We start from the raw sequence: 141,134 nt of genomic DNA, 5'->3' as shown, positions 1-141,134 counted from the left end.
ACACAATCAAGCGAAAGAACTAAAAGCTTTTATCGTTGGGCTTGAATCGGAAATAATTTGGTTACGGAGTTAGGGGTGATATCTTTGGGTGGTTTCCTAATGGCATGGCCAAAACTATACTATAAATGGAGTGGTAAAGTTTCGGGTCAATCGGAGGTCGTTTCGCACATAAAATGACGAGTCAAAGACGGTTTCAGGGATTAAACGGGGGTCCAGGGGCTTGTCCGTATACTTTCTAAAAACAGAAGGGCCTATTTGTAAATCTTAAAAACATGCGAGGCACAAAAAGTGTGAGGGATCTATTTGAAATTAAACTTATATCATGGGGGGGTCTAGTTTTGGAAATAGCAAAAGGAATAGGTTCTTTTTGCAAAGGGGTCAAAGGGTGGAGGGCTTTTAACTAAATAGAGGGGAAGGGGGGGGCCTAAGGGCAAAATTGCCCCTTCTTCCTCCTCTCCCGCACAGAGCAGAGAGGGGAAAGGAAAAGGGCACGCCGGCGGCGGCCAATTCCGGCCGGCCGGGCCCCGGGGCGGTTCGGGGCTAGGGGAAAAAGGAAGGGGAAGAGGGGGGGGGGGGGTTCGACCCCCGGCCTCACCTCGTCCCGGGTGGCGCGTGGGAGCGGGGCGACGGGCGCAGGCGGCGGCGGTTGCAGAGCGCGGTGGGGCGGCGCTGGAGCTTCGGGGGAGGCGCGGCTAGACGGCGTGGCAGGTGGTGGGGGTGCCGGGGATGCCGGGGGGCCTATTTATAGGCTCACAAGGGCGGCGGGTGGTAGAGGCCGGTGGAGGGGGGGGGCGGCGAGCGGCGCGGGCGCTTTAATGGCGGGCGGCCGCTTATGGCCGTCGCGAAGCGGCGTGCGGGCGGCGGCGGCTCGGGCACGTGGGCGGGCGCTGTGGGCACAGGGCGGCGCAGCAGGGGGCAGGACACGGCACGGCGGGCGGCGCGTCGTCGCAGCTCGGCGTGCGCGTGCAGGCGGCGTGCGGCACGGCGGGCGGCGCGCCACGCGGGGGAAACAGGGCGCGCGCAGGCGACGCGCCGCACGGCGGGCGGCGCGGCACGCGGCACACGCGCGCGCGGGCGCGGGTGGCATGCGCAGGCCAGGGCCGTGGCGCGGTGCGGCTCTGCGTCGCGGCGCGGCCAGGCAGGGGCTGGCGCGGTGGTGCGGCAGGGGTGCGCGGCGCGCACGGGCACGCGCGCGTGCGTGCACGAGGGAGGAGGGGCCGAGGCTCAGTGCCAAGCAGGAGGGGCCGAGGCTCAGTGCCAAGCAGGAGGGGCGGCGCTCGGGAGCAGGGAAGAGGAGAAGGAGAAGAAGAAGGGAGGGAAAAGAAGAAAGGGAGAAGGAAAAGAAAGAGAGGGAAAAGGGAAAGAAAAAAAAAGGAATAGAGGGAGAGAAAAGGAGAAAGAGAAAGGAGAGAGAGGGAGAAAGGGAGGGGCGCGTCGGCGCCGATCGCGGAGGCGACCGCGGTCGGTCGGCCGCGCGCGTGCGTTGTTTGCGTGTGGCGGGATTCGCGGCGCGCGCACGCTGCGCGAGGAGATCGGCGAGGGGGGAAAAAAAGGAAACGCGTCGGCGCCAATCGCGGCGGCGGCCGCGGCTGGTCGGCCACGCGTGTGCGGCATTCGCGCGCTGAATCGCGCCGGCGCTAATCGAGGAAAGCGGTCGCGCGCGTTGACAAGCTATCGAGCGGTGCAGGACGGGACAGTGGCCTGGTTAGGGTTAGGGTTTTGACGTCGGGTGATTTCTAAACGAAGTACCCTAGCGCGTGTTTTAATTTGGTGGATTTTCAGGGCGTTACAAACCTACCCCACTTAAATGAATCTCGTCCTCGAGATTCGGCTGGCTTCTGAACAAATGGGGAAATTCCTTCTTTACAGCCTCCTCGCGTTCCCAGGTTGCTTCCTCTTCTCCATGTCTGCTCCATTGAACCCTGCATATCCGTACTTCGGAGTTTCTTGTCCTTTTAGTGACAGTGTCTAGAATCTTGACCGGTACTTCTTGGTATCGCAAATCCGGCTGCAGGTCTATTGTTTCCACCGGCACATGTTCTCCCTCGGGTATCCTCAGACACCTTCTCAATTGCGAAACATGAAATACTGGGTGTATATCTGACATTTCTTCTGGTAACTCTAGTTGGTATGCCACTGCTCCGATTTTCTTCAGAACTCGATACGGTCCAATGTATCGAGGGGCCAATTTCCCTTGTACCTGAAATCTTCGTGTTCCTCGAATGGGTGAAACTTTGAGATAGACAAATTCTCCCGGATTGAAACTTATTTCTCGCCTTCTCTTATCTGCGTAGCTCTTTTGTCGGGATTGAGCCGCCTTCAACTTCTCGCGGATTTCCGCTACTTTTTCTTCTGCTTCCTTTATTAGTGCGGGCCCTACTAGCACACGTTCTCCAACTTCCGACCACATCAAGGGAGTTTTACACTTTCTCCCATAGAGGGCTTCGAATGGCGACATGCCCAAGCTGGCTTGGTAACTATTATTGTACGAAAATTCTGCATAAGGCAGACTTTGCTCCCAATCATTTCCATAGGTCAGGACACATGCTCTCAGCATATCTTCCATAATCTGGTTCACCCTTTCGGTTTGACCATCCGTCTGTGGGTGGTATGCGGAGCTAAAGTCTAGCTTAGTACCCATAGCTTTATGCAAGCTTTTCCAAAACCTAGACGTAAATTGGGTCCCTCTATCTGAGACAATTCTGCTAGGCACTCCATGTAACTTTACTATATTCTCCACATAAAGCTTTGCCAGCTTTTCTCCACCGTAAGTGGTTCGTACAGGTATGAAATGAGCCGACTTAGTGAGTCTGTCCACTATTACCCATATGGAATCGTGTCCCTTCTGTGTTCTAGGCAGACCCACTACAAAGTCCATTCCTATCTCATCCCATTTCCAAACCGGGATAGGCAAGGGTTGCAATAATCCTGCCGGCTTTTGATGTTCGGCCTTGATCCTTTGGCAGGTATCACAATGCGCCACAAATCGCGCGATATCCGCTTTCACTCCCCTCCACCAATATTTTTGCCTTATGTCCATATACATTTTGGTGGATCCTGGGTGGATGGAGTAGGCTGAGTTATGGGCTTCGTCCATAATTATCTGCCGGAAGTCTCCATTCTGGGGCACACAAATCCTATCCTCGTACCATAATGTTCCCTTATCGTCCACTCTAAAACCTGGCACTTTGTTTTCTCCAGTTTGCTTGCAGATCTTTACTAACTCCTGATCCGAGCTTTGAGCCTCTCTAATTCTATCCTCTAGGGTTGAGTGGACGCTTAACACATGGCTGGAAACTCGAGGAACAATGTGCACATTTAATCGTGCCATTTCCTCGCGCAGGTTGTCATCCTTGGGCCCATAGGATTTCCGGCTTAAGGCGTCGGCTACCACATTCGATTTCCCGGGGTGATAATGGATTTCCAAATTATAGTCCTTGACTAACTCTAACCATCTCCTTTGTCTTAAGTTCAAATCTGGCTGGGTGAAGATGTATTTCAAACTCTTATGGTCAGTGTAAATCTCATACTTATTCCCAATCAAGTAATGCCTCCAAATCTTGAGAGCATGTACTACGGCTGCTAATTCCAAGTCATGGGTCGGGTAATTCTGCTCATGAGTCCTGAGTTGGCGGGAAGCATATGCAACGACTTTCCCATCTTGCATCAGAACACACCCTAATCCTTGTCGGGATGCATCACAATAAATGACAAAATCCCGATGAATGTCCGGTAGGGTTAACACTGGGGCGGTTGTCAACCTTTGCTTTAGTTCCTGAAAGCTTCTCTCACAAGATTCCGTCCAAGCGAACTTCTTCTCCTTTTTAAGGAGTTCTGTCATGGGTCGAGCTATCTTAGAGAATCCCTCGATAAATCTCCGATAGTACCCGGCTAACCCAAGGAAGCTCCTGATTTCACTGACGTTAGTTGGTCGCTGCCAATTGGAAACGGCTTCGACCTTCTCTGGGTCCACGACTACGCCTTCCGCGGTCAGGATGTGACCAAGGAAAGCCACTCTTTCCAGCCAGAATTCGCACTTGCTAAACTTAGCATAGAGCCTATGTGTTCTCAGCTTCTCCAATACTACCCGCAGGTGTTGCTCATGTTCCTGAATACTCTTGGAGTAGATAAGTATGTCGTCGATAAAAACTACGACAAATTTATCCAGCTCGTCCATAAATACCTTGTTCATGAGGTTCATAAAATAGGCCGGGGCATTGGTTAGTCCGAAGGACATTACGGTGAACTCAAACTGCCCGTAGCGAGTGACAAAAGCTGTCTTAGGGATGTCTCTTTCCCTAATCTTGAGCTGAAAATATCCTGACCTTAAATCGATCTTGGAAAAGTACTTGGCTCCTTTTAGCTGATCGAACAGGTCATCAATCCTGGGGAGGGGGTACTTATTCTTAATGGTAACCTCGTTCAATGCCCGGTAATCTACACACAACCTCATACTTCCGTCTTTCTTCTTGACAAATAGGACTGGGGCTCCCCAGGGCGACGAACTTGGTCTGATGAAACCAATTCGTTGCAGTTCTTCTAGTTGTTTCTTTAATTCTGTCAACTCGGATGCCGCCATCCTATAGGGTCTTTTGGCTATAGGGGAAGTTCCAGGGATAAGGTCAATGACGAACTCTATATCCCTATCCGGTGGCATACCGGAAAGTTCTTCGGGGAAGACATCTGGGTATTCGTTTACGACCGGGACTCCTTCTAAGGGCTTGGCTTCCATGCTAAATACCATTGGGTCAAACTTACTATCCCGGGTACGGCAGATCACTTGTACTCCTTCGTGGTTTGTTAGGTGTACCACTTTGTCGGTACAGCCTATGAGACCATTGTGTCGGCCTAACCAGTCCATCCCAAGGATCACGTCTATTCCCCCAGGCTTAAGTACTACCAAATCTGCTAGAAAATCTACCCCACTTAAATTGATCCTTACCCGGGGACAACCCAATTGACAATTGATGTCGCCTCCAGGCGTCCGGGTTAATAGGGGCGTTTTTAGTAGTACTGTAGGTATTTTGTGTTTCTCCACATAGCTCGAGGATATAAACGAGTGTGATGCTCCAGAATCAAATAATACTGTCGCCAGAGCTGAGTTGACTAAGTACTCACCGAGCACTACGCCCTGAGCTTCTTGAGCCTCCTGCGCATCGATGTGATTGACGCGGGCTCGTCCGAACGACTGCTGGGGCTGCTTCGTCTGCTGACTGTTGTCATTGTTGCGGACGGGCACACGGTTGGCACCAGTCAGGGCTGGTCTGGGTCCATTCACTGTGTTGGAGAAGGCTGACGTGGCCGGCTTATTCTTGGCATAAGGGCAGTTGGCAATGTAATGCCCTATCTCACGGCAGTTGAAACAGGCCCTAACATTGTTGTTGTCGGGGGCGACCTGGCTTGTATTGCTCTGCGAGGCCCTCGTGGTATTCTGGCTCCTGGGCGGGGCCTGTGGTCCTGTCACTTGCGACTGAGTTCTATACTGCATCGGGGCCTGAGATCCTGGTGCAGTGTAGTTGGAGTTCCTCGGCTTCTGGTAGCGGTCTTGTTGGCGGGCCTTGCTCTCCAGGAATATCCGCTTGCTGTCTTTCCGCTCTTCGGCTTTGGCCCTTTCCGTAAGGATAGCCTTGTTCATCAGGGTATTGAAGTCCGGATAAATCTGGGGAGTAAGCAAGGTCCGGAGCTCTGGGCTTAACCCCTTCTTGAACATGTCTTGCTTCTTATCGTCGTCGTTCACTTCTTCCGGCGCATAACGGGCCAGCCCAATGAACCGATGGGTGTACTCTTCCACCGTCATGTTTCCCTGCTGCAGTGCGCGGAATTCATCCGCCTTGCGCTTCATGGTAGCCGAAGGGATGTGGTAGCGGCGGAACTCCCTTACAAATTCTCCCCAGGTGATGGTAGAGGCATCTTCGGCTGCGGCACAATAGTTTTCCCACCAAGATAATGCTGTTCCGGTGAGCTGGTGGGCTGCCAGAAGGACTTTATCCCGGTCCTGGCATTCGAATGGTTCGAGCTTCCTCTGAATCACTCGCAACCAGTCGTCAGCATCCAACGGGTTGCAGGATCCGGCGAAGGTAGGTGGCTTGGTCCTTAGGAAGGCCGTCAGCTTGTCGTTCATATTCTGCCCTCGCGGCTGCCGGTTAATGAGGGCATTCGCCAGAGTCTCCAGTATGAGGGTCTGGTTATGGATGATCTGCGCCAGGTCTCCGAGGGGTGGGGGTGGTGGTAGTTGTTCTCCTTCTTGACTTCCCCCTCGGTTCTGGCTTACTTCTTGTTCTCCTTGGGGAAGATCTTGTTCAACGGGGTGTGCTCCGACACTAGCAGCTACGGGGTTCCGGCCACGGGAGGCCCTCGCGACATTCCGGGGGGTCACCTGTTGATCGGGTAGATTGGGGTTACGTTTATGTGATGTTTAAGTTGTTTAATTCGTATACATATAAGGCAGAATCTACCTCCTGCCGGTACTCATATAAATAATCAGCACACAACAAACCAGCACACAACATCACAAACAAGCACAAACCATTTTATTACTGCAAGGGGGGTACAACTTAGGGTAAGGCTAGGTCTCGTACTACTCGTCTGGGATCAGGCACAACAACAAAAGTGGCTGGGGACACATCACTAGGGTGGCGCCGGTCATTTTACTCGCGGGGCAGGCCTTCTTCTGGGGCGGAGAGCGCGAGTGATCCTTGCTCACCGTCCTCTGGGTTTCCACCGGTCAGGGGTTGCGCTTGAGCATTCCTTTCGACGGCGGCAGCCGAGCTTTCAGGGTTTCCGGGTGGGGCTGGTGTGTTTCCAAAAAGGGGTCCCCATCCTATGATGGGCGTCCTGAGTAAAACATGATCCTCCCCAATTGCCGGAACTGGTGTCCCACTCCGGGTCCAATCTTGCATGCGCCGGTCTCGGGCCTGCCTGAGGCTTTCTTGGGCGACTGCTTCGCTACTGACCGCGGCTGCGGCTCTCGCCTCGGCGTGGGCGGCTCGGATCTGCTGTATCCTTACTGCGAGCTCTGCCTGCTCGGCTCGATGGGTCTGCTCCCTTAGAAGGTTGGCTTGCTCATCAAAGAGTTGGTCCAGGGCGGCTAGGTAAGTGGCCACTTGATACAGGGGGCCTTCTTCGTGGCGACGTCGTTCCAGGTTTCTCATGCGTGCTTCCCAGACTGGGGTTCTGATGGCCGGCGGGAAGAACTTCGCTGGCGTGGAGGCGAGGTGTTCTTCAAAAATCCGGCACAAATAACGGAGTGCTTTTCTGATGGCCAAGGGGTAGGTGTCTTGGTGTCTAAACCCTGTGGCGGTCGCTCGCCAAGGCTGGATGTCGGGGTAGCGGTTGCTCCTGGCGATGACCAGGATCACCCTGCAGCGGAGGGTACCATGGTGCTCGTACTCTCGGCTGTAGTACCTTGGGCGTTCTGCAACGCCAAGGTCCTCCAGGGTGTTGATCAAGAGGCTGGGGAATCCAGGTGCAGCCTGGCAATCGCCCTGGGTCCATCCTTCCTCAGCCATCTGAAACAGAAACAGGGTAAACAATCTGGTACAGGTGCAACGGGAGTAGATGATATTTATTATTACAACAAGGGTGGTACAGTTTTCGTGGATACGTGGTCATTAGGGTAGGGTTTTTGCTAGGGGTGCTAATCCTATCATGGGGATTCTTCCTCGGTCCTGATAGAGCGCTTCTTTATTGGAAGGAATCGATCCATCTCGTTTTCGGTCTGCGTACCCTTATCCCAATGGGTCTCCATGGGCTTTTCTTCTTCTTCTTCCTCTATCCATCCACCTATTCCGTTGCGGCTCTCGTACTCTTGCATCTGGGCTTGGAGGGCGGCTAAGGAGTACTCGGCGTTTGCGGCTCTTGTCCGTTGTTCCTCCAGTTCATGGGTTAACTTTTCAATCCCATGTATTAGCTGCTTCAGTTGCGCCGACTGTTCGCGGCAGAGTGCATCCAAGCCAGTAAGGTAGATGGATAGGTGGGAGACCGTATCTTCTAGGTCTTCTTCTTCTCGTCTAAGTCCCCTCATCCGGGCAATCCAAGTACGTCCTCTTCCCTCAGCGGGTGGGAAAAATCCCATTGGAGTCTGCTGAAGGTGTCGCCTGTAGAGCACACGCAGCCGTCGCAGGGCTTTGCGGGCGGCTTTTCGATAGGTGTCAGGGAAACGGAAGCCAGCAGTGGAGATGAACCAAGGGTCCACATCAGGGTAGCGGGTGCTTCTCTCCACAAAAACCATCATGTCGCACCGGAGGGTGCCTCCGGCGATGTACTCACGGTAGGCATACTCCGGTGGTTCCATGATCCCAACGCATTCCAGGCTGAGCAATAGCAACTTGGGGAGGCCAGGCTCTGCGTGGCAGATTCCGCTAACCCATCCATTGCTAGCCATCTGGAACAAGGCAAAGACCAGTGGTGAGTGTTTGTGCAGAAAATTTCTAAATCGGGACAAGTTCTAGGGTCTGAAAAGGGGTCTCGTTCCTAGGGTCACGTCCTACGGCCAGCCTACGGCTCTGATACCACCTGAAGCGTCCCCCCATCAGGGAAGACTTAAAAGTGTTGCTTTATCAGTCTCAGGAGGCTGATAACACTTTTATTACATCAGATGGTATATTACCGTACAACTCTACGCGGTAATGGGCAGTGAAGCGCCACTATCGCGAGGATTACAACCAAAACCCACACAACTACGCTAGCTACGAACAAAGGATCATCAGAGTCTTGCGCCATGCGGAATCCAACGGTGGCCTCAACCACAGGCAAGACTGGGTGCAGGACGAAACCCTACTCGTTGTCTTCGGGGACGTAGTCTGGGTCTTCCACTGTAAAAGTAAGAAAGGGGTGAGTACAAACGTACTCAGCAAGTCCAATCACACCCACGGAAGGGGGTATAATAGAATTTAATGCACAGGATAATCCAAGGACAAGGTTACGGTTCATTTGCGAATAACACAGTTATATGCAGGGGTTCGTTTTAAAAGCACTTTTCAAGACAGGTTTTCTTATACCAAGGAGCACACAGTGTTAATCCACACAGGATCCAGGTTTTAAACTGCTACCGGACTCCCCGTCCGCCGTAGCACACGGCACAACTGCCGGACACTTTCCAAACAACTCACCCCAGCTCAACCATTCCCAAGAGAAACACTAGTTATGTGACCACACCATAACTTGCCCAATACCGTGGGCATGGCTATTCGAATAGATTTTAACTCTGCAGAGGTGTGCAACTTTACCCACAGGTGGGGTACCACAACACGATCACCTTAGTGCCGGTGCAGATCCCAACAAAGCCATTACCCACCTTAGCTAGACCTGACTAGCCACCACGGGATCCATCAAGGGGTCATTCGACCTACCTCCGAGGTTCAACCGGGGCATAAGTCACACAGAGCTTATCCCTTCTCCTTGATCACCCGTTGCTCTCAGCTCTCCTGATGGCTATCAGGCTAACTAGTGGGGTTTATGCTAAGCCGTTGCCCATACAACGGTCAAGTGGTTCGCACTACAAGAAGCTAGGTGAGATGTCACATCAACTCGGTCCTTAGGGGTGATAAGATGGATATCTCCCCTCCACGCTCAACCACACAGGTACGAGCACACCAACGGCAATTCACATAGAAATGCCATCCATCCCGTCCGACTCGTTTCTCAAATCCACATTTTCCCTTCCCATACACACGCATTTTCTTTATAAAATCATGTGGTCAAGGTATGGTTGTCACAACAAGGGTGGCTATCCTACTATGGTTACGGCACGCAAAACCATGCAATTTTATAAAACAAGCCATCGGGTTGTGTTTATAAAAACTAGGACAAAAACATGCATCAAAGGGCGGAATTGAACTTGCCATCGTCAAACCCTTGCGGGAAGTCCTGATCGAAGCACTGTCCTTCGGGTTCGGGGTCGCAGAACTGGTCCTCGGTTGCTTGGTCGCGGTCGGGAACCTCGTCGTTCACTCCGTGTCCTACGACGCAAACAAACAGACACACAATCAAGCGAAAGAACTAAAAGCTTTTATCGTTGGGCTTGAATCGGAAATAATTTGGTTACGGAGTTAGGGGTGATATCTTTGGGTGGTTTCCTAATGGCATGGCCAAAACTATACTAGGAATGGAGTGGTAAAGTTTTGGGTCAATCGGAGGTCGTTTCGCACATAAAATGACGAGTCAAAGACGGTTTCAGGGATTAAACGGGGGTCCAGGGGCTTGTCCGTATACTTTCTAAAAACAGAAGGGCCTATTTGTAAATCTTAAAAACATGCGAGGCACAAAAAGTGTGAGGGATCTATTTGAAATTAAACTTATATCATGGGGGGGTCTAGTTTTGGAAATAGCAAAAGGAATAGGTTCTTTTTTGCAAAGGGGTCAAAGGGTGGAGGGCTTTTAACTAAATAGAGGGGAAGGGGGGGCCTAAGGGCAAAATTGCCCCTTCTTCCTCCTCTCCCGCACAGAGCAGAGAGGGGAAAGGAAAAGGGCACGCCGGCGGCGGCCAATTCCGGCCGGCCGGGCCCCGGGGCGGTTCGGGGCTAGGGGAAAAAGGAAGGGGAAGAGGGGGGGGGTTCGACCCCCGGCCTCACCTCGGGCCGGGGTGGCGCGTGGGAGCGGGGCGACGGGCGCAGGCGGCGGCGGTTGCAGAGCGCGGTGGGGCGGCGCTGGAGCTTCGGGGGAGGCGCGGCTAGACGGCGTGGCAGGTGGTGGGGGTGCCGGGGATGCCGGGGGGCCTATTTATAGGCTCACAAGGGCGGCGGGTGGTAGAGGCCGGTGGAGGGGGGGCCGGCGAGCGGCGCGGGCGCTTTAATGGCGGGCGGCCGCTTATGGCCGTCGCGAAGCGGCGTGCGGGCGGCGGCGGCTCGGGCACGTGGGCGGGCGCTGTGGGCACAGGGCGGCGCAGCAGGGAGCAGGACACGGCACGGCGGGCGGCGCGTCATCGCAGCTCGGCGTGCGCGTGCAGGCGGCGTGCGGCACGGCGGGCGGCGCGCCACGCGGGGGAAACAGGGCGCGCGCAGGCGACGCGCCGCACGGCGGGCGGCGCGGCACGCGGCACACGCGCGCGCGGGCGCGGGTGGCGTGCGCAGGCCAGGGCCGTGGCGCGGTGCGGCTGTGCGTCGCGGCGCGGCCAGGCAGGGGCTGGCGCGGTGGTGCGGCAGGGGTGCGCGGCGCGCACGGGCACGCGCGCGTGCGTGCACGAGGGAGGAGGGGCCGAGGCTCAGTGCCAAGCAGGAGGGGCGGCGCTCGGGAGCAGGGAAGAGGAGAAGGAGAAGAAGAAGGGAGGGAAAAGAAGAAAGGGAGAAGGAAAAGAAAGAGAGGGAAAAGGGAAAGAAAAAAAAAGGAATAGAGGGAGAGAAAAGGAGAAAGAGAAAGGAGAGAGAGGGAGAAAGGGAGGGGCGCGTCGGCGCCGATCGCGGAGGCGACCGCGGTCGGTCGGCCGCGCGCGTGCGTCATTTGCGTGTGGCGGGATTCGCGGCGCGCGCACGCTGCGCGAGGAGATCGGCGAGGGGGAAAAAAAAGGAAACGCGTCGGCGCCAATCGCGGCGGCGGCCGCGGCTGGTCGGCCACGCGTGTGCGGCATTCGCGCGCTGAATCGCGCCGGCGCTAATCGAGGAAAGCGGTTGCGCACGTTGAAAAGCTATCGAGCGGTGCAGGACGGGACAGTGGCCTGGTTAGGGTTAGGGTTTTGACGTCGGGTGATTTCTAAACGAAGTACCCTAGCGCGTGTTTTAATTTGGTGGATTTTCAGGGCGTTACAATAGCCACCCTTGTTTGTGATACCCATACCTTGACCACCTGGTTTTGTGAAGAAAGAGTGTGTGTGTGTGGGAAGGGATAAAATGTGTTTTGAAAGACGAGTTAGACGGGATGGATGGCATTTCTGTGTGATTTGCCGTTGGTGTGCTCGTACCTGTGTGGTTGAGCGAGGAAGGGAGATATCCATCTTGTCACCCCTAAGGACCGAGTTGATGTGTCGTCTCACCTAGCTTCCTGTCGTGCAAACCACTTGACCGTTGTATGGGCAACGGCTTAGCCTAACCCCACTAGTTAGTCTGATAGCCATCAGGAGAGCTGGGAGCAACGGGTGATCAACGAGACGGGATAAGCTCTGTGTGACTTATGCCCCGGTTAAACCTCGGTGATAGGTCGAATGACCCCTTGATAGGTCCCGTGGTGGCTAGCCAGGTCTAGCTAAGGTGGGTAAGGGCTTTGATGGGATCTGCACCGGCACTAAGGTGTTCGTGCTGTGGTACCCCACCTGTGGGTAAAGTTGCACACCTCTGCAGAGTTAAAAATCTATTCGAATAGCCGTGCCCACGGTATTGGGCAAGTTACGGTGTGGTCACATAACTAGTGTTTCTCTGGGATTGGTGTGTGTGTTATTTGGAAAATGTCCGGCAGTTGTGCCGTGGGCTACGATGGACGGGGAGTCCGGCAGCAGCTTAAAGTTCGGATCCTGTGTGGATCAACAGCACGTGCTCCTTGATGTTTAACAACTTGTTTTGAGACTGTTTTAAACGAACCTTTGCATAAAACCGAGTTTTTTTTCGCAAATAAAACCATAACCTTATCCTTGGATTAACCTGTGCATTTATTTCTGTTATATCCCCTCCGCGGGTGTGATTGGACTTGCTGAGTACGTTCGTACTCACCCCATTTCTTACTTTTACAGTGGAAGATCCAGACTACATCCCCGAAGACGTCGAGTAGGGTTCCGTCCTGCACCCAGTCTTGCCTGTGGGTGAGGTCACCGTTGGAACTCCGCATGGCGCAAGACTCTAATGATTCCCTTTTCGTAGCTAGTGTAGTGGTGTGGGGTTTAGTTGTAATTCTTGCGATAGTGGCGCTTCACTGCCCATTGCCGCGAAGAGTTGTACGGTGATGTACCATCTGATGTAATAAAAGTGTTATCAGCCTCCTGGGACTGATAAAGCAACACTTTTAAGTCTTCCCTATGGGGGGACGCTTCAGGTGGTATCAGAGCCGTAGGCTGGCCGTAGGACGTAACCCTAGAAGCGAGACCCGGTTCCAGACCCTAGGACTTGTTCTGACTTAGATATTTTTCTGCACAAACACTCATCGCTGATCTTTGCCCTGTTCCAGATGGCTGTCAATGGATGGGCTAACGGAATCTGCCACGCAGAGCCCGGCCTTCCTAAGTTATTATTACTCAGCCTGGAACGCGTTGGGGTTATGGAACCACCAGAGTATGCCTACCGAGAATACATCTCCGGAGGCACCCTTCGGTGCGATATGATGGTCTTTGTGGAGAGGAGCACCCGCTACCCTGACGTGGACCCTTGGTTCATCTCCACCTCTGGTTTCCGCTTCCCTGACACCTGCCGAAAGGCCGCCCGTAAAGCCCTGCGACGGCTGCGTGTGCTCTACAGGCACCACCTTCAGCGGACTCCTATGGGATTTTTCCCACCCGCTGAGGGAAGAGGACGCACTTGGATTGCCCGAATGAGGGGACTTGGACGAGAAGAAGAAGACCTAGAAGGTACGGTCTCCCACCTATCCATCTACCTTACTGGCTTGGATGCACTCTACTGCGAACAGGCGGCACAACTGAAGCAGCTAATCCATGGGATTGAAAAGATAACCCAGGAGCTGGAGGAACAACGGACAAGAGCCGCAAGCGCCGAGTATTCCTTAGCCGCCCTCCAAGCCCAGATGCAGGAATACGAAAACCGCAGCGGAATAGGTGGATGGATAGAGGAAGAAGAAGAAGAACCCGAGGAAACCCATTGGGATAAGGGTACTCAGACCGAAGATGAGATGGATCGGTTCCTTCCAATAAAGAAGTGCCCTATCAGGACCGAGGAGGAATCCCCATGATAGGATTAGCACTCTGAGCTAGAACCCTACCCTAATAACCACGTAGCCATGGAAACTGTACCCCCATGTTGCAATAATAAATTTTATCTACTCCCTTTTGTACCTGTGCTAGATTGTTTACCCTGTCCTTGTTTCAGATGGCTGAGGAAGGATGGACCCAGGGCGATTGCCAAGCTGCACCTGGCTTTCCCAGCCTTTTGATCAACACCCTGGAAGGCCTTGGCGTTACAGAACGCCCGAGGTACTACAGCCGAGAGTACGAGCACCATGGTACCCTCCGCTGCAGGGTGATCCTGGTCATCGCCAGGAGCAACCGCTACCCCGACATCCAGCCATGGCGAGTGACCGCCACAGGGTTTAGACACCAGGACACCTACCCTTTGGCCATCCGAAAAGCACTCCGTTATTTTTGCCGGATTTTTGAAGAACACCTCGCCCCTACACCAGCGAAGTTCTTTCCGCCAGCCATCAGAACCCCAGTCTGGGAAGCACGCATGAGAAACCTGGGACGACGTCGCCACGAAGATGGCCCCTGTACCAAGTGGCTACATACCTAGCCGCCCTGGACCAACTCTTTGATGAGCAAGCCAACCTTCTAAGGGAGCAGACCCATCGAGCCGAGCAAGCGGAGCTCGCAGTGAGATTACAGCAGATCCGAAAGAAAGAACCGCACTCTAACGGATTTGGTTAACGCCATGTTAGATACAGCGGGACTTTCCAAGGAATGGTGGGGTGAGGCTATATTGAGTGCATGTCATGTCCTAAACCATGTTCCTACAAAGAATAAAGAGATAACACCATTCGAGGAATGGGAGAAAAAGGGCCAACACTTTCATACTTACGTACATGGGGTTGTTTGGCAAAAATGAGTGTGCCAATAACCAAGAAACGTAAGTTTGGATCTAAAACTGTGGATTCTATCTTTCTAGGTTATGCTATTCACAGTGTTGGGTATAAATTTTTAATAGTGAAATCTGGGGTATCTGACATGCATGTTGGTACTATAATAGAGTCAAGAGATGCTATATTTTTTGAAAATATTTTTCCTATGAGAGATGAAACAAGTTCATCTAGGCAAGATTTCATCGAGGATGATAGCTCTGCTGAGCCGATAGAACACAATGAACATACACTTGTGGAAAATCCTGAGGAGGATAACAATGATGCTCCGAGAAAGAGCAAGAGACAAAGGACTGTCAAGTGTTTTGGTGATGATTTCATTGTGTATACCTCATAGATGATACACCTAAAACTATTGAAGAGGCATATTCATCTCCTGATGCTGACTATTGGAAGGAAGCAGTGAGGAGTGAGATGGATTCTATTATGTCTAATAGAACCTGGGAGGTCGTTGAACGTTCTTATGGTTGTAAACCGGTTGGATGCAAGTGGGTTTTGAAGAAAAAGCTTAGGCCAGATGGTACTATTGAAAAGTAAAAGGTTAGGCTTGTGGCCAAGGGTTATACCTAAAAAGAAGGAGAAGATTTCTTTGACACTTATTCACCAATTGCTCGATTGACCACAATTCGAGTGTTACTTTCCCTAGCAGCCTCTTATGGTCTTCTCGTTCATCAGATGGACGTTAAGACGGCTTTCCTCAATGGAGAGTTAGAAGAGGAGATCTATATGGATCAGTCGGATGGGTTTCTATCAAAGGTTCAAGAAGGAATGGTTTGTAAGTTGTTGAAATCTTTATATGGTCTCAAGCAAGCGCCTAAGCAGTGGCATGAAAAGTTCGACAGAACTTTGAAGTCTGCTGGCTTTGTTGTGAACAGCTGATAAATGTGTGTACTATCGCTATGGTGGGGCTGAAGGAGTGATTTTGTGCTTGTATATGGATGACATATTGATATTTGGCACTAGCCTTAATGTGATTAAGGAAGTCAAAGAGTTTTTATCTCAAAGTTTTGAGATGAAGGATCTGGGAGAAACTGATGTTATTCTTAATATAAAGCTGGTAAAAGAGAGCAATGGTGAGGTGATTCTTACATAGTCTCACTATATGGAGAAGGTGTTAAGTCGCTTTGGTTATAGCAATTATAAACCTGTCTCAACACCATATGATGCCAGTTTAATTCTTAGGAAAAACAAAAGGATAGTGCGAGATCAGCTGAGATATTCTCAGATCATTGGTTCATTGATGTATTTAGCTAGTGCTACACGACCTGACATCTCGTTTGCTGGAAGCAAACTGAGCCAGTTTGTTTCAAACCCGAGAGATGATCATTGGAAGGCTTTTGAAAGAGTAATGCGCTGTCTAAAGGGGACAATGAACTATGGAATTCACTACACCGAGTACCCAAGGGTACTAGAAGGGTATAGTGATTCAAACTGAATTTCTGATGCTGATGAGATAAAGACCACAAGTGGATATGTGTTTACACTTGGTGGTGGAGCTATTTCCTGGAAGTCTTGCAAGCAGACCATCTTAACGAGGTCAAATATGGAAGCAGAACTCACAGTATTAGATAGCGCCACTGTTGAGGCTGAGTGGCTTCATGAGCGCCTTATGGAGTTGCCGATAGTTGAAAAACCGATACAGGCAATTGTAATGAACTGTGACAATCAAACGGTGATTGTCAAGGTGAACAGTTCAAAAGATAACATGAAGTCAGCTAGACATGTAAAAAGGCGGTTGAAATCTGTCAGAAAATTGAGAAACTCTGGAGTTATAGCCCTGGACTATGTTCAGACGGCTAAAAATCTGGCAGATTAGTTTACAAAGGGTATTTCACGAAATGTGATAGACAATGCATCTATGGAATTGGGCTTGAGACCCACATGAGTCATTCTATAGCGGAAACCTATCCTATGTGATCGGAGATCCCGTGAATTAGGATGGTGAAACAAACTAAAGTCTGACTGAGAGAAGAGAAACTTTGTAAAAAGGGTTCATTCGGTGTATAAGGTGCATTTCTTTTCTAATCTGTATGGCAGGTTGGTCGATATCTTAATGTGTTCTAGGTGGTTTCTTTAAGACAAATGAGTTGTTTTCTTGAAACAAAGATGTTGTCCTGCAGAACATCTGAAAGAAACACACCTATATGAGTCTGACTGCTGGTCATGGTCTATGAGAACTGGGTATACTCTAGAAACTCATGAAGGGACTGGGGTATGATTTATAAGCTCTAAACCGCGGGGATGCTTTTGCAACCTAGTACCGGTGTAGGGCTCTGGTCAAACTTGTTTGCACAAGACTGGCAATTCAAGGCATAGTCCATTGTACAGTTGTGAATAAGTGTAGCTTTTATTCTAGATGGAAGTTCAACTTAACAGTCTCTATCAAATACTGGTATATCAATGAGTGAATGAGGACATTTCTAGTGTGGCTTGAATTTTGTTGGTGGGGATTGTTGGAATTATGGGCTTGGCCCATTTATTCTAATCAAAACAATAAAAGAATTTAAAGCCCACTTTTAAATACTAGGAATCAATTGCTTAATTCCGTACCGGGATTTAAGGAGGATCTCAACCGATTTAAAGGGTGGACTTCGTATACACCACTTGTGAAGCCGGTAAGAGGAGGTCGGTGAACCACACGCGCGCGCGCTCGCTCGCCTCGCCGAGGCCGAGGCCATGGGCGCGGCGCGGCCGGCCGGGCGGGCGGTGCGCGTGCGCTGCTGGACGTGACGTGCAGGTGCGGTGCGGTGAGAAGAACGTTTTGCTGTTAAGAGCATTAAAACAGAGAATAAACGTTGACAGTAATGACTGGAGAATCACACCAGTAACTACCGCTCATCAAAGCTCTTTACGACGTCCAGGTTCGTTGAACCTGAGGCACCTCCACGCCTATATAAACCACCCTTTCCTCCTCTCATCAAAGCACACACTTTAGCACTTGATCCAGGTACTCCTGCTTAGGAGACCTCTCTTTTCTCCCTCTGCTGCTTTCTGCCGTTCCCATCGCTAGTGCTGCGCGCACAGCTCTAGCGAGAGTAGGTCTCCGGAACCTCTGCTCGCTGAAGGTCCGGCACGAGACGCGGGCAATCGGGTTTTTAGGGAGCGTCTTGACGCGCCTGCTCGCTCCCTGAACTACTACTTCGTCTGCTTCCTGGTGACCGTTCGTGGGACTGCACTGTGAACCTCTTCCTGCATCGACATCGTTCGGCTACTTCAGGCAAGGCCAGTCGAATAGCATGTCTATTCCAGCTAGTGACGGCGCAATCGGTGCTTCCGGCACAGGTCCCGTCTTGGGGTACACTCTAAACTTATTCTGGTTTAACTTTTTCTTCATGCTTATTATTAAGAATAACATGAACACATGCACATATCTTATTCACATATTATCACTCATTTATGCTATAAAATTGCTAGTAATATTTAAAATTAAAATATACCGAAAATTAACTAGTTATCTAACATAATCCACGGTCAGGGCAGCACCCGCCGCAGCAGGGCCATCCGCAGCGGACGTTGCCACCAATATCTGCAGGGGAGGGGACAGCAGCCAAGCCATGGTCGGCACCCATCTGCACGACATGGAGGGCGTAGGGGCGCCTCTTTGTTTCCTCTGCTGTCGGGCCCCTACGACATGCATGGAGGACGGCTTCTTGCGTGTAAAGAGCATCGCCAGAGCCCAGAAGGCCACAGCCACAGTCACCCAGGTGGGCGAATGAGACCGTGAGGACGCAGAGGACCACTAGAGTGATTCAGCATTCGACATGGCATTGTTGCTCCGACTTTGGAGTGGGGAAGCCAACGTTGACGGTCCGGAAAAAACAGCTCGGATATGATGCTGGAGCTTCTGAGGTTCAACGTTTCATTTCCTTCGGGTTCAGCATCCGTCAAAACTTAGCCGACACGGATAAAACACGCAGTGGCAAACACGAAGCATGTGTTCTGAATGGCCGCAAGCTTCTCGTTTCCTAGCTCGCCGAGTCGCCGTTGCTTCAGAGCTCAGACACAAGGGGCGTGCGGGCCGGCGGTTGACACATTCCATCCTGTCTGCAGGCCTAACCAAGCAGACCGCGCAGAATTCGTCTTGCCTTCCGCCGGCCCAAATCCCACTGCCAGCCCAGGGCCTAACGGAACGCTGACACATCTCACTTCGGCCCATATGAGACCGAAGCGCCGGATCACTCCTCTCCTCGTTGGTAGATATCTGACAATAAGTTAGCTCCGAGCTAGACGGTTGGAGGTGGCCTTCCACTGGAAAACGTGATCACCTTGGCGATACTCTGACAGTCACAGTGTTTTAGCAACATCTGCAGCAAATAAAAGTTAGCATGTGTCAAGTTAGGATAGTTCCTTCGCCAGGCGGCAAGAGATCAGTCGAACAGTTTCTGATTCTGAGTGCCTGCTTGCATTAAGTTCTTGGCATGCAGGCTAGTCAGATGAGGCCTCCCATGCTTGCCTCTCCCTGCCCTAATAAGTACTTGCTCACTTGTCCATCTCCAGCAACCTTGTCTTAGCTATACGTATCTGTGACGGCGTGACGTAGCTTCATTCGAGCTTAGCTAGGTTGATCGGTAGGTCCAATGGAGGCCGCCGCGAGGATCGCCACTTCTCTGCTTCTCGCGCTTGCCGTTGCGTCAACCTTCCTCTGCGACGGTGCCCACGGCGGCAGGGGTGGCCGCCGCCACGCCACGAGGCGAACCAGGCACGACTCCTCGTGGCCAACGACGACGAGCGCACAGAACAAGCGTGGAGCACTCCCCCGGGCCCGCCGCCGTCGGGGCCGGGTGCGGTCATCGTGTACGACCTCGTCAAGGGCTTCGGCGCCGCCGGGGACGGCGTGGCGGACGACACCGGCGCGATCGAGGCCGCGTGGGGCGCCGCGTGCCGGGGCGGCGCGGCGGGCCGGGCGCCGCGCCGCGGGGCGCACGTTCCTGGTGCGCGCCACCGTGTTCAGAGGACCGTGCCAGGGCAACGTCACGCTCCAGGTAATGCATCTCCGGTTAGAAGAAAAGATGCAATGTTTTTTTGCTCGGACAGCTCGATGGATGTTACGATCATCCCAGCGGATTGAATCTTGAATGAAGCGCAGGTCGACGGGACGATCGTGGCGCCGGGCGACCCCAACACGTGGCCGGCGAACCGCAGGCGCGACTGGATCGTGTTCTACCAGGCCCACGGCGTGTCGCTGCGTGGCGCCGGCCTCGTCGACGGCAAAGGGGCAGAAATGGCGGGATCTCCCTTGCAAGCCTCGCGTGTGGTACGTAGACATTGTACAGGCGCATTTTTTGGGCACCGAATCTGATTGGCATATGAAAGTTTTTTTCCCGTTTATTTTTTGTGACAGCCCGGTGGTAAGTGTTCCAGCGACTCTCCCTTTTTAACCGTATTAACCGCCACCGCAGTAAGCTTCTTGTCTGTAATAATAAGACTGCTCCAACTTTGTTCTATGAACTTCTGTTCGTGGCCAGGCTGTAAGGTTTTTCCTGAGCAACGACGTGACGGTGCAAGGGCTGAAGGTGCAGACCAGCCCGCAGTTCCACGTCCGGTTCCACGGCTGCCGCGGCATGGTGGTCCGCGGCCTGGCCATCAGTGCCCCGGCGCAGAGCCCCAACACCAACGGCATCCACGTCGAGAATTACACGGACGTCCTCATCGCCAGCTCCGCGACCTCCGGCGGCGACGACTGCATCTTCATCGGTTACGGCACCTCCGGCGCGCGCGTCGAGGACGTCACCCGCGGGCCTGGCGGGCATGGCATCAGCATCGGGTCCCTGGGAAGCCCGGGGCACGGGCGTGCGTGTCCAACGGGACGGTGCGCCGCGCGGCGATCCTCCGGTCGGACAACGGCGTGCGGATCAAGACGCGGCAGGGCGCCGCCAGGTCCGTGTCGGCAGTGTCGTTCAAGGACGTGCGCGTGGAGGGCGTGCGCCACCACGGCGGTGTCCGTCACCGGGGTGTCGTAAGTCTAATCACAATGGAGGTTTCATGTCCATGTTTTCAAGAATGCCGCGTTAACTTTGTAGAAGTATGAAACACTCTCTCTCAATAGAGAGTTTCATCTCACTTTTTCATATGCTAACATACTACTTAAATGCTGTAAATAAATAACGAATAGAATTTACTCAATTGTGTGAAGATGAAACAAAACACTCTCAATGGAGGTTTCACACGGTTTCCAAGTCCTTGGAAATGGGTTAACATAGTTTCATCCTCATGAAACTCCATGAAACTCTTACTTCTTAAATGATGTGCCATGTCATCCAAATTGCTGATGTGGTAAGCTAATTAATGCCATGAAACACCCTATAAAACTCCTATTGTGAATAGCCTAAGCGGACGTCCGCAGCACCTACGAGGGCGGCGGCGCGCACGTGCGCCTCGCCTGCAGCGACGCCGCGCCGTGCACCGGCATCACACTCTCCGACATCGAGTGTCACGACCCAAACTTGTAAATATGCTTAACATTTAAACAACATCATCTTAAACATCATTAACGCATAATGAAGTATCATGTGCATAAGTTTGCATGAGTTATTTAGTTTTTGTGCCTTGTTTGATTGGATGCTTGTGAAGGAAGTTCAAAATTTGTTATGTAACTGTACCTCCAAATAATTTATTCAAATACTAGACACAAAATGATGAATTTACAATATTTTTTCTCAATTTTGTGACAATCAAACCAAAGCATAAAATTCTTAGAAGATTTAAAAGCAGAGGTTTTGTTCATTTTCTGTGAGCAATCTAGAATATCTTTTTGAGTGCTTATTGTTGGAGTGTGATCTCGGTGTTTTTATATTTCTCCAATAAGAGTTTGGTGATTTTTGGAGCCCGGGAAGACTTAGTTTTTTTTTAATTTTGAATCTCAACCGGCGTTTTCCCTTGTCCCTCTCTCGAGCCCACTCGTCGGTGACACCCTCCTTCCCTTCTGCTCGTCACGCTCTGGTTGGTCGCCATGGGCGGCGTCTCCACGCCGGCGGCTGCCCGTTGGCCACGGTGGCGAGGGGGCACGCAAAAACCCGCTCCTACCCCTCGCCCTTGCCTTGTTTTAAGCCCCGGTCGGCCACCCAAAACCCTAGCCGCCTCTCCTCTCCACTACTACCGCAGCCCCATTTTCTTCCCCAACTCCGGTGCCGCCAAATTCGTCACCAACGGTGAACCCTGCCTCAATTCCTCGCAGCCTCCTCATCCTTCCTGCGACCCATTCCAACCCTTACCTCTCTTTTCCCCCCTCCCCCGTAGGCTCCCCGGCGACAAGCTTCGTCAGCTGCCGCCACTGCTCATCGCGCCGCCTCTCTGCCGCGCCGTCCCGCCCATCCTAGCTGCTGGTGAGGCTCGTCGCCCACCAGGACACGCCGCGCATGCGCTCCTGCCCCTCCCCAGCCGCTTCACCCGCCGGCCGTCATGCCATGACGCGGCAGAGCCACGCCGTGCGCGTCGCGAGCGCTCGGTCACACGTGCTGGCCGCGCCCTCGATTTGGCCTTGACCCAACCGGGTTTGGTTGACCCCTGGGCCCACCTGCCGGCGCCTGGGGGTGGTTGTAATTAGGTAGATCTAGTGTTTTGTAATGTTGTAACTTTATAAAATTCGTAGAGAATTGTGTAGATCTCCAAAAATTATGAAACTTATTTTGTTGAAACCCTTTGGTGTAGATCGACTTTGTAAAGATATTGTTTTGCAGGTTCCTGTTACATAAAATGAGTTATGATTTTTTTAAAAAGTAATTTAAATGTTTAGTAATTTCTCTGATGATCTGATAATATAAAACTTAACTTTGTTTGATTCCTGATGAAAAGATCTATCCAGTGGTGTATTTTGTTTTGCTGTAACCTAGCTGTTTATTAGGGTTTTAGACTGTTTTCATACTTGCTATCTGTAAGCTTGTTTATTGCATTCTTCTTACTGAAAAAATGATAAAATGGTAAATCCACTTGTATTAGCTTCTGTTATCTGTCTGGTTTCTATGATAGTTTTTTGAAATATTTTGCATATTTAATTTGTTTAAATTAGCTAAATTTTTTTATGCTCATAAATAATTCTATAAAATTGCTTTTGCTGCAAATCCAACTCTCATGAATTTGTGTTGATGTTCTGTGTATGCTCAAATTAATTCATGATTATGCTTGCTGTATAAATTTCTTGTTGATAATTCTTGCTTTAGGTTTTCTTACTTAAGTGCTAGTGATACTTGGGTATTTTGGTTAGTAGCTTGTGTTTGTGTATCTGTTGTTCCATTCACTCTTCATTGCATATCATTTCATGCACAAACAAGGCATTATGCTAACATATGCATCCATTCATGTACATTAGTGACCAAAACGCCGGAGAGCGAGCCCGTTGAGCCAACTGACACCGTTGAGCCCGAGTTTGGTGTTGAGTTTGTTGTTGAGCCAGAAGAAAATCAAAACAAGCAGCTAAGCATGATTTCTTTTTCTCCGTTTAAATTGATTTAGTTTTAGTTATCTCAATTGGTTAATTATGGGTTATGGGTTATGTATTATGTTTATTTATCACATTGTTGTATCTACTTTTATGCATTTTCCTTCCTTGATTTGTTTATCCATATCCTTGTCATACAATAGTTTGGCTAACTAAATAATTGACTAGTTGCTTAGCCATGCTTAGAGTAGTTTTATAACTTGAAAGAAAAGAATGGATTAGAGTCACAATACACTCACTCGGCAATCCTTGATTGCACTTGTACGGCTTTGCTTTATGTTGGAATGGTGGTTTCGTGGTTTGAGAGAAATTGTAGGGTTCAGAGAAAGGAGTCTTGGAGGCATAGTCCGTTTGGACCTGTTAAGGACCGTCCGTGGATGACCTCGGTTTTGAGTAACTTAAAGTGCTACCACATATCCAATTATGGTATAGATGAGCCTAATACCTTCTTTGTTTTAATCATTGAGGCATGGTTCTAGATGCGTGGCTAAGGGGCTATTTATAGAGGCTTAGGAGTGTCCCCGATGACCTAGATGACTCTCCGTATAAGCTAGGCGTGATTTTCGAAGATTGAGACTTGCTGGAAAAGGTTGATGCAAGTACCCCTTACCCAACATGATCGGTTGGATGAACCGCATGGTCCTTACGTCATGTAGTTAAAGAAGTACACCCTTGCAAGGTACATGATCAATTCAAATTGCCGTGCTCTCAGTTATGAGCAAGCTCAATATACAATGAATTCTTCGTAGAAGTTTCGATTATGTTGGAAATGGTTCATGTCACTTTTATGATCAATTATTTGTTCTTCTCCTAAGCAACTAAAATTTGTGTTGTGGGTTGCGCAAGATTTGTTAATTTTGATTAGAGAGCTAGAAGTTAGTGTCGGTGTTTAACCGGTTGCCCACCGAGGGGTATACCCAAGGTGGTAGATTTTGGGTGAGGGGACGCCGAGATCAGGAACTTGAAGGTACAAGGAACACAAGACTTAGACAGGTTCGGGCCGCACGGAGCGTAACACCCTACGTCCTGTATGGTTTGTATTGCCTTCGGTATAGAATGACCTAATGATCTCTTTTTTGAGAGGGGTCCCTGACCTCCCTTATATATCCGAGAAGCCAGAATTACAAAGATGCTAACCAACCTCCGCTGAGGAATCAAACCAGAACATATCTCGAGTAGATCCCCTCCGTGTTGGTTAGCTGTATCTCCTATTTAAACGGGATAAACAAGAGATAAACAAAATGAATAAGAGATAAGACGATCTTAATCTCTTAGACCTCTTTAAACTACGTTATGTGCCCAGCCCGGTGGCCCCGGGTCTGACAAGCCCCCGAGCTCTTCGTAGCTGAGTACTGCAGGCTTATCGAGTACCTTCGAAGCAGTCTTCGACTTCTTCTGAAGCTTTGTCTCGAAACTCTTCTTCAAGTACTTGCTTGGCTGCATCGAAGCTATGAGGTGCTCATGCCCCGAATTTTTGTTGTGGTGTGCGATTTTAAAAAATCGCACTCCATATGGAGTAGCCGCCGAGCCTTAGGTTGAATCGGAGAATCAGGCTGAGGGTCCCATTAGTATGTAATTCTCCTTATCTTTCAAAGAAATTTGAAAAACAAGTAGTCGATGCCACGTATCCCGCAGTCCCCGAGCCTTGAATCTAAATCCCACAAAATTTGGAGATAAGGATCCAACAACCGTGGCATGCAGGCTAAAAATGACAACTTGCGAAATTACCAAAATGATGATACAGATGATGGGTATTAGATTATTAATTCGAAAAACCCCTTTTTTCGGGCTAACTAACCCTGAAAAAATGGTTAATTGAATATTTAATCCCAACAATCCATCCAATGACCCCTCAGATTCGGAATATTTTTGGAAGTGACTCCTGAACTTCGGAACAGTAACTTGTCCCCACCCCGCTGGTTATTTAACCCCGCGGTAACAGTAGGAAAAAACCGCGCTTCCAATCCGCATTCCGCCAAAAGCCACCAAGAATCCCCAATCTGAGCCAAGCACCGCCGCCATCCCCCCAAGGAGATTCTCCCGCTCCGACTTCCCCGCCCCTCTCCCCGCAGCCCCCGAGCATCTCGTGGCCAGCGCATCGGAGATGACATCCAAGAAGTCAGAGATCGAGAAAAAGAAGAAAGAGGCGGAGCCATCGACCGCGGAGTGGACACACAGTAAGTGCTCCCTCAATAATCTGAACAAACTAGTTTCCGAGGTCAATTGGCGTCCCTCTTACCGCGAACCTTTTCCCATGGAAAATATTGACGAAATCGTCACATTTCTCCACTTTGCCGAACGGGGATTGGCCCTCCCCACTTGTTCCTTCTTTCGTGGCTTTCTGTATTATTACGGGCTTGAGCCCCATCACCTCAACCCTAATTCCGTTTGCCATATTTCAATTTTCATCTACTTCTGCGAAGCCTTTCTCGGAATTGAACCCCACTGGGATCTATTCCGCTTCCTCTTCCGCGTCAAACCCCAGCCTACCACGAAGAAACTTTCTGTAGTAGGGGGCGCCGGCATCCAACTGCGACAGCAGGCCGGCGAAAAATACCTGTCATACAAATTCCCCTCAAACCTTCCTGGATGGAAAAACCATTGGTTCTACATCGAAAACCATGCTCCCCCTCTTCCAACGAAGTCGAACAGACCACCTGTAGTGAGGGGAGAATGGAACCTTGAACCCTCCGGCGGGGAGATGGATCAGGTCAAAGAGCTGCTGGACGTCATTGAGGCACAGAAGAAGAAGGGAGTGACCGGCGCCTCCGTCATGTTCGCATTTTACAAACGCCGCGTTCAACCCATCCAGTAGCGCCATCGCCTGGGATTCGAGTACACAGGCCCCGCTGATCCTTCTCGCATGTGCACAGAGGATTTGCCGGATGAAGTCGCGCTCCAGCGAGTTCAGCGGGTGCTGCTAGACGTGGACGCCGTGCCGTACGTGCCCACATTATTTTCCGCACGAAATCCGCCCAGCCCAGTAAGTATTCGACTTCTTTTTGCTGAAGATAACCGCTTTTGCACCGTTGCTTAACTGAAGAACTTCTGCAGGGACACACGGAGCTGTACCGCAGCTACCCGCCACGACCTGACGTCCCCCGACCAGATCACCTCCTCCCCTCTGCTGCCGCTGCAGCCAAGAGGGCTCGCCTTGCTGCAGCTCAATGCAGCAACGAGTCCACCGAAGGCATGGGCTCGCAGGCGGGAGAAGAAGCCGAAGCAGAACCGCGCCGGGACAACTCCTCCGACTAGAGCGTGGAGTTGATCGGCGCTTTACCACCGGTGCCAAAGGGCCATCGGCTAGTGCGCAAATGCAAGGCGCAAGAAGTCGAGTCATTCAGGTACTGAGTTGCTGTTTTGACGAGTTGCAAAGTGTCAATAGCATTGAATACTGACAGAATCCACTTGTAGTCCTCCTGCTCCGCCACCCGGGACCGAACCCGAGGAGGTGGAAACAGGCCCATCCGCCGTCGCTGCAGTGACCATTGCCGTGGCGGGGACCACTCAATCGGCCGATCAAGCCTCGCCTCCGATGACAGGGATTCCGCGATGGGCCTTGCGGGTGAAAAAGGCTGCCAAAAAGAAATCTACACTGTAAGTTTACCTCCGGTCGCTTGAAAATATTGCTCTTGCCAGCTTGTATAACAACGACTTCGACGTCATCAGGGCTGCGAGCGTGGTGCAGCTTCAGCTGGACCCGGGCACGGCTACTGCAGCCCTAGAGCCATTAACCCAGGCTGATCCTTCCGGTGCAGAACTGGCCCCAGCTGCTGCAGCATCCGAGCCATCAGCGCCTGGAGAGCCGACACCCACGGAGCTGGCCCCCGAAGCGGATGCGACGCTCCTCGACTTGCCGCCTCCCGAGCTCCGACATGATGAAGCCGAAACCGGTGGCGGAGAACAAGTTGAAGCCCCTGATGCCGCTCCTACTGATGGCACAGGCAAGCGTTTACCCGCCCGTGGCCTGCTGCCGGGGCCTGGGCGTAGTGTATTGACAACTTTTGTACTTGCAGGTGTCCGGCGACCACCGCTCGAAGACATCGCAGGGTCTTCGAGGAACCCCCGTGAGGTATTGAGGGCTGGGCCGGGGTACAAGAACGTCATCACCACCGACCTGGTAGACGACACCTTGGTGTCGGCTGAAAATTTGAGGACCTTCAAGAGCACCTTCAAGGAACTATACGATTTCTCCATGGTAAGACTTGAGTGATATTCCGGTTGTGCACATTGATGGGCTGCTTTGACCCGATTTCCGCCCGTTGCGCAGCATGTAATCATCAAATCCCAGAAGAAATCGGAGAGGCTCGGCGCAGTTGTGAATGATGCGAAGGAGTTAGCTGCTCTGGACAAGCGCATCTCTAAGGAGAAGACGAAAAATTGCTATCTGCAGCGAGAGCTTGATATACTGAAGCAGGAAAGAACTCGAGAAGTTCGGCTGCTCAAGAATGACCTGAAAAACCTCGAAGGGGCCAACTCCGAGCTCCAGAAACAGCTCAAGGAGCAACAAGCGGAGTACCAGGAGCAGCTCAAGTTGGAGAAGAAGGCGCACCAAGGTAGGCCCCCGCTTCCCTCGAGTACTTTTTCTTTAGTAATTTCCCTTGGTTGCTGAAATATCCTCGCCGCAGAGCTTAGGAAAATAATAAAATACAAAGAGGAGCTGCTTACTGATGTGAAGAATATGCTGTATCGCCGTACAGATGATGTTGAAAGGCTGCAGAAGGTAATCGACGACACTGAACGGCAGTTCGTCGACTGCCTTCAGCAGATCAAAACGCTGGGCGAGAAGGACGAACGGCAGCAGAAGGAGCTAGGGGACCTCAGGGGGGCCGCCCAGGAGCTGGTGGATATAGTGAATCCCCTAGAAGAAGGCGAAGAGAGCCCGCGGCCCCTGCTGGAGCGACTTCACGAAGCCCCGAAGAAAGTGCTCAAATTCTTGTCTGAGGCTCCGGTCGCATGCGTTAGCAATGCCCTTGCGTATGTAAAATCCTTCTTGCCGAACGCGCAGCTGGACATTTTTGCGCAGGGAATGGCAGCAGACTGCACGGACGAACAATTCGACGAGTACCTGCGAGAGGCTCAACCTGTAGCAGAGCGAATTGTACATAATGTACTGCAGGATTAGGGTGTGAGAAACAAGTAATCATTCCCTTATGTAAATACTTCACTCGATATCTCTACTTGTTTGCGTGCTTAGCTGAATTGGGGTCCAGGCTTACAAGGCTCCAGTTGTAGATGCTTCCCTGGGTACAACGACCCGAAGGGTAGCTAATACTCGTCTAATACATTAGCCACAACTCGATCGAGCAGGTCTAAACTTGTTAGGAAAAGAACGCGAGCATCGTCGCGGGGTTGCCGTGCGTAGGGCAGAAAAACGGGACTACCCCGAGCGCGGCGACTCTGAGTGTAGTTGAAAGTCGCTCCTGCTGTGAGCGTGCTCCGTACGCTAAGTAGGACCCGGACGGATGGATCGAGCTTGCTAGGATCAGGTGCGGGCGCTGCCGTGGGTTTGCCATTCTTTTGGCAGAAGCAAGACTGTTCTGAGTGCAGCCACTCAGGATGTAGTCGAGATAGCTCTTTATGCGAGCCTTTCCAGCGTACTGGGTGTAAGCCAGTCGAGCGGATCGACTGTGTCGAAAAAATGCGACTGCTGTCGCGTGTGACCATCCAAGGTCGCGGCGGAACTTGATATGTAGAGGGGTTGGCCGGAGCCGAGGGTTCCGTCAGGAACGGGAGTTGAAAGGTGATGATCGTGGCCGTAGCCCTCGCATCATTCACGACAAGAAGTCGATTTATAGTTGTGTCTGCACGCGACCATGGCCGTCGTGTAAGTAAAAGGAAATGTACAACCCGGGTCATGTGGCTCATAGCCTCCACATTGATTCGGGGAAAGGAGACCTTCTGAGCCCTCGGGGATTCAGCAATCGCCGGGCCTCGACTTAAGGGTAGAATTTGCGCAGGTTCTGAACGTTCCAGGACTTCGGGACATCGTGACCCTCAGGAAATTGTAGTCGATAAGACCCTAGCCTTGTAACCTGCTTGACGACGAACGGGCCCTCCCACTTTGAGTTGAGCTTGTGTAGGCCAGATTCGTCCTGAATACGACGCAAGACCAACTCGCCAACATTGAATGACCGCTCCCTGACGTTGCAATCATGATATCGCCGGATCCCCTGCAGGTACCGAGCTGACTGGAAAAGGGCGGTGCAACGAGCTTCTTCCATAGAATCAAGCTCTAACAGCCGCGCCTCGTCCGCCTCGCCTTCATTGTACATTTCGACCCTTAGAGACTTCCACATAATATTGGCTGGTAGGATAGCTTCAGATCCATATACAAGGAAGAAAGGTGTTTGACCTGTGGCTTTGGACGGCTGAGTCCGAAGCCCCCAGACGACGTGTGGTAGCTCATGCACCCATTTGCCTCCCTTCTTGCTGTTTTCATCATAAAGTCTCTTCTTGAGGTCGTCAATGATCAAGCCGTTCGCCCTTTCGACTTGTCCATTGGCCCTTGGGTGTGCAACCGAGACATATTTAACTTTGATGCAAGCATTCTCGCAGAACTCCCAGAACTGGTTGGCCATGAAGTTTGATCCCAAGTCCGTGATGATGGTGTTGGGGAAGCCGAAGCGATGCAAAATATCTGAGATGAAGTCGACGACCCGATCTGGCGTGAGCTTGGCTATCGACTTGTACTCGATCCACTTAGTGAACTTGTCGATGGCCACCAGAACATGGGTAAAACCGCCTGTCACCGTCGTGAAGGGCCCAATCATGTCAAGACTCCAACAAGCGAAAGGCCAAGATGGCGGTATAGTGATGAGGCTATGAGCTGGGACGTGAGTCCTTTTGCCGAAGAATTGACAATTTTGGCACCTGCGGACGAGATCTTCTGCCTCGGTCACTGCAGTGGGCCACCAGAAACTGGCCCTGTATGCTTTCCCCACCAGCGTTCTTGAAGCTGCATGGTTTCCGCAGACGCCCTCGTGGATCTCCCGCAGTATGTCGTAACCATCTTCCGTTGTGACACACTTCATGAGAACTCCTGACCGAGCGCCGCGCCGATAAAGCTTGCCGTCGACCAGGACGAAGCCCTTGCTTTTGCGCAAGACGCGTGCCGTGTCCGCACTTTTGGCATCGATTCCTACTGGTAGCCGTTGATCTCGAATGAAGTCGATAAAAGCGTCTCGCCAGTCCTCCCCTAGCACCATAACCTCTCGATCGGGTTGTTGGGGACCCGCATCGATGGTTAGCTGTGGAGAGGATTTGATGGAAGGCTGCTTGATCTCCTGGACAAAGACTCCCGGCGGGACCTGAGCACTCGTGGACCCCAGTTTGGACAGGATATCCGCACCAACGTTGTGCTCCCACAATACATGGTGAACGTCCAAGCCGGAGAAATTGCTTTCCAACTTGCGCACTTCCTATACATAAGCATCCATCGTCTCCTTGTTGCAGTCCCATTCCTTGTTGACCTGCTGGACAACAAGAAGGCAATCGCTATATACAAGTAGACGCTTGATCCCTAGTGATATCACCAAACGAAGCCCGTGAAGCAAGGCTTCATACTCGGCTTCATTGTTGGATACCGCCCACAGGATCTGAAGGACGTATTTCAATTGTTCACCTCGTGGAGAAATAAGCAGAACACCAGCGCTGCCGCCGTCGAGCTTGAGGGACCCGTCAAAATACATGGTCCAGTGCTCTGGCTTGTCCACTGGGGTTGGAACTTGATTCTCCCTCCATTCAGCCATGAAGTCGACTAGAGCCTGTGACTTGATTGCAGTGCGTGGCTTGAAGTCGATTGACAAAGCCTCCAGTTCCACTGCCCACTTGGATACGCGTCCCGTGGCATCTTGATTATGAAGAATATCCCCAATGGGAAATCCGTAATCACAATAATCTTGTACTCGTCGAAGTAATGGCGTAGATTTCTTGATGTGATTAAGATTGCGTATAAAAGTTTTTGAACAGCTGGATACCGTACCTTGGATTCGGAGAGGACTTCGCTGACGAAGTAAACAGGCCTCTGCACTCCGAACGCATGGCCTTCCTCACCTCGCTCGACTACAATAGCACTGCTGACAACATGAGTTGTTGCCGTGATGTAAAGTAGCAGATCCTCCCCTGGCAACAATGCTGTAAGGATCGGAGGTGACTGAAGATGATGTTTCAGGTCCTGCAAGGCCCGCTCAGCCTCCTCCGTCCATTGAAACTTATCTTGGCATTTCAGGAGATTAAAGAAAGGTAGTCCTCTCTCCCCGAGTCGGGAGATGAACCTGTTTAGGGCCGCCATACAACCTGTTAATTTCTGCACATCCTTGATTGTGGCCGGAGCCTCCATATCAGAGATGACCGTAATCTTTACAGGGTTGGCTTCAATGCCTCAGTTGCTGACGATGAACCCGAGCAATTTCCCTGAAGGTGTCACACCCGATTTATAAGAACATAAATCGAGCAATAATATATGCGCCAGGATCAAGTCACGCATATATACAACAGATTATCAAGATATCACAACACATATCACGAATAAAAGCGTATAAATTATAAAATGAATATCTTTATTACAACTGAATCAAGAATCAGTTCAAGGAATGCGGAAGCGTAAAATGAATACATGAAGAGTGGGGCGCCACAGGGACGTCGACTGGGAGACAAACGCCTAGAAGTCGTCGAAGCCGCTGACATAGTACTCCACGTTGCCGGGCACTGAGCAGCAGTCGAAGATATCCAAGAGAACAGAAGAGAAGAGAGGCAAGGGTGAGTACAAACTCGTACTCAACAAGTACAACACAAACTATGAGGCTCTAGGCTAGCTGACTCAACTGCATTAGCTTTTAGTCTTGGCAAATTTTATTAAAGCTAGTTACTACCAGTGGATGAGTTACCATAAACCCAATTGCATAATAAATTAATTAATATTAATTAATAACTACTGAGAACCATCCAAACCAAAACCACCCGGGGAATCTCCCTAATCAAAGGTTGATAACCCCACTAATCAAAAGGAGGATCTGGGCCGCTCATGACTGTGAGCACAGCTGAAATATCAGTTTTACACTCTCGAGAGGTTGCACAACTTTACCCACAAGTCGTGAGCTACGCTAGTTGTTCATCACACTTCCTTAGGTGAGATGGCTAGCAAGCACATTACGAGACTGTTACAAAGAATCACGTTGGTAAGGTGTAACCGCTAAGGATTCTGGATCAGCAACGATGGGGCCCACCTCCGGGGGTACAAGACACACAGCACAGACCAAGCCGAAAGAGCAGGGACCATTGAAGCTTACCACCTCTCTTGCCCACGCAGGTAAGTTACTCCCGAACCAACACGACCTAATTAGTAAGTCAAGACCGTCCCATTCTAGTCTTGTGGTTGCGCGGTTGTCCCAGGTTGTCGCTCTATGAACCGGTCCTTATGGAGAGTAGCCAACCAAGCACTAAGCACCGTGCTGGCCCCCTAAACCATGTTTCTACAAAAACATATTTTTAAGAACGCACTAACCACTCAAGCACACAGCACAGAGGGTCGGCTCCAGAATTAAGTTGCATAAGATCATTAACAAATTAATTAAAAAGGACCAGGTGTGTTATAGCGCAGCAACCTAGCACAACTAACCAAAATGCAACCCAAAGGATATATAAAGGATATAGAGTGGCTAGGAAAGTCCTTATAGGCATACAGTATTAAAATGCAGTATGAAATTGTATTGACAAGTGATAGGAGGTCCATGTTATACTTGCCTTCCTCGAAATTCTCCTGCTGCTGCTCAAACTGCTCAGAAGATGGCGGCTCCTGGTACTGGTCCAAAGGCTCCGCGTCTACGCACGATCATCAAGCATAGTCCACACATACACACATGCACAAATAATAGCAAACTATAAGAAAACAGTACACCAATACAATAGAACAGCACACCAAACTGGTCTAGAACTATTCTACACGTTACAACGATCGCGTGGATATAAAGAACACCTAAAACGGAGCTAAGACGCGAAATCTACGCTTGAAACAAGATCCAGGGACCTATTTGCAAGAGAACTGGAGGTTCCAAGGGGTTCTGCGCAAAAACCGAGGGTCTAGACGCAAATAATGGGTAGACACAGGGGCTAGCACTCGAAAACCCAAGGCATGGACTGCGGGCACTAATTCCAAGAAGCTCAGGGGCCTAAAAGCATAAAATAGGACCTAACCGTAATTATTTTAAACTACGGGTGGACTGCGGGTTGATTCCTAAAAAGCGCAGGGGCTCTTTAACAAAACCATCACAGCTGAGGGGTATCTTCTAATCTAGGCTGTCGTGTCTAGATCGGACGGTTCGGACCCAATCTAGTTCGGACGGTCTGATCTGCACGGCGGAAAGTCCGAACGGTCCGATCTGGAACAGACCGGTCCGATCTGGCTGGCTCGCGGGGACGGCGGAACGGTCGTCGGAATTTGACTCCCGCGGCGGCGCACGGCTCGGGCTCGCCGGAGCTCGGCGTTCCCGCCGCTCCGGGGGCCAAATCGACCCGGCCTTGGGTCGGGCGTGATCCGCGTGACAAGCGCGAGCTACCTAAGGCTAAAGCGAGGCACGGGAGGGGTTCTAGCGACGAGCACGACGGCGGGGGCGGCTCGGCGCGGCGGCGCAACGACGGCGCGCGCGTTCGGAGGGCTAGGAAGGATCCTGGGCTTGGACATCTAGCGCATAAGCTTCGGGGGTTTGATGCGATGCTCACCAGGGGCTTGTGGAGACCGGAGCTGCGGCTGAAGGAGGACGACGACGACGACCGGCGGCGGAGGGGTCGGGCTCTCGTGGAGGAAGGTGATGCCGAGGTGGCCGGGGTCCTTAGCTTGCGTAAATCGGCTCCGGGGACTCCTATGGAGGTAATCAGCGGGTTAAGGAAGCCCGCGGTTCACCGGCGTCAAGGAATTGCGGCGGCGGCCGTGCTCACCGGTGGCGGCCTTCGGGAGGAAATTCGGACCGAGGAGCAGGCCGAGATTGCGGGTGAAGGGCGCTGGAGCTTCTGGGTGGTGGGGCGATGCTGATGCGCAAGCTCTTGCGGCCCGGGGCGCGGTGGAGTGGCGTGCCCACGGCAAGGCCGAGGATGCAGCGCGGCGGAGGAGAAGGGCAGCAGCGCTAGGGTTTTGGGGCGGCTACGGGGTAGGGGATGAGATGCAGGGAGTTGGGGATCCTATTTGTGGGGCGATGGGGCAACCTCGGCGTGCGGGCCCGGCACGAGGGCTCGCCGGAGATTTCGGGCGGTCGTTGTGCGGCCGGTAGAGGGAGGAGGAAGAAGGGCCGACAGATGGGGCCGGCTGAGGGAATGACCGAGAATTGAAGGAATGACTGAGAATAGAAAGAATAACTGAGAATAGCAGAAATGACTGAGAATAGAAGAAATGACTGAGAATAGAGGAATGACTGAGAATAGAAGGAATGACTGAGAATAGAAGGAATGACTGAGAATAGAGGAATGACTGAGAATAGAAGGAATGGCTGAGAATAGAAGAAATGACTGACCTACCTTCCTGTTTCCTTCCTTTTCTTTTTTTTATACTCTAACCATTCAAACAAATCTAGTTGGATTCAAATAAATTTGAATTCAAACCCTACAACTCAACACAAATAAAACAATGCTCCAGCATGAATGCACAAGCAAGTTGATCCTATAATGAATTTTAATTACTTGCGTTATAAAATTACTTTAAATGCGAGATAAATTAGAGAAAAACCCTGGAAATTTTATTTAAGCCCAAATAAATTCCTCAAAATTTAGGAAAATTACATTAGGGTGTTACAGAAGGTACTCCGAAGACGCACTTGGTGGGATTGAGTTTCCACCGGAATCTGCGCAGGCTGCTAAATGTTTCCTCCAAATCCGCAATTAAGTCGCTAGACGCCCTGGTCTTGATGACGACGTCGTCCACATAAGCTTCAACATTCTGGTGTAGCTGATCCGCGAAACACATTTGGATCGCACGCTAGTATGTTGCTCCTGCGTTTTTCAACCCGAAGGACATTGTTTTGTAGGCGTAAGTCCCATACGGGGTGATAAACGCAGTCTTGATTTGGTCCTCCTCCTTGAGCACGATCTGATGATATCCTGAGTAACAATCAAGAAAGCAGAGAAGGACACAACCAGCCGTCGAATCGACAACTTGGTCAATGCGCGGCAGCCCAAAATGATCCTTTGGGCAGTGCTTGTTAAGATCGGTGTAGTCGACACACATTCTCCATTCATTATTCTTTTTCTTTACAAGAACAGGATTCGCTACCCACTCTGGATGAATTACTTCTTTAATGAATCCAGCCGCGAGAAGTTTAGCAATCTCCCGTTTAATGGCCTCACGCTTGTCGTGGGCAAACCTCCGTAGGCGTTGCTTTTTAGGCGTAGCCTTCGGGTGGACATTCAAAGCATGCTTGATCAACTCCCTAGGCACCCCTGGCATATCCGCTGGTTTCCAGGCGAATATATCTCGGTTAGCCCGAAGGAAACTGACGAGCGCGAATTCCTATTTGTCACCTAAGCCGGCACCAATGATAGCGGTCTTAGATGAATCTCCCTCCTGAAGCTGGATCGACTTGAGGGCCACGTCATCAGTCGACTGGATGCTCGACTTGCTGGCCTTCTTGGAAGGGATCTCCAGCCCGGATTGGGAAAGCTGCTGCGCGGCCGCGAGTACTTCTCCCGAAGCATCTGGCACGCGAGTAGTCGAAGCATATTGGATCGCCTCCTGATTACAGTCGTATGAATTCTTCAGGTCGCCACGGAGGGTGAGTACCCCACTGAGTCCTGGCATCTTAAGAAGCAAATAGACGTAATGCGGCACTGCCATAAATCTGGCAAGTGCCGGTCGACCCAATATAGCATGGTAAGAAGATTCGAAGTTAGCCACCTCGAACTTGATGAACTCGGTACGATAGTTCTCCCGAGTGCCAAAGGTGACTGGGAGGACCACCGTACCCAGCGGGTGTGCCGCGTTACCTGGGACAATACCGTAAAAGGGAGACTTGCTGGGAACCAGCATGTCCTTGAAGTCCAGGTCCATCTTCTTCAGAGTGCTGACGAAGATGAGATTGAGCCCACTCCCGCCGTCAATGAGGACCTTGGTGAGATTGACCTCTGCTACCACAGGATCTAGGACCAAGGGGAACTTACCGAGCTCCGAAAAGCTCGTCCACTGGTTGTCGCGGGAGAACGAGATGGGGACCTCCGACCAACGGAGTGGTCGTGGTACCACCGGCTCGATGGACAAAATCTCCCGGAGGAGCAGCTTCTGATCCCGCCTGTAGCAAAAATCCTCGTCTCCCCTAAAGTTGACGTTGATAACTTTTGACGCGTCTTGAAACTTCGGGTTGCGCCCGTGGTCCTCTTGATCATCATCCTCGGGTTCTTTGTCAGCAGGCTTCTTGTTCTTCTTTCCGCCACCGGAGTTGCTGAACGTCCTCCGAAGGTGATAGCAGTCGATGGCGGCGTGGCTGGCACCCGGATGCCATGGGCACTTCTTCTGCAGGAGCTTCCTGAACTCCTCCTGTGTCGTCGACCTCTTGCCCCGCGAAGGACGATCCATAGCCGCGATGACATCATCTGGCTTTCGCTTTCGGGGTGGCCCCAAAAAGTCCCGCTGGCCTTTGTCGTTGCGGTTATCGTTTGGACGCCTCAGGTTGCTGTCTTGACGCCGCGGGAACCGCTCCCGCATCTTCTCCTCCTGTTCGGACCAATCGTGCATCATATCACGAAGGCCCGCAACAGTCTTTGGCTTGTTCCGCCCGAAATCCCTATAGATGCCCGGGTCGGTGATGCCGTTGTTCGCGATAGTAGCGCGAACGTCAAAGAAGCAACGCGTGTAAGACTGCAGGAGCTCGTTACGTTCTTGCTTGCACTGGGCAAGATCGTGTCGAGTACCTGCACGGGCAATCGCTCCCTGAAAATTGTCGATGAAGACCTTCTTAAGTCATTCCCAGGAGTCGATGGAGTTGCTGCTGAGGCTTTCCAGCCAAGTGAGCGGTGAAGGGTCCAAAGCCATCGGGAAGTAGATGACTTTGGTGATGTTTGAACCCCCTGCGACCTCAATGGCTGTGGAGTAGCAACGTAGCCACTGCTGAGGGGCTTGCTTGCCGTCGTACTTGGTGATGCCGATCGGCTTGAAGCTCTCTGGGTACTTGTAGCTGCTGAAACGAGCAGAAAAAGCAGGGAATCGATCGCTACAGTCAGTACCTTCAGTCTTGACTTCTTCGCGGACCTTGCGCCTGGAGGAGATCACGGTCCGCGCGTCGCGACCTTCATTGATGTGCTGGCGCAGGTCCTCCGAAGGAGGTCGATGATTAGCCTGTCGCGGGTGACCCCCTTGCGGTGGCTGTTGCCTCCCGCCAGGGGCCTAGCTCCCACGCGCATTATCGTTGCTGATCTGGTGTCGAGGACGGCCGCCAGCCGTTCGGCTATGAGCCTGACTTCGACTCTCGTCAACGCGCTCCTCCCAGATGGTGGGCGCTGGGTTGTGTTGATCCAGCTGGATCCAAGCCCTCTGCGCGTAGAGGAGTGCTTGACGTACCTCCGGATCATGGCTGCGCTCGAGGATGGCCGTCACCCTAGCGATGTTGGCCACCGGAGTCCTGAATCCCCGCTCGCTTACGGCGGTGAACTCAGGGTCAAGCTCGCGATGCATAGATTGCCTACGCTCGTTCGCCCTCCTTCGCCGGATTGTGCGGGCCCTGTTCCTGGCCCTCCGCGCCTCTCGATCGGCGTCATTCTCGTCGCCAGCGTTGGCCGTGATCTCATCTTCGGAGATCGCTTCAAAGTTGACGATGGGAAGATCCCCATCGTCCTCGGCTTCTTCGTCCATCAGCACCTGGCGGGAGGAAAGGTCGTGAGAGCTTTCGTCGACTAGTTCAGTCGACCCCTCCACCGCGGTGGCCAATGGGCTGCCCTCTTGGAAGGGCAATGGCTCGAGGTGAGCCACAAGCCGTCCCTCTGCCTCGAGTAGATCGGAGAGCATCATGCCCCTCCAATGCACAATGCGCCCCTTCGGCAGAGAGGTGATCTCCAAATCACCAGGACCGGAACAACCCGAAGCCCCCCAACACGCGGTGGCTTCAGGCTTTTCGTCCTGGAGCAGCAAGCCCAGATCCTTCTCTAACATGGAGAGGGACCTAGCGACGTTGGCCTCCTGAAGATCAGTGGCCGGTTTGCATGAGCCGAGTTGAGATCGACCATGCGGATCCCTAGATTGGAACAAGCCCAAACCAGGGGAAGTTGTCGCAACACCAGAAGAAGTCGAGCCTGGAGCAGACTCCATCTCGATCTGTGCTGCGGAAGTATGGAGCGGCAAGTTGTCGAGCTCGTCGACAAACTTGTCGAGGCCGCTGTGAGGATCCGCAGTGAAGGTTTTTGGCTTCATGTCGACGAGGAATCGCCGAAAGTTGCCCGCACCATCTGCGACACAAACCCACGAGCCAAAAACGAATGTCGTACCCTGAGAGGGAACTGACCTGATAAAACTGAAAGATGCCATCGAGCTCGCTGGTGGATCTTCAACGCGCTCCCCTACCTGGCGCGCCAGCTGTCGGTGTTTAACCGGCTCCCCACCGAGGGGTATACCCAAGGTGGTAGATTTTGGGTGAGGAGACGCCGAGATCAGGAACTCGAGGGTACAAGGAACACAAGACTTAGACAGGTTCGGGCCGCACGGAGCGTAACACCCTACGTCCTGTATGGTTTGTATTGCCTTCGGTATAGAATGACCTAATGATCTCTTTTTTGAGAGGGGTCCCTGACCTCCCTTATATATCCGAGAAGCCAGAATTACAAAGATGCTAACCAACCTCCGCTGAGGAATCATACCAGAACATATCTCGAGTAGATCCCTTCCGTGTTGGTTAGCTCTATCTCCTATTTAAACGGGATAAACAAGAGATAAACAAAATGAATAAGAGATAAGACGAACTTAATCTCTTAGACCTCTTTAAACTACGTTATGTGCCCAGCCCGATGGCCCCGGGTCTGACAGTTAGTTTAGAGAGCTCATGCTTATGCAATAATTACTTAACCATAAAGCAAGCCTCATCCTTGTTGAAACCCATTTGCAGAATTCTTGTTTATATAATTGCGTAAGACTTGTGAGTACCTTTGTACTCATGTTGCTTTTTAATACAAGTTGTAGGTGAGCCGGAAGTTATTTTTGGCCACTTCTACCCCGCGAATTCCGGCGCGTAGGTTGTTGTGGCCATAATGGTGCCCTTGAGCAAGACGCTGTTGCTTTGTTGCACTTTTATCGATTTATGCACTGCGCAGTTTATCTTTTGTGTGAGCATGTTGAAATATTAAACTTTAATTTCATATCTCTTTTGTCATCATTCGTGAGTTGGAACCTTTTAATTTCATATTTGAACCACCTATGTTTGAACCTCCTATGTCTTGAATTTGTAATATTTGATGTTGAACTCTTGTAATGACTAAAAGTGTTGTGCTATTTATGGTTTATTGGCGATGTGTGTATTTACAAAACAGTACGTGTATGCATGATCTTGGGCATGCTATGGAGCACGTACCAAGATTACCGGATTTGATATTATTTTAGGTGAATGACGCGTCGGTTGTCGAAGTCTGTAGATGTGGGTTAGCATGTGGTACGCTCTTAAATGAAAATATGCTAGCTCTTATCTTAAGGATGATGAGACGGTTGATTTAAAATAATATTAAATTAGACGGTTCTTACCACGAGTTCTTGCCAGCCTCCGGCGCGGGCGCGGCGGCCGCCGCCTTCTGCTGGAACGCGTACGGGAGTGCCACCGCGGCCACCGTGCCGGCAGTGCCGTGCCTACTGGAGGCGCCCCGCGGCGCGTCGAGGATAGCAACGGCAGCTTCAGGTGTCACGCGCGATAGCAGCCGCTTGAATTATCGCTCTGGAAAAGCAGAGGATGACGCATCGGGATAAGAAGAAGGCGGGGTTAATGGGCCCACCAGCACGGAAAGGATCCCTCGCGTCGGCCCAACCATGGTCACGGTCGGCTGCGTCGTCACGCGCCGGCCTCATTCATGAGGGGCAAGGCCGCCATGATGCACATCTTTGTTATTGGGCCCCATTCGGTGGTAGCTTGTGTGGGCCAAAAAGGATATATAAAGAATGCATGTGATGGGCAATCTGGCTGATTCCAGTTTCAGTTACTGTGAAAGTACTCACGTCAGCGTCGTTTACATAGGTAGTGATTGGTATTTATCGGTACATATGGACAGGGATATCTCCTGCTAGTATGTCCAACCCGAGGGGCGCAAGGTTATCCGTAACCTTGCGCTAAGCCTTTAGGTGACAAGGCGTACGGCCCGGGCCTGACAGCTGGGGTCACAGTCTCCAGATCTTACCCCGTGCTCTCACTGGTCTGGCGCTTCACTGTGCCTACAAGGACAAGGTGCTCAGGAACGGCCACCGCGGGCTCGAACCACCACGGGGTGGTCCGGTGCCGCCACGTGTGAAAGCCGGACCCCTAGGGGGCCTGTGCACCTAGACAGTTCTCGGGGGCCTGGACCACCAATCCCTCCGAGGAGGAGGAATGGTGCCGCAACGTGCCTATGAGGAAGCGGCTGCTAAGCCAGCTATGCCACGTGTCCGGTGGCAGCCAGCCTTCGGCGGGACGCCAGCCCAACTACCGCATTAAATGCGGGTAGGTGGGGTACGCGTGCCCAAAACAGAGCATGGACTGCCCATTGACACGTTGGGCAGGTATGTTGACACCACGGTAAGCTCGCCTGTTACCGAGGCGGCACGTCACATCACCGCGCTGCGTGCGCGGGCGGGCCGCGCGCATGAGCAAAGGGTAATTATGATCTGTTGCAGGAGGGCTGCGGCGTGCGCTGCTACAGTGTGCGCGGAGGCTACAGCACGGCAGGTCAACATTGCCCCTTCGCCTGTCAGCGGGAATTGACCCAACAGTAACAGCACGTCTTCCACTGTGCATGTTACCGGCAGCAGCAGACCCTGTGCAGGCGAGATGGCACATGTCCATTCTCTGGTAGAGGATACGCACGGGAGCCGAAGAGGAAGATTTCCGAATCTGTAGCATTTAAGGCTCCAATGTGTATATTATTTAATATATCACCGGGTCCACCTGTAGGGACCCCGCTCAGTGTACGCGCTCCCTTTGAGACTATAAAAGGGAGAGCGCACACATTAGAACCCAAGATTTCTCAAGTTCCACGAACACACAGAGGTTCCAGAAGCTTCCTAGCAATACAACACATAGTGGACGTAGGATTTTACACTCTGGCGGCCTGAACCACTCTAAACCCTTGTGTGCTTCTCGCGTTCGTACGCCTCTTGATCTAGCATTCCTTGGCTTCCCCCAAACTCATCCTAAACTAGGATTAGGTGGGTGCATTCCGCCACCCGGCTGGATAAATCCTCCGACAGTTTTGCTTCACTGCTTCCTAGCTAGAGCCTGGGTAGGAATAAGCCACGCACAGCTCAGACCAGGTTTGTGCAATGCAAGAAGCTACTGTTTGGTAGGTTGCACAAAGTTTAGATTAGCTTACTTTGTATCTGTTTTGTGAGCAAAACTTCCAACACCGCCTCCTCGCAGACCAGTAGACCAGCAGACGAGCCAGTCCATCATCGTCAGCTCCTGGTTCATATTGGGCACGGTAGTTTGTCCCCGCATACTGCCTGTCTGATATCCGACGGCAACGACGACAACATCGATCGAATCATTCCTTGACGGCAGCTCTTAGAGAGGAGCTGAAATTGCTTGTGTGCGGGTAGGGCTAGATAACGAGCCGGCTCGGTTCGGCTCGGTCCGGCTTGCTAAGATAAGAGTTGGCTTGGCTCGGCTTGTTATCCACAAAAGCCTGCTCGGCTTGGCTCGGTCCGGCTCGCGAGCTGGCTCAGTCAGCTCGCGAGCCAAAAACTGATATACTCTCCCAAATAATATATATCTATAGAGATCAAATAAAAAAATATTAGGATAATATATGATTCTATTTTTATACTTTCGGGACCATATATAATTTTATTGGTGATACTTTCATCATTCATCAATCATATATGTTCCATCAATAACATATGCCCATAAGCTAGCCTATCATAAGCAAAGAGGTTACAAAATACTAAGTCTTGGTCTCTCAGATATATAAATTTATCGGTCCATTCAATGGACATTGGACAAGCACAAAAGCACAAAGAAAATGCTAAGTCTTGGCTTCTAGACGGCCTATAACGTAGGTGGAAATCATGTTGTACGCGTAGCTCATTCGGCTCGCGACCAGCTCGCGAGCTGGCTCAAACTCGCTTATTATACTAATGAGCATAAAGTTGTGCTTAGCTCGTTATGAATTAGACCGAGACGAGCCAAATCGGCTACAAGTCGAGCGAGCTAACGAGCCACGAGCAATTTTTCTAGCCTAATGTGCAGGTTAATAGAAATCGAGGGGTGTGGTTATATGTCACTTTAGGTGACATATTTTTCAATCGTCACCTGAAGAGGTGCGCCCTCCCGCATGGGCTAAAGTTAATATTTGGACCTAACGAGCAAAATTAATATTACAACACCCTCAAAGCATCACCTGGTGGGACCATCAGCCCACCAATATAGCTTGTATGCACGTATAATGTATACTGCATCATGTGCATGCCGGTGGCCGGGGTGGGCTGTGCAGCGCTCGCAGACCACCTTCGTGCGGTGGCCTGGCCGTCCAAGTTTCGGCCCCACCTGCCAGAAAAGTACGAGGGTCAACCAACCCGTCAGAATTCCTGCAGGTCTACATCACCACCATCACGGCGGTTTGGGGTAACAACGCTGTAATGGCAAGTTACTTCCATGTAGCCTTGATCGGGCCAGCTCGGACGTGGCTCATGAACTTCACTCCGGAATCCATCCAATCCTCGGGTGAGCTTTGCGAGCACTCACGGCGAACTTCGCCAGCGCGTACCAGCAGCATGGCGTGGAGGTCCTCCACGCCGTGAGGCAACAACCCGGGGAAACCCTCCAGGCCTTCATCTCCCGCTTCACCAAGGTACGTGGAACCATTCCGCGTATCTCCGATGCATCTATTATCACGGGTTTCCGTCAGCGGGTCCGTGATGAGAAGATGCTGAGAAGCTGGCGACACACGAGGTGGAAACTGTCACCACCTTATTCGCCTTGGCGGACAAATGCGCCAAGGCTGTAGAGGGCCGTGCATGAACAAGCCGCGGTCTGGGGTTTCGGTCGCTGCGGCGGCAGCGGCTGGGGGGCCAGAACTTGCGCGGCAAGCGCCAGCACCAACAGCGTACTGACCCTGGGTCGTGTCCTGTTCATCCTGGGGCCCGCCACAGCGTTGTAGAATGCCGCGAGATCCAGAAACTCGCGGAGCGCCTCAGCAAGAGGTGCAACCAGGCCTCCAAGGATGGCTCCTCCCCGCCGCGGCGATCCGGCAAAGAGAAGGTTTCCGACGCCGATGCTGCCGCGGCGGAGAGGGAGTTGGGGTATCAAACCCCAAAGAAGGACCTTACGGGTCTCTTCCACCAGTCCGACCCCGAGTGCGGCGGGGGGGGGGGGGGGAACGAGCGCTGCAAGAAGCTGTACGTCATGTACAGTGGCAGTTCAGAGCTCATCTCCCGGAGGGACGTCAAAACCCTTCGCCGAGAAATGTGTCTTTAGCATTTCGGTGGGAAAACTTCTCGGTTTCCTAGTGTCACACCGGGGGATCGAGGTGAACCCGGATAAGATCAGGGCAATCGAAGCAATGAGACCCCCAGCACGTCTTAAGGACGTGCAGAGGTTGACGGGTCCCTTGCAGCCCTCAGCGGCTTCATCTCAAGGCTGGTGGAGAGGGCCCTCCCCTTCTTCAAGTTGATGAGGGGGTCCAGTCTGTTCACATGGACTGAGGAGGCAGAACAAGCCTTCCTGGAGATGAAGCAGTATCTCACCTCCCTGCCGGTCCTGGTGGCTCCGGACCCGGGTGAGACGCTGTTTCTATACCTTGCAGTGACGACTGAAGTGATCAGCATGGTGCTGGTCGCTGAGAGGTCCGTGCAACTCCTGCAGGGGCCCCCCGCGGTCCCCCTGTAGGAAGTGGAGGTCCGGCCTCCACCAATGTGACAACCAACCCTGCTTCGGGGGGGTCGGCCGGGTCCCGACCCGGGAAAGAACCAGAAGACCTGGGGTCCGGTGAGTACCCAGCACAGGGAGAAGGAACCAGTCCCGATGGCAAGATCAAGACCATCCAGAAGCCGGTCTACTACGTCAGCGAGGTCCTGCATGAGGCAAAGGCCAGGTATCCCGAGATGCATAAGCTCCATTATGCTATACTCATTGCGTTCCGGAAGCTCCACCATTATTTCCAGGCCCACAAGATTGTGGTGGTGACCTCTTACCCCTTGAGGGCCATCCTCCACAACTCCAACGCTATGGGAAACATCGCCAAGTAGGCTGCGGAGCTTGCTGGATTTCAACTCAACTTCCAGCCCCGCCACGCCATCAAAAGCCAAGTCCTTGCCGACTTCGTTGCCGAATGGACTCCTACGCCAAGCGTCCTAGGGGGTCCGGACCATGGTGCGGACCCCCCACCTCCAGAAGTCAGGGCTCCGGAGTTCGCCGAACCCCACTGGACGCTCTTCTTCAACGAGTCCACATGCAACAAGAAGGCTGGAGCTGGCGTGGTTCTCATCGACCCAAGTTGCGAACAAGTAAAGTATACGGTGCTCCTCGACTTTAAGGCCACCTACAACATGGCGGAGTACGAGGCCCTGATCTTTGGATTGATGGTGGCCCTATCCCTGGAGGTCCGGGAGCTCCTAGTCAAGGGAGACTCCCAACTTGTCATTAGGCAGGTCCGGGGGGAGTGTTGTTGCAACAATCCCCAGCTCACAGCATACCTCATCCACGTGAGGATGCTGGAGAAGAACTTCAACGCACTGGAACTGCAACATGTTCCACGTGAGGGCAACTCAGTGGCAGATGCGCTCTCCGTGAGGTCATCAACTCAGGCATCCATGCCAGAGGGCATCGTCCAAAGACGGCTGCTGAAGTCCTCCGCTCAGCCTGCCGAACTGGGTGAAGGGGGTCAGACCAAGACCTCGAAGCTAGCGGTCCCGGCGGCGCTCCATCCGTGGGGTCCGCCAAGGGTTGTGTGCACCCTCGAGGGTCCCGAAGACCTCGTGGAGCCGCACCCAGTTTCTCAGAGGAGTCCTGATGCATGGATCTCCGAGATCCGGGACTACCTGAAAGACAACTTCCTTCCTGAAGACCAAGCATCTGCTGAGCGCATAGTGCGATTGGATAAGCGATACGCGATGGTAGAAGGGGATCTCTACTGCCGTGGCGCCAATGGCACCCTCATGCGGTGCATCACCCAGGAAAAAAGGCTGCGACGTGCTCGAAGAGATCCATGGAGGCGAGTGCGGAAGTCATTCTTCATCCCGCACGCTGGTCGATAAAGCCTTCCGGCATGGCTTTTACTGGCCGACAGGGCTCCAGGATGCAGCTGAGCTGGTAAAATCCTGCAAAGCATGCCAATTCCATGAAAAACAGATACACACTCTAGCTCAGGCTCTGCAAATGATTCCACCCTCTTGGCCTTTCGCTGTACGGGGTTGGACATCTTGGGACCTTTCCCCAGGACCGTCGGTGGGTACCGGTACCTCTACGTTGCCATCGACAAGTTCACTAAGTGGCTGGAAGCAACCCCTGTGGTCAACATCACCAAGGCATCGGCAATTGCGTTCCTCAAGTCAATTGTGTGCAGGTTCGGGGTCCCGAACCGAATCATCATCGACAACGGGACCTAGTTCAAGAGCCAGCACTTTCAGGAGTACTGTGAGGACATCAGCATCCAGCTCTGCTTCGCTTCGGTGGCACATCCCAGAAGCAATGGCCAAGTGGCCGCAGGCTAATGCTGAGATACTCAGGGGGCTCAAGATTCGCACCTACAACAATCTTGAGAAACATGATGTGACGTGGGTTGACCAGCTTCCAAGCGTACTATGGGGGAACTGGACTACATCCAGCCGAGCGACCGGGGAGACCCCTTTCTTCCTGGTCTACGGGGCCAAAGCATGCCTTCCCCCGAAGATCACCAAGGGCTCACTACGAGTCCAAGCCTTCGATGAGGAATTGCAGGAGCGGCAGCATCGCGAAGATGTAGACCTCGTCGGCGAGCGAAGATGGCGAGCAACGGTCCGAAATGCACGGTACAACCAAGCGCACCGGCGTTACCATCAACGGTTCATGCATAGTAGGGAGCTCCAGGTCGGGGACCTAGTCCTACGGCGAATCTTGAACCGAGAGGTGCTCCACAAGCTCTCCTCTAGCTGGGAGGGCCCCTTCAAGGTGTTGAAGGTATGCCGACCCTGATCTGTTCGCTTAGCTACAGAGGAAGGCATGCAACTACACAACCCATGGAACATTGAGCACCTCCGTAAGTTTTATCCTTAGGGGCATAGCTGAGAGCAAATTCTTTCCTTTGTAAAAGGTAGCATCCCAGTGCAGACTAGAGCGGTGGAGGTCCATCCTCGTAAACCCAGCCCCTGGCTTTCATCGCACGTTCTATCTGTACCAACTTACCAAGAAAAAAATTTATTCTCAGTCTATCTTTGAGGATTGTGCAATTTAGTTCCTTTTCTTGTCTCTCGCTTACTCTAACCCCCACGTGGTCCTTTATCCCTATGTCGTGCTTGAGGCCCAAAATTGAGTTGCTAGGTTGTGTCTCCGCCCAGGACCTCTCCTTCATTGGAAGAAAGGGTCCGGTCTTCTGGGGACCGGCTTTAGGGAAGCGTACTTGTCCTCTACGGGGTCCAGAGTTATGTAGCCGCTTAGCCTGGTTCCGTAGCCTAAGCCTACATGCTCTACCTCCCTAAGATAAGTGCCGTAGTACCTAGAGCCGCGGACCTGGAAGTCCGGACCCCCTCAATCCTTGAACCAAGGCACCGGTGCTCTGATTCCCTAAGGATCTCAAAGGACTCTCGCCGGCAAGGTCCGGGACCCCGTGGGAACGATTGCTAAGCATCGATCTTAAGTCATGTGCAGGGCTAAACCTCATTTTCATGGTAGCTAGTCCCAATCCATTGCGACTACCTCCCAAGGGGCCAAGGTACCTCGGTAGTCCGGGAAGCAAACGACAGAACAGGCAATTGGAAAAACGGCTAAGTTTTTCTTGCAAAACAGCTAAGTTTTTATTGCCTGTCATATACAGAAACATTACATTACTTACAATATATACAAAAAACTTCTCCTATTCTATTGGCGGTCCGGAGGGGCCTCCTCCTTTTGATGGTCCGGCCCTGTGAAGTGCTCGAAGCGAACGGCCACGATCCTCACCGCCTCTTGCACTCCTTCCTGGGCAGCGGCCACCGCTTCTGGTACGGGGCCCACCAGGACTGGAGTCAAGGGGATGGCGGGGTCATGGCTCCGGAAGCAGGTGAGGACGTAGTCGACCACCACTCGGGCAAGCTCCTGTCCTTCGGTCTCCAGGCGCTCGACGACGGTGGACTCCAGGCGTTGCAGACGCTCTGCGGCGGAGTCCAGCGCCGGAAGGACGGCGCCGAGTAAAGAAGGGGCCTCTGTAACCTGGATGGGACTTAGCCCAAGGGTATTAAAGGTGGTGTGTGCTTCACCCACCCACTTCACAACCCGCTCGATCCCGGCGCTCTGCTCCGCCAGGAGTCCCCCCACCTTGACCTCCCACTCCTTGAGGTCTCGGGTCCGGGCCTCCAGGTCTGTCTGGAGGGCGGTGAGGAGGGCTTCCTTCTTCTGGACGGCCAGCTCCCGTTGCTGGAGGGCGGCTCGCTCGTCGTCAATCATCTTTGCCGCAGCCTTGGCACCGTCGATTGTGTGCCAAGCGGTCCGCTCCTTCAACTCCACCTCCTCCTCCTTTCGGGTCGCCGCCTTCTCCCGCTGGGCGACCGCTATCTCCCTGTCGATGACCCTGCGCATCTTTTCATGCTGGACATCGCGCTCCCGCTCCAGCTGGGCCCGCTCCTCTGCGGCGCGGGAGGCTACCACCTGGATGCGGTCCCCCAGATGACGCTCCCAGTCGGAGAGCCGATCGTGTTCTGCCTCCAGCTCCTCCCACTCCTGCCGGAAGCCCGCTTCCGCCTCCTCCATCGCCAGATGGGCCTTAACCAAGAGGTAGGGGAGAGGGACCTTCACAGGATTTGGGATGAGGTTCCTCCCGTGCACCACCTCTAGCATGTCCTCCTGTGCGGGCTGGGGGCCGGAGCTGGGAGCCTCTGCGACCTCAGATGCGGCTGCCCCCACCGTCGCTGCAGTCTCCTCTGCAGCCGGCTCTGTCGAGGGGGCCTCCGCCGTGGCTCCCGATGCGGCCGCCGCGGCTGACTCTCCGCCCGCCGCGGCTGGAAGGGTCGCCTCCTCCTAGGGTGCGGCTTCGGCCTCCGGGGCTTCGGCTCAAGCCTCCGCCGATGTGGGCGGGGATGGTAGTGCTGCCGATGTTGCCGCCGGCCCCCAGCGGAGGTGCAAGGAGCCGGCTGGGGGCCAGACCTCCCGACCGAGGATTCGCCGGAGGGCGCCGAGGTTGTGGCAGAGCAAGCGGTCTTGGCAAACATAATCAAGAAAAGGATCCAGAAATTAAATGAAACCAAGAAAAACATGAGGTGTTAACCACTCACATGTAGCCTCGCACCCCCCATCCTGCCTGCGTGACCGGGGATTCCCTCCTTCCTGAGGAGGATGCCCCGGGTGACTGGTGGGGCCTTTTCGTCGAAGATGTCTCAGGCGGCGGTGGCGGGGCCTGCTGCTGCTGCTGCGGTGGTGGTGACGGTGGGACCTGCTGCTGCTGCTGCTGCTGGAATGGTGGCGGTGGCAACGCCTGGCGTTGTTGTGGAGGCGGCGGCGGCGGTGGTCGATGCTGCGGCGAAGACCGCCGCGTCTCCTCAGGCCTCCCCTGCGGATACTGGCGTTGCGGCAATGGTGGTGGAGCCCGGGAGCTACTCTGCCCCCTCGACTAAGCTGTCTTCTGGCCCTTGGCAGCCGGCTCCCCCACGAAGGATCCATCACCGTGGTGGAGCCTCCGCGACTTGTCCTCCTTGCGGTCCCGGCTGCTCCGTGTGGTAGCCGCCTCCTGTACCTCTTCATCCTTGCGGGTCGGGATGGAGCGCTCCTCGTCATCCTTGCAGATCGGGATGGCGCGCTCCTCGTCATCCCTGCAGATCAGGATGGCGCGCTCCTCGTCATCCTTGCGGATCGAGATGGAACACTCCTTCCCCTTCCCGGCGGGGGCTGGACCCCCGTGGCAGGACCCGCCGGGGCTTCGGTCGGCACGCTGCTGGCTGTCGGGCAAGGTGCCGGGGATCCGGATCCCACGATTGGGGTCGCCCCCCACCTGCCGGACCGCCAGGCCGCCTCATCAAGAGTCAGCAACGATGCTAGGACCGCCGTCCGCATCGCCTGGTCCTCGCACAGGGCCTTGATCCCCCTCGGAAGCACCAGTGACTCCGGGGCGTACGCCTCGCCGATCATCACCCGAATCAAGACCTCTAGCTCCGTGCCAGATAGATCTGAGCTGGCCCCGTGCACGATCAGGCAGCAATCGTACACCCCGGTGAAGATGCAGGCCATCCTAGATCGTTGTTGCAGCGGAGCGATGCGGTGCCTCAGGAAGTCGCCCAGCACCATCATGGATGTCAGGCCGCCCCTCGCTAGAGTTTTGACTCGGTCCAGCACAGGGTCGAGCTCCACCGGTAAGGATGGCCTGGCCTTCCAGCAGCTGCGGTCGAGGAGGGGCCCTTCCGTCGACAGCTCGAGGTGGTCGTTGGCGTCGGTCGTGGCGATGACCCAGTCGTCGCACCAGTCCTCCCACTTGGCGCTGAAGAAGGCGCTGATGTAGGAGCTGGACATTCCGTGCTGGAGCTGGAAGTAGTAGGCGCCGACGGCGCACTTGCTCCTCCCTGATCCGACCAGAGCGTAGTAGTGTCTGAAGATGGCGACGCAAGGACGGACCCCCACGAACATCTGCATGAGGTGGGCGAAGACAGCCACAAGGAGGACGGAGTGGGGGTGAGGTGCTGGAGCTAAAGACCGAACTCCTCCAGGAGCAGAAGGAAGAAGGAGGAGACCGGAGGCACTAGCCCGCAGGTGGCGTACGCGTTGAAGAGGACGAACTCCCCCGTGACCAGGTCGTTGAGGGAACTCGAGCCTGCCCGGATCTTCCTGGAGAACTCCGGGGTGGTCCACCCCAAGAGACGGCGCACCGCGTCAAGCTGATCCTAGCGCTGGAAGCGACGGGGTTGGCGAAGAGAAGACATTGCGGCGATTGCTGCAGGTGCGAGGGCAAGGACGGCAAGGATGCAGGATGAGGAAGAAACGCCGAGCGCAAGAAGCAGATCGCAAAAGTACAAGTGGAGACGAAGGGGCGCTACGGCGTCTGGAGAAGGCAAGTGCGAAAAGGTAGTCGATACCTGTGGCACAAGCCTTTAAATAAAGCTGCTCCCCCTCTGGACTCCATAACGACCGAGGAGAATCTGAAGAGTCGTTCGCACCAGGCCCCCGCCTCTCACCCTCTATGATCGGTGGGCCCGGGCCCGCCGGTCAAATGCGCGGTCGCTGGAGGCGGGAGGAAAAGGTGGAATCCGAACCGCCAATGTCGCGGCACAGGCGCGAATAAGATAAGAAGCTGAACCGTCAAGCGCACAGAACGCGGACAGAGAACGACCCCTCGAGGATCTCGCCGGAGGGGAAAGGTCATTCTTGCCCCTTCACTGTGGGCGCAAGCAGTCCACCCGGTGCAACACAAGGTTGTGGCCCCACCTGCGGAATCGTTCGTCACCCGAGGTAGGCCTGAGGGCCTCTATCAGTATATACGGACAGGGTACCTCCAGCTAGTGTGTCCAACCCAAGGGGCGTGAGGTTATCTGTAACCTCACACTAAGCCTTTGGGTGACGAGGCGTACGGCCTGGGCCTGACAGCTGGGGTCACGGTCTCCGGACCTTACCCCGTGCTCTCGCAGGTCCGGTGCCTCCATATGCCTACAAGGACAAGGTGATCAGGAATGGCCACCGCGGGCTCGAACCACCGCGGGGTGGTCCAGTGCCACCACATGTGGAAGCCGGACCACTAGGGGGCCTATGCACCTGGACAGGCCTCGGGGGCCCGGACCTCCCTTCCCTCCGGGGAGGAGGTCCGGTGCCGCCACGTGCCCCTGAGGAAGCGGCTGCTAAGCCAGTTCTGCCACGTGTCCGGTGGCAACCAGCCTTCAGCGGGACGCCAGCCCAATACCGCATTAAATGCAGGTAGGTGGGGTGCGCGTGCCCAAGATAGAGCATGGGCTGCCCACTGGCATGTTGGGCAGGTATGCTGACACCACGGTAAGCCCGCCTGTTACCGAGGCGGTGCGTCACATCACCGCGCTGCGCGCGCGGGCAGGCGGCGTGTAGTCACATCACAGCGCCGCGCGCATGAGCAAAGGGTAATTATGATCTGCTGTAGGAGGGCTGCGGCATGCGCTGCTACAGTGTGCGGGGAGGCTACAGCACGGCAGGTCAACATTGCGCCTTCGCCTGTCAGCGGGAATTGACCCAACAGTGACGGCACGTCCTCCATTGTGCTTGTCACCGACAGCAGACCCTGTGCAAGCGAGATGGCACATGACCATACATTGGTAGAGGATACGCACGGGAGTCAAAGAGGAAGATTTCCGAATCTGTAGCATTTAAGGCTCCAATGTGTACATTATTTAATATATCGCCAGCTCCACCTGTCGAGATCCCGCTCAGTGTACGCGCTCCCCTTGAGACTATAAAAGGGAGAGCGCGCACGTTAGAACCCAAGCTTTCTCAAGTTCCACGAACACATAGAGGTTCCACAAGCTTCCTAGCAATACAACACATAGTGGACGTAGGGTTTTACGCTCCGGCGGCCTGAACCACTCTAAATCCTTGTGTGCTTCCCGCGTTCGTACGCCTCTTGATCTCTCCGGATCTGGATTATTAGTCTGAATGCTGTCGGATTTTGAGCTAGCTGCCCTTTTCTTGCTCCTTGCCATTCCCACACCGTGCTCCGATTCAACAACTATACAACTAGAGAATTGGTGAAGGTGGCCTCGTTATCCACACATATGGTCGGAGGACCGACCTGGGTTTTCACAAACGTAGGCGGGTCTTCCTTGACCAATAGGGTCAATCAAGAAAACAGCAGTAGCAGCTGCAACAGTGTAGCCAGGGATCGTCAACAAACACCTTAGCTATTCGGTGGATTCTTGGAGGCTTCCTAAGCTAGGCAATCGACAAGATAGGGAACCTTGAAACTCAACTAAAATGGAAAAGGGAACTAGACCGACTATCATGAGCGAAGTGAGGGAATTCCTTCTGATTGGATCCCTTAGGCCGCTTCCCGAGTCCCGCTAATCCAGAAGTCAGTTCATCTTCCCGGGCCCGCACGTACGGTTTTCAGGGAGATCCGGCCGGCCGGCGCCCACCCGACTAGAATATATGTGACACAGCTACCTTGTTCAAGGAGATACCATTCCCTGTTGCCAAAGGTACAATAAAAAATGTCATGTTCTTGATATTGATTGAGTTGGAGGGAGTTAGAGACTACCACGGAATCCTTCCATAGTCACCCCGGGAAAAAAATACATACTTTTCTAGTCGTAGGTAGGGCTACCTATCTAGTTTGTGCGGATACCAGACCTTTGATCAAGGACCGGGGCGAGCAGAATTGACAGCTAATGTTACTAAAAGCTTACATGAAGAAAGAAGTAAACCCAAGTGAAACGAGAGAAATCATCAATCAAAATTAACGAATGAACAGGGCTATCACCTTCTTTGGCTGGATCTTCCAATCTTTTTAGAAAACCAGTTCACTACGCGCCCCACCCCGTCATCAGTCCTGTGTTGCCTGGGAGGAAGCGTTGGAGAGGTATCAAATGACTGAAGAGGGGAACTAGACCATACACATTAATTAGTACAAGAAAGAGGCATTCGGGAAGTGCCGCTTGTAAAGCTCTTTCGTCAAGTGCGCGATCATGACAGGCTTCTTAGATGGGTTTAAAAACCTAAGTCCCCTTGAGGGGGTTTGGGGGTGGGTCGGAGTATTAAAGGCTGTTGAAACACTTCTTTTCTTGGTAGCCCAAAAGAAAAATTCGGCTAAAATAGCTGTGGCTAGGGCAGGCCAACTACGAAGTGACCTGCTACTCCATATCGGCATATAGGAAAGGTCAAGAAGCAAATCCCAATGCCCTAATGTTAACTAATGCGTCGTTTCCACTACTCCTTATCTGGCGCCCTACAGGAAAAGAAAGCGGTTTTGATTCTCAATGAGCGAAAACCCATGCAGTTTCAGGGCAGGTGACTGCTGGCACATTTTCAGTCAAGGTCACTGTTGGTGGACAAACAGGCATTGCCCTTATTGATACCGCCCAATCTTTCTTGCTTATGAAACATCTTTGTAGATTTGAAGAGTTCCACTAGGATTATTGGGTTTATTTTGCGGGATACTACTAAATCTTTTTTTTTTGTGTGGAATCCACAGCTGCTGCGACAGGAGAAACTTTCCTCGAGGGAATACGACGAGCACTCATCTCCAGCATTCACGGTTTATGCAATCCTTGGCTTCCTCCAAACTCATCCTAAACTAGGATTAGGCGGGTACATTCCGCCACCCGGCTGGAGAAATCCTCCGACAGTTTTGCTTCACTGCTTCCTAGCTAGAGCCTGGGTAGGAATAAGCCACGCACAGCTCAGACCAGGTTTGTGCAATGCAAGAAGCTACTGTTTGGTAGGTTGCACAAAGTTTAGATTGGCTTACTTTGTATCTGTTTCGTGAGCAAAACTTCCAACACCGCCTCCTCACAGACTAGGCGACCAGCAGACGAGCTAGGCCATCATCGTCAGCTCCTGGTTCAGATTGGGCACGGCAGTTTGTCCCCGCACACTACCTGTCTGATATCCGACGGTGACAACGACGACATCGAATCGAATTGGTCCTTGACGGCAGCTCTTAGAGAGGAGCTGAAATTGCTTGTGTGCGGGTAGGGCTGGATAACGAGCCGGCTCGGCTTGGCTCGGTCCGGCTTGCTAAGATAACGAGTTGGCTTGGCTCGGCTTGTTATCCACAAAAGCCTGCTCGGCTCGGCTCGGTCCGGCTCACGAGCTGGCTCGGTCAGCTCGCGAGCCAAAAACTCATATACTCTCCCAGGTAATATATATCTATACAGATCAAATAAAAAATATTAGGATAATATATGATTCTATTTTTATACTTTCGGGACCATATATAATTTTATTGGCGATACTTCCATCATTCATCAATCATACATGTTCCATCAATAACATATGCCCATAAGCTAGCCTATCATAAATAAAGAGGTTACAAAATACTAAGTCTTAGGTCTCTCAGATATATAAATTGATCGGTCCATTCAATGGACATTGGACAAGCACAAAAGCACAAAGGAAATACTGAGTCTTGGCTTCTAGACGGCCTATAACGTAGGTGGAAATCATGTTGTACGCGTAGCTCATTCGGCTCGCGACCAACTCGCGAGCTGGCTCGAACTCGCTCGTTATACTAACGAGCATAAAGTTGTGCTTAGCTCGTTATGAATTAGACCGAGCCGAGCCGAACCGGCTACAAGTCGAGCGAGCTAACGAGCCACGAGCAATTTTTCTAGCCTATGTGCAGGTTAATAGAAATCGAGGGGTGTGGTTATATGTCACTTTAGGTGATATATTTTTCAATCGTCACCAGAAGAGGTGCGCCCTCCCGCATGGGCCAAAGTTAATATTTGGACCTAACGAGCAAAATTAATATTACAGCACCCTCCAAGCATCACCTGGTGGGGCCATCAGCCCACCAATATAGCCTGTATGCACGTATGATGTATACTGCATCATGTGCATGCATGTAGGAGAGGATAACGATAATGATGTCACCCACGTGTATGCAAATCCAAAACTAAAAAGCTTTTAACTATTAAACCGAACATTCAAATTAAATTTGAGTTACAACATTATCTTTCTTATAATAAAATCTTCAAAATAAAACCACACTTGCCTATATTTGCACGATATTTTTTAAAAATATTTTCTTTAACACTAAATAATTAATTACGGCTCAGGAACAACTAATTTAACAACACGAACAAATAATTATTTTTATAAATAAATAATAATCTACAACCAAAAAATATTAAATATTATGAACATTTAAATATTCAGAATAAACAATAAAAAATAAATATTGCAAACAAAAGAGTCAACACCACCGAACAATTCAGTCTACAAAAGCAAAAAAATAATTTGGCACTGCGAACAAATTAGTAACACGGAGACGAACATCGCAAAAAAATATTTTTATGAGCATGTATACACGTGCTAAACAAGTTAGTATATAAAAAGTTAAATTATAAAAGAACTCTACACGATACGTCCACACCTCACATGAATTCTATAACATAGTTAACAAGTGATTTAGAAAAAACATAAAATTAAGGAAAAAATAAAAAGTTAGTGTTACTGAAATGAAGAGAAAAGGAGAAATAAAGAAAAATAAATATTATGCCTCATCATTTTTTTATCACGAACAAATAGTTCTAATGTAAAAAATATTTTATTTATATAATAAATAAAGTAGGATAATATTAAGTTACTTAAGAATACCTTTTTGAGGTTAGAAAGAAAAAATAGAAAAAGAAAAGAAAGGGAAAATTAAAATAATATGTATAGAGAGAGAATTAGAAGGGAAAAAAGAAAGAAAGAAAAAAGATAAAATAAGATAATAAACAGATAGGGAAAAAGAAGAAAAGAAAAAGGATAAAGAAACTTAAAGAAGAAAAATTTCGGAAAGAAACGCAACAAAAGAACGGAACGGAAGAGAAAAAAATAAAAACAGTGTGTCTGAAGGGGCGTGTTGTCCTGCTGTAAGTTGGGAAAAAAAATCACGTGGCTGATTGTGCTACCGCATGCACAGATGCATGTGTCGCTAAGCACCTGGGTCCTAACGCTTGCGTCAAATTAAGTTACTGGGCCAATTATTTTCTTGGTCCGCTTGTGAATCCTTCAGGTAAACGAAGTTTTAAAATCACGCGCGTGATATATGTCTTTTCCGAAATCACGGGCGCTGATCGGAGCAACGCGGGCGACCAGGATTCTTTCTGTTGTAGAAGCACTCTTCCGTTGCATACGCAGGGTAGCAGGGGCCCACGCCCCACGAGACACAAAGACACGCATGCTGGATGCAATCTATAATAAAAAATTATAGCTAATAATCCAAATTAAACTTTGAGTGTGCCACTGTATTTTCTAATAGATCTTTAAAATAAGATTAAAGTTGGGTATATTTCAATGCTATAGTGGAATAATTTTATGATAGAGTTGGAACAATTTCATTGCGAAACTTGAGCAATTGTTCCAACTTCAAAATAAAAAAATATTCTAGAACAATATTCCAAGAAAAATTGATCTAAATAAGAAATAAAAATGTTCTATTAGAAAATAGAGATTATTCTCATAATAAAATAAAAATATTTTAAAAATTTATTGCAGGACAAAATAAATTTGTTCTAAGTGAAACTTTAACTAAATATAGTTAAGTGTAAATATAGTCTAGTTCCGAAGATCTTATTATAAAAGATATAATAATAGAAACGAAATTTAGTTTAGATAATTAATTTGCAAACCGTAGCTTTTTATCTGAATTTGCATTTGCACGAAATTCTATGCGTGCCAGTTCTTGACCCATGCACCCGTTCAGGCGCTGGGCCGCTGGATGCTGTTGTGTTCTGGGCCGTCTGCGATGGATTGACTCCTACTCGCGAAAGCGACTTGTAATATTTCCGGAAATCGAGGCCAGGCAACGATTCTGATCAAATTAAGATCAAAACAGGCTTGCTGTTGTTGTGATGGCACACACTGGGCGCCTCGGCCCATGGACAGGCCGCGTTACTGCCCTCCTGCCGGCGCTGCTGCCAGCAGGCTCAGCAAGGCCCATTGCTGGATTCATCAGTTTCTATTGGGCTGCAGGTTACGAAGGCCGAAATGGATCGAGAAAGAGAGAGAGAAGGGTGGCAGGGCTCGACGGTTGAAGCAGGCAACGGGCCATGATCCCTGTTAGGAAGGAATTCCGGTCAAAAAGCTGCGTCCCCCGTGCCGTGCAGCTAGCCGTCCGTTCCCTGCTGGGCACACCGAGGTGCACGTAGCGACGTACCTACGGTAGTGCCTGGTCCCAACTCTCAAATGGCCTACCACTAGGCCACTGCCGCTCCGGTAACAGCGCACTTGCCCTGCAACGGCGAGGGGTGGCTCTCCCGGTTGCCTTGCCATGGCGCCTCTCTAATCACCAGTTGCTTCATCAAGGCATGGTGCTAGTCGTTCGATGCGGCGGATTAGTCCTCAATCAACAACTGCTCGTCGTTGGAGAGATGGTGCGCTCCACCCTATATCTGGCTGGTTGTGGTTGAACAAAGACATGGATGGAACGGAGAAGATGGGGTGCCGCAGTGCCGTCGGTTTCAAGTCATCCGCTCGTTAATTACTTGCGATGCTATCGTCATCATCATCTCAATTCTCAACGTGTCTTAGATTCATGACGTCCGATGTTCCATGGGACAAATAAGTTATTAAACCGAGCGATGTTCCAGCTGGGACGACCAGAAGCAGCGTACCAGTTCGTGCCATGTATGTACAGCCGCCAGAGGCGATTTCTTCTTCGTCCCTGCTAGGAACGGGTCAGCTGGGCCGCTCTGATCTGTTCGTCCGTGATGGGAACTCTAGATGTGCGTACACACACCGACCGCTACTAGCTAGGCGCAAGTGGCAGCTGCATGCGAGAGGAATGTGTGGCGGAACTGGCCGGGACGGGATTGATCATTCATGTGGAGGACGGCATGGATCACTCCTCCTCCTGATCGATCGACCGGCGCACACCTGCTGACAGCAGGTAGCTGGCGGCCGCGTCCCCAGCTGCCGGTGGCGGGTGCCGCGTCGCCATCCATCCATCCATCCTTCCCCCATTTTTGCATGCAGCGTCCGCTCTCCAAGCAAGAACACCCTAAACGCTATGCAGCCAAACGGATGAGCGCTAGCTGGCTGCTAGCGACCCGGCCGATGACCACGACGCGTACGCGCGCGCACTGTGCGCATATATACCTCGTGCTCCATCTCGAGCCATGACTTCACTGCTTCTCGTTTTCCTGCAGATCGAGTCCAACGAGCAATGCAGATACAGTTCAAGTTGATTTCTTCAGAAAAGATAAGCATTATTTATCGTGGTGATCAGTGGATCGGAAGGCGTGTCAATTTAATTTCCTTTTATTTAGCGTTTGAGATCGACTGGTCCGTCACTGATCAGTCGCGGGGAGGTACCCGCCATGGCGGCAGCTTTCGCGCGCATCTAGCGCCGCTGTTACGCGAGCTGCGACGCGCGCGGCGGATGAAGCTGTCGACGCCGGCCGCTCTGTAACTCCACAGTGCTCGCTGGGGCTCTTGTGAGGAAGGTTGCTTGCTGCTGGTCCAACAGCGCTGTGGCCGCTGTGGATTATTAGCAGTGCCGGTTAATCTAGTACTACTATCTTGTGTGCCTGCCACACGCATCGGCATCTGCTACATTCTCCGGCTGCCCACTGGACTGTTGTAATGTTGACACTTGACAGGGGCTGCTGCTGCTGCCACGACAAGGACGTTCAGCGGACGGGCCCACTCCTGACGGGCCGCTGGCTTACCATGTCGGCGGCCCATCACGCCTGGGCTTTTATATGGACCGCTGAGGTCTTTTTTATTTTATCTAGACTTCCTCAGTCCATCATGCTTCGACATACTTCAGTCTATGGCGCAGTTTGTTTCTCCTTCCAGCTGATTTTGTAGGCTCGATTTAAAAAAAAATTAAAAGTTGAGTGACCCCTAGAATCGAGAAGCAAGCTGATTATGGATTTCCAATTCTGGATTGGTTGTATTTTCGATTCTAGGAATCATCTGATTTTTAGATTTCTCAAAATTGAACCTTTAAAATCATATATAAGCTGAAACGAAATCTTACGCACCTTTTCATCCGGTGAACTTCTATATCAATATATAGTTGAGTCACTGCTCAACAAAATAAAAGGCAAACTTTTTTTAGGATTATATTGAAAAAATGAACCAACAATTATGTAAAATTATATATTATTTTCGGTTCTAACGATAAACCGGGTTTTGGATCAAGGAAAAAAAACTTGCATCTCTAGCTAGTTCTGATCCAAAAGTTGGGTACATGCCTCATGATGAATGAATGCTCAATCAAGTAAACCACCCTCAATATCAAGGTAAGCGCAGTGCCCTGCCGTCACTTCAATAATCCACAAACATGGGCACGCCCGCCCTCTTGCTCCAACTAAACAGTGAACGTGCCCTACTAACAGCCGTCTAGCTAGCTCTCTCTCTCTCTCTCACTCCTTAAACGCGTGCCGCCGAGCCAGTCCTCCCTCGTCAGCTTGTTGCCAGCACAGTGGGGCATGTTGCAGGCGTTAGAATGTAGTAGTACCAGCCGCTGCCACCTATCGGTCACGTCTGCGCGGCGGGCCCAGCCGGCCGTGCATGCGGCAAACAGCAACGCGGCCGTCGAGAGATGAAACTGAACAACGCAGCACGGGAGGAGCATGGAGGAGGTGAAAGAAAAAAAAAAGAAAAGCACATTTATGTCCGATACTGTTGGGGCATGCATGCGAGCGCTGCCGCGAGCTAAAATGACATGCATTATTGAGATGACAATGCATTGCCTGCAGGCCGTCACCTCACTAGTCACTCGTGCGACCTTTCATGCATGCACAACCACATCTCTCCCGCTCTTTTCTTCCTTATAATAGTGTATCCTTGAGGGACCGGTGAACCGAGCGGTTGTTCCTTTATCCAGCTCCAAGACGGCGATCGGGTTCGAGCTCCGGCGCCGGCACCGGGAGGCCCCTCCGCGCTCTTCCCTCTGAAAAGGAGGAAAAAAAGGAAAAAATAGTGTATCCTTTTCACTGAACATAAAAGTGTACGTGCTTGTCCTAGCATCGTAGGGGCGAGTCTGGTAGCACCAACTCACTGGATTTGCAGGAGTCACATGACCTCTCCTAGTTTGTTTGTGATTCATTTTTAGTTCCTCAAAGGCATTTTGAATTCATCATTTTTCATGTAACCTCGCAAAACGTCCTAGCAGGCTAGCAGCAGTATAAGTACTCCTATAAAACAAAAGCAAGTTCAGTTTGATTTCCCTTTGACCAATGGCTGCTCTACGGAGTGTATGTCAAGGTGAGAGCTAATTGAATTTTGGCTTAGCAATTTGCACGCATTTCGGTCGTGGTACTACATGGCAGACACGCAGGGTAACGAGAGGAAGAGCCATGCATGCATGCGCCCTGCTGAGTGCTGCCATGGACGGAGCAGCAGCAGTGGGTTGCACGCACCGGCACAGCGGACTGGCAGCTGGGCCCAGCGTCCGGGACCGGTCCTTTCTAAAGACCTTCAGCAGGTCAGCAGCGCTACGGGGGAGGTCAGGAGGTGTGGTAGAGAAGAGAAAGGCGCTGAGAAAGAGGAGAGGAGAGGAGAGAGAAAGCAGGGGGAGCCGGACCGGAGGTGGAAGAAGCGCAGTCGGTCATACTGCTACACGCACATCTATCATGAGGCCATCATGACTTCTTTTGTGTCAGCGTCAAAAACAAAGGGGAGAGAGAGGGAGGGAAAAAGGAGGAGAGAGAGAGAGAGCGGAGCAGCGGCAGGGAAAGGCAGAGGAGCGCAATCATAAAGCAAGGATTACAAAATCATTTCGCACGGCCTCACTCTCTCTCTTATCTTCCCTCCCACGCTCTGCCCTGTACGTTGCGATGTTGCCCTTCCTCTTTACTACTCCCTGCTCTGCTGCTGCTGCTGCTGCTGGTTGCTGCCTCAAGCCAGCCAGCCAGTCGGTCGGTCGCCTCTCTCTCACTTCCATGGCCATGCACGAGCTGAGCTCTCTGGTTTCTCTCTCTAGCACCACCTGTTTCTTTCTCTCTCTTCTCCGTCAGGGCGTCAATCAATCTCCCTCCCCCTTGAGGATTCAGCAGGCAGCAATCCGTCTGACAAAGAGAAGTCATAGTCGAGGAAAGCAGTAAAATACTCTGTGGGCGACTGACAGCAGCTTCAATGCGATTTCCTCTCTCTCCCCCCCCCCCTCCCTCTTTGTCATCCCCTTCTCTCTCTAGACTCCTCCATCTCTGATGTGGCTCCCCTCTGTGGCTTCTTTCAGCGCTGGCCTCCCATTGCCACCCAGATCTTGGGCAACGTTATTTTACTGTGCCACTGTTACTATTCCTAATGTCGATGCCTTTTGACCACCCCAGTTCCGGGATGTTCTACGCGCCTGCTCCCTGTGGTCGCCATCGTTTGTCCCCTAATCCACTAACCCTTTCCAAGGTAACCATGACCCGGCGATGCCACACAAACACAGTTTAAACCACAGCAAATGCATGCTGTTTTAGAGCTAAATCCACAGTGGCACAGTGCCTTTGTGTTAATCACGAGGCTTTCTTCTGTTGACTTCGCCTACCGACAGCGCCGAGGACCGGCTGGCCGGCACATTTTCTAGCGAATCTCTGGGCTCTTTTAAAAGGCTAAAAGTGTCGTTTGGGAATAAACATGGCCGTGTCACTTTACGTCAATGGCGCCACCGCCCTGTCAATGTCAAAAGCTATTAGCATAGCGACTTAGCAACACTGCCGGTGCTGTCGTCCATCTGCTAGCTGCTGCTGCTGCTCCTGCTGCTGCCACACCATGTAGATCTATCGATCCACGGATCAATCGGAAAAGGGCAAAGGGGCCAATCCATCCATGCATGTGAGTGTGTGTGTGTGACACAAAGTGCGCGATGCCTGTAGCTAGCGCCAAGGATTTCGTGTTCAGATAGGATGGAATGGGAAAGCCTGGTCGCGTCCAGCCCACGTGGCGCGCGCCGATTGGACGGGAAGGGGCTAGGCGGCTTAGGGGTGGAATGGGAATAGGATGCTCTATATTCTTTGCTTGCTGCCCTCATCCTACCTAGCAGGTAGCAGCAGCAAGCAAGAGCTCTTTTGAGCTTTGATTTCCTCAGCTCCGTCAAGGCGTCAAGGAGAGTTGCTGGTAGGAAAGGAAAGTGATGAAAGGCTAGCTGAAAAGACTAGGGCCAATGCCATGGGGAGTTAAATTCCTCCAACCTCCCCATCTAGTCTTTGCTTCTCCTTTAGTGGCATATACTACAAGCCCCGGCCCTGCCCGGGGCCCAACTCATGCACCCCCACCTGTGTGGTGGCCCACTGTGGATGCATGCATGCATGTGTGTGTAGCTGGATCCTCATCATGTGTGGTATGATCTGATTACTCACAAGTCACTAACAAGGTGAGAGATAGTCTTCATGGTGATAAGGTCTAGCAGTAGCATGTCATGTCTATAACATAGGAGTAATATGTACGGGCCTCACACAGTGGTGGTTGCGAATTAAACACTCAAAAACATCCCTTGAGCCGTAACTGAACTTTACAACTCATAGAAAATTGATTACTGTATCTATAGAAAGTGGTGCTGATATGTACTCTCAGGGGGAGAGAGAGAGAGAGAGAGAGAGAGAGAGGATTAGGCTCCATCTGGTACTAATAAGTTGACTTGGAGCTGCTAGTAATAGTAATTCTAGTTCATTCTAGATTTCTAGTCCAGTAAATCCATCCGTATAATATGCTAAATTGAGCAATGGCACGTTACTTGTAACTGTAGTACACAGATGACGCAAAAGGCCGGGAAATGCTGTTTGGTGTGTGACACCGGTCGAGAATAGTTGATACACTGTGTTGTCTTATCATATGTGCCCAGCTAGTAGTGGTGTCCAGGGAACAGAAGCATTTGCACGGGCTGTGCAATATTTAAGTGAGCATCAGAGATGAGGCGTACAACAGTAGTAGTAGTAGTAGTAGTAGTAGTATATATATATAACAATAAAATAAAACAATGCAGTAAGGTCAAGGTACCCCTATACTGGTGATGTCCATAATCTATAACGGGAGAAGAAAGAAAGAAATTATAGTTAGTTCTGCATCAAACAGTAATATAGTGTACGTATTCTGTATACGTACTACGTGTATAAGAAATAAATGTACTCTCCCCAGTTCTCAGTAATGTTCCCGTGTTGGCGTGTTCCAAGGGATCTGTACTGAACAAGCACAACCAAAGGATCCGGGGGCACAATTTTGAAGGTATAAGAGCCAAATTAGGAAATGTAGTATGTACAAAGCAGATTATTATTTTCATATATCTTTCCCAATATAGTGTAGTCTCACATCACATAGTATATAGTTTCTCTCTCTGCCCTTAATGTCTACCATCATTGACTTTTGGACACAACCATTTGACCATTGATTTTATTTAGAAAATTTGTACAAGTCTCCATTTCTTAGCTTGTTTAGCTATTAAAGGTACTTAAGCATGGCTCATATTTTTTGTATATTTGCGCTGAATGTTGGAAAAAGATGAATGGTCAAACATCGTGATCAAAAGTCAATGGTGACAAACATTTAGCAAGAGGGAGTATCTGAGTTGTTTTTTCCTCCAAGAGTTATTTAAAGGAAATGGTAGATGCAATAAGAAGCATCTGTACGTACGTGAGGGACATGCATGACGCATGCATGGCAGCGCCCACACGAGGAAGACAAACAGGGTCTAGCACGTACTAGACTAATAGTGTGAAGTTTGTTTCTGCGCCGCTGCAAATGCGAGTATTAAGTGCCACCAGATGGGGGTCGCATGCATGGTATACGGCAGTACAGTAGACAGTAGTACGATCCAATGAAGACCTTTCGTGGAACAAGCCTCTTTTTTCCATGCATCATGTACTCGAGATCCTATAGCTAAGCTAGACAATCATCATACTATGTACTCTAGTACAAGTTTTAAAATTGACAAGAATACTATGGGTAATTCACTTTATACTTTTGTTGCGCGTTGCAGAGCTTAGCGTTTAGAAAATTTTAGACATATTACTAGCGGCGAGATATGATCTCGCTACCACTAATAATATTATTTTGGGATGAAGGGATCACCGTAGTACTATCTTGTTCTTACACAAACTGTTTATTACGCTTGCATTGGATTTGCCAGGAGGGATTAACTCGGTCGTCTCTCTTCTCTACAAGCGTGCAAGATTCCACAGGAGATTATAAATGCTGATGCAGGCAGGGCATTGAATGCCTGGCCAACCGTGTTGCGAGTTTCCAAGGAGGCTGTCTACTACTCTAGCCTAGCCGACGAGAGAGGGAATAACCACATGTCCCTCCTTTGGCTTTGAGAGACCTCGTCGTCAGTATCGGCGCCATTACAGCTACATATACCCTAGAGAGCGAGGACGCATGTGTATTCGTGCGCTGCCCGGCCCAGGCCATGGCCAGGCCCTATTAAAATCGAGAGAGAGAGAGAGAGAGAAATGTGTCGATCCCTTCACCTCAAAATTGCTGTGCCCGTGTTCCCGAGAGGGATGGTGCGATGCGGAGGACGGGACGCCCTAGCCACTCTGCATGCCTGCCACTGTACACTAGCTTACCAAGGACGCCGCAAGGAGTGCACATCAAGGAAGGCACAAGGCAGTGCGCGCATCGTTGCTGTGTTGCTCCATTGCAAATCGTACAGTAAGAAACACACTCTGCCACTGCAAATTGAAGATCAAGAAACGCACCCTGCCATCGATGATCGATCGATCTCCGCCTTCGATGATCCACCTGTTCTTGTGTGCAGCATGTAATGAAGCGGATAGAGGCAGCCGGGCAGGCAGCTACTGGCCGGCATTGACTGATGATGCATGCATGGCCACGGCGGGGCTGGTGGCCGGGCATTCAACCAGGCCAACCACGTGGTGGCGAGAGACCAGCAGGCCGGGCGAAACGCAACAGTTTGTCTGAACCCGAGCGAGCCCCCCAGACCCAGACCAAGCGTTCGTACGTGCTCCCCCTACTGCCCGAGAGCCTAGCTAGGCTGCATAGGGCTAGCTAGGGCTCGTGTGTGTGTGTGTGTGAGCATCAGTGCATGCAGTCATGGTCGCATGGACGACATAGTATGGCATCAAGGACCAGAAGCAAAGTGAATGGTTGAGCGAATGAATGCCGTCGATCCATCCATCAGACCATCACCCTTTATCAAAAGAAATCTTTAGTAATCGCATCGCGTCGTCAGCGTTGCCCATGGCACACTGCATGACGACGATGCTGCATGCAGGACAGCAGGAGGAGGAGTTAAATGACGGGCGACTGCCACCGGCCGGCTAGCTGCCTGCCCGATGGGTGGTGGATTCGATCGAGCGCCATTTATGCCGGCCACTGTTCATCCTCTTTTCCCCCCCTGCTTCACCCCCATCCGGCCTGTACCCTGCGGCCTTTATCATGCATGGCCCCGGCCCCTCTTCGTTCAATTTGGTTTATGGGGTGTGTGGTCATCACTGACCCCCATCAGCAAGTCCTCTAGCTCATCTGCACTGTGCCCACATGCTTATGCCAACAAGGAAAATTGAAGGAACATGTGCGTTTGATCCCGCTCAGTTCATTGGTTGGGAATGTATGGAGGAATGTTGACAATTAATCAGGGCCAGCATTGCTGCAGCGAGAGATTATTATTAATTGCCTACTACAATTAAAGCAATGCTGCGGAACAATTATTAGCTGTTTTATATGTAAAACTTTTTAATTTAAATTTAAATGGAATTATCACTACTACGAAAAGGATTTTTAGGGATGGGTAAAAACGTATTTTTAGGGACGGGTGCGATATCCGCCCCTAGTTCTCGCAACTAAAAATATTATTTTCAGAACCGGATAACGCGCCCGCCCCTGAAAACAGATGTGTAGGGGTGGGTCACCCCCTCACCGTGAGGGGGTGACCCGCCCACCCACACCTTGAAATATGTTCCCAGCCCGCCAAAAAATCACCGATTTGAATTTAAAATTTTCAATATCTTTCTCGTTATTTTTAAAAATTTGGATTCCCGCTAATTTTGATCTGTCAAGCTAGTTCGTGATCGAGACATGGAATATGTTTGATAAATATAAATACTTATGCATACAAAATTAAATCATATGGAAATAAAACATCATTATAAAGTATCATTAGAGTATATAATTAAAGTGCACATTGACTACATATTTTTCCCTATTCCCTTCGAACGCTACTAGAGGCGGCACGGTACTCTTGATTCTCCCACTCATGAAGGCCAATATATTTAAGGTTCGTTGCTAATTCTTGTACATCGTAAAAATATTTGCCCCTTGCGTTGACCACTTCATGCATAATGAAACGACACACAAATCGTCGACTACACTAGAAGTTGTTTCTCATGGAGTCGGTCCTTGTGCATTTTCGGGTGAATCTGCAATTATTGAATTCATGGAAAAATTAAGCAAGTGTTAGTTAGAGTCAAAAACAATGTACACATACGCATCTATCCCTTATAAAGAGTAGCCCCTTACACGTTCGGGATCAGTAGTATATCTTTCTTGCTTAATTGAAAGGCTGTTTGTAGCACGGTAAGTTTGTGCGCATAGTTATTTCATCTGTTCTGTCGGCGGGATGAGCTCCTCCTTTGGCAACGTAGAACTGGTAAGTCCTGTTTTAATAAGAAATAAATGGGAAGTTAGTTTGTTTATATATATATATATATATATATATATATATATATATATAGATCAGAACAAGCATTTATTATATCAAATGATTGAAATTAGACTTACTGGATGTGGTATGCGCAAATATGCTATCCAAGTCTTGCCATCATAAGCGATATGTAGGCCACAATCCTCTTTATGGTCTCTTTGTGAACTTCATTTTGTTGCTTTTATTAATCCTTGCGCGTTTTAAATGGCTTTAGGAAGTTGTCGGAGGAAATCTCCAGCGGGGTGGCAGAATGCACCCGCCTAATCCTAGTTAAGGATGGGTTTAGAGGAGACTTAGGAGCGCTTGATCGTTGGGTGGATGAACGCAGGAAAGACGCAAGGATTTAGAGTGGTTCGGGCCACCGGAGCGTAATACCTTACGTCCACTTTGATATTGTATAGATTGTGTGAACCTGACTGAGCCTGAGGCGTGTGTGTTCAGATGTGTGTGTTGAACCTGTCTTCTAACGAGTGCACTCTCCCTTTTATAGTCCAAGGGGAGTGCTTACACTGAGCGGAGCCTCGACAGGTGGGTCCGGCCAACAGGAGCCTGTTCTACGAGAGATATGGAGGTCATCACCTCGAGCTCCTCTCCGTAGTCCTCTCGATCGAGAAGTTGATATGCGTATCTACAGCCAGCATATGGTCGTGTACAGCCTTGTCTTGCACAGTGTCTGGTATTAGTGTTGCCCAACAGTGAAGCCGTGCTGTCACTGTTGGGACGGAACCTTCCGTCAGGCGGTGGTACGACGCTGACCCGTTGCGTGCGCACTGTTACAGTGCACGCCTTGGCTCGCCTAATACAGGCCATCATCACGCGCGCAACGCTGTGACGGGACTGTACACAGCTTGCGCACTGTGCACGGTGATACGACGCGCCGCCTTGGAAACAGGCGGGCTTACCGTGGTGTCAGCATACCTGCCCCGTGTGTCAGTGGCAGGCCGTGCTTTTTGACTTGGGCGCGCCCGGCCCAGCTACCGCATTGAATGCTGGTAGGTGGGCTGGAGACCCATGAAGGGCCTCCAGCCGCAGGCACGTGGCAGGGCCGGCCCCGCTCCCACCGCAGGGGCGGCACGTGGCGGCACCGGACCCCTTCCCAGGGGGAGGGGGGTCCGGGCCCCCTGAAGCCGGTTGGAGCGGTCTAGCCTGTGATGGTCTGGCCATCACACGTGGCGGCCCCGGACCTCCCTGGGGAGTCGGGGTCCGCGGGGGCTACCCGAGAGCTCTCCAGCCTTCCGTGGCACGCGGAGGCCCCGGACCTGGAAGAGCACGGGGAGGGTCTGGAGACCACGGTCCCAGCTGTCAGGCCCGGGTCGCATGCCACGTCACCCAGAAGGCGAGGGGGAGATTAGGGATTGTGAGACGCCAAGGGACTGGACACCCTAGCAGGAGGTACCCCTGTCTGTATGTACCGACAGAAGTCATCATGGTCCTTCATCCATCTTGGCCCGGCGTGCAAGGACTCACTAATCACTACTGGATCAAGGTACCAGATCTTTTTCTTTAAAATAATAGCATCTCTTGTTTGCAACTTGTAGAATATAACGTATGACAATTAAATATTTATACATATATAATACTTTAGGCCATAATATACGAGATATTAATATCGATGAGGCACTTACATGCACCAGAATCTAACCATTTCAATACCCAATTCTTTGAGGTGGAACATGTTTTGGATGTCTTCAAAATCGAACGTGATATCATGGATTTGAGGCCCTTTAACTCCGAATACCTCAGGATCATGCGGAGCATATATGGTTCTGAGCCTAAGTCTACATGCTCTCTTGTGCCATTTATGCATCCTCTGCATGTAACTTGAACCCCCTCGATTGCCCAGTCCGGTAGAAAGTCTTTACCGTACTGAAACTGTATAGGACAATCGTCTAAGTCTTGAATAAATGTCCAGTTTGTGCTCCGTGTTAGTGCGGGGCAAGAAAAAGTCTGATCGTCTGCTGGCACTAGAATTTGGATTATCCTTTGACTTAGCCTTTTCAGTAGATTTCTTGTTTGTGGCGTGCCATCTATCCAAAATCTTTGACCCTTCCTTCTAGTCCTAGTAAGCCCGTAACACTCAAGACAGCTGTTGTCGTGGTATAAATCAAATCTTTTCCTCGAAGGAAATGGAGCCCCGAATAGCCATAAATATATACTTATATATATGCGTTAATATTAGAAAAAGTCAATTTAATTTATACTAAATAAAAAAATCAAAATCCAATCTATTATTGTACCACTAAACTTGGGAAAAAACTATCATGCATTTGTGTAAATATAGAAAAAATAAATCCTTCCTCCCTCTCCTCCATGGATCAAAAAAATTATTTACTTGGGATGATTTCATAATCACGTTCTCTTACTAAAATAGCGCAACTTCATCCGAAATTTTGAGGCAAATGGAGCCTCAAATGGCAAGTCCTGGAGATCTAGATCTAGCTAGAGGCAAAGAGAGCTCCATTTGAGGCTTAAAACTATAAAAAAGCTAAGAAAAGAAATAAGATTAGTATCAACTTACCGCCTACAGCCCCCAACTTGAAGGAAATCACGTTTAAAACCTTTCCTCCACTTTTCACTTTTTTCAATTTTCGGGCAGCACCTCCCCCAAGCAAATAATGGGTGGTCCGAAGCAGAAAAAAGGGTGGTCTGTTTACATTTATCGGGGTGGGTCACCCCTTCACCCGCCTCCGAAAATGACGCCCATTTTCATGGGCAGGTGAGGGGTTGATCCGCTCCTGAAAATACTTTTTCAAGGGCGGATCGGTTAGTAGAGTAACCCCGCTCTATTTGGTAACAGGTTATATTTTAACCTGCTCCTCGAAAAAAGGGGCGTTGGCGTTTCTATAAGTCATTTTTGTACGTTTTGTAGTGGTATATGTTTTGGGTCGGGCTCTGGTGTTATGCATGCCGAATTAAAAACTATTGGCGGAGGATATGGTGGTGATGGGTGAGTGATCGGCTCTCGAGTCACACAGGATCGGACTCGATGCTCAAGGATACAACTTTCCCCTCCCCTCTCCTCGTCGAGGGCCGAAAATGGCAAGACAAACTCATTGGAAGGCTGTTAGAGGCGCCCCCTCGCTGTCACGGAAAAAGCTAGTAACATGGGCGTATACATATCACTAGCTCCTGGTAATTGTGTCGCCAGCAGGAAGGGTTTTGCCGCTATTGCAAAAGGAATCTCGCCCGGGTCGCTGTACCAGCTGCTAATTCCTCGCGCTGGACGGGAGCAGGAGGGGGAGTACCGGCCGAGGGTACGCCCCGCACATGGCAACCAGACCACCTCCTCTTCTTCTCAGTGAGAGGCTGAGAGCGAGAGGGACAAAACAGAACAGGCCCCCACTCGCTCACTGTGTGTGTAGGTGTGTACATGGAAGAGCAAGGTGGTGGCTTGAGCTAGCCGTGCCTGGGCTCGCTCGGATGTTCTCCCCAGATGGGGCCCACACGACCCTCAAGAATGTTTAGAGAGAGATGCATGTAGAGATCTAGATAGAGAAGAAGAAGAAGAGGAGGAGGAGGGAAAGTCAAAGGGAATTGTGCAGAATCTACGGAGCATTCCATTCTCCGAAATGTTCCTGGAAGCGCGATGATTAAGCTGTCATTGACCTCACGTGCCCTTGCGAAGCATAGGATCCAAGTAAGTGAGGCCGGCCGTTGCTTGTGGGATTACTAGCTCTTGCCTCGAAGCTTCTCCCTCTCGTTTTACTAGTTGTTTCTCTGATCCCACTCTTCTCCTCTGTCATGCATACATGCTGTCTCTTGCATGCATCTCAAGGCAACCGTCTGTGTGGGGCTGCCGCACTGCACATTAGCAGTTTGCCCTGCAAAACATATCCTCTTACGCACTGAGATGCCCTTAAAATATCAGTCAGATTCACAGTAGAATGCTCCTCTCCAGAATGTGGCCTAGTGTCAGCTTAAAAAAACAAAATGTTTACGCTTTGTCTGCAGGAGCGATTTGCCGAGTATCGTTTTTTCCCCTAGAGATATATACTCCCTCCAGTCGCAAATAAGTGGTTTTTTTGGACATTGACATGGTGTCCACAACAAAATTTGAGTACTGCTAATATATTTATGAATATATATCATACTATACTATTATTAGACAAGTTTCCAAGACAAATTCACTCATAATATTTTTAGATATCCAAACTCGGTACACATAAAAGAAAATATAACCAAAGTTTTGAATTGACACGCATCCTAAGAGCATCTCCAAGAGACTCTTTATATCTTTAGCAACTGAGATTTTGGTTAAAAATTACTCTCCAACAGTCTTTTCAATTGGAAATTTAAATATAGACCTCATATATTCTGGATTTCTCGCTAGCCAAAGATGAAGAGCGATAATTGCTCTCTAGACTACCCACAAGATATAGAAAAGCTGTTGGAGAGTATAAAGATATAGAAAATAATTTTTACTCAAATAACTCAGTAAATGATGATTTTGAGAGTAGATTTTAGAAAGATTCTTAGAGATGCTCTAACACATAACTTTTTTGTGACCGAGCCAATGTAATTGCTTTACGCACTAAGTAATAACAACCGCAAAGAAATCCAAATGGAGGAGTCGTACTGTTATGTGCTATATTTCCGGTGGTTGCGTTGTTATTACGCTCTGCAAATCTCTATCTATAATAGCAACGATGATTTTTTTTCAGAAAAGAACTTTTTTGCTTGTACTCTATACGTCTTTGCGAGAATGGTTTCAAATATTTATTATATCCAAAAGCCAAGAAGTATTAAAGCAGCAGGTACTAACAATAGAAGACCTTTAGTACAAATTAAAATCCAGCCAAAGAAAAAAAAAACCCCAAACAGGACTTAATAAACCAGTCCAAAAGTGCTCTTTTCTTTTCTTCATACTCACTCTGTGGTACGTACACACCGTAGTACTCTATGGCTGCCTTTTGACATTGTTGCTAGCAAACAAGGAGAATATTTTGCGTACGAGCCCCGCTAAACATAACAATGCTCCCACTTGATCCCGCTGCAAGCGAATGTCTTGGCCGGATAAAACTAACCCCGGCCCCCATGGGGCTCGCTGCTAATCAGCGTTAACTAATCCGGACAAGCTAATCGCCAGCTGCTGACCAGTTAATAACCTAGTATTAACTAGCCTGAGATGGATACTTGACCAAGTGTCGGCATCAGCCCTGCTCCGCTCCTAGTAGTACACTGTGGTGGTCTCATTTTACTCCGCGAAGCCAGGGTCACGTGACGACATCTCCGGCTCACGTGAGGCGCCCCCCGGGAATCCTGCTTCCATTCCACCCGCCCCCTTTCATTCTCTTCCGCCTTCTCCGCTGTCTGTCGCTGGCTCTCCTCTCCGATCCCCCATGAATTTGTACTGCTTCCGAGAAGCATTGTCAGAGAGCTATTTACTCTGGTAGTGCTGGTAAATTGCCGTTTTCTTACTCCAAATCCCTAGGCTTTGACTTCTTTTATCTCGCCAATCACAGCGGCATCATTGCGCCAATGATTTCTGGCCGTCCGTGCGCGTGGCCGACCCGCACGTGGCGGGATCTCGGCGGTGCTCCCCGTGTGTGGTTCTGGAAGCTGCCACACCATTGGCTGCAAGGCCTCATCCCGCTGTGGGGGCCTTGGAGTATTTCTGCTACAAGAGAATAATACCCATGCCCAGTGATAAATAAAGTGAGATATACTCTGTGTTAGAAAAATATTCCAAAAGCAATGATAGGACAAATTAATATACTGGTACTTAGGACAAGTCTTTGCTGCTAGCTAGTTTGTGAGGAAGAAAATGAAATGCTCTAATGCTAATGATAGTTTGAGAATTTTTTTTATATGCTATACATTATGAGCCAGGACACCTTTGTTTTGAATCAGATGTCATTTCAGGAAGTTGATTTTTGTTTTTTTTCCGGTGTCGATAGTAACATTTTCCATTGACCACGCCTGTCGGTAGCGCAAGGCGAGGCCCGAGGAAAGGGAGACGTGGCTATGGAAATAGCAGAGGCAAGCTATGTCAAAGAGAACAAAGTATTTCTTCCCTTGTTACGTGTGCATGGACCTAAAACGACAGGTAGTTCGGGCCGAAGGAAAAGGCTTGACGGCAAATATGGGAGCTAAACACATTCGCACTTACTACATCTAGTTCCATATGGTCCTCCCAGATCAAAAGAACCGTCATGTCTGGCCACATGCATTAACATCGATCGATCTAGCTAACCGAAATTTCTTGGTATAATTGCACTGGAAAGGTTTGTGGGGGCATGCATGAGCACACCTTTAAATTAGGGCATTCTTAATGTCCATCTTGCCTCGAGTACAAACTTACCAGCCGTCCAAAACAAACATGTCAGGGACCACTCAGGTTTACGTCTCTTAATTTTCTGGTTGGACCAGCGGCGCCCTACAAAGCGTGTATACATGTCTCCCAAGAAAGTCTATACTCGCTCCGTTTTTTTTTCTGGGTGATGTCTTGATGTCTTCTGCTAGTAGATTCATGCTGTCAAACTTTCTAAAACTTGACCGCGTTACTAGTATGTTTCAAACTACCAATAGTACTTTCTACAAAAAAATGGTCAGTATATATCAATAAAAATATAAAGAAATGTTGCTAAAATATAATTCTGAAGCCCGCAAAGAGTCGGAAATGACCAATAAAAATGAATGGAGAAGTTGCTTTCAAAATGAGAAGCACATCTGCAGATGCTGTTTAATTAGATTCTCCAACGATGATCCTTCAAAGATAGAGGCAGCTGTACGTACGTATACGTACATACGTACAAACTCATGCAGGTGTAGGACGCATGTATACAGGCCGGCTGCGCGTATAGTACGAGTGTCCTTGTAATATTTTTCAGGCACGGTACTGATCGCTGACAAAGTAGCATGCATCATATCCAACAGTGTACACGTATGTAACAATGTCGGTAGCAGCAAGCAAGGACACTGCGTAAGTGACATCTGAACGGACCGACCTGTCCGAACAAGCAGAGAGAAACGGAAACGGTTACCTCTTGTTTTACCAATGTGGTCCGGCCTCCAGCAAGAATTCTTTTCCCTTTTTTTTGGCCCTCTCCTGCCTTTAATGTTTTGATGACCTTACAGACCACGCATGGAAGTACGTAGTACGTAGGTATGTACTCTGCTGGCAAGTATGTATTTATACACGCTCTGTTATTCGACCTACATGTACTAGGTATATGGTATACATCCTCGTGCCCTTATAAATTCTTTCCACTACCGGATTCAGGCCTCTTGCCGAGTGTCTGCGACACTCGGCAAAGCCCCGATTACACTCGGCAAAGGGCACTCGGCAGCGATTTCGTCGGCAAAGAGAAGCACTCGGCAAAATGTAAATCGTCGGGCACTCGGCAAAGAGAAGCACTCGGCAAAATGTAAATCGGAAAAAATTCAAAATGTAAGTTGTCAATGATAGGTTTCGAACTCACGACCTCCTGCACACAAACAACTCCCTCTACCACTGCACAATTGGACCAAATGTGTCAACATTACGTTTTTATTCTCCACGTATTATAATTAACCGAGTGTAAATTGTTTGTTTGAGATAGTAAATAAATTAAAATAAAAAAGTTGTTAACTAAAAAGTGGCATAACTTTTCGAGATCTACAACTTTTATTTTGGTAGTTTCTTCATCCGAGATCGTTTACAAAATTTGAATTTCAAATTTGAAAACTTCAAACGTATTTTAATATGACACAATGATTTCAAATCAAAAAGTTGTCAACTACAAACCTTCATAACATTTTGAGATCTACAACTTTAATTTTGATAGTTTTTCCATTCGAGGTCATTTGCAAAATTCGAATTTTAAATTTTCTATATTGAGATGTAGTTTTTGTTGACAAGATGACTTCAAATTAAAATGTTGCCAACTGTAAAATCTTATAACTTCTCAAGATCTACAAAGTTTATTTTATTTATTTTGTTATTTCTTCATCTGACATGATAATTCTAATATTATTCACAAATCTTATATATCTCTCTTATAGTTTCATAAACTGCGAGAGAGATATATATGTTTTGTGAACAAATTTACATTTATTTTATTATATGAAGAAATATCCGAAACAAGAATTGTGCATCTTGATGAGTTACACAACTTTGTAGTTGAAAATATTTTTATTTGAATTAATTTACTACTTCAAAATATAATTTAAAAATTATCTTTACCTAGTGTTCTAAAAAACACTCGGCAAAGGGACTCTTTGCCGAGTGTCTAAAAAAGGCACTCGGCAAAGAGCGTCTTTGCCGAGTGCGACACTCGGCAAAGACGCTCTTTGCCGAGTGCCCGAAAAACAACACTCGGCAAAACACTTGACACTCGGCAAAGATCTTTTTTTCCAGTAGTGTTCATTGCCATGTGTGCAAGAGAGATGCTTTATTTTTAGCAAATCTTGATACATAATTTTTGCTATGCATATCTAGATATATAACATTTATTCAGATGCATAGTAAAAACTATGTATCTAGATTTGTTAAAATGATCAATAATTTGAAAGAAAAGTAGTAGATCACCTTAAACGATACAGCATCATTCCGTCGTCCGTGGGCGACCCATTCACGCTACGATGATGACACCATTGGCATCATGGCAGGTTTCGATCGACACACATCTTGGAATAATGTAGACACTAGGGCATGTAACCAAGCTATAGTACAATGCAAGAGAGAAAGATGATCCGAGTTTCTTTCCATCTATCTTGCTAGTCGAAGTGTCCTTGTCGACAACGGACACAACCTCGATCACAGTAACTGCTGGCTGGCTAGCTGTGTCGTCAAATCAGACGGATGGAGCTAGGAGATGATGCGTACTGGTGCTGATGCTAGCTTAATTATGTGCAGCAGAGGGTTAAACTGCGTGGCTACTACCTCTCCTTGATCGAGTTGGACCAAACGAACCTGTCATACACACCATCATGGGGATTATTATTGTGGAACGAAGGTTGTCACGGGCACGTGTTCCTTGTTTTGCTGTGTAGGCCAGGGGATCATCCTATCAATCTGACAGCTCCCCCCCCCCCCCCCCCCTCCCTCCCTCTCTCCCTCCATGTACACGGCATCTCCAATTCACTACTGAAAGGTCCTTGCATCTGAAGCGAACGTACTATCTGCACATGCATGCGAAAATGTAGTGTTGATGTCTAGTTTCCTCATTCTGAATCATCAACAATGAAGAGGAAGGACTGATCGAGTTGATCTCGTAAAGAAGAAATTGAAACTAACCGAACAAAATTTCAGGTAGTAGTTTTGATGTACACATTTCCATCGATTCTCTGATCGAAAATCAGCTGGTCGCCTGCCTGTATAGTAGGGGCTGCATGGGTAGCTGGCTAGGTTTGTAGCCATGCTGTGGACAATCTCAGGCAACGGTATGATCCCAGAGGCTGCATATACGCATGGAACTCGCACTGTAGCAGCTACACTTGATGCACGGTCAGCACCAGTATTTCTTTCTGCGTGTTCAATGTAGCATGCCATGCTCTCTCTCTCTCTCTCTCTAGCCAGTTGCTGCTGCGGAACAAGCATGTGTGACCGCTGCATGGAGACGCACACACCCATGAGCAGCATTCAGGTCGCGAGGTGCTGAATCGACCTGCTGCTGTGTTGCGGTCGATCGGACGCCATGCATGCATGCAGCATGCAGCTGGCCCTTCGTTCCGAGACATGCATGCATGCATGCATCCATCCACCGATACTGAATATGGGATCGATCTCCTTCTCTTCTCTCTCATAAATGGGGCCCTAGCTAGCTGCTAGCTGCAGCAATGCGTCGTCGACTGTGCGTGACGAGCACGAGTTATGATCTAGCCATATGGTAGTGTCGTCTCGGCTGCTTCATTTGCGTACGTCCTGATCGACTTCTTCGTCGTACATCGTCGTCTCTCGCTCGCCTGGTAGAAAAGGCTTTCGTTCAGTGATGAGGACTACTTGCTAGAGGTGAAGGCCGCAGCTGTTATGGCCTGAACAGTGGCACTCAGCTACTACCCGGCCGGCCGGCCTCAACAGTCTCGCGCACCTTAAATAGCTGAGCACTATGTGGCAGCGCTGATGATAATTTGCATTGACCCTGTTGATGAGTGTAAGCCGTGTGTACATTATTGTCAAGTCACAGCCCCATTTCTCTTGTTGTTAGTACTTAGTACTACCAGTTCTGCTTTGCACTGTGTCAAAGCACGCATGTTTCGACCTTACTTTTGATAGTTATTTATTAGTGCGAAATATGTCGAAAAAATATTATTAGAAGCAGTACTTGAAAGGATTTTTCATGACCAATCCACTCATACATCATTTCCATCTGTGAAATCTTAAAACCCCTTCTTTTAATTTGTGGCCAAAGTACGCTTTTGAAGTTTGAGCGAACGCTTTCTAAAACGATTTCGTGTCAGAACATATGAAATTATAAACACGAACCAAACTATAATAGAAATCGAATAATGTCCGCGCTTGTTATGGGGAGTGATCCTATTTTCAACTTTTGCAATCGTAAGTTGATCACACAATGGCCGGTGTCTATACGACAGGTCCTACGCTGCTCCATCCTAATCAACCAAAATGCTTTGGATCTAGCTAGCAGGCTCGCTCAAAAACGGCAAAAAGAGGGGATAAATTTGCACTTGAAGCAAAGAATATTTCAGGCTAGGAGTTGTTCCCAATGCGTGTGCATGCAATGCAAGGGGATGGATCGGAATAGGCATGTAGTAGTAGGCCTTGCCCGATGGAGCCTTGGGGTTTGGAGCCATATGATGATCATGTGATGAGCACAGCAGAGAGTCAACTTGCATCGGCATGCATGCAGATGCTTGTCCCTGCATCGATTTGGTCATGTGGAGGTGACATAGTAATCCCAGACAGGGTTGTCCCTGGATTAGATGGAATATCTTGGGGGAAGACATGCATATGCAAGGGGGCACCAGTAGTAGAAGATTTCAGGAAGTTCTGGATTCGGGGGAAGTACCATTTTTATTCTAATCACTGTGGTCTGTTAGTTTAATCAGGTAGCTAGGGGTACATATGTAAGGAAATTTGATAAAGGCCCCCAGGCTTCATGTGGTTTATTTTTCATGACACAAATGAACAAAACAGCACATCTCCTCAACAAAAAAAATACTTACATACCACAAACATGTCAAAAACAAATTATTCATAATGATGGTTTACTCACTTCAAGTGGGAGAGGAACCAAATGTAGGTGGCGAAAGGCCATAAGAATGTGTCTATGCAAAGATAGCCAGCAAGAACAAACACCTTGACAAGTGCAACCAGCACAATCTCACCACTTCGCTTAAATATTGTAGACGATAAATAACAGTGCAGCACACAAGGATTTGTACATGATGATGGTAATATTTATTCCAATAGACAACTCAAAATTAAAGGTTAGGTCAAAGTGACTAATGAAGAAGTGACAAAACATCTTAAATGTCAAGGTATCAGTTTCAGGTGCTATGAAGGTAGGAGTATGTAGAATTCAAACAAATAAGTGGAACAAATTTATGAACAAGTGACAAAAGTTAAGAATACCAAGGTATCAGTTTTATTGCAATGAAAGCTATCAGTTACAAGGTGAGCGTATCATGGTCTTTTTAGTCAAACACAATGCATAAGAACACAAAAATCTCAGCACAAGCTATAATGAGTACTGTGTCATTGAGTAGTATAATGACACAAAAATCTAAAAACTTCTTTATGTAAGCACTTTTTTTATGGTGGTTGTGTCAATGGAGGAGCCAACACTGGCAGGGACAAAAACCACGACACATTCACATATTATATATGGACCACAAATAGGACAATAAACAATTTGAACAAGATGCATGCTAAAGTTAATTCAAATGTACAACTTTGATAATAGGTCAAGGTGACTAAAAGAGAAGTCGAAGCACACATCTTTAATACCAAGGTGTCTGTTTCCAATTGAAATTGCAAGATATGAACAATTCAAAAGAATCAGAGGAAAATTGATGAAGAAGTGACCAAAAAGTTATGAATATTGAGGTATCCGTATTTGTTTTGCAACAAAGACTATCTTTTGTTTTTTATTGAAACATGAAACCTTTCACGCACAGCATCAGAAATGACTTTTTTTCCCTCCGACCATGTCATCTACCACAAATACCTTACGCCAATATTTTTTTATTTGATGGTTTACTCACACCGAGTGTGACAGGAACCAGATCGATGAACATAGGTAGCAAGAGCTTCCATAGGATGCACCAATTGAATAGCCAAAAACCGACAACTCAGAAGAATCAGTGGAAGAAATTGACGAACATGCGGCAAAAGGTCATGAATACCAAGGTCTCCGTTTTGGTTGCAATGAAAGCTATCCTCTACTAGGCAGGCGTCATGTTTTTTTTTTCTGTTCAAACATGAAACCTTTGATCCAACTGTCGCACTTATTGAGTACATTTAATAAGTTTGAATAAACACATTTTTCTCCAACTACTGCAATGTCCCAAAAAAAACTTATGTAAGCATTTGGGTTTGATGCTGGGCGGCTTACTCACATTGTATCAAGTGTGAAAGAACAAGATAGCTAGATGCAGGTGGCAAAGCGTCTGCAGAGGATGTGTCAAGTGAAAAGGCAGCCAGCAGGAAGCCAGGAGCACACACCTTGACACATGCAGCTGGCAGGAAACTCACCACTTTGCACAAACACAAAGTACTCGGTTACTATGGGGGTGCACTGCAAATTGATGAGAGGCCCGGTGGTGTCACTGCAGAATGTGGACCAGCTGGTCACTGAGAAGCCCCTGGGAGAGAGAGAGAGAGAGAGAGAGAGAGAGAGAGAGAGAGAGAGAGAGAGAGAGGGGCTGGCTGGCTCCTCCCCCATAAAAAAGGGTGCAGCGTTGCACAGAGGCAGGGGTGGAGAGAGAGGAGGCGGGGTCTGTAGAGAGAGAAAGGGGTGCCCAAGCCCTGGGGGCGTGGGGGGGGGGAAAGCATCCCGGGCGCACGAGCTCACACAGCCTTTTCAGCCCCAAACAAACCCAAAGAAAATCAGGTCACCAGTCTCTCCTGCAAAAAACAAAAGGAGAAAATCAGATGCAATCTTCTCCTACAATATACACTCCTACACGACCATGAGCACATATTTTTAATACCATAAAGTAATCATTTTTGGGGAAATTATTATAATACTGCCTGGTATACACCTGCATCTGCATCTTTATTAGTCTAGTCTTTATTGTGTGTGAGGATGATGTATAGTGTAGGTATGGAGACAAAAGCATGGTTCCTTTGACTCCACTTGCTCCCTAAGTGTCATTTTCTCATACATGGTGATCCCTGCCCCTCTCCTTAACAACAAGATAACCTCACATTCTATCTCTCTTCCCCCCCTTTCTTCCTAGCTACCCCTCTCTTTAATTTCTCTAACTTTCTATGCTAGTAGCAATAAGGAGGGACAGCACAAGAGACCAGTTCATCCCTGGTTGCCTCTCATAGTCATCTTCTTCAGAGAGAGAGAGAAAGAGAGAGGAGAGAGAAAGGAGGAGTAACTCCAGTACTAGAGACACAGACACCCACCAAGGCCAAAGCAGAAGCACAAACAAGAGAAGAGCCCCCCTCTTCCACACAACACCAAGAACCTTCTCCTCCATCTCCTTCTCCATATATGTGTATATATCCATCGATCGCATGAGCTCTCCGAACTAGCTGGAGAGGAAGAGAGGAGCGAAGGGGTGCGGACCGCCCGCGCGCGATCAGGATAGAGAGGCGCATCGGCGGAAGGTAGACAGCGGGCGATGGAGGCGAGCTCGGCGGCGTCGCCGGACCTCTCGCTCCACATCAGCTTGCCGAGCAGCGCGCCGGGGTCCGGGCCGTCCGGCGGGCGCGCCACGGTAGGGGGCGCAGGCGGAGGCGGAGGAGGCGCGGGGGGAGACCCGTGGCGGAGGCTGAACGGGTCGACGGCGTCCACGGAGCTGTCGCTGTCGCCGCCAGCCGAGCAGGAGCACGAGGACGCGCTGCCATGGCGGCACCGCCCGTCGCCGGCGGCCGCGTCCTCCGCGGCAACCACCTCGGCGGGCGCGGCGCTGATGCCCACCATGCCGATGCAGCAGCCGCTCGACGGCGGGGGCGGGGGCGCGTCGGCGGCGGCGCCAATCCGGGGAATACCTATCTACAACGGCCCGGGGGGATTCCCGTTCCTGCCGCCGGCCGCCGGGGGAGACGGCGGCCACCACCAGAAGCTCGGGTTCTACGGCTCCTACCACCCGTCAACGTGGCCTTCCTCGCTGGGCTCCACGTCGCCGTCGCCGCTGGCGCCGGGCGCGCCGCCGGCCCCTCTCGACCCGGCGTCGGCGTTCCTCTCCCCCGCCGCGCACCATCACCACCGGATGCTGTCGGCGTCGGGCAGGCTGAACGGCATGCTCTCCGACACCCTCCGCGGCTACGGCGGAGGCGGCATGGGCGGCCTCGGCGGCCTCGGCGGGCACCACCACCACCACCACCTCCACGGCGCGCAGCCGTTCGGCCTGGGCTCCCGGTTCATGCCCAAGCTCCCCGCCAAGCGCAGCATGCGCGCGCCGCGCATGCGGTGGACGAGCACCCTCCACGCCCGCTTCGTCCACGCCGTCGAGCTCCTCGGCGGCCACGAGAGTGCGTGCCGAACACCGGCCACCAACCACACCTGAATTACATACACCTCCCCCCATCCGATCTCGATCCCCGATCAAAATCTCACCTCGTGTCTCCCTCCTGCAGGGGCGACGCCCAAGTCGGTGCTGGAGCTCATGGACGTGAAGGATCTGACCCTAGCGCACGTCAAGAGCCATCTCCAGGTACGCGCGCCCTGCCGGCTGCCGCCATTGCCCGCCATCTCCACACACTCGCTTCTTCCGAATTCACCTCCATCGGTCGCCGGCCCAAAGAGAGCTTTCTGCTTCCTCTCGCTCCTGCCATTCCTCCTCTTCTTCGGGTGAGACAAGAACGCCAATGCAGTAACTTCAGAGTTAGTGAATGACGGTGAAACGGACCGATGGGCCTCGTAGCCAAGAAACTGCCATTCTTGGTGCAGAGAGAGGAGAGAGGAGAGAGAGATGCATGGTGTGGGTGTGTGAGTGAGAGAGAAAAAGTTGCCATCATTACACAATAATGCAATGTATGTGCATCCGCGCCTAGTTAGCGTATGTGTGTAGGTGTGCGCGCGCACGGCCCAAAGCACTCAGCTCCAAAGAACCATGGCCTTGGCTCTTGGCCTCCCAGGGACCCAGAGGAGCGAGGAGAGGGGGGGGGGGGTGTCTAGTACACAGTACAGTTCCAAGGCGAGGGCATGGCATCATAGTATTTCCATGTGTCCATTTCCTGGTGTTCTCTTGCGCACCGATCCACCTGCTCATCCATTTGCTTGTCTCTTCCCTCCCCTCCACTCCCCTCCACTGGCTTGTTGGCCTGTGAGCTCATCGCTTTGCTTTTTTTGGTGTGCTTTCCTCGCTTCCCCTTTCAGATGTATCGGACCGTGAAGAGCACTGACAAGCCTGCGGCGTCATCAGGTACCTCCGCTGCTAATCAATCCGCATTGCCATTCGTCCTCCTCCTGATTTGCTAGCTCAATAATCCTGTTAATTCCTCCTGCTGCTAATCTAATGGGCCGGTGTCTGCTGGCATTGCGCGTTCAGGGCCGAACGACGGCGGCTCCGGCGACGAGGACTTCCCCGGCGCCGGCCAGGCCGCGTCCGGCGGCGACAACATGTGCGGCGCGAGGCCGTTCGGGGAGCACCGTTCCACCTCCGAGGGCGCCGCGAGCTCAGTGGGCGGCGGCGACATGGACCAGTCCTCGGCCGGGAACACGAGCACCAGGTGGAGCAACTCGTCAAGGTACCCCCTCGCTCGCTCCTGTACTGGCGCTGCTGCTAAATGACAGCATGGTGTTTTGCACACATCTGATGACCTGAAGGCCCCCTTTGTTTGTTCCCCAGCCAGTACACACCCGCACGTTTGCTTTGCGCTTTCTTCAGATAATAATGACATGTCATGGGATAACAGCATGATCTTTTTTTTGTCTAATTGCTAACTTAATCCCAAAGACACCACCAAACTTTGGAACTTAGCATGCATTGGCATATATGTAAAGTGATGAGCATGTACAAGTACAAATCATGTGATTATGCATATCTATTCGGTTGAATGTAAAAAGAGTTTAAAAAGAATGTTTTGGGGGCGCACACTACACACATGCTGACATGCACACACCTGGAGAAAGAGGTGCACGCAGGGCTGCCTATCTCTAGGTGCCCAATGCAATGCTGTGTCATCGCAGAAAAGACCAAAAAGCCACGCACCCCATGACCTCCATTGACTTGAGCTTCTGCTCTGTGTTTTGGTTTATGTGGATTTATGAAAAAAAAAACATCTCTGCTTGACTGCTTCTCCTACCAAAACACATTGTGTGCTGTGTCATTGTGTGTGTAGGTTCTTGGGCTCTGTCCTTGTCCTCTTTCTCTCCTGTTTCTCTCTCATCGTTCTCTCTCTCTATCCTAGATACTAGGGCAGGAGTAGGCCGGGGGCTCCATTATCTTTTCTTATAAATGCATGGCTCTGATTCCAGGGGGGATGGGGTATTGACCTGACATGCCCTATTGCCTAGGAATATGTAACCAAGGACTCTTGGTTCTTTCCCATCGCCAATCTCTTCAATGACTTTTTTTCCCTTTTGCAATTATTTGCACGACACCCTCTCACTCGTACGCTCTTTCTCTCTCTAGTTTTAGGTTCTGAAGCCTGATGGTGTAGCAGTACCAGACTACCAGTAGTACATTATGATTTAGTAAATCTTAGGTCGAGCAAGTCTAGTATAGCTCCAAAAAAGACGTACTTGCACAATGGCTGTTAGTTGGCTAGATTTGTCTCGCCAATTTGGGTTTTTTACATACGTGATTCTACATTTTCACCAAAGATTACGGGTAGAAAACATGACTTCTGAAGCAACTTGGAAGCAAGTAGGAGTACAGGTGAGCCTGTCTTTTGGCTATACTCGCTTTTCTCTTTCTCCACTTCATCTTTCTTGTCATCCCATCTTTTGTCATACTTGCATTCTTTTGATTTCTTGTTTTTTTTTCGCTCAGTTGCCCCTTTCCATAGCCAACTCAGGTGACACAGCCCCCTCCCTCCCCCGCGCTCTCTCTCTCTCTCTCTCTCACCTTCCCCAGCACCCTTGGTTATTGAGAACAATTCATTTTTGCTTGTGACAACAAAAGTCCTCAGATTTTGAAAATATCTTCCTTTTGTTACCTTATCTTTTTTATAATTGATAGCCGTTCAAGTCAAATAATGAATATATATACATCACATTTTTTTGGAAGAGTATCCGGTGACACAGCATCTCCAGCAGATTACTCATCCCTCTCCCTAATACTAAAAAAATTCTTTTTTTTAATGGAAGGTGCTCCAGCAGATTACCAATTCCATCGCCAATACCAAAATATTTTTGGTGATCGTCAAAACACACCTCCCTCTTGCTCAAATGTAGGGGATTCCTCCCTCCATCTTATCCATTGAGTGATCTGTTGTAGCACTGACTACCAAAAATACAAAAAGTGTTATTGGTGAAGGAGAGAAAAAAATATATAAGGTATGAGGGATGAGTAGTCTGCTGGAGATGCTCTATCAATCACGTAGTAAATGGCAACCATCTCTGCCCTATTTTTTTGAAAGGAAATGCAATAATGTTTTTGTTTCTTTATAACGAACTGCACTTTTTGTTTGCTTTGACGATCAGTGTTTGTTGGGCATTTTCTTGGAACTGCTCTACACAAAACTAGTAATGGCCAGTGAACTAATTATAGTTGAAAAAACACAGAACATGCTATATTCTTATTGACCAGCAACTGTGCTGATGGTGGTCAAAGTATTTGTACTGAGCAACAGAACATGCTTGGATCCAGAATATAACACTAGTAAATTTCTTAAAAAGAGAAACTATTGTGCTTTGTGCATTTTATTTGATCTTTTGATGTGGCAGTTTTATTAACTCTATTGATTCAATTCTCGTTAGCTAGAAAATATTCAGACATAACTCTTTGCACATATAGTAGTATATCTATGATTGACAGTATACATTAAGAGTTGTCCACTGGCTCCTAAATGCTTAACAGTATACATTTGTTCCAATCAAAACAAAAGCACTTTAGAAGGGTTTGGTAGTGAGTAGTTGGTATTATCTTGATAGAGTAGTGGTAAAGGAAAGGCGCTTTTCCTGATACAATCACAATTGAAAAAAGGAAGAAAAGAAATGGACAGCCAGTTAAGCTATTCCATGGTCTCCAACATGTGGGGGCATCCAAAAACATGTTTCCTCTCTATGAATATTCAAGCCTGCAATTATATATTTATTTACATCTCTGCATGTTACTACTAGAATTAGTATTTAGGAATCGTTTTTTGGCATGAAGCATTTACGCGAACTGGAAACGGCATGAGTAAATATGTTGGATGCTTCCAATTTTTTCTTGCATTTCCACAAATGTACATTTTATTTGTCTCTCATGGAGCATATAGATTCCTTGCTTCAGCCTTTGTTTTCCTTGAATTCGTTCTCATGACAGCAGCTTGCTCATCAGCTCCCTGTGCCATTATCAGGACGACTGTACTGAACTGGAACATCTTTTAAGAGATTGCTGCCTAGAAAGGAGCTATGTAACTAACTGATCATGAAGAGCAACTGTTACGTTGCTACTCACTTTAGATAAAGCTAACTGGGGATTGTGTATATATGAATGCCCGTTTATCTTCCTAGCTCCTATATAGTAATATTACCATATAGTACCCAATAATGAGTTCCCTGGCTCAAAGAAGAAAACTGGCCAATTTTAGCACTCCAATACCCAGTTTACTATATTCTGCTAGCTAGTCTCAAATTGGATATAGAATCTTCAGAAAGTTTGTAACAGATTTGCTAAATGGAAAAATTCTCTTGTTCAGGGACCCATGGCTGTCGTCGAACTCATGCAACATGGACGCTCACCGCTTGGCAGGACTGTCTTCTCCAATTGAGGTATACATACATATATAGCTGTGAATATATGGTTCCTCTCTGTCTACCAGCATCCCCTATATATATGTGCAGGTCTCATATTGGCAGGCATGTGTGTGTGCATATACGATCGATGTGCTCACTAATTCTTCTGCAAATGTGCATGTGTTTCAGAATGCAGAGCCTTGCCGGTCGAGCAGCTCGCAGGTGTCCAACCACGAGCTGAGCAGCCCGAGCCTGGAGTTCACGCTCGGGAGACCGGACTGGCAGGGTGCGGATCATGACTAGCCATCATCGTTATCACCAAGCTCACCAAGAACCTAGAAGGCTAATTTCTTCATTGAGATCATATATATAGTAGCAGTACTGATAGCATGCATGCTAGCTTGATCGCCCCCAGCTCCGCGACAACGGCAAGTTTTCGTCAGCGAAGAAAGAACAAACACAAGCAGCAGCAACCGCATTTTCACCGGTCCGGAGATGGAGTCCGGAGCACCGGGAATTTCAAAGACTTTACCGGCGGGCGGGGGTCTCTCTCACTCAGCCTTTGGGTGGTTCCTTAGATTGGCCATGTTCCTGATTTCCTTTTCTTTCTTGCTTCTCTCTTTTTGTTTCCTTGTGCCGCCGTGGCGAGCCGAGCGGCGATGCTGGCCGTGCAGGGATGGTAGTAGATGATGATGGTGACGGCGAGAGCTAGCCGATGGAGGCGGCGTAAAGCCGTGTGCGTGTGGTGCGTGTGAGTCGTGTGCGTTCGTCCATGTTTGGTGAGGTTGATGTTGGCCTGGTGGTGTGCGTCAGTGTGTGTGGGTGTGTGTGGAGCGGAGCTAGCTAGCTAGCGTATCATTAGCACATGGAAAGTTGGAAAGGAGAAAAGAAAGAAAAGGGAATGAGTTCTCATGAAGCAATCTAACTGAAGGTGAAGATTTCATCCTTTTCCGTGCATGTGTGTGCGTGTGTGATCTATCCTTTGTTCTCGTCTTTAGTCCCCTGCAGGTCCTTGCATTGCCCGTGTCAGTTATTACCAGCTAGCTTGCTTGACACGACCTGCCTGCCTGCACTTTTCCAGCACGCAGGTGTGAAACCTTGACCACCGAATATTTTAGCTAAAGGCCGGCCAGGTCACTTTTACACTAAGCTGATTGCCATACTTTTACACTAAGATCGATCAAAGCAAACTAATAAAGCGGTCGCCTTTTCTGTATAAAAGCTTGGAGAGTTGTTTGTGCTCTTGGCATGCATGCATCTCCCTACAATCAATTCCGGTACCACCACCTCGTGAATGATTCATGCATGGCTAGCTAGCCAGCTGAATGGTCCGATCGATCCGTCCATGGTGGTCCAATCCAGGAGGTAGCTAGTAGGCCGGCCGGGCAGGGGGGCACTGGTCAAGTACATGCCACGCATAGACCCCAATCGACGCAACCATCTGCCTGCTGCTGCCAGACTGCGAGATCGACAGCCCCTTCGTTCTCGCGTTCTCGCTCGCTGAATCAAACATCTGGTCACGTCGTACAAGTGTTTTTTCTCCGCGCGGCGACAGCAGCCGGCCGGGAGAGATCGACGCCGTACGCGCTCAGCTCATCGGCCGGCGGCACCGGTCGGCGATGAGATCGACGGACTGCTGGTACGTTTGGTGCCAACCTGAGATAGCGTCTCGACGGGTGCGGAGGATCTCGTATCGATCGATGGTGCTCTAGCCAGCAGCGGTCCAGGGCTTAGCTCGGATAGATGATTGATGAGGATGGAAACATGTCTGCGAGGAGCCTCTGATTGGGAAAGGGCTAGGGATCAAGCCGCCGGCCGGCTGGCCGGCATTGATTCCGATTGACCGGCCGGGCGGCACCTGCCGTGAGAGCGCGGCGACATCCCTTCACCTGGGAGCCAGGCCAGGCCAGGCTAGGCTAAGATGCTCCTGTATGCTAACGACATTACATTCCAAGAGATAGCCGGGGATAGATGGAGCCAAGCTAGTGCTAACCTTTTCTTCAGGCTACCTGTGTTTCCTTGCTCTTTGCGTAATGAACCAAGCTTAATGTTAACCGACTACTTTTTTTCCTATGCTTTGTGTTAATTAGTGCTTCATCTTAATTGAGTTGTTAACCAACAGGTAGGCCCGGGCATAGAATAGGCAACGGCCTTTACATGCTGCTGCTGCTGACAACAGTAGGCTTCACAAAGCTCCACGGAAGGAAAGTGTGGGTTCACACAGGGCAACTGGCTAGCCTACGAGAACACCTCCGCCGGCCGGTTGGACTGATCTTCTGACCTGCGTAAAATCAGTGCTAATTCACAAGACGAATCTATTAAGTCTAATTAATCTATCATTAGCACATGTTTCCTATAGCATAATATGGTCAAATTATGGGTTAATTAAATTTAATGGATTCATCTCGCGGACTAGCCTCCATATATGTAATTGGTTTTGTAATTAGATTATATGTGTCAAAAATTTAATATGACGTAACTAAAGTTTAGCCAATAAGGGATATGGTGGGTGGGTTGGGGGTGGAAAGGAAATTCAGACGGTGAGGGGGGGGTAAACGGAAAAGAGGCAGTCAGGGCAATCATAAAGCAATGGATTGCGAAATGATTTGGTGCGTGGATGGATGTAGTGGCAAATGCAGCAGAGTCCCCCCATGTTTCTCTGTCCCCTCATTCAAGTCATTCTATTGTTCCCTCTTCCTTTGTCGGCCGCGCGGCGCCTTTCCTCCCTCCCTAGCTCCCTCCACCGTCCGGGCGGCCTGACAAAAGAGAGTGAGGGGAGAGAGAGCAGAGAGAGAAAATGAGGTTTAAAGAGGGCGCAGGAATAAAAAAGGGGGCAAGCGAGATGCAGCAGCTAGCAGTAGCACAAAGGAGAGAGAGAGAGAGAGGAGAGAGAAAATTAAAGAGAGGCCGCCGGCCCTGTGCCCCCTGTGCAACACCTGTGCCCGCTTCAATGCCCTGTCGTCCTTCCTCCCTGTCCTCTCTCTCTCCGGCGCTCTCTCGCTCTAGCGCTCTCGCTCGGCCTCCCCGACACTGTAGCGGGGGCCCCGCGGGGGAGGGCGCGGCCTAGTTCCTGTTGCACTGTGCGGCCTAGTACGAGAGAGAGGGAGAGATCTAGAGAGAGAAGGGCACTGCCACTTCGACGAACTGGGCATTTACTTGCATGGGGGCCTTTCGGACCCGTGCAGATGGGAGGTTGCCCGTTCCTTCCTTGGACCACCCGCGCCCCCGTGGACTGTGCGCCATTCATCACCGGATGACCTACTCCTTCCTATCAAGTGGACTTCCGTTGGGGCCGTCTACTTTACCTTATCACTCGCGGTGAAACGGTCGCTCCTCACCCTGAAATTCAGGGCGGGAACGAAACTGCAGTCTAAGGTCTTGTTTAGGTCCATTAAAGACTGCTGATCGTCGCTGTGAGAATCTCCAGCCGATCCAAATATCATCTGCTTGAGGCCCTATTTGTTTGAGATGAGCTTATGGCACATTCAAAAGCTAAATACCCACTTCATTCTCCTCTGGCAGGCCTATTTCACCTTGGCATAATGATCGAGTAGGAGAACTTTATTTATCATCCAATTAATCACGTCATTCATCATGTACTTTACGATTCTCCACCAAAAGTCAGAAGCACCTTATCACGTGCTTTTCGGTTTCTGGATTTTGAATGCATTTGGCCTTTTAGATGTCACGAAAAAAAAAGGGTAGACCAAAAGTGCCTGGAAGCTCAAACAAACGCATTGCACCGATATACTGTACCAAGAGAAAAAGAAAGAGGACCAATACATTATTGTACCTTAAATACAATGCACAATCTCTCTAACGGATCCAAATAAGCCTTCTTGGTGCTTTGTAATTAGACGCAAGATGGCCAGGGGCGCAGGGCTACGGTACGGCGAGGAGGCTGCACCCAAGAACAGAACAGGGACGAGTACGCCGCTGCGCCATCAGCGCCTCAGATCGTTAGCGTGCGCTCGTCGGGTAGGTAGCCCGGGCATCACGCAGGGTGTGAATGAATGCGAGAGCTAGCTACTCTTACGTCTCTACCACTACCCTAGCTGTGGCAGCTGATCCTGGGGTAGACCTAGCACTGGAGTGTAGGTGTACCAGCAGGTGGGTAGCAGTTGGTGTTCGACGGAACGGAAACCAGGCGATGATTGGTACGGAGAAGTGGCTCGGCGGCCGTTATGAAGGCGGCGGGCTTTGACCCACCTGCGGCTCTTCCAACGGGGAGGACGCGTTGACTGGTCGTGACCGGCCTTCTTCCATGGTCCAAGAGAAATGTTGGTCTTTTGGGGCCGGATTGGGCCCAGTGCGCAGGAGAGGCCCGCGCGGTGGCTCGATGTTCTGTTCGGGCTAGGACGGACGAGTGATGGCTAGGAATCTGACTAAGGCTGGGCCCATAGCTCTATCCGAGCCATCGCCAGATGGCGGCGCGGCCCGGCCCGGCCCGGTAATGTGATGTGCTCATGGGCCGCGACCTGATGAACCACTAATCAACACCCCCGGCGTCAATCAAAAAGAAAAAAAATGCAAAATAAAACCATCACCCAGGCAAAAATCTCTGTGGTCCTCAGACCATACGGTTTGTGACTTGTGAGGACAAGCGTGCGCGTACCCAACATTTTCATCTATGTCCCATCAAAACAAAAGACATTTTCATCTATCTCCGATTTGGACGAGGCACCAGCCAATTAGTAAGCTTTTAACTAATTTTCACATATCAATCGCACATGTAGGTTCAGCGAGCGAGGCGAGTGGCATCTTCTTTTTTACAAAACACAAAACACAGTGTACAGACGCTCGTATACATGTACGTATATTCATCCTACTACACTGTTGACGGATACGTCACCCAGCACTGAAAAAATAGCGCCGGTTAAATTTAAGAATAAATAAAAAAAATACGTGGCGTCCTTCTTCTCTAGTCCAAACTAGTGTCACGCTCCGATTCTCATGCGGCCCTTGGCCAATTATGCAGGTCAATTTGCAAGTTTCTTTTGAGCAAAGGCAAAGCCGTAGTAAATTCATTAAATTGTGCATTTGCCGTGTTAATCCCCTTCATTACATATTGATGACCAGCTCTGCTGTTCTGAGTGAAAAGAGTACGGAGGTGTTTCATCGAGGTAAAATTGGTTTCAAGGCTTACGAGAGAAAAATAATGTACCCATGAATCGAGACCAATAATAGAGGGTGACACTGACACGCCACGTCAAGGTCAAAGAAAGACGTGTCCACTAACCTGAGCTAGTACACGCATGCCAGGTCAGCGCGATCAACGGAAACCGTGGACCGTTGGATCGGTCCATCTCCCAAAGCATGTCCACGAGTCCCGGGCATGCGTGTCCTTCTCCCATCTGACGTCCGAGCGCGCGCTTGACTCGATCGGCGCGCGGGGCATCCGTGCCATGGACATGGGCGAACCCGTCGACGACGGCGCTGCCGCTTCCTCTTCTTCCTCCTCCTTCTCGTCGCTGCCCGGCGCCGACGAGGATGCGTTCCAGGAACCCCTTCGCGGCCACGGAGCGCGCGCTCCACCAGCCGCCGGCGTCGGCCAACGGACACTGCGGCGGCTCTGGGCGGCCGCGCGCGCCGGCGCACCAAGGCTGCGCCAGGCGTGCGAGAACGCGGCGCGGGACCTCGTCGCGTGGGCCAGGCAGGGCGGCGCGGCCCGCGCTCTCCTCGTCGTGACGGTGAGCCTCGACGATCCAGGTCGGAGGATGATGGCCGGTCGACTGTTCGATCGGTCGCGTTCTTCTGCGGTTCGATCTGACCGGTTCCTGTGTGGTCTGTGATTCGTAGGTTGGATCCGTGGCGCTCGCGGCGCTAACCGGCCTCCTGATGGTCGTCGTCTTCGTGGCCGCGGCGGCCACGAACGCCGTCGCGTTCTCCGTCCTGGTGCCCATGACCGCCGCCGGGGGACTCCTGGCCGTGCTGCTTGCTCTCCTGGCTGCGGCGTATGTCTGCGCTCTGTCGGTTGCCGTCTTTGTCATCTCTTCCACGACCATCGTAACAGTCATCGCCATCACGATCGCAACTGGTATGTTCTTCAGTCCCGCAATATAGCTTCTGCCTTCTGGCGACTCAGTCCCAAAACTGCCTCTCGAGCCTACTTGCTGCTGCAATTAACTCCGGTCGTATGCGTTTCAGGTTGGGCGGCATTCTTCTGGGTTGTTTGGTTTGGCGCCATAGAATGCCTGAACCTGACGACCAAACGGTGGACGACCGGCGCGACGATCCCGTGAGCAGAGTGTCGGTGTTTAACCGGCTGCCCACCGAGAGATATACCTAAGGTGGTAAGTTTTGGGTGAGGAGACGCCGAAATCAGGAACTCGAAGATGCAAGGAACACAAGACTTTTAGACAGGTTCGGGCCGCACGGAGCGTAACACCCTACGTCCTGTATGGTGGTTTGTATTCCCTTTGTTGTAGAATGACCTAATGATCTTCTGTTTTGAGGGGGGTCCCTGACCTTCCTTATATATCCGAGAGGTCAGAGTTACAAAGATGCTAACCAACCTCTGTCAAGGGATCATACCAGAGCATATCTCGAGTAGATCCTCTCCGTGTTGGTTAGCTCTATCTCCTATTTAAACGGGATAAACAAGAGATAAAGGAAATGAATAAGAGATAAGACGAGCTTAATCTCTTAGACTACGTAATGTGCCCAGCCCGGTGGCCCCGAGTCTAACAAGCAGGCTTATCGAGTACTTTCGAATCAGTCTTCGACTTCTTCTGAAGCTTCGTCTTGAAGACCTTTTTCGAGTACTTGCTTGGCTGCATCGAAGCTATGAGGTGCTCATACCCCGAATTTTTGTTATGGTGTGCGATTTAAAAATCGCACTCCATATGGAGTAGCCCCCGAGCCTTAGGTTGAATCGGAGAATCAGGCTGAGGGTCCCACTTTCAAAGAAATTTGAAAAATAAGTAGTCGATGCCACGTACCCCACAGCCCCCGAGGCTTAAATCCAAATCCCACAAATATGGAGATAAGGATCTAAAAACCGTGGCATTGGTGTTACTCTGGAATTCTGAGAAAAACTCTTCGCCTCTGCATAGCGAAATTAAGCATCTCGCTGGTTTATTTAACCGTGCGGTGGCTTAGAGTTTCTTCTGCACTCTCAGTCTTCATATGAGTCGTCTTCGAGTAGTTTTACGGCGTCCAGCCCCCGAGCTTACAAGCCAGGAGAGCCGAATGAGTCATGTCGAATAGTGCGCATCGCCCGGCCCCCGAGTCTGAGAACTAGCGAAACTGCGATGGCACGCCGCGCTGCCTGGAGGGTTGTTGCTGAATCTTGACCTGAAAAAAGACAATGCACACATTATGTAGCATAGTGCGAAGATACCGAGTAGTACTCAGTAATAATATAAATACACCAAAATTTATTTGGTGTAAAAATTTCGCGTCTTGCTCTTGCTAGGCCATGTAATTTTCCCAGGCAGTTAGCCTGTTACGTTTAAGCACTGATCCCTGATGGCCGTAGACCATAGCGTAGGGAGCTTAGCCGCATGCACGCGTAGGAGCATAGGCTTACAGAAGAGTCGAGATTTCACGGATTAAGACGTGTGCTACCCGAGTACTTTAGCAACCGTTAAGAGAAGATAAAGAAGTCGTCATGCGACAAAGAGGATGCGCAGTGCGCAAAGATAGTCGGCGAAGTGTAGCTCTGGAGGATTTCATGCCCATCGAGAGTCGTACATAGATAAGTAATCGATCATGGTGTAGCCCCCGAGGGTTTCATGCCCGTCGAGAGGCGTACCTAAAAAGGTAGCCGATCTTGTGAAGAACAAGTCAGAAAAGGTATAAATCACTTAGCTTGATTCGTGGACGAATGTCGACGAAGCCGTGGAGCTCGTTGATGAAGCTGCGACAATTTGTTGATGAAGCTCGACTAGTCGGAACCGATTCCGACTAGTTTTCAAGTCGAGACGAGTAGTTGATGTAGTCGTCGGCGAGCTGCCGATCGTCCTCGCGAAGTCGAAGTAGTCGAACACGTTGCTGCCGCGCGCGGATATTGCGGCACAAGCCGAAGTTGAGCCGGGTCGTCGAGGTCGACGGCCGCGGTGCATCGACGTTGCAGCGCAAGGTGAAGTCGAGCCGAGTAGTCGAGATCGATGACCGTTCACTGAAGGATCCGATCTCGAACTCGATGAATGGATCCGTCGATGCGCATGCGTGAAGGTAGCAATCCACCACCTGGTGAACTAGAAAGATGCTATCGAGTTCGCCGGTGGATCTTCGACGCGCTCCCCTACCTGGCGCGCCGGCTGTCGGTGTTTAACCGGCTGCCCACCGAGGGATATACCCAAGGTGGTAAGTTTTGGGTGAGGAGACACCGAGATCAGGAACTCGAAGGTGCAAGGAACACAAGACTTTTAGACAGGTTCGGGCCGCACGGAGCGTAACACCCTACGTCCTGTATGGTGGTTTGTATTCCCTTTGGTGTAGAATGACCTAATGATCTTCTGTTTTGAGGGGGTCCCTGACCTCCCTTATATATCCGAGAGGTCAGAGTTACAAAGATGCTAACCAACCTCTGTCAAGGGATCATACCAGAGCATATCTCGAGTAGATTCTCTCCGTGTTGGTTAGCTCTATCTCCTATTTAAACGGGATAAACAAGAGATAAAGGAAATGAATAAGAGATAAGACGGGCTTAATCTCTTAGACTACGTAATGTGCCCAGCCCGGTGGCCCAGGTCTGACACAGAGCATGTACATTTTACCTCTGACAAGATGGTATTGCAGTTATCTGTGCCCGGATCGTATGTATCTTGCTACGTGTAAATAATTTCCATTTTGTTTTCTTGGAAGTTGAAGAAAACAGGAAGAAAAGTTAATGTTCCATGTCGTGTATTTCGATCTTTGGTGTTTGGAAAAGGCCTGCTACTTCAGCCATTTTGTTGGGCTTTAGCCCACTTGGGCTCAGGATTGATCTGAATCACTAAATTTATCGACTAAAATCTGAATCGCCAAATTTATCTGAGAAAAAACAGAATCACTTAACGAACCTTTTTAAACTGAGGAATAAAAATTGGCGACGGATTTTGTCCTGAGCAACTTGTTCGTTATTTTGGTCTGTCAACTGTACTTGCAAGTACAAGCAAGCGAATAGGTTTCAAAAGAAAAAAGTACAAGCAAAGCAAGCATATATGATGCTACAGCTGCTTCATTGTTCAGTCTGAAGAACACAATCGCAGCTGACCACCTGCATTTCATTACTGCTAGAGTATTTGGAGAGGGACTAAAACGCTCAAATTGTGAAAACAATATTTTCATTTTATCAACTAGCTAAGGCGTGATTGGTTTCGTTCCGGCGGGAGCCTAGCTCGCACCAGCAAAGCAGGCTCCCGCCGGCCAGGGTTTTGAGGTTCAGAGAGCTCTTTGTTTGGTTTCCGTTTTTACGCAACCACGCCAGCAAGCGAATTTGTTTGGATATCTGCACAACTAGCGCACGCACCTTCTTTTTTCACCTATCTGCGTGATTGCGGAGCGCTCATCCTGCACCACGCTAGCCAGGCTCGCCGGATACAACCGTTTTCTGCGTTCTTCCGGAGCCAGTTTTGCATCGCCGGAGCCAAGCCCAGTACCTCGTGCAGGTAACCAAACATGGCGGAACTGCATCCCTGGCTCGAGGCCGTTTTACCGTGGGTTTTGCAAAGCCTTTTCAGTGCCATGACCAGACATGTAAGAGAACATTACTAACGACTTTGTCTTTAATAATGTTCTAGATTCTTCCCCTGATGTAGGTGTTTTTCGTGTTATGTCGTTTATGTAGAGGTGGCTATCTTGGCGAAGGAGGATGGAAGACTCCGGATCGAGCTGGAGGTTCAACGTTTGAGGCAGCAAAACCCGTCCTTGTGGTCTAACTAGTTCTTCCCGGGGTCCTGTGCTTTTGCTTTGTTTTCATCCAGTGTAGAGGGAGGTTTAGAGTGGTTTTTCCTCTTTTCCCTGGTGTTGCTTCGAACGCCAGTTATGGTTTCTGAACTGTGTCACTTGTAAAACTGGCAACCCCAGTTGAAAACGTTCTGCTTTCTCTGTAAAGCTGGGCCAATGGCCTTTTGTCTAAAAAAGACATGTAAGAGAAAAACCTTGGATTGTTGGATGGATCATGGGTGCGCGCAGGGCCGGGGCTGGATGGGTGAAGGCATGCAAGCTAAGGATCCCAGGATCCTAAACAAGCAAGCGGCTCGCCGCTACATCCACTAGTTCCATCGATCGAAGGGCTAAACTCGCGGCGCCCGAGCGCACTGTTGCACACACCTCCTTTCTCGCCAGCTTGCAGGCTGCAAAGTCTGCAGCCCGAGCCAGGCGCCGAGGTTGGTCAGTCCCCACTCCCCAGGACGTGCATGCTGTCCAAGCGTTGGTAGGGGTCGCTGGAGCCGGTGGGCGACGCTGACGTGCGTGTCGACCTCGTCGGCAAATTTCTGTTCACATGTGTCATCCCGTTGTGCCGCACACAACACAAGCGGGGGCAAGCGATGCCCTCGCGTTCCACCCTGCAGCAGCCTTGTGCGCCGCACATTGTGCGTCAGTATGGCTACTGGTTGCTGGCAGGGGAAGACCACATGTCCTTTCCAATATGGATCGATTGCCATGGCTCGATCACCACATGTTCTTTCCTTGGCATGAACTGTGTCATATTGCAGAATCGATCTCCTTCACTGATGAGGAGGATGCAATTATCTGGAGCTTTAGCTCCAATGGCATATACTTGGTTCAAACTTTATATGCAGTAGTGAGCTTTAATGGAGTGAAACCTGTTCACTGCCCGGCTGTGTGGGGACTTAAGATCCCTCCTAGAGTACTGGTGTTCCTCTGGCTCTTGAGCAACAACAAACTTGTAACCCGAGATAACTTGGGGAAACGTAGAGAAGTGGAGGGCAAAACCTGTCTTTTCTGTAATGAACCTGAATCCGTTAATCATATTTTCTGTGAACAGCGGCACGCTCATAATACGCTTAGTGCCTAAAACTGCTGTAAAAGACTGCGACTTTGTTTCCTCTGGAAGTAAACGGGGGACCCCCCTTCTCTCTCTAAAAAAAGGCGAGAGGGCCAAAAACCAAGCAACAATGCGCGTACTGCAGTAGCTGCGCAGCCATGCGTCGCTCAACCTTTGTCGCCGGACCTCGCATGTGCAGGTGTAGCCCACGACGGCGCTTGCTGTTAGGATTCAGGAAGCACCAATTCACAACGCCATGTCGCCATCTCCAAGTCAAGCTCTGCTCAGGTCGTCGTCGGCGTGTATATTACCAGGGTCGATGATCGAGGAGAGTACACAGGGAGGGCATCGTCACCGTACAGCAGTGCTGCTGCAACTAGCTGGACGCGTCGTGGCTCGTGCCCGTGTGCTCAACCGAAGAACCATGTTACGTCGCAGCAAAAGAAGATACAGATATCGTAAAAGAGACTACAGAGTAGTTAAACAGTAGTCCGAGTAGGAATATTAACACATCGTTGTAATACAAACCCCTCCAGAGTTCTTCTTGACAACGTTTTGGCCTTGGCTTGAGCCAGGCCCTACATAATGAGCATGCACGCCGCCCTTAAGGGTAAGACGTTCCTTTTTTTTGACAACTGCACTACAAAAGCGAGGCCGCGCCGGAGGTTGGAGGAGCTGAGCGCGAGGGCGAAGCCTCCAGCACCCCTCCGCGTTCCGTCCTACACCAAAAGCTAGTCCGGCCGGCGGTTGTTGGAGGTTGCACTGGTCCGACAGCGAGCTGCTCAGTTCCCCGTGCAGGAGGCAAACCTCGCGAGCTAGCGGCGATGGGATCGGCGGCGGCAGACACGGAGGGCGGCGGTGGCGCCGAGGCGGCGGCGGTGACGACGGCCATGGCGACGTGCGCGTGCTGCGGCATCGCCGAGGAGTGCACGGCGCGCTACGTGGCCCGGGTGGCCGCGCAGTTCGGCGGGGCGTGGGTGTGCGGCCTGTGCGCGGAGGCCATCAAGGACGAGGCAGCGCGCCGGGGCGTCGGGCTGGAGGACGCCGCGCGCGCGCACGCCGAGTTCGTCGGGAGAGCGGCGGGCGCGGCGAGGTCCGGAACCTCCCCGCAGGTCGCGCAGGCCCTGCTCCAGCTGCTCAAGAGGTTGCTAGCCGCCGCGCCTGGCGCCGCCGTTCTGCCGCGTGCCGCGCCGCCGGCGGCACATGACCTGGGCGTGTAGATGTACTGTGTGACTCGCGAGTTAGACTTTGAGGTCAATGCCGGCTACGGCTACTCATTTAGTTGATTAGTTCTAACGTAAGATCGCTCAAGTAGTTGAATGGTGCGTAAATTCATGAGGTCAGCTCCTTTCTTAAGATCTTCAATGAGATGACAGTTTTTTTAATGGATAATGGATTTCCATTAGTCAGGTGTTCCTGGCATATCGCCAGACACTAGCAAAGCTACAAAGACCCGTAGACGGCCTTGCCACAACAAAGGTCCGTTCATGCATACAGTTCAAGCTCATGGCCGCCAGAGTATCAGCCACTGCATTACAACCTCTGAACACACGAGATATAATACATTCAGAGAATTCATCATATATTAAAGCCTTGATCTCTCCTAATAACGTGCCTAAGATAGATCTGTCCACTCCTGGATCGGACAAAGCTTTGGCAACAAAAGCTGCATCAGTTTCCAAAATAATACGCCTCATTCCTAATCCATCAGCACACTCCAAGCCTTTCAAACAAGCAACTGCCTCAGCGTGCTGAGCACACATTAGAAAATTTGCCGAGCAAGCACCAGCAGCTATCGCAATGCCAGAGTGATCTCTGATGACAGTTAATTGAACAGATGTATCTTTCAATCTATGTTTGGAAGTAACAACACGAGGCATTCCGAGGATCAATGGTGGTCAACCCTGCATGACGAGTGATTGACAACGTTATGTGAATTTGATGTCTCTTAGCTCATGATGCTAAGCATAGAATACGACGTAACGGTCATCGGATGTGGTGAAGGTCAAGCGAAAGGTTCATGCCGATGGACCAAAGACGGTGAAGGATGAACGCGAGTAGGCTTGGACTGAGGGATCGGAGGAGTCTGGATGGAGTCACGGGTGATCCACGTGATGCACTGAAGAGTAAGAGTACATGGACGGACGAAGATGGTGTCGGTCGAGTCAAGCGGGATGGAGGCGTCAGAGGCATGGCGGAGACTGGACACGTGTCAACATCAAGGTGGTCGCGTGGCGACCAAGGGAAGATGGACGGTTTGGGTAAGTTGGGCCTCAAAACCACCACGTACGTAGGCAGGTTTCCCGGTTTGGACCTAAAAACCAAGGGTGTATCCGGTGCGGCCGGATCGGCGGAGTGGAGGACATGGAGCACCATCGCGAAGCTTGCGTCGAGGCGAAGAAAATCGTGAAGGCGGTGTATCCATCCGATGGCTCTACCGAAAGTTGGACCATTTTGCCCCTGCGTGGGCGTGTATCGTAGTTATTAGGGTAATAGATGGGCATGGCTAGTTTCTCATTTTGGCTAAAATCCTAGTTCATTTTACTTGCTTACTCTCTAATTTCGGAATTAGTGTTTGTGCTATACTTTTCATGGGAACGAAGACCTTAACCTCCTGTTGTCCTCCGGCGTCAAGATTCAAGTTGTTATTCTGTGATTTTCGTGTGTCTTTTTCTGTCCCATTTTTTCCTTCCCGTTCTTGCTCAAATTCGTCGATTTGAGGAGTCTTTGGTTCGTTTCTTTTGATCTAAGATGAACTAGAACGTGAGTTGATCCTCTCCACTGAAGGAATTTTGTCTAAACCTCACAAGTTCATAGACCGGAGCGATCAAGTTTTTGGGTGAAAAACCGGTCTTCTCCACGTGATCTAAAATTCCCGTCGATTGGCTAAACTTGGAGCGATGATCTCTTAGAGATAGCTCACCTACTGCCCTGTGATTCTCTAGTTCAATTTTAGTGGCAGTTGGTTTTGATTTGGCCACGAGTCGCGTGTTTTTTGTTCTCCTGTCTCTGCAGGTTGCGAAGCGCATGAAGGAGAGAGACAGCGCACAGCTGCTGGCGCCTGGGGCGCTCGCGCACGCGCACGGGAGAGCGCGGGGACGCCTCCAGCGGCGGCCAGCACGCGCAGCGAGCGGCGGCGCTCGCGTGTCACGCGGCCAGCGGCGGCGCCTAGCGCACGCATGCGGCACGCGGCAGGACTAGCTGCCCTGGCGGCAGGCTCAGCTCCTGCTGGCACGGCCCACGGGCTGCAACACGGGCAGCAGGCAGGCAGCCCAGCCAGCCAGGTGAGAAGCAGGCCGGTATGGACGAGCGAAGGTTGTAACCCAGCACGGTAACAGCAAGAAAGCACAGTGAGCTCTGTTTTGATTTCGTTTGCTTTCACATTTATCTATTTTCATGAGTTGCATGCTTAGTTAGTTTGAGTTAATTAGTGCTTGATCTTCCTAATTGCTTGTAGATTTTTGCATGCTTAGTAGAGAGAGCTCTAGTTCATTTGTGAGTCTTTTCGGAAACGCTTTTCTGTTACCGTGGATCTTTGCTTCCGTTTGCATCGAGCTTTTCATAACCATTCCTAAGGTGAGCTCATCATGAGTTGGCTTAACCATTCCTAAGGTGAGCTTGGCTTAACATTGCTAGGGTGAGCTCATCATGAGTTGGCTTAACCATTCCTAGGGTGAGCTCATCATAAGTTAGCTTGTGTCACCTTGATGGTTAGAAGAAGAGAGGTGTGTCGCGGTAATTTTGGGACGTAGACCTTTCTTTTGGAGAATTTTTTAAAAGCTTCCATTCAACCCCCTTCTGGTCGCAGTTTTGGTCCTACACATTCACATATTTACAGGATGCGCTCGTGAGAATATGTGAAGGCCTCATGACGATCGTGAAGGATGGTAGGAACAAAAATGATACGAGAGAGCAGCGGAAACGGAATAGCCAAATACTACACCCACTGACGAAGGAAATGGAGTGAGCACACACGAACATGACATCATATTATTGGTGTTATGGAGACACGACAAGCCCACTGCAACCAGCAACAGCCCTAGTGCCCCGTCCAGAATTCTCCAACATAAACCCCAGATCCGCATATATACACGAATGGTTTACACAAGCATACTAGGATCGCATATGTGGCAGTTAGACAGGTTCACAAGTCACAACAGATAAATGGCGACATTGTACGTTTTCCAGGTAGGTCGCTGCATTTAGGGTGGATCGATGCAATATCATGTCCCATGGTCGAAACAAAGCCTGATAAAAGCAGAGCAAAACATAGGAGTAAGTATGAGACCAGTTTGGAAAAATAATAATCACAGTAGCTCCAGGGGTCAAACCTAGTGGCCCTGACCGACAAGCGAGAGGAGGAACGTCCGATAGTTTCCTGATGTTTCAGAGTTGATAGCCTCAGCTAACGGCTTCTTATACTTCTTGAAGTACTCTGCCTTGATATATTGCATATCAATCTCAGTCCTTGTCACTACAACCCTTATAAGGGTTTTGTCATCAGTGCCTAGACCTTTCATGGACTTTCGTAGGAGCTGTATTCATGTCATTTAGAGAAGATTGGTCACTTGAAAGTATGAAACCAAGTAAACAGAGGCCTTCAACTATTATTAGATGCCCTGAATGTTGAATAGAAGGGGGGTTTAACAAAGATGACAACAGGCAGAGAGATTTCTTAAAAGTAAAGAGTTGGTCTGACGATGCTATCCTAATCTCTGCATAAAAGTAAAACTGAAATCATCATAAAACAAAGTGCCACATGAACTCAGGTTAACAGCATATTCTGACAATCCCCCATATTTAAGATACTAAGGTCTAGGCTAATAGGAGGAGGGGCGTCATGGGCACCAAAGATACATGAGCAATCCAGCATGTGCTATTTTGGCAGCATTAGCAGAAAATGACACTTTCGAATGGTGGCAACCAACATACAGTTAAATTAAGAAATAAAGTATACACATATCAACTCCAGATGATACAGCAAGCTATAAGTTATGGTGCCTATACTTATCAGAAGCTACAATATTTATTAATTGAGGACAGCAGAGTGCAATACCTTAGCAAAATACTTTGCCGGACTCTCTGCGCATCTGAGGATAGTTAAAAGTGCAAATGCAAAGTTTCCAGATGTTTCACTCTTGATAACCTATCGTATATATATAAAGGTCACTCTGTGATGCATTCCAAGAGAACAGAAAATGCTTATGTGAGGAGTACTGATGGAAGTGTTACCTTCTCTAATTTCCGGTCATACATATGATGGTAAGCGGAAGAAACAGATGCTATGTGTGCCCAACTGCGTTCAGTGAAAATGCGGATGAAAGTCTTTTCATCCGTTCCCAGCCTTTTCTCACCAGCTTTGTACAAGTCCTTCGCATCATATGTCACTATAGTAGGATCAACCTCAGGACCTTCATAGCGTGGAATCCCCACATAGGCAAGTAAAAGCTGAAACATACATTATATCATATTATCATTTGTTACTTCTGGCAGAAAATAAAAGCCCAACTTAAATTCAGACAGATAATTACTACTTCGTGTAAAGAATACTGATTGGCATGCTGCACAGGGAGTTCATGCTACAGATCTCCTAATGCATCAGGTAAAAGCTATAAAAGATTACAGAAAAGCAATCGAAACACTTTCTCATCAGTCATTGCACAATGAAGATAGGGACAATTCCTTATACAGCACAGAGACACTAGAAGTGAGGGTGTCCCACTGACATATCCTACCCACCATGTCAGACACTCAGACTCACAATGGCAGATTCCGCACTCATCCAGTGGCATATTGAAGTTGTTGCAAAGAAAATTATAGCAAAAAATTCTTCTTCCTAAAGCTGAGCAGTGTAATGAAACTAAAAATTAAATAAAAAGTAAGTAACTTCAGCATCTTTCACGTATCAAGCATTAGGTGAAGAAATAGAACAAATGCAAGGGAGATACTCTAATAAGAATAGGACCTTCTGGTGATCGCCAGATGTGTGGTGACCAATGTCGTGCTCAAGATAAGTACCGAATCTTGCCAAATAAGTTTGTTTCATTATTTGCAACTGAGATGGTGTCCTGGAACATATTATCTCAGTGGCTGCTCTTAGATCCATAGTGTCGCCACTTAGAGCTTCTCTCAAAACAGTTGCATCACGTCCAGCAGGATCAAGAATCCACAGCAACATAGCTTTCTGGAATCAAATGAAACAAAGTTGACATATCAACATAATGATTTTTAGCTAATTTATTAAATCATCAATTCTACTTAGTGAATATATAGTACAGTTGATTAAAAATATTTCTCCACCTAGCTTATCATTTTGATTTATTTAATAAGGAGAAAATTCTTCAAAAGCTTTTCGTGCCTTGTGGTTTCCACTGAGTTCAGATGAAATACGCTGGGAAAGTTCCTCATGATACATATTCCTGTATTCCTGTTGAATGTATCCACGTTGCACTGAATCGCGATGAGTAAGTATGTTTATCACAGCTGTACTGTCACAGCCAAAACCTGGAAGACCATCAACCAAGACAAAATTGAAAACAATGTCAGAATGTTAGCCTACCAGAAAGTCAGGTCATGGAATTCAAAATGACAAAAAACTCTGATAGTTAAGTAAAAACATCGAACCACGTGCAACATTCAATTACTAAAATTCAAGTCCAAGCTCAACTATTTGTGCTCACTTACTCACAGCAGCCAGACATCATTCAAGCACATCAAGACCAACTCACTCTACACCAACAATTTTATCGATGAAAAAAATAACATTTCATAAGACACTTTTGTGATAGTACTTGAGAAAACAAACACCTCTGATTAATATATACAAACACGCAATGTAACACTGACATAATTAAGTTTTTTAGTTATATAAAGTTACAAGAAGTAATGGTTAAAGCAGCATTTCGAAGCCGTAAAAGAACAGAAACAACAAATGGCAAAGAGGGAGTGAGTAACAAGTAAATCATTTAGTTAAAAGTGTTGCTCTTCATAACAAATGAGTTCTTGGAAGGCTAAAAGTAGTAGACATGAATTTTTGCTTTTTGGCAGTTGGAGCTCAGCACTCTTAAGATATTCTGAGGACACTGGAATTCTGAGCACTCTCACAGAATAGAAATGAACCAAACAAATAAACTAATTAGCAAATACATCAACTTGCATACCAGCCAGCCAAGAGTTCTTTAATCGCAACTATTGTATATGAAACCACTCCATACTTTCGTAGAAGCAAAATTCTTATTCATTTCCCTCAGCCACCAATCTAATTATATAGCATATGTTAGCTGCCAGAAATTACATAACTGTGGTCGTTGACCCCAAGAACTGACTATCAAACCCAGTTGACTTCCCCTTGTATTAAACGGTACCCAAATTGTAGTCAGAGAAAAACAAAAATGTCTTAATCGATGCATTGACCATCACTGGACACTACCCAAATTGTAGTCAGAGAAAAACAAAAATGTCTTAATCGATGCATTGACCATCACTGCATCCAAGTCGACCTATACCCAATTCGTAACATAGCAACCTCAGTCAATTCCCCTCTAGGAAATTTCCCATTGCCTATATAAGCCTCTCTTAACAACAACCCTCCTCGACCGTAACGCGTCAACAAAATCCATAAGAGGTTCTGACCGACCACCTCCCCATCTGCCGCGTGAACCCAATCCGGCCAGCCCCTGCAACAGCGAATTCGAGCTCCGTCCAGCTCCTCAACACGCCCCCAACCTCACATGCACGAATAATCGAATTAGGGCAGGCGACCGCCGGCAAACAGATAATCCCTTTATACCACACTCTCCAGCCCATTCGGCCTTGTATATCCAACCGAAATCGAACAACAGGCGCCGCGGCGGACGCGGGGAATTGCGGGGGAAAACGGGGATTAGGGCGAGAAAACCCGAGGGGAAAGCCGTGGCGGAGGAGCGGACCTTTGAAGGCCTTGTGGAGGTCGATGGCGTCCTGGCGCGGGTTGGGGGGCGCCGGCGGCAGGGTGAGGCTGGCCATCGCCGGCGATCGGTGCGCGCACTCGCTCCCCGCGATTCGATTCGATTTGGCCGGCTCGGGGAGGGAGATTAGCGATTTGGGAAATGGATAGGTACGATTTGGTGCGCGCTTTGCGTTAAATGGAAGAGGAGGATTTGGCTCTGTGGAAGGAGCCAAAGCGTGGACCGGGTCTTGCCGCCCTGGGCGCTGTCCGCTGTCTGTCGTCGTCGACGTCGCGGCTTCAACGGACGGCACGGCCCTGGGGCCTGGGTCGCCGCGTGTCAGGTTGCAGACTCCGTCCGTGGACCGGGTCGACGTTTGGAGTGGTGAGCCAGGGTAACGGGAAACACGTGCAGAGAGAGGGAGGGAGGCAAAACTGGTTTGCGTGGCCAAACGGATGGTATGCGTTGCTTGTTATTGTGTGTTTAGTTCGAAAGGTCACGTTCCGAATTTTTATTCTTTTCAGAGGGTGCATTAAAAAATCAACGCAAACCATTTTCAGATAAAAGTAGAAAACAAACAAGAAAAATATGAGCATTCTAAAGGAGGACATGTAACAGTGAAGGGGCACAACGGGATGGACTACGACGAATTTAACCAGTAACATAGAAAGTTGGCGAAGGGTCATTGAACTGATAGAATTAATATGTCATATGCGCATCGGGGTGCATCTTCACTGCAAAATTGGACCCACACCTACAGAACTGACCTCTAGTACCGGTCAGCAACCCCCTTTAGTACCGGGTGGCTGACCGGTACCACTTGGTCGTTAGAACCAGCCAAAATATTCGGTACTAAAAGGGTCATTTAGTATCGGTCGGTAACACCAACCGGTACTAAACAGCTTTGCGCCTAAAAGATAACAAGAGGCTCCCGCACACGCGCATAGTCTCAGTGACAAGTTACGCGAATTTTTCACGTGTAAATGCGCGTGCGTGGTTGTGAGGATTCGAATCCACAATCCCTGGCCTCGCGCGTTGTTTCCTAACCATCCCACCTCTGCGTCACATGTGATTGGGTGAGAGATACATTTCTTTTGAAGTAACACGTGGATGACTATTTAGTACCGATCAATAACACCACTCGGTACTAGTACCAGGTCAAAACCAGCTGGTACTAAAATGCGACATTCAGTACCGGTTGATATCTTGGTCCGGTACTAAAATGGCTCCGGGAGCTTTCAAATTTGGACCCAATACTAAAATAGTTTTGTGGTAACTTTAATAGCGGACCAAAAGTTAACCGGTACTGACTGACTGAAGGGACGAAAGTCCATTTTTCTAAATGTAACCCGCCACTTGCCAAACGAATAATGAGGTGATCAAACTTTCATGAAGAACTGCCCATGAAACACTTGCTGACTTGGACATCACAATCATACGAAATAAACTAATTTGGTGCATAAATTCTATCACAGGCTTCCTCCATCATTACTATCGATTCATAACCAGTAGAGATGAATTAGAAGTGCAGCCCACTTCTCTAACAGTGCAGTTTTGGGGTGTTCCTTTTGATCCCTGAGCTCTATTCTATTGTATTTGCTAATATCACGTGTCTTCCACCCCTTACATTTTTCTAGAAGGAACAATTTCACACAATAATGTTTCATTTGACCATTTATGATACACCATAGGATATGATCTATTTTTGGTAGTGGATGCTAAGATAGATATATAACCAATTAAGGTACTTTTAAATTTGCTACTTAACGTGTGCTAAAGGTGGCAATGGTTTTTGTTTTCCTCTTATCACTTAAATAGATAATCTTGCATGATTACTAGGGTCTAGAAGTAGCCATGCTATTCTGAGCAGATCGTAAATACATAATAAATTTAAATGGGTAGAGGTGATGTGCGTATTTAATTAATATATGAAATCGCAAGGTTATGTAAGTGACCCTTTCGGTCTATTTTATCACTTTCGCAAGTGTTAAGCTGAAATCATCATTAGGAATACAACCCAAGAATCTTCCAAGCAAGGCTTTCCAAATCACAACAAGAATGACGACCAGACACATAATAATGATCTTTGGTCTAGCCCTTGTCCTATCATCAGGTATCCTAAAGTATGCATTTTTGTCTCCCGAACATGTATACTACTTTTCCGTTCAATTATCCCATCTATTACGCAGATGCAAGAAATGTAGCAGATAAACCACTATCTCAATCCATTGGGTCCCATTCTTCATATTCACGTACAAATATCCTGACTTTGGCGACAATGCACAATGGATCATCTGTACCCCAGGACAAGTTATGTAGTGTTACTATACTAGAACGTCCATGTGACATCACATCATGCACCAAGTTTTGCAAGTCCAATGTTGTGGGTCTGGCAAGCTTGATGTTGAATGTAATTCTAAAGGGAGCAATTGCACGCTCTGCCAAAATTTTACCATTTCTATTTAAGAAATAGTAATGGCAATTAAAGTGTATGCTATTTGGGAACAACATGACGTTCCTTAGAAAATAAACACATCTATGTATTATTAACAGACTGAAATGTGATATGCTTCTTCATAGCATTTACTTTTATAATCTTTTTTCCATTAGACTAAAAGCTAGTATGACAATAGTAGGCTAAAAAACTAAAGAGTAAAATGTACCACATGTTTTTGAATTTTTCCCGTTTTGTCAATGAGATTTCTAGACTTCTAAAATGCACTTTTAGATCCCAGACTCTCTAAAGAGAAAGAAGAAAAGGAGGAGGAGGAAGAAAGAGAGAGGAGGGAGGAAGAAGACCGAACTTTATGATTTTAATGCATATTTATGCAATACTTGAATGGAAAATAAACTTGTGAATTATATATATTGATATGTTCCAACAATGATGTTGTTGTTACCTATTGATTATGCCTATCTGCAACATAACATGTGTGAGGTGTTAATTTGTTAAGTGTTAGTGAAGCGTCCCCCCATCAGGGAAGACTTAAAAGTGTTGATTTATCAGTCCCAGGAGGCTGATAACACTTTTATTACATCAGATGGTACATCACCGTACAACTCTACGCGGTAATGGGCAGTGAAGCGCCACTATCGCGAGGATTACAACCAGAACCCACACAACTATACTAGCTACGAACAAAGGGTCATCAGAGTCTTGCGCCATGCGGAATTCAACAGTGGCCTCAACCACAGGCAAGACTGGGTGCAGGACGAAACCCTACTCGTTGTCTTCGGGGATGTAGTCTGGGTCTTCCACTGTAAAAGTAAGAGAGGGGTGAGTACAAACGTACTCAGCAAGTCCAATCACACCCACGGAGGGGGGGGTATAACAGTAATCATATGCACAGGACAATCCAAGGATAGGTTATGGTTCATTTGCGAAAAACTCAACTGTATGCAAGGGTTCGTTAAAAAAAAACGATTTCCAAAACGAGTTTTCTAATACCAAGGAGCACACGATTTTGATCCACACAGGATCCAAGTTTTAAACTGCTACCGGACTCCCCGTCCGCCGTAGCACACGGCACAACTGCCGGACACTTTCCAAACAACTCACGCCAGCCCATTCATTCCCAGAGAGAAACACTAGTTATGTGACCACACCGTAACTTGCCCAATACCGTGGGCACGGCTATTCGAATAGATTTTCAACTCTGCAGAGGTGTGCAACTTTACCCACAGGTGGGGTACCACAGCACGAACACCTTAGTGCCGGTGCAGATCCCAACAAAGCCATTACCCACTTTAGCTAGACCTGACTAGCCACCACGGGATCCATCAAGGGGTCGTTCGACCTATCTCCGAGGTTTAACCGGGGCATAAGTCACACAGAGCTTATCCCTTCTCCTTGATCACCCGTTGCTCTCAGCTCTCCTGGTGGCTATCAGACCAACTAGTGGGATTTATGCTAAGCCGTTGCCCATACAACGGTCAAGTGGTTCGCACGACAAGAAGCTAGGTGAGATGTCACATCAACTCGGTCCTTAGGGGTGACAGGATGGATATCTCCCTTCCTCGCTCAACCACACAGGTACGAGCACACCAACGGCAATTCACACAGAAATGCCATCCATCCCGTCCGACTCGTTTCTCAAATCCACACTTTACCCTTTCCCACACACACGCATTTTTCTTTATAAAATCAGGTATTCAAGGTATGGCTATCACGGCAAGGGTGGCTATCCTACCATGTTTTCAACACGCAAAACAATGCAATTTTATAAAACAGGCCACTGGGTTGTGTTTATAAAAACTAGGACAGAAACATGCATCAAAGGCGGAATTGAACTTGCCATCGTCAAACTCTTGCGAGAAGTCCTGATCGTAGCACTGCCCCTCGGGCTCGGGGTCGCAGTACTGGTCCTCGTTCGCTTGGTCATGGTCGGGACCTTCCTCGTTCACTCCGTGTCCTACGACGCAAACAAATAGACATACAATCAAGCACAAGAAGTAAAAGCTTTTATCGTCGAGCTCGAATCGGAAATAATTTAGTTACGGAGGTAGAGGTAATATTTTTGGGTGGTTTCTTAATGGCATGGCTAGAACTATGCTAGAAAGGGCGTGGTAAAGTTTCGGGTCAATCGGAGGTCGTTTCGCACATAAAATGACGCGCTAAAGGTGGTTTCAGGGCTCAAACGGGGGTTCGAGGGCTTGTTCGTAAATATCCGGAAAGAGTGCGGACCTATTTGTAAATCCTAGAAATACCCTAAGCATGCTAAAAGGTGTCGATTATGTTTAGGTTTATGTTCCGAGGGGTTTGATTTGAATTAACGGAAAGGGTAGGGCTATTTTTGCAAAAGAGAATGGATAAAGGGGTTTCTTTGGAACAAACATGGGAGGCCAGGGGGTTTTTCGCAAAAGGGCCTCCTTCTTCTTCCTCCCCTCACAGGAAACAGAGGAGAGTGGGGGGGGGGGGAAGCGCCGGCGGCCAAATCCGGCCACCTAGGGCCCGGGCGGCTCGGGTGGGAGGGGGAAAAGAGGGAGGGGACCACGGGGAACTCGTTCCCGGCCTCACCTCGGGCCGGGGTAGCGCGCGGAGGCGGGGCGACGGCGGGCTGCGGCGGCGGGTACTGGAGCTCGGCGTGGCGGCGCTAGGTCGGTGGAGGCGAGGGGCCAGGTGGCGGGGCAGGTTGTGGGGGGTGCCGGGGTGCGGCCGGGCCTATTTATAGGCGGCCGGCGGTAGGGGGAGGCGGCGGCCGGCGGGTGGCTCCACGGGCGGCCATTAATGGCGCCCGTGGCTTGCGGCGGGGGTGCGGCGAGGCCGGGCGTGCACGTGGGGGGGGCCGGGCTGGCACTGCGCAGCACAGGGGGCGGCGCGGGCGGCAAGGCGGGGCGCGGCAGCGGCACAGCGGCGGGGGCGCGGCGAGGCCGGGGCGCCAGCGGCGGTGGCGTGCGCGAGTGCGCGTGCGCGTGGAGCGCGTGCGCGCGCGGTCCGGCGGCGCGGCCGTGTACGGCGGCGTGCGCGCACAGGGGCGGGTGGCGTGCGTGCGGCGTGGCGCGCAGCTACGCGGCGCGTGCGCGCGTGCGGCACGGCCGGGCGGGGCCAGCGCACAGCGGCGCTCGGGCGCTCGGGAGCAGAGGCAGGGGAAAGAGAGAAGAGGGAAGGGAAGAAGAAAGGAAAAAGAAAGGGAAAAGGAAAAAGGGAAGAAAGAAAAGAGAGAGAGATTGGAAGAAGAGAAAAGGAAGAAATGGGAGGGAGAGAAAGGAGAGAGAGGGGGAAGGGCGTGTCGGCGCCGGTCGCGGCGGCGACCGCGGCCGGTCGGCCACGCGCGCGTGGGGATTCGCGCGCGGCACAAGGAGCGCCGGCGCAATTTGCGGCAGCGGTCGCGGCCGGTCGACCACGCGCGCGGCATTCGCGCGAGGAGAGAAAGAAAGGGAGTCGCGTCTGCGTTGATCACGGCGGACGGTCGCGCGTGGGCGGACGATGGAACAGCACTCCGGTTAGGGTTAGGGTTTTGACGTCGAACCGTTTTTACGAATTACTCTAGCGCATGATTTTATTAAGTGAATTTTCAGGGCGTCACAAACCTACCCCACTTAAATGAATCTCGTCCTCGAGATTCGGCTGGCTCCTAAACAGATGGGGAAATTCTTTCTTTAGAGCCTCCTCGCGTTCCCAGGTGGCTTCCTCTTCTCCGTGTCTGCTCCATTGAACTCTGCATATCCGTACTTCGGAGTTTCGTGTCCTCCTAGTGACAGTGTCCAGGATTTTGACCGGTACTTCCTGGTACCGCAGATCCGGTTGTAGGTCTATTGTTTCCACCGGCACGTGTTCTCCCTCGGGTACTCTCAAACACCTTCTTAATTGCGAGACATGAAATACTGGGTGTATATCCGACATTTCTTCTGGTAACTCCAGTTGGTACGCTACTGCCCCGACTTTCTTCAGAACTCGATATGGCCCAATATATCGAGGGGCTAATTTTCCTTGTACCTGAAACCTTCGTGTCCCTCGAATGGGTGAAACTTTGAGATAGACAAATTCTCCCGGATTAAAACTTATTTCTCGCCTTCTCTTATCTGCGTAGCTCTTTTGTCGGGATTGAGCCGCCTTCAACTTCTCGCGGATTTCCGCTACTTTTTCCTCTGCCTCTTTTATGAGTGCGGGTCCAACTAGGGTACGTTCTCCAACTTCCGACCACATCAAGGGAGTTTTGCACTTTCTTCCATAGAGAGCTTCGAATGGTGACATGCCCAAGCTGGCTTGGTAGCTATTATTGTATGAAAATTCTGCATAAGGCAGACTCTGCTCCCAATCCTGTCCATAGGTCAGGACGCATGCTCTCAGCATATCTTCCACAATCTGATTCACCCTTTCGGTTTGACCATCCGTCTGCGGGTGATATGCGGAGCTGAAATCTAACTTAGTGCCCATGGCTTTATGCAGGCTTTTCCAAAACCTAGATGTAAATTGGGTCCCTCTATCCGAGACGATTCTACTGGGCACTCCATGCAACTTCACTATATTTTCCACGTAAAGTTTTGCCAGCTTTTCTCCGCCATAAGTGGTCCTTACGGGTATGAAATGTGCCGATTTAGTGAGTCGATCCACAATTACCCATATGGAATCGTGTCCCTTCTGTGTTCGGGGCAGTCCCACAACAAAGTCCATCCCTATCTCATCCCACTTCCACACCGGAATAGGTAAGGGTTGCAATAATCCTGCCGGCTTTTGATGCTCGGCCTTTATCCTTTGACAAGTGTCACAATGAGCCACGAATCTTGCAATATCCGCCTTCATTCCGTTCCACCAATATTTTTGCTTTATGTCCATATACATTTTGGTGGATCCCGGGTGGATAGAGTAGGCCGAGTTGTGGGCTTCGTCCATGATCAATTTCCGGAAATCTCCATTCTGGGGTACGCAAATCCTATTCTCGTACCATAACGTTCCTTTATCGTCTACCCTGAAGCCCGGTGCTTTGTTTTCTCCAGTTTGTTTGCAAATTTTTACTAACTCTCGATCCGAGCTTTGGGCTTCTCTAATCTTATCTTCTAATGTCGATTGGACGTTTAGCACCTGGCTGGAACCTCGAGGAACGATGTGCACATTTAATCGTGCCATTTCCTCGCATAGGTGGTCATCCTTGGGTCCATAGGGTTTCCGGCTTAAGGCGTCGGCTACAACATTTGCCTTTCCAGGGTGGTAATGGATCTCTAAATTGTAGTTCTTAACCAACTCCAACCATCTCCTCTGCCTTAGGTTCAAATCCGGTTGGGTGAAGATATATTTTAAACTCTTATGGTCGGTGTAAATCTCACACTTATTTCCAATCAAGTAATGTCTCCAAATCTTAAGGGCATGCACCACGGCTGCAAGTTCCAAATCATGGGTCGGATAGTTCTGCTCATGGGTCCGGAGTTGGCGGGAAGCATATGCAACAACTTTCCCGTCCTGCATCAGCACGCACCCTAACCCTTGTCGGGATGCGTCACAATAAATGACAAAGTCCCGATGGATGTCCGGTAGGGTCAGCACTGGGGCGGTTGTCAACCTTTGCTTCAATTCTTGAAAACTTCTCTCACAGGACTCTGTCCAAGCGAACCTTTTCTCCTTCTTAAGAAGTTCCGTCATGGGTCGGGCTATCTTAGAGAATCCTTCAATAAATCTCTGATAGTATCCGGCTAATCCAAGAAAACTCCTGATCTCACTAACGTTAGTCGGTTGCTGCCAATTGGATACGGCTTCAACCTTCTCTGGGTCCACTGCTACCCCTTCCGCGGTCAGGATGTGACCAAGGAAAGCTACTTTCTCCAGCCAGAATTCACACTTGCTGAATTTTGCATATAGCCTATGTGTCCTTAGCTTTTCCAATACTACTCGCAAATGTTGCTCATGTTCCTGAATACTCTTGGAGTAGATAAGTATGTCGTCGATAAAGACTACAACAAACTTATCCAGTTCGTCCATAAATACCTTGTTCATGAGGTTCATAAAATAGGCAGGGGCATTGGTTAGTCCGAAGGACATTACGGTGAACTCAAATTGCCCGTAGCGAGTGACAAAAGCTGTCTTAGGGATGTCACTTTCCCTAATCTTGAGTTGAAAATATCCTGACCTTAAATCGATCTTGGAAAAGTACTTGGCCCCTTTTAGCTGATCGAACAGGTCATCAATCCTGGGGAGGGGGTACTTATTCTTAATGGTAACTTCATTCAGTGCCCGGTAATCCACACACATCCTCATGCTCCCGTCTTTCTTTTTGACAAACAGAACCGGGGCTCCCCATGGCGACGAGCTTGGTCTGATAAAACCAATCCGTTGTAGTTCTTCTAGTTGCTTCTTTAATTCCGTCAATTCCGAGGCCGCCATCCTATGGGGCCTCTTGGCTATAGGGGAGGTTCCGGGGTTAAGGTCGATGACGAATTCTATATCCCTGTCTGGTGGCATGCCGGGAAGTTCCTCGGGAAAAACATCTGGGTATTCGTTCACTACCGGGACTCCTTCTAAGGGCTGGGCTTCCATGCTAAACACCATGGGGTCAAATTTACTATCCCGGGTATGGCAGATCACTTGTACTCCTTCAGGGTTTGTTAGGTGTACCACTTTGTCAGTACAGCCTATGAGACCATTGTGTCGGCTTAACCAGTCCATCCCAAGAATCACGTCTATTCCCCCAGACTTAAGTACTACCAAATCTGCTAGGAATTCTACCCCACTTAAATTGATCCTTACCCATGGACAGCCTAATTGACAATTGATGTCGCCTCCAGGCGTCCGGGTTAATAGGGGTGTATTTAGTAGTACTGTGGGTATTTTGTGTTTTTCCACAAAACTTGAGGATATGAACGAGTGCGATGCTCCAGAATCAAATAATACTGTTGCTAGGGCTGAGTTGACTAGGTACTCACCGAGCACTACGCCCTGAGCTTCTTGAGCCTCCTGCGCGTCGATGTGGTTGACGCGGGCTCGTCCAAATGATTGCTGCTTCACCTACTGGCTGCCGTCGTTGTTGCGGACGGGCACTCGGTTGGCACCGGTCAGGGCTGGTCTGGGCCCATTCACTGTGTTGGAGAAGGCCGATGTTGCCGGCTTATTCTTGGCGTAAGGGCAGTTGGCGATGAAGTGCCCTGTCTCCCGGCAGTTGAAACAGGCCCTAGCATTGTTGTTGTCGGAGGCGGCCAGACTGGTGTTGCTCTGCGGGGCCCTCATGGTGTTTTGACTCTTGGGCTGTGCTTCAGAGGCTCGTGACCCGGTCACTTGGGACTGAGTCCTATACTGCATTGGGGCCTGGGATCTTGGTGCAGTGTAGTTGGAGTTTCTCGACTTTTGGAAGCGGTCCTGCTGGCGAGCCTTACTTTCCAAGAATTTGCGTTTGTTGTCCTTTCTTTCTTCGGCCTTGGCCCTTTCTGTGAGGATGGCCTTATTCATCAGGGTGTTGAAGTCCGGATAGATCTGGGGAGTAAGCAAGGTCCGGAGCTCTGGGCTTAACCCTTTCTTGAACATGTCTTGCTTTTTATCGTCGTCATTCACCTCTTCCGGCGCATATCGGGCCAATTCAATGAACCGGTGGGTGTATTCTTCCACCGTCATATTCCCTTGTTGTAGTGCGCGGAATTCATCCGCCTTGCGTTTCATGGTGGCAGAAGGGATGTGGTAGCGGCGGAATTCCCTTACGAATTCTCCCCAGGTGATGGTAGAGGCGTCTTCGGCTGCAGCACAATAGTTTTCCCACCAGGATAATGCCGTTCCGGTGAGCTGGTGGGCCGCCAGAAGGACTTTATCCCGGTCCTGACATTCGAATGGTTCGAGCTTCCTCTGAATTACTCGCAACCAGTCGTCAGCATCCAACGGGTTGCAGGATCCGGCGAAGGTGGGTGGCTTGGTCCTTAGGAAGGCCGTCAGCTTGTCGTTCATATTCTGCCCTCGTGGCTGCCGGTTAATAAGGGCATTCGCCAGAGTCTCCAGTATGAGGGTCTGGTGGGGGTGGTGGTAGTTGTTCTCCTTCTTGACTTCCCCCTCGGTTCTGGCTTACTTCTTGTTCTCCTTGGGGAAGATCTTGTTCAACGGGATGTGCTCCGACACTAGCGGCTACGGGGTTCCGGCCACGAGAGGCCCTCGCGACGTTCCGGGGGGTCACCTGTTGATTGGGTAAACTAGGGTTACGATTATGTGATGTTTAAGTTGTTTAATTCGTATATATATAAGGCAGAATCTACCTCCTGCCGGTACTCATATAAATAATCAGCACACAACAAATCAGCACACAACATCACAAACAACAAGCACAAACCATTTTATTACTGCAAAAAGGGGGTTACAACTTAAGGTAAGGCTAGGTATCGTACTACTTCGTCTGGGATCAGGTACCACAACAAAAGTGGCTGGGGGCACATTACTAGGGTGGCGTCGGTCATTCTACTCGCGGGGAGTGCCTTCTTCTGGGGCGGAAAGCGTGAGTGATCCTTGCTCGCCGTCCTCTGGGTTTCCACCGGCCAGGGGTTGCGCTTCAGCATCCCTTTCGACTGCGGCAGCAGAGCTTTCAGGGTTCTCGGGTGGGGCTCGTGTGCTCCCAAAGAGCGATCCCCACCCTATGACGGGTGTCCCGAGTAAAACATGGTCTTCCCCTATCGCCGGGACGGGTGTTCCACTTTGGGTCCAATCTTGCATACGCCGGTCTCGGGCCTGCCTGAGGCTTTCTTGGGCGACGGCTTCGCTACTGACCGCGGCTGCGGCTCTTGCCTCGGCATGGGCGGCTCGGATCTGCTGTATCCTCACCGCGAGCTCTGCTTGCTCGGCTCGATGGGTCTGCTCCCTCAGAAGGTTGGCTTGCTCATCAAAGAGTTGGTCCAGGGCGGCTAGGTAAGTAGCCACTTGGTACAGGGGGCCTTCTTCGTGGCGACGTCGCTCCAGGTTTCTCATGCGTGCTTCCCAGACTGGGGTCCTGATAGCCGGCGGGAAGAACTTCGCTGGCGTGGGGGCGAGGTGTTCTTCAAAAATCCGGCACAAATAACGGAGTGCTTTTCTGATGGCCAGGGGGTAGGTATCTTGGTGTCTAAATCCTGTGGCGGTCGCCCGCCAGGGCTGGATGTCGGGGTAGCGGTTGCTCCTGGCGATGACCAGGATCACCCTGCAGCGGAGGGTACCATGGTGCTCGTACTCTCGGCTGTAGTACCTTGGACGCTCCGTAACGCCAAGGTCTTCCAGGGTGTTGATCAAGAGGCTGGGAATCCAGGCGCAGCTTGGCAATCGCCCTGGGTCCATCCTTCCTCAGCCATCTGAAACAGAAGTAGGGTAAACAACCTGGTACAGGTGCAAAAGCGAGTAGATGATATTTATTATTACAACAAAGGTGGTACAGTTTTCATGGATACGTGGTCACTAGGGTAGGGTTTTTGCTAGGGGTGCTAATCCTATCATGGGGATTCTTCCTCGGTCCTGATAGAGCGCTTCTTTATTGGGAGGAACCGATCCATCTCGTTTTCGGTCTGAGTACCCTTATCCCAGTGGGTTTCCATGGGTTCTTCTTCTTCTCGTCCAAGTCCCCTCATTCGGGCAATCCAAGTGCGTCCTCTTCCCTCAGCGGGTGGGAAAAATCCCATGGGGGTCCGCTGAAGGTGGCGCTTGTAGAGCACACGCAGCCGTCGCAGGGCTTTGCGGGCGGCCTTTCGATAGGTGTCGGGGAAGCGAAAGCCAGTGGTGGAGATGAACCAAGGGTCCACATCAGGGTAGCGGGTGCTTTTCTCCACAAAAACCATTATGTCGCACCGAAGGGTGCCTCCGGCGATGTACTCACGGTAGGCATACTCCGGTGGTTCCATAACCCCGACGCGTTCCAGGCTGAGCAATAGCAACTTGGGGAGGCCGGGCTCTGCGTGGCAGACTCCGCTAGCCCATCCATTGCCAGCCATCTGGAACAAGGCAAAAACCAGTGGTGAGTGTTTGTGCAGAAAATTTCTGAATCGGGATAAGTTCTAGGGCCTGAAAAGGGGGTCTCGCTCCTAGGGTCACGTCCTACGGCCAGCCTACGGCTCTGATACCACCTGAAGCGTCCCCCCATCAGGGAAGACTTAAAAGTGTTGATTTATCAGTCCCAGGAGGCTGATAACACTTTTATTACATCAGATGGTACATCACCGTACAACTCTACGCGGTAATGGGCAGTGAAGCGCCACTATCGCGAGGATTACAACCAGAACCCACACAACTATACTAGCTACGAACAAAGGGTCATCAGAGTCTTGCGCCATGCGGAATTCAACAGTGGCCTCAACCACAGGCAAGACTGGGTGCAGGACGAAACCCTACTCGTTGTCTTCGGGGATGTAGTCTGGGTCTTCCACTGTAAAAGTAAGAGAGGGGTGAGTACAAACGTACTCAGCAAGTCCAATCACACCCACGGAGGGGGGGTATAACAGTAATCATATGCACAGGACAATCCAAGGATAGGTTATGGTTCATTTGCGAAAAACTCAACTGTATGCAAGGGTTCGTTAAAAAAAAACGATTTCCAAAACGAGTTTTCTAATACCAAGGAGCACACGATTTTGATCCACACAGGATCCAAGTTTTAAACTGCTACCGGACTCCCCGTCCGCCGTAGCACACGGCACAACTGCCAGACACTTTCCAAACAACTCACGCCAGCCCATTCATTCCCAGAGAGAAACACTAGTTATGTGACCACACCGTAACTTGCCCAATACCGTGGGCACGGCTATTCGAATAGATTTTCAACTCTGCAGAGGTGTGCAACTTTACCCACAGGTGGGGTACCACAGCACGAACACCTTAGTGCCGGTGCAGATCCCAACAAAGCCATTACCCACTTTAGCTAGACCTGACTAGCCACCACGGGATCCATCAAGGGGTCGTTCGACCTATCTCCGAGGTTTAACCGGGGCATAAGTCACACAGAGCTTATCCCTTCTCCTTGATCACCCGTTGCTCTCAGCTCTCCTGGTGGCTATCAGACCAACTAGTGGGATTTATGCTAAGCCGTTGCCCATACAACGGTCAAGTGGTTCGCACGACAAGAAGCTAGGTGAGATGTCACATCAACTCGGTCCTTAGGGGTGACAGGATGGATATCTCCCTTCCTCGCTCAACCACACAGGTACGAGCACACCAACGGCAATTCACACAGAAATGCCATCCATCCCGTCCGACTCGTTTCTCAAATCCACACTTTACCCTTTCCCACACACACGCATTTTTCTTTATAAAATCAGGTATTCAAGGTATGGCTATCACGGCAAGGGTGGCTATCCTACCATGTTTTCAACACGCAAAACAATGCAATTTTATAAAACAGGCCACTGGGTTGTGTTTATAAAAACTAGGACAGAAACATGCATCAAAGGCGGAATTGAACTTGCCATCGTCAAACTCTTGCGAGAAGTCCTGATCGTAGCACTGCCCCTCGGGCTCGGGGTCGCAGTACTGGTCCTCGTTCGCTTGGTCACGGTCGGGACCTTCCTCGTTCACTCCGTGTCCTACGACGCAAACAAATAGACATACAATCAAGCACAAGAAGTAAAAGCTTTTATCGTCGAGCTCGAATCGGAAATAATTTAGTTACGGAGGTAGAGGTAATATTTTTGGGTGGTTTCTTAATGGCATGGCTAGAACTATGCTAGAAAGGGCGTGGTAAAGTTTCGGGTCAATCGGAGGTCGTTTCGCACATAAAATGACGCGCTAAAGGTGGTTTCAGGGCTCAAACGGGGGTTCGAGGGCTTGTTCGTAAATATCCGGAAAGAGTGCGGACCTATTTGTAAATCCTAGAAATACCCTAAGCATGCTAAAAGGTGTCGATTATGTTTAGGTTTATGTTCCGAGGGGTTTGATTTGAATTAACGGAAAGGGTAGGGCTATTTTGCAAAAGAGAATGGATAAAGGGGTTTCTTTGGAACAAACAGGGGAGGCCAGGGGGTTTTTCGCAAAAGGGCCTCCTTCTTCTTCCTCCCCTCACAGGAAACAGAGGAGAGTGGGGGGGGGGAAGCGCCGGCGGCCAAATCCGGCCACCTAGGGCCCGGGCGGCTCGGGTGGGAGGGGGAAAAGAGGGAGGGGACCACGGGGAACTCGTTCCCGGCCTCACCTCGGGCTGGGGTAGCGCGCGGAGGCGGGGCGACGGCGGGCTGCGGCGGCGGGTACTGGAGCTCGGCGTGGCGGCGCTAGGTCGGTGGAGGCGAGGGGCCAGGTGGCGGGGCAGGTTGTGGGGGGTGCCGGGGTGCGGCCGGGCCTATTTATAGGCGGGGAGGCGGCGGCCGGCGGGTGGCTCCACGGGCGGCCATTAATGGCGCCCGTGGCTTGCGGCGGGGGTGCGGCGAGGCCGGGCGTGCACGTGGGGGGGCCGGGCTGGCACTGCGCAGCACAGGGGGCGGCGCGGGCGGCAAGGCGGGGCGCGGCAGCGGCACAGCGGCGGGGGCGCGGCGAGGCCGGGGCGCCAGCGGCGGTGGCGTGCGCGAGTGCGCGTGCGCGTGGAGCGCGTGCGCGCGCGGTCCGGCGGCGCGGCCGTGTACGGCGGCGTGCGCGCACAGGGGCGGGTGGCGTGCGTGCGGCGTGGCGCGCAGCTACGCGGCGCGTGCGCGCGTGCGGCACGGCCGGGCGGGGCCAGCGCACAGCGGCGCTCGGGCGCTCGGGAGCAGAGGCAGGGGAAAGAGAGAAGAGGGAAGGGAAGAAGAAAGGAAAAAGAAAGGGAAAAGGAAAAAGGGAAGAAAGAAAAGAGAGAGAGATTGGAAGAAGAGAAAAGGAAGAAATGGGAGGGAGAGAAAGGAGAGAGAGGGGAAGGGCGTGTCGGCGCCGGTCGCGGCGGCGACCGCGGCCGGTCGGCCACGCGCGCGTGGGGATTCGCGCGCGGCACAAGGAGCGCCGGCGCAATTTGCGGCAGCGGTCGCGGCCGGTCGACCACGCGCGCGGCATTCGCGCGAGGAGAGAAAGAAAGGGAGTCGCGTCTGCGTTGATCACGGCGGACGGTCGCGCGTGGGCGGACGATGGAACAGCACTCCGGTTAGGGTTAGGGTTTTGACGTCGAACCGTTTTTACGAATTACTCTAGCGCATGATTTTATTAAGTGAATTTTCAGAGCGTCACAGTTAGCTACGTGATGTTACCGGGCATACTGTTGGTGACGTGGTACCTGTGGTATTCATCAACTCGACAGGGATGGGTTTGGATAAAAAGTTTGTACCTTCATAAGCATGAGTTTTATAACAAGTTTAGATAATTTTCATGAGGATGAATTTGGAATATTAAAATCCAGCAAGTTTGTGCCGTTACCACCTCAGATCCTAATTGAAGAGGTTGTAACCTCTAAACTCATCGCAATGCATCCAAGTAGGCATACAGTAGTATACTACTCAAGGCCATCAAATTCACATGTTATAATGGGCGGACGGGAAAATGCATAATAATGCACTGAATATTGACATGACAATAAGTAGATCTATAAACTCAAATATACCACCAGTAGAAAGAAAAACTCGAATATATGCATAACAACCGCAAAGTATAAACCCAGCCATAAGCATTTGTATGAGGTTTTCTTCTCCATACATCCATACATTATTGTGTTCATTTTCTTCACTATAATGAAAGAAAAACTTCCGTAGACAACTATTTGGACAAATAGGTTACCGGAGATGTGGCGATGCCTGTCCACAAGACCACAACTGCCGTAGCTTTCTTGGGCTGCGCCTCAATGCACCCCATACACCCGGCCTACGACGGACACCCGTGCGCCACCATCGTGCGCCGGCCAAGCTAGCACTAGCACCGCGGCACGTACGCACCGCGGCGCCTAGAAATACGTTAGTCCCCTGCGTTGCTGCGCACCGTTGCTCCCCTCCACCTGCGCACACTGACATCCCGGCACCGGCCGTTCACCTCCCGCCCCGGTCCCACGTGTCATAGCACGCATCGACACGCGTCCCGGCGCGGCCACCTGGGGTTAGGCCAGCGCCCGCCGCGAGGAGTTCCAAATTCGTTTCCTTCACAGCTCGTGTTCTATTAAATGCGGGGGGATCGTATAATAACGACCGCTCGAAAGATTTGATGAGGGATTTTCTCCATTCCGTAACCACCGTCGCAGAAGCTTCCATTCCGAGATCCCCTGCCCCCTTCCCTCCGTTCCCATTCTGCGATCCCTTCCGTTCTTTTCCTCCCTCGTGCCACCCGGCTCCTCGCCGGCATGTGGGCCCCACCCGCGGCCTCGCCGGCGGCGGCGGCGGGGGCGAACCCCTCGCTCCGGCGGCGGCCGTCGCGGGCCGCGGCGGTCCGCGTCCTCGTCGCGCCGCCTGTCGCGGCGCGGACGCAGCAGGACCAGCCGCGGCGGCGGCTGTTCCTCGCGGTGCCGCCGCCCGCGTCGGAGATGGCCTCCGCGGCCGCTGACGGCGAGGAAGAGGAGGGGGAGGTGGTGGTGGTGGAGAGGGAGACGGGGAGGACGGAGGCGGTGGAGATGGACGCGGCGTTGCGGCGGGAGCTGGCGATCCGGAGGCTGCGGGAGGAGGCCGAGGCGGACGCGAGCGAGGCTGGGACGGGGGCGGGGCGGAGCAGGAGGGACTTCGCCGTGTTCGAGACCGCCAGGGGCGACGCGCTCTTCACGCAGTCGTGGACTCCGGCCGCCGCCGACCGCGTCAAGTATTCACACCTCCCTACCCCTCCACTTACCCCGCGAATTTGCTCTTGCTCTTGTAATGGACGCGACTGCGTGAATACGAGGCCGTGTTGTTACTCTTGGGACGTGATGAGATGGAGCGGTTGGCTATGAAACCTGACATGCCGAGAGAATTATTTTGGCGGGATTAATTTTATTGGTGGTTTGGTGGCGTTGGTAGCATCGAGCAGGTGCATAATTCAAGGGCCTTTGTTTTGGTGTTGTTGTTTGCTTTAGGTGAATCACTTTGTCCTGTAGTGAAGGGGGCATGGGAAATATGGCTTGTTCTACTGAAGGTAAGCTTGTCTGTCCCTTTAGGAGCTTGCTTAGGGATTGGATCATGCAAAATTGGGTTACTACTTAATACAACGAAATTTTGTTGGTTATCAGTTTTTGGACCGATTAAAGTAGAGGTTCTTATGTGCGTGGACCGGATTGTAAAAGGGGGACAGCATTATATTGGACCACCTGACACCTTCTTAGTTGGGGAATTGTTTGTATCTTTGTATTGGTAATGATGACAATAATCCTAGTGTCCTGGATGATTTGCTTAGCATCAGTGCTTTTGGAATTGAAGTTTTGTTGGTACCTTTTCGAGTGATGCATGCATACAGCATACAGCCATGCACTAGCAAACAAGACTTGATCTACATATAGCTACGCCCATGCATGCTTTAGACATCATGTCCTGCACTCTCTATATGTTCAGGAAGCTATCAACCTGCTGGAGGCATTATATCTTGAACTGTACATGCATGCTGAAATAGTTATCAATTCCACACGTTGGATGGTATACTAGTACCTTGAATGCCTGTATAAATTTGTTACATTTTATCCTAACAAATTAATCTCTTCTTTTACTTTCTTTTTTGCTTTTCAAATATGTAGGGGTGTTGTTGTTCTGTTGCATGGTCTAAACGAGCATAGGTACACCATATCCTGCATGTATTCCAGGATTGCTCTTCATAGTGGCTTTTACTGACAGCAGTGATCTGCAGTGGAAGGTACAGCCATTTTGCAAAACTGTTGAATGATCAAGGGCTTAAAGTTTATGCCATGGACTGGATTGGTGAGTTACTGTCACATATTACTGCTCATGTAGTCGAGTGTTGATTTGGTATGATCTACTCATTGATTTGAGTGCTCTCATCAAAATCTGGTAAAGTGGTAAATCAACTGCTTCTAATCCAATATGAGATTTGAGACGTTAATATCTTCAATCTAGGAGCACAACTATAATCTGTTAGGTCCATAATGCCACGCATCTCCTCTCTTTAATTTCATGTTTGCACATTGTGGTGGCATGGTTCAATACAAACCTATTTTAAAATGTTTCAAACAAAATACATGAGCAGAGTTTTGTCTGATTCTAGACTTTATTTTCAGTATCTGCTATTAATGCTACGTTGATGAACAATAAAAATCTTCATATGTAGCAGCTCCGGAACATATCATTGACTCGATATTGCCTACCTATCCTACTCTTAAGTTGTCCTTTCTCTGCTATGCTACTTCATGGATTTGATTTATAGTTGCCTTCCTTCTATTTTTTATGCATACATTTTGGAGTTATCTGATTTTTGCCTTGTATTTTGTCTCCTAAGGACACGGTGGAAGTGATGGGGTTCATGGATATGTTTCATCGCTTGATCATGCTGTTGGTGACTTGGTACTGTTTCTTACATACAGAATAAGTGCATAGATATAGAAATATCAAGTTGTGGATTTTTTCTTGTCGTAGATTTCTCTTGATCTTCTCAAAATTCCTTCCTGTGCAGAAAGAATTTCTTGAGGATATTGTATTGCAGGAAAACCATGGTTTGCCATGCTTCTTATTTGGGCACTCCACAGGTGGAGCTATTGTTTTGAAGGTAAAACAAAGTTTTTTAGTTTAATTGACCCTCATCGTAGTGAGACCATAGGGCCACATATGCAGGATTCTAACTTCAATTCTTTTTACTATTTGCATGAATGTCTGAAGGCAGCTCTAGATCCTTGTGTAAAACTTCATGTAGAAGGTGTGGTCTTAACATCGCCAGCTATTCATGTTCAACCATCTCATCCAATCATCAAAGTAAGCACAATCTTTTTGTATGAATCTCTTTTTAGTGGTTGCTTGACGGTATAGCTGTTTGTATTAAAAAATCTATACCCTTTCCTGCCTTTATTTTCCGTGTAATGCCATAGAACTATTTGTGGAATACAGACATGTTTAATGTATTTTTCACTTTAATAAAATGATGAAATCAAAGAACTATCTCAGTGGGTTAGTGCCTCCAGTTGAGAGGACAACCGCCCGGGCTCGAACCTAGGGCTCACTAATTTGTGATTACCTCTTTGAGAATCTTGTTTCAATGAGTTTCCTGGCCAGCCAGGGTTCTGTACTCCTCTAGCTTTAAATAGAAAGCACCCAGTGAGTTTCTCCTCTTGGCCGAGAAAAATAAATGAAATCAACAAGTGTTTTACCTGTCAATGCAATGAATTTTTGACATTTACCTGTCTATTTATTGGTCTATGGTTACATATAGAATTTTGTTTGTAGTATCTGCCATCCATGATAATCTTGTATGCTTATCTAGCTCTGTTGATTGTGCACTTACAAGGAATTTTAAGGGGCAATGACACATCACTTGGTTTACTTATTGGAGTGCAAAACTTTAATTGTTCCATCTGGTCATGTCTGATCTCAGAAAGTTGCGGAGTTATATTCTTGCGTCATCAGTTATAACAATGCTTATATAGACAATGATTTCTTAACTTGTGGGAGTGCCTTTATGTAGTTGATTTGTTCTTTGAATTGTAGTGTTCCAACAAGAATTTTCAATTTCCAGATGCTTATATGTTTTTGTTTCTCGAACATCAGGTTGTTGCACCAATATTCTCTGTGCTAGCTCCAAAATATCGAGTTAGTGCTTTACATAAGAGAGGACCTCCTGTTTCCCGTGATCCAGAGGCTCTGAAGATGAAGTATTCAGATCCCCTTGTGTATACCGGACCGATTAGAGTTAGAACTGGCAATGAAATACTCCGAATATCATCATATTTGCAAAGAAACTTGAGCAGAGTTACTGTTCCTTTTCTAGTTCTTCATGGTACAGCTGACACGATAACTGATCCGACAGCATCCCAGAGACTATACCACGCATCAATGTCAACAAATAAATCAATAAAACTATATGATGGATATCTGCATGATCTTCTCTTTGAACCGGAAAGGGATGATATCGCAAATGACATCATCAATTGGTTGAGCGCAAGACTTGATGTTCTTGAGAGAAGGTGAGGTGAATCGTGTACAAGGTCCTACTACTTATGCCAGTTTCTGGAACTGGATACTTAGTATAGAGTATAGAATATAATTGTAAAATAGGATGTGTCAGGATGTTTATCTTCCTTTCCTGCCATCATGGTCATTTCTCTTCTGTTGTTTGAGGATAGAAAAGAGCCTATGTGAAAATGTAAGTAATATTGGAGTTGCGGAACATAATGTATCTGCTGATATGCAGTTTTTTCATTGATGCTTTTAAAAGAAAAGTTTGGATCTTTTTTTAATGAATTGACTTTGGTAATTCTCTTTCTCTCTCCTTTTTTACTTAATCCTGATCAATTCGACAGGTGAATATTTCAGGGATTAATACTGTAAGCATAGAGCCAAATTGTATAGTTGATGTGCAGTTTTACAGATATGTTGCTTTTGCTTTGCGTCAATAAGTTATCACATTTGACTTTTCTTTGGTTGCTGACGGCAATAGTTCTTTGCCAATTTTCTGTACGGCAAAACTACAGTGAATGTTTTTTTTCCTGCTGAAGATGTTGCAAATTCAATAACACTTAAGATTTATAGTATATTATTGTATAGTTTATTACTGTGAATACCATATTTATACTGTTACTTCTATGCTGTTGTGCTGTTTGTTATAAAAAGTATCTCTTTTCATGAAATGGACAAATTTAGATGATGTCTCTGTACTGAATTGCCATTTCTGGGGCATAATTCGTTCTAGTCATGCTGCATAATTTAGTACTTCTCTTATTACTAGAAACAAGGCATGGAAGGTCTATCTATAGAAGGTTCCTTGCTTCAGTGTAAATGTGTGGAGTAGGTGTTTCTGAAACTAAGGACAAGGATGATGTAGCCTTGATGTGCCATTGAAAGGTGATTTAAGACAGCAATTATGTGTTCCTATTCATAAACTGTTTTTTTGTTGAACAACACTTTATTGTTTGGTTTGGTCACATGTCGTTTTATGACTGGCTGTTTTTATTCAAGTTGTAAGCAATTGTTCTACTGCTTAGCTGCATGCTTGTGCACATATTCAGTATACTGAACTCATCTCCTAAAGCTCTTGTTTTATGCATTTGTGCTACTGCTATTTGGAGGCAAAGGTGATGTAAAATTCAATATTTCCTTTGGCCTTTACGCCAGCCATGCTTTTGGTTCTGCTCCAATCATTTGAGGTTCCTTTTCATTGGCTGCCCTGACTGAGCTATATACCTCTTTTAGAATGTATTTAAATGGTTGCTTGGACATGTCATTTGTGGCAAAAGTGGTATTCTCTTAGTTTTCCGTATTTGCTGTAAGCCTGTAACATTGCTCATATGATTATCTGTAAGCATGTAATATTGCACATATAACGTACCCGTTCCGGTTTCTTTGTACTATTGCAGGTTCAGTTGATCAAAGCTTGTTCTAAAAGCAGTTCTTAACTGAAAATGTCTGTTCAAGGTACTCATTTTCGTTTTCCCCTTGGATATTAATGTTTCAGTGTTTCACAATGTTCATTGATAAGTCAAAGAGTTTGGCTATTGCACTTCTCTTTGAGAAGGTTGAGGTTGACTACAGTATTATCTCATTACCTCTTTTCATAATATACCAGTATGGTCTGAACATGCATGCTTATTTAGATAACATTGTTTTCAAGATGTGCTAGAAATACTGCAGTTTTTTAGATCTGTAACTAGATGAAAAGAGTGAATAGAGTGATCCAACTGCTCATCAATTGTTCAGTTGTTCCTATTATCTGTTAGGGAAGATCTGTATCAACTTGCACATATACTTCAAATTGTTCATGATCAATTATTGGTCTTGCACTCATTAAACTATGGAGGGTGGATATTGATATATAAGCACACTGGATACTGTCTTTTAGTTACATGCTTGTATGGTGCTTTTGTGGCTATTGCATTGCCACACAAGCAGAAAAATGTTGATAGTATCTTAAAAAAGTAAAGTATCGTGCATAAGTTTACCTAGAATCTGATTTGTGATCTGGTTCAGTGCCAAGTGCTAAATTGAGGTGCACTGGAGGTGTATCATTATAAATAATTCTTTATCTGTCATCTATATAAAGCAGTCATGGTGGTTACGTTATTTATTCTGGGGGGCCACTGAAACCTCACTCAGAACGTAATGTGTACACATTAGTTTTTCTTATCATGTCAGGTTGACCTGCCAATTTTATGCAGCTAGATTTGTCACTGAAACTATCACATATGCTGAGCATTGCTTATTTCTCCTTACTATGTAAATTGGTTACCACTTTACTACTGTCAGTCCTTAACTGCTGTTATAACAAGAATGACATTGCATTAACTGGGAAAATTTGTAGAAGCTCATTGCTGATCAGTTAACAATGAAGACACTGCAGTTATGGGGAAAGTCAAAAGTGCCCTTGGTTGCAGCTCCACCCAATTTAATTTGAAAATTCTGTTAAAAAAGGGCCTACTGACTTGTAAATTTCTAAATTTAATGTAGTATAAGCTCACACTTAATAGTGCTTGTGATCCGATGGTTAGTTTGTATTGCAATAGGAAAAGAATCAACACATGATAGATTATGTCATACTTTAACTGATCATGATTTCAAAGGTAGACAAAGCCAGTAAAATGTAATAATACGCTTTTAGGTGTTACTCAAGTCATGTTTATTTCAGTTCTCTTATAGTGATACCTATTACAATGGTTAATCTTACTGTAAAGAGGGGCGAGGTTTGCATTTACTCAGCATTCATCAAACAGAGTTTTGGTTTCAATAACCAAAAAGTTTTGTATGCTGTATCTGTTAGTCTGCGATGTGATGAGTATGCAACAGTACTATGGCACCATTCTTCTTTGGTGTAAAGGATTAAGTTTCAGGTTCTGTCTGTGATAATCATTTGCACCAGGATCAGAAATGAGAAAATCTAGTCAATTTTTTTTGGAAGATCATAATGATTGATTTACCAATCACCTGCTATTTATTAATTCCCATATGCAGCATTTCATAAAATTGGGAAATTGTGTAACTGCTGCATCATCTTGGTCCAAATTGCTTCTACTGGCACTAGCACCGTTGGAACCTGGGTGTAGAGTCTAGACCACTCAGGCAATAAAGCCCATTCAGGCATTTACCAAGATATTGCCAGATGTGGCGTCACAGATTTCAACTTTCCACAGCTGTGATAGCTGCATGCCAGTTTGTAGGTATGTCTATCATAGAAATGCACGGACAGCATTTCTCCTATTCTGATTTGGGACCATCCTTCCTTCCTTGGCTTCTTGTAGTGCCAAAAAGGAACCATGGTGGTTTCATGAGACTGGTTACTTGTCGAATGAAGAAAAATGTGGCAAGCACCAATTTGATTGAGGAAAAATGAACGGTGTGTACTGGTCCTGCCTAGATGTGCATGCCTGTCTCTTTTCATGTCCTTCCTTTTTATCCTTCTTTTATTCCTAGACTGCACTTCTGTCAAATCACTAGCTTATGGTGCCTACAACTCTCCATACCTCAAGAGCCAAAATATAAAGCTGAATGAGATGTTTATTTTTAATTTGACATCTCTAGTAGGTGGCCCAGAAATTCACCATTTTGCAGTTCTTTTTCCCCTTTCTGAGGATAGAAGCACAACCCGATAACCATGGACCAGAATATCTTCCTTTTGGGGGGCTCAGGGAGAGGTAAGCCTGTTATCACACTTGTGTTATAAAACTGCACATAATTAAGCGCATTAACACCCTAGCAGAATTGTTTTTCAGGTCTATAAAGCCTATGCTACCTAGAAGATCTATCCATGCGGTTAACCACAGCATAGAAGCTGTTATGACACTGAGAGATCTCTCTGAATTTTCAAACAGCACACACATGCAAATAGGGACAAGAGTCCAAAATTCTTGCAGAATACAAACACAAGTTGCATGATTGCCTTGCCAAAAACCCAAGGGCAGCACAAGTGTGTAACAAACAGATAATAATAACAATATATATTAGGTAGGCAACTTGCACAAGTGTGCCTTTGTCTCTTCCCACCCAGCCTTTACTCAACAGGGGTTGGTTTCTTACCCAGCCAAACCATCAAGCATGACAGTGTAGGTTGCCAATCAGAACACTCTGGATTGCATATTCACATTAATTTTTGACCACTTGATAAAAAGTATTCTCCTGTGTCTTGAAGTTGATCTTAATGTATTTGTACAACAGTGTTTGTAATGGAGCCATGGACACAGGAAACGCTGAAAATTAAATTATAGCTGCTATCTTTGTTAGTTTGTTATGATGGAAACCGGCAGTAAACCTTCTGGTCCATAAAAAGCCTGACATGCACTGTGCTGTGTGAATGTCTTGAAGATAATTATTGAACACAATGAAAAGCTCTCCTTGCAATACTGTCAACATCACAGCTAGTGTTCCTCCTTTCTTTCCTGCCCATTTCCTTAGTTATATAACATGCAGCACTTCGCCATGTTTGGTTATTACATGCTCGTGCCTCGTGCATGAAGCCTCCTGCATGCTACTATTAGATAGGGAGGCGATCTCTTCCTTGTCTCCACTACAACATGGGAGAAAACAGAAAGGTGAGACAAGTGAGCAGGCATGCACCTATAGATATTTTTCTCGTGTCTCTGTAGCAGAGTTGAAGCATATAACATCTCTGTTCTTGTTTTAGATCATCATGCCAAGGTTAGTAACAAGCAAGCTACTGCACCGCCAACAGCTGCATGGTCACGGATCTGTCTCTGAGGTTTCGAGCGTAGTGGAGGAAAACTTGGGAAAGAGACCCCTGAATGTCCACAAAGATACATTTGTATACAGGTAACTTGCACTACCTTGTATTCCAGTAATTAGAGTTTGATCCCACTTCATAGCATTTCATTTTTGATCTTTTATTTGTTTTTGGCATAAGAAGGGTGTTTACTAGTACCTGGAATGTTGGTGGTATTGCACCATCTGATGAATTGGACTTGGAGGATTGGTTGGATGCAAGGGCCAACACCTGTGACATCTATGTTCTAGGGTAGCCTGCTCAGTTCAACTAGTTAACTCATCTGTTGTAAAAGTGATGTTTTGTTCCTACTGAATAAGATCTGTTCTGTTGGTGCTTTAGGTTCCAGGAGATAGTGCCACTAAATGCAAGAAACGTGCTTGGTCCTACGAAGAGCTGTATATCTGCAAAGTGGAACTCGCTAATTGGGGAGGCACTCAACAAAAAGGAAAGAAAAGAAGGCGCAGAGTTGAACCAAGAATCTACAAATAGCAGTGCAGTGGAGGGCTCTATGCAGGGAGAAGGTTTCAGATGCATCAGGAGCAAACAGATGGTTGGCATCTTTACCTCAGTATGGGTGAGAAGCAACCTTAGGCCATTCATTCACCATCTAGATGTGTCATGCATTGGTTCGGGTATCATGGGCTGCCTAGGGAACAAGGTAAGCTTAAGATGCATACAGAAGCACATGTAATCTGTATATGTGAATGATATGACCACGCACGTGGATGTGTGGGTTGCAGGGTTCTGTTTCAATCCGATTTGTGTTGCATGAGACGAGCTTTTGCTTTGTCTGTTGTCACCTGGCCTCAGGTGGCAAAGAAGGGGATGTTCTGCTGAGGAACTTGGATGTCGCGGACATACTTGCTAGGACATGGTTCCCAGGTCGTGCAACTCAGGAATTACCAGAGAAGATCATTGAGCATGAGTAGGTGCACATCAGCTTAGATAAATAACCTCATTTTTTTTTCTTTTCCAGCTTTTAAGTTTTGGCCAACTAGTCAACAATCAGCTCTTCTAAGATTTCTAGAATAAGTCAATAACAGTGCCTAAGCATCTTCTAGAGTATGGATTCTATCCGGTACTAATCATTATAAGTGATCTCTAAATGTAGGTTTAGATTCTGATATGATTATGTTCACTATTTCTTAGTTTGATGTGACATGTTTAAATTTTGCTAAATGTACATCGTCTCCTTTGTAAATGAAAACGAAAGGGGTATCCCAGCTGAGAATAAGAACCTGGTAAGGTATCAAAATGGTGTCGTCCATAATTGCATGCATCATCCAGTGCATCACTTCTTTCTGGCCAGTTTGTCCGAACAATTTGTTTATGCAACTCCTGTGTTTTCTTTTTACCATTTGTGCAGTCAAGTAGTTTTGCTCGGTGACTTGAATTATAGGATCTCCTTGGAAGGGGCCGAAACAAGGTCGCTGGTGAAAGCCAAGAACTGGGCCATCTTGTTAGAAAACGATCAGGTAGGTACTTTCTTTGCCAACGAAGTTCAACTTGTCATCTGAATCATTTTCTGAAGATATCTGAATGTCATGGTGTCTCTCTCGTTCAATCGCAGCTACTATTTGAGTTCTCTAGGGGGCGGCATTTTGAGGGGTGGCAAGAAGGGTTGATCACGTTCTCCCCCACCTACAAGTACCACCACAACTCCGATCAGTATTACTGGTGCTTTGATGGTGCCCGGGGCGAGAAGAAGCGTGCACCAGCATGGTGAGCTGAAAAGCCTTACACATCTTCCTTTTTTGAGAGCATGCAAAAAATATTCGTCTTGCTGCTGTGCAGCTACTAAGTCTTTATACATTGAATCCTGTAAATGGCATGATTTGTGGAGTGGTGAATTGACCTCCGACCGAGTTGTTTACCTTTGTGCAGGTGCGATCGTATTCTATGGAGGGGCAAGGGACTGAAGCAAGTCCAATACGAGACATGCAACTACAGGTTATCGGATCACCGCCCAGTGAGAGCGGTTTTCCACGCCGAATGTGACGCGTATCAGAGGGGGCGCAGAAGTAAACGGCCAGAATCCACGCTGAATTCAGCGAGCGACTGAGGTAGAGAAACCTACCAGAGAGTTCGCACGGACGCTGAGCGTCAAATCAAGAATTGGACGGGAGATTTGACCAAGCTAGTAACCAAGAAATTTCTTCTGAGATGAATATGAAATTGCTTTTCCTGGAGAGGATGAGAATTTCCAGAACGCTGGCTGGGCTGTGTGCAACTAGATTACATGAATGATACTTGGGCCAGTTTAACAGGTTCAGAAAAGATGCCCTCAAACAAAAAAGAAAAAGAAACAAACAAAAACAGGTGCAGATTTTCGTTTGTTTTATTATTGGCGCTGTTCAAATATTCTTTTCTTTCTCGTTTAAAATTTGTTTATTCAGGGCTTTCGGCTTTTATCATTCATTATTATCCTGGTATACTGGAAGAATATCGTGTATGCATGTCTTTCCTCTCTAAAATTGGTATCTGTACATTACCTAAAAGCTCAATAAGGGTCCGATGGCAAGCTCTAGCTGTTGGATCACTAACACGTGTCGAACTCTGGCTGGTTGTATCTACTACTTTCTGTCAATTTGGAACATGCATGATGGATACATTACCCTCGGAAATCTGAACCACAAACTTGATAAATTAAAAATAAAAAAAAACCATAGAGGCAAAATCTGAACCACAAACTTGCTAAAGTAGAATAAAAAACAATAGAGACAAAAATCAAACAGTGGAGAAGTCATGATTTTGCTACTTGATGAATCTATTGTGCGTACTTGTTATTTGCTCAAACATCTCGTGTTCATATTATACTATGCCCGTTTTGCGACTTGATTGGTATAAATTTTGTTCATAATCTGCACGTTTTGCTAAAAAAAAAACTCCCAACAGCATGCATCAGGCGTTAACCGCTGTCTTTACGACTTACGAGCAACTTGTCAGCGTGATATAACACCAATGGAAGGTGTCAAATTGCAAAATCAGGCTCAGTTCTTGACTTGGCACGTATCTTTGTAGATTTACTCTAGGGTGACACACATGTCATATGCCAATAATAAGACACCCATGGTAACTTCATCGATCTCTATACCCGTCAGTTCAGTTTCTCGTATGGTAAGTATGGATTATGTGTATGTGAACATCTACACTTTCGTAATGTTTAAAATAAACTCAAACTTGGCTCGTTCGTGCATTTACACGTGGAATAGAATATGATGGGTAGCTAAAGATAGCTCATTTGTGCAGGCCAGTCCAATTGGTCAACTAATTAACAGCGAAATGACATGGCAAAGATTTGGCAAGATAAGCAACAGCACTGATGTTGCTGTCAAAAAAGTGAACATCGTCGCATAAATATGCTGAGGTAACTTTCCTGTACTTGCCATTGTAGTGGTGGACTAGTCTTTCCTAAAGGTGAAGAAAGAAATGTTTCCATCCATTACTAAGGTATTGGCCTATTTAATAATTTTTCCAGCATGTCACACCGCACTTTCGTTTCTAGTAAAAATAGTGAACCAAGGATGCACAATTGGGTCACAAAATTAGTGCTTCTTTCATCCAAGAAAAGAAACCAAATAAAAAAGAGTGAGTTAATACTTATGATAAGGAAACGAGTGAGAAAGCACACAAGAGGATACGATCCAAAAATGACGTCCTTCTCGTTGCATTATTATGCATACTTTAGCAATGCTATCAGCATTACCCAGTAAAGAGGGGCGATTAAGGAAGTTACCGAGGTTCTATATGTGGCCCTTGGGTATATAGTGGGGTGAGCTAGGTGGTTAACTGAAGTGAATGTTACTTATTAGCTTTGCTTAATGTTGTCTACCATTCAAGTGCACGATTCAAATTAGAACGATATATCAATAGCAGTTACATATTTGTGACGAACACCCCCCCCCCCCCCCCCCCCCCCCGATTGCAAAATCCGTTAACCAACTACTAATTGGTGCTTAAAATTTTTTAAATAAACATATTGAGCAACAGATTAGTACTGATGGTCCACTCTTGACTTATGATCTAGCTCCGCCACTTGTTAGAACCAAGGTCACACACAAGTATGAACGCTGTGGATACAGAAGTCCAAAGCTACCGAGAACACGAACTAAAAGCATCTTCACAAAAACAAAGACTGTCCAATAGTTGCAACGTCGAGATCATGGACTAATCAATGTTCAGAAGTCAAGATGAAGTGTTTCTTTCTCCCTATTTCGACATCACTGTTCTTTGGACCTAAACTTTGCAAAAGATTCATATATCAAAGGGGATTGAAGATGGGCACAAAATACATGGAGAAAATTATCTCATTTGACCTGGAAATTTTTTGCTCCTCTAGTTTGAGACCACAAAACAGAAGCAAGAATATCTGGGACAGGGTGTGCCACAGCCCACAGCCATGAGTTCCTTGTGTGGCGAAGCCCCACAGATCAAATAAAGCGACTGAGCTGAAAGCAGTGCCCCGCGTTGGTTGACATTTGTTCCTTCTCCGCCTAACATTCAGCACAAGATGCACAGGTTGAGTGGTTGCCCTCCCTGTTTGCGATCGATGAGAGAGAGGTGACGCTATTGGGCAAGGTTTTGCTGACCACGAACTAGTGGCTATGGCACAGTCTCTCGTAAATATGTTACTTTGCAGCTCACAAGTTGCATACTCGAATTTGAAGTGCTCTGCAATGACGAATCTTAATCACGCAGGACAAGATACATAGATTCCAAATTAACCGCTCATGCAACAACAGAAACTACCGTGCACCTTGTTTTCCTTTATTTACATAGTACATTAGGTTTACCAAAAGCACAACCGATCTTTGTATACACAAGCATCGCTACAGACGGGGAAGTCATTCGCAATAAACTGCTACTGCTGAAGACTGACGGGAAAACACTTTTACATAGCCACTAGCCTATTGGGCTATTACATGTACACAGGTTAGGTCAATAGATACCTAACTGCCTGGGATTGAATGTGTACCCCTTCGCTCTAATTCCTCCAGGCAGCTGCACAGTTCAGTTATTGTCACATAACTGAATGGATGAACATGTTTCACTCCCGCTTGCCAGGAGTAGCTGGGCTCAAAGACATCTCAATTTCCTCAAGAGAGCGTCCTTTTGTTTCAACTATGAAATTATAAGCGAAAAGGGCTGTAAGCAAGGAAACCCCACCGAAACCTGCATAGACTGCTCCAACCCCAAACTTGTTCACAAGCTCCAGAAAATATAGTCCCACAAGAAAATTGCATATCTGAAAGCAATTTAACCCATAAGTTAAGGCTACAGTTCTAGACAACAAAGAACTGTTAAAAAACATTTTCTATATCAAGTAAAAATGTTGAACGTATGCAAACTACTACAAAAGTAGTTTGTTTTGAGGTGGTGTATAGGGTTAGAAAGTACATACCCAATGTACAGTGAAGCTGAAGCCCATAACTTTTGATCGTGTACGAGCACTGCTCAGCTCTGGTATAATGATACCTGTAACTGGCCCAGCGCCAAGGGCAAAAGTGAAAATGTACCTGCAATTGTCAACATAAATTCTGGTAACTAAAAGGATTCCTAAATCCTAACCCATTATGAGCAAGAGAAATTTCTAAGCAGCATTCTGATGTACATTTCAATGCAAACTAACAAGGTGAAAGATCCATAACTATATGCAATTAATTTTTTTATCACATCATGATGCAGAGAATATGATAGAAAATAGTCAAATACTACAATTATCCATAAGAAGTTAAATGGCTTCTGTACATTGAGAAATCCAACAGATGTAATTTCCCCAAATGTCAAGAAAGCCTTCTGGTAAATGGAAAATAGAAATTATACACAGCACTGTCTTCAGTAGCCTCCATCAAGAATAGAATCACACTGAATATGCAAAATAATGTCTTTTATAAAGCTCCATCAAGTTATTATACTGCAACAAGTGTTTGCCCCTCAAACTTTAAATCTCCTGGCAATAACATATCATCTCTAGTGGATTTAAGTCTAAGAATTTGCAAGAGAAAATAGGAAGTGAAAGTGCATACAAAAGAGTTCCAGTAATTGACAAGCTGTGGGCAACTCCTTCATCAACGGGGAAGCTGATACCATATACTATAAGGAACATTGCGAATGCCTGCAGAAAGAACAAAAAATAAATTAAATGCGGAGACTTTGCTGAGGCGTAAAAGATAGTTATCACAGTATCAAAACTTTGAGATAGCACATAAGAGAAGGCTACATAGTGTGTACCATTCCAAGATAGCTTCCTATCAAAAGTTTTTTTCGCCCTTGCTTATCCATTAAATTTGAAGCAACAAGTGCCCCTAATATCCAAAAAAATATGGTTCATGAGTTTATGAAAAAGTCACCATAGAACATAAAACATGACAAACAAGTTTACTCACCTCCAAAGTTGGTTATTCCAACATATAAGCTCGCTAAAGCACCACTTGTAATACCAACATCACGGAATGTTAATGATGAAAAGTAAAGAACACCATTTATTCCAGCAAACTGTTGCAGAAAGAAAAGGGACCCTCCAATCAATGCAACTGCATATACAATAACAACTAAGTTCCTGACCGCATGAAGAGAATTACAATAATATAAGCTACCAATATTTTAAGGACTCTGTGCCTCAAGTACAGAAATTACAAAGGTTTCTGTGTTTCAGATTTTTTTTTTCAGGTGGCACACAGAAGAGGACGAACAATAGGGAAGCTTATTTGGCCACATAAAAGGAACAAAGCTTGCTTGTTTGCTGTAGAAAAGTCACATAAATGCATGAGCAACCCATCGCAACTCGGCAGAAATAGTGCACAGAAGTATTGGGGAACCTGGGTTCATTTCTGCAGATCCATGGGAGATAAGCTCTAACTCACTATTTATATAAAAAGTGCAGAGATTATGTAGACCTGGTGGTGCAAAACATAAATGTCTTGCATACTACATCACATCTCAGACTTCTTCAGTAAATTTAGTGCTCCAGATAACAAACCATCAGGTACAAGGCTGTTAAAGTATGAATACATCAAATGAATGTCTCAGGGTACAAGCAGACATGCATCAGCAGTTCAACAACCAACTGGACATGCATGCAAATGTATGAACATGCGCATAGACATACAACTCGTAGGAATCTAGGTCGTAAGCATCATATCCTTTAGTTTCCATGAAAGCAGTAGTGAGTACAGTGCCAAAAAGAAAATCATATTCTGATAGATAGAAGTACCTCTATTGTGGGGCTCCACCAGAAGTTCTGACCAGCTGGACTGTGAATCGTCATTTGCAACAACAGCTTTGATCTCTTCCATGGACTTATTGACTTCAGAAGGTTCCCAAAGACTCTCTACAACTTTTCTAGCATCATCAAACCTTCCAACCTACAAGATATGGCTTTCTGATGTAAACAAATGACCTTGAATAACAAGATTGTACCCCAAACTAAGTCATAAGTTACCTTGGCAAGCCAGCGTGGGCTCTCAACAGCAAATTGCATTCCAACAACAATAAGAAAACCAGGTATGCATGCAGCATAAAGCATCGTTCGCCACCTACGAACAGAAACATGCCTTCAGTAATCTGTTTATACAGAGCATTTCACCAGCAAACAGTTTGCAGAGATACTAGAACTCTAGTCATGGCTTGGCTAGACAGTCTCACTTAATTGCTCTTAATTGTACATGTCCTCTCTTTTTTGTTCTTTTTTTTTCTTTGGACTCTTCTTTTGCACAGTTCTTTTTAACATATCATAACATATTTACTACAGTAGGGGGGTCTCACCTACTGTTTCTGCTCAAAATAGTTCACAGAGTTTACATTGAAGAATGTGTAATCGATGTGATGAACCTCAGTATTTACTAGTTAACTATATGAAATTTGACTTATTAAGCTTTCAAAAAAAAATTGACTTATTAACTGTTACATACACTTTATATGCCATTAAAGATTTTATTAACATGTCTTGGTATTATTCTTCTATACAATGGAAGTTACACGAAGAAAACGTAATGCATCTTCTTTGGTGTGTAGGTTGTTAATTTTTCCATAATCATGCATAGCACAGCAGAAAATTTAATCAAACGATGACTTACATCATTAAGATGCAGAAATGCCAACGAGAGATGCCTCACCAATGCGGATCATTTTCAGAAGGTATCCCCAAGGAAAGTGCAGCGATAATTCCTAAACATGTTCCAATTTGACAAAGAGTCCCCAAAGAACCCCTATATTTTGTTGGAGCAACCTAGAATCGAGCGAGTAAAGAGTGAATTGAAAACTTGTGCGATAGCAATCACAAGGATAATGTCAATGATCAATTCCGAAAAATAGCAAGTACCTCAGAGATATATAGCGGAACAAGAACGGTGTTTACACCAATTCCAATGCCAACAAGAAATCTTCCCAAAAGTATCTCATCCAATGAATCTGCCTGCGCACTGTATGATTGCTTTATATGTAAAAGAATATACCTACATACTACAATAGTCAACAGAAACACCGTAACAGTGAGACTAAATACCTCAGAAGAGCCCCAATAATCAATGGAATACTATCAATTTGAAGGGTCCTTTTACAACCAAATTTATCAACTAGTGCAGATGAGCCTAGGCTCCCGAAAAAGGCACCAACAATGAATATGCTGACCACAAGACCTTGGAGGAAGGGATTTCCTTGAAAACCAAGCTCTTGCGCAATATCCTCTATTGGACCATTCATGACCCTGCAACCATATCATGCAACAGACATCAGTTGGATGCTTAACAGAAAACTGTAAAATGCATTGCATGCCACAGTCCACCAGAGTCAAATACATATAATTCAGGATATCTCCCAAGTCAGTTTTCAGTTTTCACATTATACAATTGGCGTGTTCTTTCAGTAAAAACGCACCATATTAAGCCAGTAGTGCAGGTGACAGTGAAAATGTTGCTATCGAAGTTCTTCTCAGATGACATAGATTTAGCCACTTAGGGGACAGTCATGCTCGATTCTAATGTCAAGCAGTGGGCAGAATGAGCACCAGTACTGTACGATCGTTTAGATAGCTAACCAAAGATACATAACTCCCAATCCGAGACACGAATGGCAGATTCAAGCAAGGGAGCACTGCTTTAATTGCAGGTGAATTGAAGGAGCACGCACCCAATGTGGTAGCCGAAGAGGAAATTGGCCATGGACGCGGTGAGCACGTGCGGGAACACCCTCAGCCACCCGAGATCAGCGCTGCCGCCTCCTCCGTCGCCACCACTGCCACCACCCCCGGAGCCCGCATCAAGACCTGTCGCGAGGAACGAACGCTCATTTCAAGCACCATCAGCGCCAGCAGGCACAAGCAAGCGAGGCGGCCACCCCACCTGAGCTGGAGTCCGGCGCCGGCTGCGCGGAGGACGGCGGCGGCGTGCTCTCGGCCGCCGCGAGGCGCTGTGGCCAGAGCTCGAGGCGCCGCGGCAGTGTGCGGAGCGCGGCGGCCCGGATCGCGGTCGGGCGCGGGCGGCGGGACGGCCCGAGCCGCACCAACGGCGCCGGGGAGACGGGCACGACCAGCAGCGCCGCGGCGGCGGCGAGAGGGGGCGGCATCGCGGAGGGGACGGAAGGGGGTGATTCGTCGAGCAGGTGGCAGGCGCGTCCGGCAAAGGAAGGCGGGCGGGCGGGCGCGCAGTCGCGCAGACCGCAGACGAGGGAGCGCGGCGAGTAGAAAGTGGAAACGGGTGGAAGCGCAGGAGGAGGGGCCCCGTGTTCGCGGCTGATCTTTTTTCCCGGTGCGATTTGATAGACTGGTTCGTGACCCGGACCACGACACGTGTCAGACCCTCCGGTCCTGGGGCCGCCAATTCCCATACAAAATCACGCTTGTTGCTAGCAGAGGGATAAATTAAAGCTACAAACCGATCGATCCAGCTATAACAAGATATAAATACGGTAAACATTCATACGAGACCAATATAAGAAACTAACAGTTATTGAGACCTAATCCGGTACCTTCATAAAAAACAATCTTCTGCTAACAACAATATGACGGATTTAAAAGATATAAGACGATAGATCTAAACAAACAAGACCAATATAATCATGATTCTATCAGATCTAGCAGAGGTTGAAAGTTGCAACCTTATAGATATGATACAAATATGATAGGAATTGATAGCTGGTAGGCAAATATATCAAGCGAACAAGAGCAATTCAAAACATCGAAACGATGCAGCCTTAAACAACACCAATATAGCCGATATAATTGTCAATGCCAGCGGAACTTAGGACTTACCCCTTCGTCAGGTGTCAAGTTCCGCCAGTGATGAAAACCTCAGAAAAGAGGGTGGTGATGCGCCGAAAGTTGTGTTATATTAGTTGAGAGATAAATTGCAAGGATCCCGAATGTACATATTTATACCCATGGGTGGATACTGGTCCTTATTGGACAAGACATAAACTTTTCTAAAGGTAAAAGGAAAAACAAATGACACTACTTAATTAATAGATACATTTAAACTGCTATATCATGGTCTTTACAATACCATCTTGGATGAACTTTCATCAGCTGATTGATTTCTTTTTTTGACCGAATCCTCTAAGAATTTTACCAAATTTTGGTATCAACACCAAGTTATGATGAGAGATTGACAAGTTGGTTTCAAAATTTTGATTACAGACAATGTTCCACTTGACCACTTATGTATGATTATGTTGATGGCTAACCAAAGGCATTCAACCTTTGGTAAATATATCCAGAGTAAATTTCTTAAATGCCATCAAAAATTTAAATTATCTCTTTTATACCATCAGAATTTAGAACATCCATTATCGTAATTTTTCATCCCTACCTGCTGTTGCCGTTATATTTTATCCCAAAACTAATGTAATGGCGTTAAAATCCGTTCGTCTCCTTTCTTTATGGCGATTTTACCCCTCGTTATCCACCGTCTCCAACCACTTCTCATCCTCTTTCCAAAATGACTGCTTCATCCCAACCTTAGCAGCAAACCTCGACAACGGGGGCGCTCGTCGATCCCTGCCAAGTGCGCCCCCAGGGGCGAGCACAACCGCGGCCCCCCACGGCTGAGCTCCTCCGCTGGGTCGCTGACCCCCACGTCGACCCCTCCGGAAGCTCGGGACTTTTCTAAATGGTGACGACAAGAATGCGTTCGCGAGGGACAGCGGCGCCGTGGAGACCGTGGCATCCATGCTATGGCGGGCGAAGGAGGAGGGCCTCGAGGCCACGGAGGTTGTAACGCGTGTGATCGCCGCGATCCACTACGCCAGAAGCCCTAATCTGAGACGCGCCCTAGGCAAAATGCTAGACGCGCAGGTGTCGCGTCCCGCATTACCGCGTCGCAGATAAAAAAGTAATCTGAGACGCGCCTAACGCGCGTCTCAGATTACCAAAACGCAAGACGCGCCTCACTTACGGCTCGTCTCGCCTTGGCTTCACACAGGCTTCCCTGGGAGCCAAATGCAAGACACGCTCTAGGCTAGGCGGGTCTCGCATTAGTCTAAGATTAGAGACGGGCCTCACTTACGG

At 49.0% G+C, this 141,134-nt stretch overlaps 7 protein-coding genes and 1 pseudogene across 11 annotated transcripts; 6 read left to right on the top strand and 2 right to left on the bottom strand.

Annotated features, from left to right (window-relative positions):
* The first annotated feature begins 18,356 nt into the window (after positions 1–18,356).
* LOC112881073 lies at positions 18,357–45,896 on the top strand (annotated as a pseudogene).
* A 34,145-nt stretch (positions 45,897–80,041) lies between these two features.
* LOC112883581 (probable transcription factor RL9) lies at positions 80,042–86,565 on the top strand. The gene is made up of 6 exons (XM_025948903.1): positions 80,042–81,296; positions 81,402–81,478; positions 82,144–82,189; positions 82,316–82,514; positions 85,617–85,689; positions 85,843–86,565. The coding sequence occupies exons 1-6, from the start codon at positions 80,444–80,446 to the stop codon at positions 85,954–85,956; spliced, it is 1,362 nt and encodes a 453-aa protein (XP_025804688.1). The 5' UTR covers positions 80,042–80,443; the 3' UTR covers positions 85,957–86,565.
* Positions 86,566–90,859: 4,294 nt separating this feature from the next.
* LOC112883145 lies at positions 90,860–94,486 on the top strand. Of its 2 annotated transcripts, XM_025948389.1 has the most exons (4): positions 90,860–91,343; positions 91,453–91,690; positions 91,801–91,896; positions 94,358–94,486. In XM_025948389.1, the coding sequence occupies exons 1-3, from the start codon at positions 90,909–90,911 to the stop codon at positions 91,893–91,895; spliced, it is 768 nt and encodes a 255-aa protein (XP_025804174.1). In that variant the 5' UTR covers positions 90,860–90,908; the 3' UTR covers position 91,896; positions 94,358–94,486. The 2 variants fall into 2 exon arrangements, with proteins under 2 accessions (XP_025804174.1, XP_025804173.1); XM_025948388.1 differs by lacking the exon at positions 94,358–94,486 and having other exon boundaries at positions 91,801–92,019.
* Positions 94,487–97,416: 2,930 nt separating this feature from the next.
* LOC112881072 lies at positions 97,417–97,812 on the top strand. The gene has a single exon (XM_025945779.1). The coding sequence runs from the start codon at positions 97,417–97,419 to the stop codon at positions 97,810–97,812; it is 396 nt and encodes a 131-aa protein (XP_025801564.1).
* A 2,739-nt stretch (positions 97,813–100,551) lies between these two features.
* Positions 100,552–104,730, bottom strand: LOC112883161 (annexin D5-like). The gene is made up of 7 exons (XM_025948412.1): positions 104,521–104,730; positions 102,951–103,096; positions 102,558–102,776; positions 101,825–102,040; positions 101,649–101,738; positions 100,924–101,127; positions 100,552–100,840 (listed from the first exon to the last, which is right to left on the bottom strand). The coding sequence occupies exons 1-6, from the start codon at positions 104,594–104,596 to the stop codon at positions 100,924–100,926; spliced, it is 951 nt and encodes a 316-aa protein (XP_025804197.1). The 5' UTR covers positions 104,597–104,730; the 3' UTR covers positions 100,552–100,840.
* Positions 104,731–120,882: 16,152 nt separating this feature from the next.
* LOC112880563 (monoacylglycerol lipase-like) lies at positions 120,883–125,182 on the top strand. 2 transcript variants are annotated; one of them, XM_025945253.1, is made up of 7 exons: positions 120,901–121,597; positions 122,502–122,540; positions 122,612–122,682; positions 123,218–123,282; positions 123,392–123,484; positions 123,595–123,687; positions 124,477–125,182. In XM_025945253.1, the coding sequence occupies exons 1-7, from the start codon at positions 121,149–121,151 to the stop codon at positions 124,894–124,896; spliced, it is 1,230 nt and encodes a 409-aa protein (XP_025801038.1). In that variant the 5' UTR covers positions 120,901–121,148; the 3' UTR covers positions 124,897–125,182. The 2 variants fall into 2 exon arrangements, with proteins under 2 accessions (XP_025801039.1, XP_025801038.1); XM_025945254.1 differs by lacking the exon at positions 122,502–122,540 and having other exon boundaries at positions 120,883–121,597.
* Positions 125,183–125,713: 531 nt separating this feature from the next.
* LOC112880564 (type IV inositol polyphosphate 5-phosphatase 9-like) lies at positions 125,714–132,177 on the top strand. Of its 2 annotated transcripts, XM_025945255.1 has the most exons (10): positions 125,714–125,769; positions 126,282–128,549; positions 128,628–129,443; positions 129,536–129,681; positions 129,776–129,883; positions 129,974–130,292; positions 130,375–130,559; positions 131,001–131,109; positions 131,205–131,356; positions 131,519–132,177. In XM_025945255.1, exons 3-10 carry the CDS (start codon positions 129,426–129,428, stop codon positions 131,694–131,696), a joined length of 1,215 nt encoding a protein of 404 aa, XP_025801040.1. In that variant the 5' UTR covers positions 125,714–125,769; positions 126,282–128,549; positions 128,628–129,425; the 3' UTR covers positions 131,697–132,177. The 2 variants fall into 2 exon arrangements, with proteins under 2 accessions (XP_025801040.1, XP_025801042.1); XM_025945257.1 differs by lacking the exons at positions 125,714–125,769; positions 126,282–128,549 and having other exon boundaries at positions 128,615–129,443.
* A 2,177-nt stretch (positions 132,178–134,354) lies between these two features.
* Positions 134,355–139,344, bottom strand: LOC112883315 (probable plastidic glucose transporter 1). Of its 2 annotated transcripts, none has more exons than XM_025948596.1 (12): positions 138,973–139,344; positions 138,761–138,896; positions 138,138–138,338; positions 137,955–138,054; positions 137,749–137,861; positions 137,076–137,169; positions 136,848–136,998; positions 136,021–136,053; positions 135,866–135,939; positions 135,661–135,749; positions 135,036–135,150; positions 134,355–134,879 (listed from the first exon to the last, which is right to left on the bottom strand). In XM_025948596.1, the coding sequence occupies exons 1-12, from the start codon at positions 139,193–139,195 to the stop codon at positions 134,682–134,684; spliced, it is 1,527 nt and encodes a 508-aa protein (XP_025804381.1). In that variant the 5' UTR covers positions 139,196–139,344; the 3' UTR covers positions 134,355–134,681. The 2 variants fall into 2 exon arrangements, with proteins under 2 accessions (XP_025804381.1, XP_025804380.1); XM_025948595.1 differs by having other exon boundaries at positions 134,366–134,879; positions 136,021–136,167.
* Positions 139,345–141,134: the final 1,790 nt, after the last annotated feature.

This window comes from Panicum hallii, chromosome 2 (genome assembly GCF_002211085.1).
Source record: "Panicum hallii strain FIL2 chromosome 2, PHallii_v3.1, whole genome shotgun sequence".
NCBI classification, from domain to species: domain Eukaryota; kingdom Viridiplantae; phylum Streptophyta; class Magnoliopsida; order Poales; family Poaceae; genus Panicum; species Panicum hallii.
Note: the sequence above shows the minus strand (reverse complement) of the source record. Positions and strands in the feature narration are given on the sequence as shown.

Coding starts and splice junctions, on each gene's coding strand:
- LOC112883315 (XM_025948595.1), bottom strand. CDS start 139,195: ATGCCGCCCCCTCTCGCCGCCGCCGCGGCGCTGCTGGTCGTGCCCGTC. Junction 138,055..138,137: donor ATTATTGGGGCTCTTCTGAG/GTATTTAGTCTC, acceptor GCAATCATACAG/TGCGCAGGCAGATTCATTGG. Junction 136,999..137,075: donor GCCCACGCTGGCTTGCCAAG/GTAACTTATGAC, acceptor CATATCTTGTAG/GTTGGAAGGTTTGATGATGC.
- LOC112881072 (XM_025945779.1), top strand. CDS start 97,417: ATGGGATCGGCGGCGGCAGACACGGAGGGCGGCGGTGGCGCCGAGGCG.
- LOC112883145 (XM_025948389.1), top strand. CDS start 90,909: ATGCCAGGTCAGCGCGATCAACGGAAACCGTGGACCGTTGGATCGGTC. Junction 91,344..91,452: donor GCGCTCTCCTCGTCGTGACG/GTGAGCCTCGAC, acceptor TGTGATTCGTAG/GTTGGATCCGTGGCGCTCGC. Junction 91,691..91,800: donor CGCCATCACGATCGCAACTG/GTATGTTCTTCA, acceptor TATGCGTTTCAG/GTTGGGCGGCATTCTTCTGG.
- LOC112883161 (XM_025948412.1), bottom strand. CDS start 104,596: ATGGCCAGCCTCACCCTGCCGCCGGCGCCCCCCAACCCGCGCCAGGAC. Junction 103,097..104,520: donor CCTCCACAAGGCCTTCAAAG/GTCCGCTCCTCC, acceptor ATGGTCTTCCAG/GTTTTGGCTGTGACAGTACA. Junction 102,041..102,557: donor CATCTGGCGATCACCAGAAG/GTCCTATTCTTA, acceptor TGTATGTTTCAG/CTTTTACTTGCCTATGTGGG.
- LOC112880564 (XM_025945255.1), top strand. Junction 129,682..129,775: donor AAAGATACATTTGTATACAG/GTAACTTGCACT, acceptor TGGCATAAGAAG/GGTGTTTACTAGTACCTGGA. Junction 131,357..131,518: donor AAGAAGCGTGCACCAGCATG/GTGAGCTGAAAA, acceptor ACCTTTGTGCAG/GTGCGATCGTATTCTATGGA.
- LOC112883581 (XM_025948903.1), top strand. CDS start 80,444: ATGGAGGCGAGCTCGGCGGCGTCGCCGGACCTCTCGCTCCACATCAGC. Junction 82,190..82,315: donor CAAGCCTGCGGCGTCATCAG/GTACCTCCGCTG, acceptor TTGCGCGTTCAG/GGCCGAACGACGGCGGCTCC. Junction 82,515..85,616: donor AGGTGGAGCAACTCGTCAAG/GTACCCCCTCGC, acceptor TCTCTTGTTCAG/GGACCCATGGCTGTCGTCGA.
- LOC112880563 (XM_025945253.1), top strand. CDS start 121,149: ATGTGGGCCCCACCCGCGGCCTCGCCGGCGGCGGCGGCGGGGGCGAAC. Junction 122,541..122,611: donor CATGGTCTAAACGAGCATAG/GTACACCATATC, acceptor AGTGATCTGCAG/TGGAAGGTACAGCCATTTTG. Junction 123,283..123,391: donor ATCATGCTGTTGGTGACTTG/GTACTGTTTCTT, acceptor CTTCCTGTGCAG/AAAGAATTTCTTGAGGATAT.